The following is a 144,179-nucleotide window of genomic DNA, read 5'->3' as shown; positions in this document are numbered from 1 at the left end:
TGTCTACAAATGGCGGTGTATATAATTTTCTTTATAATACTAATAATGGCGGCGATCAGCGACTTATGGTGGCAATCAGCAACTTATGACGGGACTGTGGTGGACATTTTGACACTGTGGAGGAACTGACTTTGGGTCACTGACATCCCCAGTGACACCAATACAGAGATCAGTGCAAAAAAACCCCACTGACAATGTACTAATTGTACTGGGGAGAAAGGGGTTAACATTTGAAGACAACCAAAGGGTTAACTGTGTGAGTGGAGCGTTTCACTAGTGGGCGGGGGGTGTGTGCTTCACTGTAAGCACACTGATCCAGAAAGCTGCGCTCAGCGATCCAGATCAATGTGCTCAAACTGAGAGGGAGGAGAGCTGCATTGAAAACAATGCAGTCTTCCTCAACGTCAGTGTTTTGTCAGTAATCACCGGGCTCCGGCAGGTAATCACTGGCCAGGACCTGGTGATTGACACCCGCGGCCGCGATCGGCGGTGCGGGTAGGGAGGTCACGCGCATTGCGCATGCCCCCTACCCGAAATGCAAAATCATATATACATATACGTGATTTTGCACACCGGTGCCGACCTGCCGCAGTAAATGTACTATGGCTGGTCGGCAAGTGGTTAATCTACACTCAGTATCCCCATAATGACAAAGTGAAAACAGAATTTCATAAATGTTTGCAAATGTCTGAAAAAGGAAAAACTGAAATATCACATTGGCATAAATATTCATACCCATTGCAACAACGCTTGAAATTTAGCCTTCTATTCCTCTGGATCGTTACTGAGATGTTTCTACGCCCTGATTGGAGTTCACTTGTGGTAAATTAAATTGATTGGGAATGATTTGGAAAGGCACACACCTTTCTATAAAAGGCCTCACAGCTGACAATGCATACTGTATTAGAGCAAAAGCCACAAGGTCAAAGGAACTGCCTGCAGAGCTCATAGACAAGATTTTGCACAGTCCAGATCTGAGGAACGCTACTAAAAATGTTCCTGCTCCACTGAAGGTTCCCAAGAGCACAGTGGCCTCCATTATTCTCAAACGAAAGAGGTTTGGCACAACCAGGACTCTTCCAAGAGCTGGTCACTGGGTCAAACCGGGAGCAATTGGGGGAGAAGGGCCTTAGTAAGAGAGGTGACCAAGAACCTGATGGTCACTCTGACTGAGCTCCAGAGATCCTGTGTGGAGATGGGACTAAGTTCCAGAAGGACAACCATCACTGCACTCCTCCACTGATCTGGGCTTTATGGCAGAGTAGCTAGATGGAAGCATCTCTTCAGTGCAAAACACATGAAAGCCCACTTGGAGTTTGTAAAAAAGTTTTTTTTTTTCATGGGATGTCTACAAGATGTCAGTGGAGATGTAGCCAGTACTTGGAACTCAAGTGGTTCATAACATGCAATATCAAAGGAAAAATCTTTGTTCTGTAGTGGATATACCATGACAACTGAGTAGGAAGGGAAGCTTGACTTACTATTTTCTATTGATGGGGTACAGACATCTCCATCACAGCAACTTACACCCATTAAGTGGTGCCGGCCACAGTCATGGAACCAGTGATATTACACTTGCTTACAAGAACCCAGGATCGAGTGACTTCATATGTCTTTGTTCCATCTGAAAAATTAATAAAAGTTCTTGAAAAAATTGATAGAAGCAAAGCAAGCCTTATGGTCTTCCAAAATTTCTTAACGTGGATCTAGTATTAGATATGTTTTTATGTTAATTGCACCCATGCCTAATAATGTGTAAGTGTAACATTTCTGGTTACAGAGATTACAGTCCCCTCCCTCCCCCCAACAATGCTTTTATCTCTTTTTACATAGGTACATAGTTAGTCTGGCTGAAAAAAAAGACAAAAGTCCATCCAGTTCAACCATAAAAAAAAAAGAGGTTAAAAAAAAGGTTAAAAAAACCCAGCAAAGCATGATCCAATTTGCTCTTGCTGGGAAAAAAATTCCTTCCTCATCCCCGAGAGGCAATCGGATATTCCCTGGATCAACTTTACCTATAAATGTTATATCCAGTTATATTCTGTGCATCTAAAAAGGAATCCAGGCCTTTTTTGAAGCAATCCACTGAGCTGGCCTGAACCAACTCTTGAGGGAGTCTATTCCACATTTTCACAGCTCTTACTTTGAAGAAACCTTTCTGTGTTTGGAGATTAAATTTCTTTTCCTTCAGTTGTAAAGAGTGCCCCCTCATCCTCTGTGATGACCTCAGGGTGAATAGCTCTACACCGAGTTCACTATATAGCCCACTGATGTATTTATACATAGAGATCATATCCCCCCCTTATGTATTATACATGGAGATCATATCCCCCCTTATGTATTATACATGGAGATCATGTCCCCCCTTATGTATTTTACATGGAGATCATGTCCCCCCTTATGTATTATACATGGAGATCATATCCCCCCTTATGTATTATACATGGAGATCATATCCCCCCTTATGTATTATACACAGAGATCATATCCCCCTTATGTATTATACATGGAGATCATATCCCCCTTATGTATTATACATGGAGATCATATCCCCCCTTATGTATTATACATGGAGATCATATCCCCCTTATGTATTATACATGGTGATCATATCCCCCCCTTATGTATTATACATGGAGATCATATCCCCCCTTATGTATTATACATGGAGATCATATCCCCCCTTATGTATTATACATGGAGATGATATCCCCCCTTATGTATTATACATATTGATCATATCCCCCCTTATGTATTATACATATTGATCATATCCCCCCTAATCTCCTCAAGAGAGAATAAATTCAGTTCCTCTAATCTTTCCTCTTAGAATTCAGTTCAGTTCCTCCATGCCTCTTATCAGTTTGGCTGCCCCTCTCTGTGCTTTCTCCAGTTCCCCAATGTTCTTTTTGTGATTTGGTGCCCAAAACTGAACTGCATATTCCAGATGAGGTCTTACTAATGATTTCTACCAGGGGAAATTATATCTCTCTCTCTGGAGTCTATACCTCTCCTAATACAAGAGAGGATTTTGCTCGCTTTAGAAACCTCAGCTTGGCATTGCATGCCATTATTAAGCATGTGGTCTACCAGAACCCCCAGATCCTCCTCCACCATTGATTCCCCCAGTTGTACCCCCCATAGTATGTATGATGCATGCATATTCGTAGCCCCCAAGCGCATAACCTTACATGTATCAACATTAAACCTCATTGGCCACATAGTTGCCCAATTACACAGAGCATTGAGGTTGGCTTGTAAATTGAAGACATCCTTGAAGAATGTTATTCCATGGCACAGCTTGGTGTCATCTGCAAAGACTGGAATGGAATTTATAATCCCAGACCCTATATCATTTATAAATATATTAAAACGTAAGGGTCCCAACACTGAACCTTGGGGTACACCACTGATGACCCCAGACCATTCATTAACATGAATCATTAACCACTACTCTTTGAATACAATCTTTTAGCCAGTTTTCTATCTATTTACATACAGATTCTCAAAACAAAGATGGTACAGGATTCTCTAAACAAGGATGTCACCATCTTTGTTCAAGTATTGCAGCAACATTTATTAAATATGCACTCACATATAAAAATTGCATAGGCTTATCTCACAATGAACTGTATCAGGCATGATGACGTCACCTGGCTGTGCCCTACGCGCTACATCTCAACCATATCACTACTTCAGGGGTTGTTCTTATATATGAGTGCATATTTAATATCTAAAATTATTTGTGTTTCTAACAAAATTTGACTCCTTCTATGCAGCCAATCTATTACCGAAAAAATACAGTGAAACAAGTGACAAAATTGTTTTATCTCTATAAGTCGCTGCTGACACCCATATGTGTTCCCACATACATCCAGACTAAATAACTAATGTAACTATTGCCAAGCTGACCAAATTATCATTAACCAACAACACACTAACAAAAATTATATAAGCAAAGTAATGTTTCCCCTGCGCTTAATATGTACCTAAAAGATATTAAGCAGCTAGCACCTCAATCCTTTACCTATAGGTGTAAATAGCAAAATAAAGAATAATATGGTGCAGTGCTACATATACACATACAGGGGGGAACACAGGGGGAACACTACTTTGCTTTGTTCATTTATTTTACCTGCTATACCTCCCGCTGCTAAATATGGAGGTATTTTGATTTTTAGAAAGTAGACCTATTAATTTAGAGGAGTTTACAGGAGATTTTTACCAAATTAGAATGTGATCATAATAGTGAATTAGAGACCCAAAATAGGCGATTGGGTCACTTAATGGAGAAAAAAGTTACTACATGGTGGGACATGGTCACTAGAGATGAGCGAATCGAACTTGGCGAAGTGGAATTCGTTTCGAATATTAGGAAAAATTCGATTCGCACCGAATCCGAATTTTAGCAAACTTCGGATGCACGAATCGAATTTTCCCCGATCAGCCGGCAAAAAGTGTCACTGAAGAGAGCTCCGCTATTTCTGACAGTTCTCTGACAGTTCTGACAGTTCATTTACAGCGGTTGAAACATTGTATCTATTTGTTTCCATTTAGGATACAGATGTTTTTATTCGGAAACAAATAGATACAATGTTTCAACCGCTGTAAATGTGAAGGAACTGTCAGAGAACTGTCAGAAATAGCGGAGCTCTCTGCAGATACACTTTTTGCTGTACTGGAATACTTCTTCTTTTCATTCTTCTTCTTCTTTTCATTCTTCTTCTTCTTCTTTTCATTCTTCTTCTTCTTCTTTTCATTCTTCTTCTTTTCATTCTTCTTCTTCTTTTCATTCTTCTTTTCATTCTTCTTTTCATTCTTCTTCTTCTTCTTTTCATTCTTCTTCTTTTCATTCTTCTTCTTCTTTTCATTCTTCTTTTCATTCTTCTTTTCATTCTTCTTCTTCTTCTTCTTCTTTTCATTCTTCTTCTTCTTCTTCTTCTTTTCATTCTTCTTTTCCTTCTTCTTTTCATTCTTCTTTTCATTCTTCTTCTTCTTCTTTTCATTCTTCTTCCTCTTCTTCTTCTTTTCATTCTTCTTTTCATTCTTCTTCTTCTTCTTTTCATTCTTCTTTTCATTCTTCTTTTCATTCTTCTTTTCATTCTTCTTCTTCTTCTTCTTTTCATTCTTCTTTTCATTCTTCTTTTCATTCTTCTTTTCCTTCTTCTTTTCATTCTTCTTTTCCTTCTTCTTTTCCTTCTTCTTTTCATTCTTCTTTTCCTTCTTCTTTTCATTCTTCTTTTCATTCTTCTTCTTCTTCTTTTCATTCTTTTTTTCATTCTTCTTTTTCTTCTTTTCATTCTTCTTTTCATTCTTCTCATTCTTCTTTTCATTCTTCTTTTCATTCTTCTTCTTCTTCTTTTCATTCTTCTTCTTCTTCTTTTCATTCTTCTTCTTCTTCTTTTCATTCTTCTTTTCCTTCTTCTTCTTCTTCTTCTTTTCATTCTTCTTCTTCTTCTTTTCATTCTTCTTCTTTTCATTCTTCTTCTTCTTCTTTTCATTCTTCTCATTCTTCTTTTCATTCTTCTTTTCATTCTTCTTCTCATTCTTCTTCTCATTCTTCTTCTTCTTTTCATTCTTCTTTTCATTCTTCTTTTCATTCTTCTTCTTCTTCTTTTCATTCTTCTTTTCATTCTTCTTCTTCTTCTTCGTCGTGCCCCGTGACTGCCCAAATGAGTGAAGTGTGCGGTGATTCTAAGATCGACGGCACTCATCTGCATGTCATACTGACTGACAGTATTATTTCTCTTCCCCAGCAGACTCCAAGGGCATTTAAATTAAAGGTACAGTGTTCTGCACTAATATAAAGGCTCTCTGAAGCCTAGAAACCCTTTTAATAAGTTAAATTTGCAGCGAATAAATTCGCATCGAATCGAATTTCTCCCGCAAATTCGGCGAATCAGCCAAATCGAATTTTTGAATAATTCGCTCATCTCTAATGGTCACGTATGAAAAAAATTTAAAGGAAAGATTGGTGCCAAGGAGACTGAGATGGGATATCCCAATCAGTGATGATCTACTTGACCCTGAAGCCACGGAAGAATGGTTCAACTTCTTCCATGAAAAAGGGTTGGAACTTATTAGATTCCTACTAAAAAGAAAACAGAAAAAAATGAGGAATCTAGATTCACAGATAAATGAAATTAAAGAAAAAATAGAACCCATTAAAGACACTCCTGAGATGATCAACCTGACCAAACAGTTGAGTAAAGACCTTGAAAAGGTAGATCAAGAAGTAAAATACAGGAAAATGAAGTTTCATAGAGATTTGAATGATTTTAAGAAGGATCAAGTTTTTAAATGGCAGACCCCCCAAAATGATACAGAAGCAGTACCAGCAGCAACCACTCCAGTTAAGGAAACTAAGTTTGAGAGAATAAGAGTTCCTCATATGTCTTATAAGAAACCCTTTAAGGGCCCTCCAAAAAACAACAATTCATATAATCCATCAAATGTATCAAATGTAATGTATCAAACACCCAGAAATGGGTGGAAACCTAGAAATGGAGGTTCTTTTTACAGAAAACCTCAAGATAAAGGGAACTATTGGAAACAAAATGGCCATATATACAGGCCCAACTATCAATGAAAACCTGAGAGGTATTATTCCCAGTATACTAATGAGTACCCTAGACAGGGTTTTAGACCACAATATGATAGAAGTCCCAGATGCATGTATGAGGGTTTGAACCAGTCTAAATTTGAAGGAAGGAGCCCCATACCTACTTAGGATAGATACGAACCATTGAGGCATGAACACATGGAAAGGGATTTTTTAGAGAGGGACAGAATGGAGAGGAGCCCAGGATGGAGAAGCACCGGAAGAGGAGGGGATGCAGAGGCGGGTATAAGGAGCAAAAGAAAAAGAGAATAATAAGAGAAGGGGTTTTCAATTTGAGCAATGTTACCCTTAGTACAGAGGAATTGGTGGTCCTAGACAAAGGGTTGAAATATGCTCCCCCTAAACCGGGCAATACATTTAGTATTTCTGTGGATACACAGAAATATATTAGAAAATGAAATATTAAAAAGTATTTTTTGGGTTTGCTAAGGGCAAAGAATGTCATTTCCAGTGCATCTAGTGGGGATATTACCATTAAGAAACAAATCACTGTTTAACCCTCAGATCAATAACAGTCAGGTGGAAGTTTTCAAAAAATGGTAAATATGGATATTGAGAGACTAAATAGTTCTAAGGAGACATATAATATGGGTATGAGAATTGGCATTAACAGATTGATAAAAAGAGATAATATAGTAATTCGGCCTGCTGAGAAAGGTGGGGGTATAGTAGTATTGTCTAAGGACTACTAAGAGAAAGGGTTGTAAATAGAGATGAGCGAATCGAACCAGACGAACCGGAATACGATACGAATTTCAGGAAAAATTTGATTCGCGTCGAATCCGAATATTTGCCTACTTCGGGTGCGCGAATCGGATTTTTCCCGATCAGCCGGCAAAAGTGTCCCTGCAGAGAGCTCCGCTATTTCTGACAGTTCTCTGACAGAAGGAACACATGTACAGCGGTTGAAACATTGTATCTATTTGTTTCCATTTAGGATACAGATGTTTTTATTCGGAAACAGATGTTTCAACCGCTGTACATGTGAAGGAGCTGTCAGAGAACTGTCAGAAATAGAGGAACTCTGCAGATACACTTTTTGCCGGTTTGGAATTCTTATTTTCATCCTACTTCTTCTTCTTCTTCTTCATCCTCATCCTCAGAAGAAGAGGATGAGGATGAAGAAGAAGAAGAAGAAGAAGTAGGATGAAAATAAGAATAATTCCAAGCCGGCAAAAAGTGTATCTGCAGAGCTCCTCTAAGTGTATCTGCAGAATAGAGGAGCTCTGCAGATACACTTTTTGCCGGCTTGGAATTATTCTTATTTTCATCCTACTTCTTCTTCTTCTTCCTCTTCATCCTCATCCTCATCCTCTTCTTCTTCTTCTGAGGATGAAGAAGAAGAAGAAGAAGAAGTAGGATGAAAATAAGAATAATTCCAAGCCGGCAAAAAGTGTATCTGCAGAATAGAGGAGCTCTGCAGATACACTTTTTGCCGGCTTGGAATTATTCTTATTTTCATCCTACTTCTTCTTCTTCTTCTTCATCCTCATCCTCAGAAGAAGAAGAAGAGGATGAGGATGAAGAAGAAGAAGAAGAAGAAGAAGTAGGATGAAAATAAGAATAATTCCAAGCCGGCAAAAAGTGTATCTGCAGAGCTCCTCTAAGTGTATCTGCAGAATAGAGGAGCTCTGCAGATACACTTTTTGTCGGCTTGGAATTATTCTTATTTTCATCCTACTTCTTCTTCTTCTTCCTCTTCATCCTCATCCTCTTCTTCTTCTTCTGAGGATGAGGATGAAGAAGAAGAAGAAGTAGGATGAAAATAAGAATAATTCCAAGCCGGCAAAAAGTGTATCTGCAGAGCTCCTCTATTCTGCAGATACACTTAGAGGAGCTCTGCAGATACACTTTTTGCCGGCTTGGAATTATTCTTATTTTCATCCTACTTCTTCTTCTTCTTTTTCTTCTTCATCCTCATCCTCATCCTCAGAAGAAGAAGAAGAGGATGAGGATGAGGATGAAGAAGAAGTAGGATGAAAATAAGAATAATTCCAAGCCGGCAAAAAGTGTATCTGCAGAGCTCCGCTATTTCTGACAGTTCTGTGACATTCACTCCATACAGCGGTTGAAACATTGTATCTATTTGTTTCCATAAATGGATCCATTTATGGAAACAAATAGATACAATGTTTCAACCGCTGTATGGAGTGAATGTCACAGAACTGTCAGAAATAGCCTAAGAAATAGCAGAGCTCTGCAGATACACTTTTTGCCGGCTTGGAATTCTCCTTCTTCTCATCCTTCTTCTTCTTCTTCTCATCCTTCTTCTTCTTCTCATCCTTCTTCTTCTTCTCATCCTTCTTCTTCTTCTCATCCTTCTTCTTCTTCTCATCCTTCTTTTTCTTCTCATCCTTCTCCTTCTTCTCATCCTTCTTCTTCTCATCCTTCTTCTCATCCTTCTCCTTCTTCTCATCCTTCTTCTCATCCTTCTTCTCATCCTTCTCCTTCTTCTCATCCTTCTCCTTCTTCTCATCCTTCTCCTTCTCCTTCTTCTCATCCTTCTCCTTCTTCTCATCCTTCTCCTTCTCCATCTTCTCATCCTTCTCCTTCTCATCCTTCTCCTTCTCCTTCTTCTCATCCTTCTCCTTCTTCTCATCCTTCTCCTTCTTCTCATCCTTCTCCTTCTTCTCATCCTTCTCCTTCTCCTTCTTCTCATCCTTCTCCTTCTCCTTCTTCTCATCCTTCTCCTTCTTCTCATCCTTCTCCTTCTCCTTCTTCTCATCCTTCTCCTTCTCCTTCTTCTCATCCTTCTTCTCATCCTTCTCCTTCTTCTCATCCTTCTCCTTCTTCTCATCCTTCTTCTCATCCTTCTCCTTCTTCTCATCCTTCTCCTTCTTCTCATCCTTCTCCTTCTTCTCATCCTTCTTCTCATCCTTCTTCTCATCCTTCTCCTTCTTCTCATCCTTCTCCTTCTCCTTCTTCTCCTTCTTCTCATCCTTCTCCTTCTCCTTCTTCTCATCCTTCTCCTTCTCCTTCTTCTCAGCCTTCTCCTTCTCCATCTTCTCATCCTTCTCCTTCTTCTCATCCTTCTCCTTCTTCTCATCCTTCTCCTTCTCCTTCTCCTTCTTCTCATCCTTCTCCTTCTTCTCATCCTTCTCCTTCTCCTTCTTCTCATCCTTCTCCTTCTTCTCATCCTTCTCCTTCTTCTCATCCTTCTCCTTCTTCTCATCCTTCTCCTTCTCCTTCTTCTCATCCTTCTCCATCTTCTCATCCTTCTCCTTCTCCTTCTTCTCATCCTTCTCCTTCTCCTTCTCCTCCTTCTCCTTCTCCTTCTTCTCATCCTTCTCCTTCTTCTCATCCTTCTCCTTCTCCTTCTTCTCATCCTTCTCCTTCTTCTCACCCTTCTCCTTCTCCTTCTCCTTCCTCCTCTCCAAGGGCATTTAAATTAAAGGTACAGTGTTCTGCACTAATTTAAAGGCTCTCTGAAGCCTAGAAACCCTTTTTATAAGTTAACTTCGTAGCGAATAAATTCGCATCGAATCGAATTTCTTCCTGAAATTCGGCGAATCAGCCGAATCAAATTTTTGAATAATTCGCTCATCTCTAGTTGTAAACACAATTAGGAGATACTACTACCTACCAGACACTTCCCAAGGACCCTAAAGGTATATACAAAAAAGAACTTGCAAAATTAATAAAGAAAGGAGTAGAGAAGAAACTGCTTAATAAAAAAGAGTCCAAGCACCTGATTCCAGAATCATGCAGAATACCAGTTATATATACTGTCCCGAAAATGCATAAAGATCCAGTAAACCCTCCTGGGAGACCAATAGTTAATGGGATACAGTCAGTTCTAGCGCGGATTGGGCAGTACATAGATCTATTCTTACAACCCTTGGTAGAAAACACAAAGGCATACCTGAGAGATACAAAACATCTTATACAATTACTGGAGGAAATAAAAGGAGGTAGAAATTTGCTTATGGCTAGTGCAGATGTGTCTGCGTTATATACAATAATCGATCATGAAGATGCTATTGAATCAGTTCTCTGGGGTCTAAGGGAGTTCAGTAATCTAAAATGGACCCAGAGAAAGTTTATTATTGAATGTTTGGATTTCTGTTTAACCCACAACTATTTTTGGTACAAGAATAATTTTTGCAAACAGATTAAAGGAGTAGCAATGGGGGCAAGATTTGTTCCGAGCGTCGCCAATTTGTTTATGGCCCACTGGGAGGAGTAGGCAGTATACCAACACCCCCGGAACAGTTGCTATTGTATAAAAGATATATTGATGACATATTCATCATATGGGAGGGTAATGAAACTGACTTGTTAACCCCTTGACGCCGACGTAACACAAATATGCGGCCTCACGGACCTGGGCTTTTTTCCGTGGGGCCGCATATTTGTGTACCTGTCTTTGTGCTGGGAGCGCGCCGCTCGGCGCACTCCCAGCACCAAGACCGCGGTGTCACTGAGAGTTCTAACGATCGGGACCCGGGACTCCCGATTCCGGGTCACGTGATCGCTGTGATAGCGTCTGATTGGCTATCACAGTGATCAATCACTGTGCAGCCCGGCCCCCTTGTTTTCTCTCTCTCTATGAATGGAGAAGAGAGATACATTGTATCTCTCGAACTCCTGACATAGAGAGATAAAAAAAAAAGTGTGTAAAAAAAAAAAAAAAAAAAAGATAAATAACTATTAAAAAATAAAATAAAAAATAAAGAAAAATACCTAGATCAAGGTTTGATCTAGTTCAGTACCAGGGTTAGTGTTTGGGTCAAGGTCAGGGTCAAAGGTCAGGGTCAAGGGCAAAAGTCAGGGTCAAAGGTCAGGATTTAAAAAAAAATTGGTATCAGTGTCAGTTAGTGTTAATGTCAATGTCAGTGACAGTGTGTTTTATGTAAAAAAAAATAAATAAAAAAAAGACAAAAACAAAATGCGCACTATTGTTTCTGGACTGTACTACGGGTACAAACAACAAATAACATACACATATATGGTATCGCTGCGATCGTCAAGAACTGGAGAATGTATTTTGGGTTGTTCTTTGGTGGTAGGTTATGGTCGTAACAAGAAACACACAATACATTAAAAAAAATGATTTTTTTTACTATTTTGGCTCAGTTTTCCTTTAATAATAAAAAAAAAATTAGGAGCTATCCATTACCATTTACCACCAAATGAAAGCCCAATTTGTCCTGAAAAAAACAAGGTATAATCCACCTGGATGTACAATGTAGTTGTGACGATATGTACGGTTTTACTAACACATGTCAACGTTGCAAAATTGCGCTTAGGCATTTAGATTTGTTTTACCCTTAGGTGTGAAGGGGTTAAAGTATTTGAATCAACTTATTATTAACACCAAAAATATAAAATTTTAATGGGATTTCAGTAGAGAACACATTCATTTTCTGGACCTCAATATTGGTATTAGTGAAGGGAGTATATATACAAAAAAACCTTTTTCGAGGAGGTTGACCGCAATGGCTACATCCCTTTGGACAGTTGCCATTACCCTCCTTGGCTACTCAATATACCAAAAGGGCAAATGGTGAGATTAAGAAGGAACTGTACCCACAAAAAAGACTATTTAGAACAGGTTAAGATTATGGAAGAAAGGTTTATGAATAAAGGCTATTCACGAGAATTAATCAAGAATAAAATACAAGAAGTTGGTGAGACAGATAGAAAACTTTTTTTGAAGGATAGGATAAGAAAGGAACAGTTTGAAGACCAGCTGGCAATTGTTCTGGACTCCAATACAGACTACAAAAAAGTAGAAAGTGTTTTCAAGAAACGTTGGTCTATCCTCAAAACAGATCCCGTTCTCAGTAAAATCGTATCAGAACAACCTAAATTTATTTACAGGAAGGCTCCTACCCTTAGAACCAAATTGGTTAAAAATGCACTGGATCTACCACCTAAAAACAGGATGGTTACTTTTCTCGACCAAAAAGGTTTTTTCGCATGTAAAACCTGTTATACATGTAAAGCCACAAGGGGGCAGAATCCCAAAAGAAGTTTGTTCATATCTGAGAGCAATGGAATGGAGTTTAAAATAAAGGACTTTATCTCCTGCAGAACAGAGGGAGTTGTGTGTGTACTTGTGTATGTAGTTGTGTAGTGCTGCACCATATTATTGTTTATTTAACAAAAATGATATATCTCATACCGTGCATATATAATCACATATCAACATCTTATAAATAATAAATCACACAGAAAATTGTCCTTATGATAACGTCTATTAGTAATGTGTCCACTTCAAATGAGCACATTGGTGAATAATAACTATTAATTCTTGTTAGTGACCAATCTCCGTGAGCACCAATCCACGCGTGCTCCACCACTGCAGTGCAAACAGTACTCTCACCTTCCAACTGTGATCCACTTCAGATAGGACACTTACGCTAATAGCTGATTAGCTAGGTGCGGTTCTTTCTTCCCCAGTGGTCTTTCCACCAATCTGGGTGTCTTCCCCATTAAAGGGTCTGGGGTTCACTGTATACGTTCTATGCCCCAAATTAAAATCAATAACACACTCCCACAGTGTGGAATGCACTCACATATATAAAAATGGCATAGGCTTATCTCAGACTAAACTGGATCAAACATGATGACGTCACACGGCTCCACCTTACGTGTTACGTCACAACCATGTCACTTCTTCAGGGGGGGTTCTTATATGTGAGTGCATATTTAATACTGTTTTCTGCAATACCTTAATACTACACAACGGGAGTGTATTATTGATTTAAATTTGAGGCAAAGAGTGTATACAGTGGACCCCTGGTCCCTTAAAGGGGCAAACAACCAGATTGGTGGAGAGGCCATTAGGGATGAGAGAACAGGACCTGGATAATCTGACATCAGTGGAAGTGTACTCAAATGTTTTATACTTGTGTGATTTGTGTCACTGTTGGAAGGTGAGGGCACTGTTTGTATAGTAGTGGTGGACCATGTGTGAAGTGGTGGCCACTGAGCTTGGTCACTAAGAAGAATTTAATATTATTGTTCATCAGTATTCTCATGTGGGCTGGACACATCACTAATAGACTATCATAAGAACAATCTTGTACAGTATATGATTTATTATTTATAAGTATTTTCATGGTGATATGCGATTATCAGCCAGGAGGAGTTCAGGCTGAAGCCGTATCTTCACCCATCTATACAGTGTCTGGTTTCCAGTGTGTGGCGTTTTCACCTTCTGTTTTCCGATTTAATTCTGTTAGCGTGGATGAGCTTGTTTGAATGTTGGCAATTGATGTTGGTGCTGTGAGTAGCACTCTAATTTCTTTGTACTGTATATGTGTCAGGAATGGACTTGCCAATAATGGTGGGACTCACCTGCCTTGTGGGCTGCAGTACCAGGGCTGGCCAGCGGGTGCTCTCAGCAATCAGAGACTCACCCCTGCAGTCAGCCAAACACCTGAAGCTGATTGCAGGGGTTGTATTTAAGGAATGGCCAGACTCACAGTCAGGGCCTTGGTGTGTGTTTTTCCATGGGCCCCTGTATCTTGTATCCTGTGTTCCTGTTCCTGTTTCTGCCTGACTTGTTGCCAACCCTGCCTAATCCTGACCTCTGCTGACTTCTGTTTGATCCCTGGCTTGTGACCCTGACCATTCTCTGCCTGACCCTCTGCACCGCGCTGCCCGTGAGTTACTGAACCCAGCTTGTGACCCCAACCACTCTCCCGCCTGTTCCTGGTACTCCGTTTGCCCGTTTGCTACTGACCCGGCCTGCCTGACGACTCTTGCATTGTATGTATTGTTATCTGTAGGTGGTTTGGTTTGTTTGCACTGTGTTTATGTTTAGTTTTGCACTGCTTTTTGTATTGTTAGTCTTAATAAATCATATTGTTTATACCATATCTGAAGCCTGCGTTTCCCTGTGTCAGTCCACACACCTCTGGTCATACCCGGGGCCCTGACAATATGAGTCACAGTGGTTTCCTCCTGCTGGCTGTAGCCGTCAGGAGAAACCACTGTGTGTAATGGGAGGGGCAGGATCCTGTGTGCTGGATGCCTGCAGTGGCTGGTGGCTGTACTTAGTAACTATGCTTGGAGCACCCAGGGCACGTACTCTCAGCACAGCTGTGGTTTCATTCTGGTATGCATATATGCAGCCTCTGCGCATTATATTTTTTTTCCCTCCCCATTATCTCCAAAACAAATTTAGCTTTTAGATATACACTATATTGCCAAAAGTATTGGGCGGCCTGCCTTTCCATGCACATGAACTTTAATGGTATCCCAGTCTTAGTCCGTAGGGTTCAATATTGAGTTGGCCCCGCCCTTTCCACACACATGACCTTTAATGGCCCCCCAGTCTTAGTCCGTAGGGTTCAATATTGAGTTGGCCCCGCCCTTTCCACGCACATGACCGTTAATGGCCCCCCAGTCTTAGTCCGTAGGGTTCAATATTGAGTTGGCCCCGCCCTTTGCAGCTATAACAGCTTCAACTCTTCTGGGAAGGCCGTCCACAAGGTTTAGGAGGGTGTCTATGGGAAGGTTGGACCATTCTTCCAGAAGCACATTTGTCAGGTCAGGCACTGATGTCGGGGGAGGAGGCCTGGCTCGCAGTCTCCACTCTAATTCATCCCAAAGGTGTTCTATGGGGTTGAGGTCAGGACTCTGTGCAGGCCAGTCAAGATCCTCCACCCCAAACTGGCTCCTCCATGTCTTTATGGACCTTGCTTTGTGCAATGGTATGCAGTCATGTTGGACCATCCCCAAACTCTTCCCACAAAGTTGGAGACATGAAATTGTCCAAAATGTCTTGGCATGCTGGGGCCTTAAGAGTTCCCTTCACTGGAACTAGGGGGCCAAGCCCAACCCCTAAAAAACAACCCCACACCATAATCCCCCCTCCACCAAACTTTACACTTGGCACAATGCAGTCAGGCAAGTACTGTTCTCCTGGCAACCAACAAACCCAGATATGTCCATCAGATTGCCAGACAGAGAAATGTGATTTGTCATTCCAGAGAACACGCCTCCACTGCTGTAGAGTCCAGTGGCAGCGTGCTTTACACCACGGCAACCAACACTTTGCATTGCACTTGGTGATGTAAGGCACAAACCCCTCCCCCCCAAGCCCAATCCTTCCTCCTAGCATAACCCTACCCTCAATCCCCTCTGCTAGCACAAATTCCTCCCAATCTCCCCTTCTAGTACAAATTCCCCCTAAATTCTCCCTCCTAACACAAATACCCCCTCCCCCACATCCCCTCTCCTACCACAAATTCCCCCCCAATCCATGGACAGACTGGCCTGGGGGGTCCAGCCAAGGCGGAGTGTAGGGAAACCAGTGGCAGAGGCTACACCCTAGGAGGCTGCCTAGTTTGCCTAGTGGCAGCACCTGCCCTGGTTACACTACAGTTCAAGACTAGAGGGTTAGGTGGGCCCTGTTCATGAGAACTCACAATCAAAATATTGCAAATTAAAATTCATTTCTCCTTGACTCCAAGACCCTAATAGAAATATAGCAGAATGTTGATTTTATGTTACTTTTTTCCAGGGCGTCGTTCAATTGTTAGGATTTCTTTTGTCTCTTCACAATCGTATACTTGTAGGTTTCTGCAGGTCTTGTATACGTGGAAGAGTCATTTTGTTTAACTTTCACATCTTGTCCACAGGAAAATGGCCATATCTTAATGCCTGACACCATTTCAGCGTACCCATGATTGTTCCTCTTTCAGGGGTGTTTATTAAATTCCACTCATTGGCGTTGATTTACTAAAATTGGAGAGTACAAAATCTGGTGAAGCTGTGCATGGTAGCCAATCAGCTTATAATTCTGGCTTGTTTGATCCACTGAGAAAAATAGCACTGGACAGGTGACAGCAGGGCTGGGACAAGGGGTGGGCAGGAGGGTCACAGCCGCCCAGGGCACACCATTAGGGAGGATATCCCTTCACCACAGGCAATTCCCAGATCAGTGGCAATCAACCAGCATGGCGCAGATTCATGTCTACTCTGACAGCTACTGATGCCAAACATGTTCCAATCTCCCATGCTCAACCCCATATGCAACTACCTTCTATTTGCTGAAATGTTTAGTGATCACTCCATGGGCTGATGCACAGGGGGCTGAAAATGGCACAGGGTGGTACCCCCATTTTTTTTACATTTATTGGGAGCACGGTGGGGGGGGGGGGGGGGGGCACAGTTCAGCATCCTTCCCTTGGCACTAAGGCCCCATTCACACCTGAGCGATTTTTTGCTTGAAGCCTGTAGCTCCAAAAGGCTCAACAAGCCAAATCCCAGTAATTTTAGTGGCCCCTATTAACATATGAACGTTCTGTTGCCTGAAGCAAAACCCCTGTTGCTCAAAAAAGTACAGTACATGAGCTTCTTTTTAGCAGACCCCCCCCATGGGGTTTTTTGCCCCATAGACTTCAGTAGAAACACCTGAAAACTTGTGGACCTTTTCGAGCGTTTTGTTATGTGTTTTCTGCTCAAACAGCAACTCTCCACCCCTAATTTCCTCCTCCTCTCCTCCCTCCAGTGGTTTCTATCGGCTAACTAAAAATGCCTGAAGCTGTGAAACGCTTGTAATATGCTTCTTAAACGCTTGTAATACACTTTGAAAAGTGCTCAAAAACTCTCAAATGAAAAAACACCAGTAAATCTCTATGCTCAGGTGTGAATGCAGCCTAAACAAACCTGTCCTGGTACTTGGTGACAGGTTCTATTTATGGTGACACTGGGGCTCTATTAGACCCTGAAGTCTCTCCCACCTTCCTTAGCAGGTAACCAAACACAGATCATGCTTGGTAAGCAGGGAATGACATCTCTAAAGCCAGAAGTGACTAAACCATCCTTTCCTCCAGCTTCATCTACTGCAGGGATCGAGGAATGGATGTTCCTTGGTTTGCTAACACTCGTCATCCTGAAGGCCTCTGATGTGGTCCTCGGCTCCTTGAAAGAGTGGGAGAGCCAGGTTACCATGTAGGGGGTGCAAGCATGGGGGGATGCCACACTGCACACACTGTAAAAGCAATCAGGTGGCCATACAGCAACCTGGATCACTTTTACTTCACAGCCAGGACCTGGCTGTAGAAATGGAGCACAATTCTATGGCTGCTTACTGCACCCTTGAGATTGTGTTTAACCCTTCATTCTCTTGACATTTAAAGAGCTGAATTAGTTAGTAATGTAATCATTAAAGAAGGAATCTATGGATATTTAAGTGATAGAATAAGATAGAAAAACAATTGTCTCTATTAAAAACTTTATTTGTGCAAACATTTAAAAAGAAAAATTTAGACAGTCTCTAGATATTGTAAGAGTAAGTGTAAAGGTTCAACATATGTCTTATGAGGACTATACCTATGAGGACATACCATATAAAGACTATACCTATGAAGACATACCACATGAGGACTATACCTATGAGGACATACCTCATAAGGCCAATTTCTATGAGGACACACCACATGAAGACTATACCTATGAAGACATACCACATGAGGACAATTTCTATGAGGACACATTACATGAAGACTATACCACATGAGGACTATACCTATGAGGCCACATCACATGAGGACTATACTTATGAAGACATACCACATGAGGACTATACCTATAAGGACATACCACATGAAGACTATACCTATGAGGATATACCACATGAAGACTATACCTATGAGGATATACAGTACTACATGAGGACTATACATATGAAGACATACCATGAGTACTATTCCTATGAGTACATATCACATGAGGACTATAACTTTAAGGACTATACCTATGAGGACATACCATATAAGGACTATACCTATGAGGAAATACCACATAAAGACTATACCTATGAGGGCATTTCACATGAGGACTTTTCAGTGCCTGCCGCTCTGCAACCTCCTACATCACCTCTCCATCTCTGTGAGTACCACATGACAGCACTATACCTATGGAGACATACCACATGAAGACCATACTAGGGGAATATACCACATGAGTACTATGCCGATGAGGACAATGTCTATGAGAACATACCACATAAAGGATATATCTCATAGGACTATACCTATGAGGAATATACCTTTAAGGACTATACCTTTGAGGACATACCTCATGAAGACAATATATACAATGACATACCATATGAGGACTATACATTATAAGAACTATACCTATGATGACACACGACATGAGGACTTTACCCATGAGGGATTACCACATGAGGATTATAATTTTAAAGACTATACCTATGAGGACATACCATATAAGGACTATACCTACGAGGACATACCATATAAGGACTATTCCTATGAGGACATACCATATAAGGACTATACCTATGAGGACATACCATATAAGGACTATACCTACGAGGACATACCATATAAGGACTATACCTATGAGGACATACCATATAAGGACTATACCTATGAGGACATACCATATAAGGACTAAACCTATGAGGACATACCATATAAGGACTATACCTATGAGGACATACCATATAAGGACTATTCCTATGAGGACATACCATATAAGGACTATACCTATGAGGACACACCATATAAGGACTATTCCTATGAGGACATACCATATAAGGACTATACCTATGAGGACATACCATATAAGGACTAAACCTATGAGGACATACCATATAAGGACTAAACCTATGAGGACATACCATATAAGGACTATACCTATGAGGACATACCATATAAGGACTATACCTACGAGGACATACCATATAAGGACTATACCTATGAGGACATACCATATAAGGACTATACCTATGAGGACATACCATATAAGGACTATACCTATGAGGACATACCATATAAGGACTAAACCTATGAGGACATACCATATAAGGATTATACCTATGAGGACATACCATATAAGGATTATACCTATGAGGACACACCATATAAGGATTATACCTATGAGGACATACCATACAAGGACTATTCCTATGAGGACATACCATATAAGGACTATACCTATGAGGACAAATCACATGAGGACTTTTCAGTGCCTGCTGCTCTGCAACCTACTACATCACTTCTCCATCTCTGTGCCATTACTAGACAATGGACTAGAAACAGATGATGATGTCAGGAAACCTGAGGCAGTGATCATGGCACCAGCTTAAACTGGAACATAGGAAAGAATTAAAAGATAAAGAAGCTGCTCAGTCAGTAAGTGATTAAAAAGTATATGTGAACCTTCTCCTTGTAAAACAACCCATTCAGTTTACAATAGAAATGAAAGGCAACAAATTTGTGTATAGATATAGGAATGATCACATAATCTCTTTTCTCAGCTCCATAAGTAGCTCAGATTGTTGGGGGAGGAAAAACAGCATGACACCGAACTTCCAAGTGTCAGCACAAATTTGACCATTGGAGGACAGCAGGCTGAGTTCTCAGTACAGCCAGAAAACAGTTTTTTACTAGGAAAGCAGAGGGACTGGTAGGAACACCAGCAGGGGTGGACTGACAACTCATGGGGCCCCCGGGCAATAGGGGATCATGGGGCCCTGTGTCCTTGCCCAAACTCAAAAAAGCCTATGAAAAAGGTACCAGGGGAATCTCATGCGGCCCCCTTCTGACCCCGGGCCCTCGGGCAGTGCCCGAGTTTCCAAATGGTCAGTCCGCCCCTGAACACCAGGGATTTAACACAAAGGAAGCAATACAAAGAGTACAGGATACTTGGTACATGGTACAGCAGGCACATATCAGGAATATGAAATGTTTGGTTTACATATTCTTTAAATCCGTTACTGAAAGTGCTTACAAATATCGAGGATTTATTATCACTTTAAAATGATTGTAAACCTTCTTTATTTATTTTATTAAATGGCTTTGCACAATGCAGTCCCGATCCCCCTCTTCTGGGGTCCCCCGCCAATACTTTTGGCTACTCCTCCTTGCCAAATGTCACCATAGAAAGTTTCATCCTTTCAGGGCACTCGTGTGGGCTTGATCCTGACAGCGATCCATGGCTCTGCCCCCTGCTCCCTTGTAACAAGATTTGATTGACAACAGCAGGAGCCAATGGCTCCTGTTGCTATCAGTCTTCCTTGTGAGGAGGAAAAGAGCAGAGGGGGCCACTGTTCTTGGGCACAGTGCTGGATCAAAATTGTGCTCAGGTAAGTATAAGGGGGGGTCTGGGGGGATTGGAACAACAGGTTTATTTCACCTTAATGCAGAGAATGAATTAAGGCAGGGGTCTCCAAACTTTTTAAGCAAAGGGACAGTTTACTGTCTTTCAGACTTCAGGGAGACCTGGACTGTTGCCAGTGGTGGTAGAGGAGGTCCCGATGTCAGTTGAATAAACAGTGTCCCGTCATTGGTGTTAGTGGGAGGAATAGCACATCATCGTTGGTGTCAGTGGGAAGAATTATGCCCCATCATTGGTGCCATTGGGCCCCAATATTGGTGTCATTGGGAGGGACTTTGCCCCATCTTTGGTGTCATTGGGAGGAATTCTGCTCCTTCATTGGTGTCAATGGGGGGAATTATGCCCCACCAATGGGGCCATTGGGTTCCAATGTTGGGTGTCATTGGGAGGAACTTTGCCCTATCTTTGGTGTCATTGGGAGGAATTCTTCCCCTTCATTGTTTTCAGTGGTGGATTTATGCCCTGCCATTGGTGTCAGCGGATGAAAAAAGCACTACAAGGGCCAGATAAAAGCAAGAAAAGGGCTGCATTCGGTCCCGGGCTGGAGTTTGGAGCTCACTGCATTAAGGAAAAAAAAGACTTCAAGGCTTTAGAACCACTTTAAGGCTAGATTGAATACGGAGTTCCCTCAAGTGCAGGCTTTCTCAACCAGGGTTCTATGAAATCCTAGGATTCCTTCAGAGGTTTCTAGGGGTTCCTTGAGCAATGAGCAATTTCTACTTCTCTGATAAGTTCCCAATAACACCATTGATCTTCTTGGTTATTTGTAGGGGGGCAACTCTTCTCAATGACACACAAATGTAAGGAGCATTCTTCCCACTGGCCATCACACTAATGTATCATGAGTTGGAGATACAGTAATATTAGCAGGGGATCCTCAGTATTGGAAAGTTATTTCAAGGGTTCCTCAGAGTTGAAAATGTTGAGAAAGGCTGATTTAGTAGCTTCTCTGAAAATCCCAATGTTTATTGTAATGACAACTATAGAAAAGCACAAACATGTGAATATGTTAGTAAGATCAAAATTTCTGATTAAAGTTAAACATTCCTAAACAAATATGGCGCTGCCCATCTGGAGATAAAAGAAATTGAAAGCATTGTCAGGGGAAGTGCTTTGATACCTGGAAGAACATGGCATTCATTTTCATTTTCCGGCCCTTTACCGTTCCCCTGACTTCTTTCTCCAATGACCGTTCCTTTTTTCACAAGCACGCATCCGGAATGTTTAGGGATCCTTATTAAACTAATGGAGAATAAACATGGTGGCAGCTGTGGAAAGGAGCATGAAGACTAGTCCTCCATTGCTCTGAGCAGTGGTGCTGGGATTGTTGGTGGTGCTTTCACAACTAAAGAGATTTGCAACAGTCATATAATTCATAGTAGAGTAAACGTTTTGAGCATCGCAGAGAGATTTAGTACCGCATCCTCGAACTGATGAAGTAAAAGGGTAATTTCCTGCAGGAAGAAAATTGTATCACAACCTCAGAATTTAACTTCTCATCCAACATCAGTACCTGACCTGACAAATACTCTATTGGCTGAATGGGTACAAATTCCCCCAGACACACTGCAAAATTGTGTAGAAAGTCTTCCTTGAAGATAGGAGGCTGTTGTAGCTAGAGCTGAGCTGAATGTACAGGGGGCTAGAGAAAAAAAATGGAAACGCTACATGGTTGGCAGGTGTGATGACATGTTTCATGTTGAAAGTGGCAGTGATGTAACATTCTTTTGATTCCACTGTGTGATGAGACACCTAGCTAACAGTTGGGAAGCCTAACTTTCCTCATTCACTGCGTGCACTGCTAGTAATACGGAGTCATGTCAGAGCTTACTGAGCTTCAAAGAGGTCAAATTGTTGGTGCCGCTTAGCTGGTGCCTCTGTGGCTGAAGGTGCCAATTTATTTGCCGTGTTGCGAGGTTCAGTATCAAAGGTTGTGACGGCGTATTCAGTTTCCAGGAAATCGTTGTGTAATAAGCATAAGAGTGGTCAACATGGTCAAATGACCGAAAGAGACAAAAGGACATTGAGCAGGATTGTGACCCAGAATAAAAATGTAACTGCACAGCTCAATCTCAGTCTTTCAAAGCCCATGTCCATAAAAACTGCAGAGGGAACTCCATAAGCAAAGCATTCCTGGGTGAGCTGCAATTGCCAATCCACTAGTGACCGATATTAGTGCTCAGAAGAGGAGAGAGTGGAGCAACACCCATAAATTGTGGACTATTGCTCAATCTCATTCCTGTAAAGACCGAGCCCCATGAAGACTGAGACTGAGCTTTTGCAGTCACTTTTGCAATTCTCCGCAGTGTCCTTTTGTCTCTTTCGGTCAGTCGACCATGTCGACCGTGCTTATGCTCATCAGATGTTTTCCTGGAAACTCTATATATACCGTCATAACCTTTTGATACTGGACCTCAAGACATGACAAATACTTTGGGAACTACTATTGCATCATGTAACATCATCCAGATGAACAAATGGATACAAAAATTTCATTTTTATTTCACTTTCATTTTTTTCTAGAGTCATTGCCATGCCTGTAAAGACTGAGCCCCATGAAGACTGAGACTGAGCTTTTGCAGTCACTTTTGCAATTCTCCGCAGTGTCCTTTTGTCTCTTTCGGTCAGTGGACCATGTCGACCGTGCTTATGCTCATCAGATGTTTTCCTGGAAACTCTATATATACCGTCATAACCTTTTGATACTGGACCTCAAGACATGACAAATACATTGGAAACTACTATTGTGTCATGTAACATCATCCAGATGAACAAATGGATACACTTTAATAATTTCACTTTAATTTTTTTCCAGAGTCATTGCCATTCGTTTCTATGTCCATCCGGAAATTCGGATACATCTGAATCACCGAAAATGAAATCTTTTGTTCGTAAAACGGATGAAAATGAAATGAATCGCACATGTGTAGTAAAAACTTTGAATGGTAGGGGCAGATTTCTGTGGGCTAAAGAAAGTGTGTCATGGTGCTGCGTTGTATGGTGGGTCTGGCAAAAAGTGGAAAGACCTCCTCTGAAGGACTCTGCAATTACAGATCTGAATGGTGAGCAGGTACCTACAACTCAATGGTGAGCAGGTACCTACAAAGCAAGTGTCATTTCCTTTCTAATTGATATCTGAATGTTAAAGGGGCCCCATATATATCACTTATAAATATATAAAACGCCAACCAGCCAAGTCCTCCTCTGGTTCTATGTGAACTTGATTCTGGTTGCACCTTACATAAGGTTCAGGACTCCTCCATCTTCATATGACTGCACAAGGCCTATCACCAAGAACTACCACTGTCACATGGGAGGGTAGGGAGTGAGTGATGTCTGTGGTCAGTATACTAGGACAGGACACATTTGGATTATGCAATTGCAATATGTAAGGTGTTATCAAACATGTATGAAGTTACCTAATGTGGTTGTCATTGTATAGTTCACACACTGGGTCTCTTGTCCGGTGCAGATTGTGGTGGTATAAGTACCACAGGAGCTTCCTTCACATGACTTGCATTGCACACCATTTGATTCTGTGCTCGTAGATATTTCTGTTGAAATAATATAAAAACATAAACAGATGAATAAACCTAAGGTGTACTACAGGTTCACTCACTTCACTGAGCATATGGAGCAGCATTGTTGTTACCCTAGGATGGGGCAACATAACATCTCTCCCTCTCTCCTTCTCCATGACCTAGCAGGAGATGTTCTGTAGTCCTCATATAGCTGAGAACAATGTAATTGATAATAGTTAGCACAGGCAAGAGGCACATGCATTTATTAGATCACATGATTTCTGGCAAAATGTGTTTAGTGATAGTTTCAATAGACCAAAAGGGAGCAAATAATTGTAGCCACCCTGCCCTAAGCAGGTTCTCTCATTGGGTTTCCCCTTGTCGGCATTGTTTCTCACTGCTGCCTGTAGGTGTCATTGGATAGAATAAAATGCCACAGTAAAACTGAATATTGAATAGATATGTTCCCTCTGACCAACCAATAGGAGGTTTATTGCTGTTGGCGCATACTGGGGGAGATCATAAATATTTAAGGTGGACCTTGTGTACTGTTTTTCTCACAGGCTGCGGCCTAGGGAGGGTGGTGTGTTATGCAACTGTGACTAGGCCTGTGGCCTTTGCATGTGCTCGGTGCCAATTCCTAGCCGAAGAAGATTTCCTTTTCAGTGTGGTCCTACTGCTGGAGGCCCTGGCCTACAGGAGTCTGGCAGGAGGAGAGGAGATGGTTGGTATGGAGTAGCAGAGGTCAATCTGTGGCTGGAGATCCTGAGGACAAGGAACTCATGAAGAGGCTGGAAAAGCTTCAAGAGGATCACCAAGGCTGTTATTGCTAATGACGTTACAGCTTCTGGAAAATGTACAGGTTTTTCAGCTTAAAGGCATTTTGCTAACAATGAGGTCTATGGTTATAAAAAATACAGAAAGAGGGCCACAAATTCAATCAATAGACCAGCTCTGTGACTCACCAAAAGTTTGGTGAGGGTGCATATGTCTAAAATATAACACAAAAAATTATTCACCAGCTGTAAAGGAAAAATTGTAGAAAGTAGGCAATGTTTAAGCACCCATTTATGGGGGAGGGGATTTTTTGTTGGGAGGGGAAATTTAGGGGTGGCAAGGATAAGAATCTAGGTTCTAGGAAGAGAAATTGGGGGGGGGGGGGTGCTCGGAGTAGTGATTTAGGGGTTGTGATGGGAGGTGGGATGGGGGAAGAGGATCTGTGCTACAATGGGGAATTGGGAGGTTTGTGCTAGATGAGATGATATGGTAGAGGGTGGATGGGAATTGTACTAGGACGGAACATTTTTGTTTGGGGGGATTTGTGCTTGTAGGGATGATTGGGGGATATTTGTGCTAGAAGGGGAAATTTTTTTGGTGGGGATTTGTGCTAGGAGCGGGGATTCGGGGGAATTTGTGCTGGGTGTGGGGATTTGGAGTGGGTGGTATGTGTACGAGGAGGGGAAAATTTGAGGGGTAGAGGATTTGTGCTAGGAGGGGATATTTGGGGGGGGCTGTGCTAGAGGAGATTATATGGTGGGGGAGGGAATTGTACCAGGAGATAACATTTTTATTTGGGGCAGGCAGGGAAATTTGGGGGTGGATTTGTGCTGGGAGGGGGGATAGGGGGGAATTTGTGCTGGGAGTGGGGATCTGGAGTGTGGGGGGGAGGATGTATACATGGAGGAGAAATTTGAGGGGTAGGGGATTTGTGCTAGGAGGGGTGATTATTTTTTGGGAGGGTGTTTGTGCTGGAGGGATTTGGGGGATGGGGGGCAAAGCGAGGGGGGGGTGAATTTTTACAAGGAGGAGGGGGAATTTATGCTTGGGGGTAAGCATGCAATTTCTTCTGGGGGGTAGGGATTTTTGCTGACACATAATGCTCATACATCTTGTGTGATAATGTGGGGGGGGGGGCAGTTTGGCATCTTCGCCTTGGGCTGTAGATGACATTGTCCCACACAATAATGAGTGTCTGAACGCAACACTGAAGCATGATGGAGGCTCCTTGCTAGTATGAGGCATACTTATCCATCATGCCATACCATCAGGGAGGCAAATGATTGACCCCAAATTTGTTCTGCAGTAGGACAAAGACCCTAAACATACAGCCAACTCCAATAAGAGCTATCTTCAGCGTAAAGAAGAAGTCCTGGAAGTGATGGTTTGGCCCCCAAAAGAGTCCTGATCTCACCATTATTATTATTATTATTATTATTATACAGTATTTATAAAGCGCCAATAGTTCACTCAGCGCTGTACATTACAAAGGGGGACAGAACATGTGACAGAACAATACCAATACAATGCAAAACATGAGGGGATTGAGGGCCCTGCTCTTTCGAGCTTACAATCTACAAGGGACAGGATAGTGGTACAGGAGGAGATACCTGTGGGGGATGGAGTGGTAGGAAGAGTGGAGGAGGTCGGCAAGTTAGCAGGGGGTAGGCTTCCCTGAAGAGATGGGTTTTCAGGGTGCGCCTAAAGGAGAGGAGAGTAGGTGATAATCTGATGGGTTGGGGAAGGGAGTTCCAGAGGATGGGTGACACCCTGGAGAAGTCCTGGAGGTGGGCATGGGAGGAGGAGACCAGGGAACTAGAGAGAAGGAGGTCTTGTGAGGAGCGGAGTGTGCGTGTTGGGTGGTACTTGGATATTAGGTCGGTGATGTAGTTCGGGGCAGTATGGTGGACGGCTTTGTACGTCAGTGTTAGGATTTTAAATTTGATCCGTTGCGCAATCGGAAGCCAGTGGAGGGATTGGCAGAGAGGGGTGGCGGAAACAGAGCGGTTGGAAAGGTGAATGAGTCTGGCAGCCGTATTCAGGATGGACTGAAGCGGGGATAGCCAGCGGCGAGGCAGGCCAGTGAGGAGGGAGTTGCAGTAGTCGAGTCGTGATATGATGAGGAAGTGGATGAGCTGTTTAGTGGTTTCTGGGGTTAGGAACGTGCGGATTTTGGCGATGTTGCGGAGGTGGAGTCTGCACGAGTTTGTTAAAGATTGGACTTGGGGCTGGAAGGATCTAGCCTGCAGGGCGGGTTCGATATTGGCGTTGTTGGATGTGATGGAGAAGTCAATGGGGGTTGGGGTTCGGGCTGGGGGGAAGACAAGAAACTCGGTTTTGGAGAGATTCAGTTTAAGGAAGTGGAGCGACATCCAATCTGATATGTCGCTCAGTAGGTGTGTGATTCGGGCAGAGACCGAGGGGGTGAGGTGGGGGGTTGAGAGATAGATTTGTGTGTCGTCGGCATAGAGGTGGTAGTTGAAGCAATGTAACGGAACCGGTACCCGACCGCATTTGGGTATATTCCGTGATCCCGCAGCTTCCCCTGTCCGAACACCATCCACGGACCATACCCTTGAAATCCCTCAGGAAATAGACAGCACCCAGCTCTTAAGACAGAAAGCCAACCATCACGGAATCTGTCTGAGGTGACATGAAGAGACAGAAGGATTGGAGGCAGCTGACATCCACAGAAGACCTGTGGTTTGCTCTCCAAAATTTTTGGAATTCCTACCTGTTGAGTTCTTTCAAAAGCGGTGTGCACAAGCACTATGTGTGTACCTAGAAGAATTGAAAGTCGTTTGAAATCTTCTGGTGTCGCTCGAGGCTGATTGGAAAGAATGATCACCCTGCCGGCAGAGAAATAGAGAGGGAGCAGCTTCCCAAGTTGCTCCAGAAACTAGATAGTGTATGTGAGAATGGACCCCGCTCAAACTGATCCGCAGAAGTCAAGGAACACTGGGGTGTGATGGATGACCTCAGCCGCTGCTCCGGCCCTGATGCGTTTCGCCCCACCCATAGAGAGCTCTGTAACCAAGTCCCCTATGGGTTGAATGAAATGTGTCAGCCCTCTGTGACTAGGCCCCCTATGGGTGGGGCAAAATGCATTAGTGGGCATAGTCGGGGTGGCGGCTGAGGCCATCCATCACACGCTGGTGTTCCTTGACTCCCAGGGATTGGGTTTGAGCACTACCCGGAACTCAAGTGACTGATAACAAAGCAATATCCAAAGAAAAAAATCCTTGTTCAGGAGTGGCTATACCATGACAACTGAGTAGGAAGGGTAGGTTCACTTACTATTTTGTATTGATGGGGTACAGCCATCTCCATCACAGCAACTTACACCCATTGAGTACTTGGTGCCAGCCACAGTCATGGAACCAGCGATATTACACTTGCTTACAGGAACCCAAGATCGCATGACTTGGTACGAATTCGTTCCACCTGAAAAATTAATAAACCTTCTCTAAAACATCGACAGAAGCAAAGCAAGCCTTATGGTCTTCCAGAGTTTCATAAAGTGGACCTTAAAGTGTCCTACTATCAGATATACTGTATGTTTTATGTTAAGTGTGTGCATGCCTAATAATGTGTAAGCGTAACACTTCCAGATACAAAGATCACAGTCCCCTCCTTTCCCCCTCAACGATGCTTTCATCTCCTTTTCTCTAAACAAGGATGGCACCATATTTGTCATCCATGGCCATCCATGGTCATTCATCATCCATGGCCAACATCTAAATCCTGGACTCCCTCCACCATTGGACAGCCATTTTTTTCTACTGAGAAGCCAATCCATGCCTTCATCATTGCCTGCACCTGCTGATGTGTTGGCAGTTTCCACAGTACACGATAATGCACCGGACACAGAAAAATACGAATGGAGCCATAGATAATAACCCCCAATAAAGTGCTTATTGCTTCTTGTTTTTTAGGTTGTGATTAATTATGTTTTTATTGTGTTTAATAAAAGCCAAGAATTACTTTTTTAAGCTGAAATCAAACATAACGGTTATTATACAATGGATAAAATAATATTCTGGGGTTTTTTCAGCCCCTCTTGATTTTTAGATGTGTGTGCAGAAGCAAGAAAATTTACAGAAGAGAGCTGAGAGGGAACCAAAGCAACAAAAAAAAATGTTACTTACTTGTGGTGGATATCAGGTAAGCGGACGCACACTTGCTATTTGCAGGGATTACACTTAATGAGCTGCTACATGTTAGGGAATTTCCGGATCTGCAGATGACGCATGAGGTGCCTAAAATACAAGATCACATTAAAAAAAGGAACTCCAAAACTGAAAACAGATAAGCTCAGCTCTGCCTCATTCTGCTCTGTCCTCCTTTCAGCTTGTCCTTTGCACTGCAGACACCTGATTAGAATTGCAGAACAAAAAAATGTGTTTTGTTTCATTTTAATTTGTTGTTTAAATAATTTTGGTTAAATTTGTTTCATTTGTTTCATTTTGTTTAGTTTATTCATTTTTCACAATTTGATTCAAATTGTCTGAACAATTGGATTCAATTCGACTGAATCAAAAAAGTATTGAACTTGAATTCAAATTTATTCTATTCAAATTTCAGAAGACGGTTATATTCTTTCTAGTTTATTCTATTGTTTTTTTTCTATGCTATTCTATTCCATTCTTTTATTTTTTATTCTATTCTAATCTATTCTATTTGAATGTATTCTATTTGAATAAATTTAGAACACAATGGTTCTGCAAATGTTACAACCACATTCTGTTCTAATACATTCCATGGTGATTGAATGAAGGTAACTGAGGCCAGGGTATGTCCGGAAGGGACTGCTGAATTGAGTTGTACAACATCTGTAGCACTACCCCCTCAGGGGCTGCTGCATTTTGGGTCCCCCTAACCTTTGCACAGCCAGGAAACGCACATTTTCTTCACATTTTCACATGCACAAATCAGTAATACAGTCCTTGAGCTGGTTTTTAGTTGTTTTTATTAAGGGGTTGACAACTTGGATGGGGTCTAGGAGTATAAGGGATGCCCAAGGAACTTTAAACTTGAGGACAACTTCTTAGCAACCTGCACACCATACAAAAAAGATGTGGATTCAAAAGAATATACTGTAGCACTGCCTCTTTAAGGAGCACTAAAGTCCCCTTGGTGTAGCACCTTGGACCCCAAATGAATCTTCCTCTTCACCCAGCTGCTTTGAGGGTATCCCTGGGCAAGGGATTCCAAGAGCTAGCAATGAAACATTCCACAGATGAGAACTAGTTGGGTCTTGCACCCGACTACCCTCTCCCTTTATCTGGCCCAGGGGGTGTAGAAGTATTCACACTCTCCTGTCCTGTTAGCTGGAGGGTTAAAGCTGCTTTGAGGCCTTTCGCTGGGCTAGCTCCTTCCCGGCTGACCGGTTGTCCCCCCTTGGAGACAGTGGGAGAGTGGAGATCCTTCTTTCCAGCAACCAGCCTGTAGGTAGGGCCCCCTCCCAGGCTTCACACTCCAGCCTTCTTCTCAGTCCATCTTCCACCCAGCATTGCATACTGCTCCCCAGGCTCTGGTTTATTTAAGGGTTGTCCTTGGTCACCATGCCTGGCCTCCTGCCAGGGGATTTGCAAAGTTCCATCAAACATGCAGATCTGGGCCTCCTCCCCTCCTCTGTCCCTCTTCCAAAAAGTTCTCTAAGTTTCTGGAAGGGTGGGAGAGTTCCAGAAGCCCTGACCTGCGGAGCCTCCCAGCATGTCCAGAGGTGACCTCACTACACCAATCCCAGGCTGTTGCCCAGCCTCTATTTAACAAAACAACAAACCTAGCTACCTAGAGGGCACTATACGTCTATAACATTACTCATGTCCAGTTGAAAGCGACTAACTACTACTAGATATCTCCTTACCTCAATATATGGGAACTGTAGGCACAAAGGGGAATAGTCTTTTTCTTACCTGTTGCAGAGCTGCTATTTGCAGGGAAACAATAAAAGCCCATTGCTATAACGTATTCATTGGAACTGTAGAAATATTCTCCCATATCACAAAAGGTTGATGTAGCGCATCCCATCGCACTGTCAGTAAATGCTGAAAAAAAAAAACAAATCTCAGAAATCTAGAAGCAATTTCAGGTAACAAGTAAAACCAGTTGGTGACTGCCCTATATCATCTTTACTGCTACGGGGCTGCCGCTGTGCGCAAAGTTACATAGATACAGTTGCAAGAAAAAGTATGTGAACCCCTTGGGATTATGTGGAGTTTTGCATGAATTGGGCATAAAATGTGCTCTGAACATCATCTAAGTCACAACAATAGAAGAACACAGTCTGCTGAACATAATACTACACAAACATTAGATGTTGCCATGGCTTAATTGCACATAACATGTAAACATTCACAGTGCAGGGAGGAAAAAGTATGTGAACCTTTGGACTTAATAACTGGTTGACCCTCCTTTGGCAGCAATAACCTCAACCAAACGTTTCCTGTAGTTGCAGATCAGACCTGCACAACGATCTGGAGTCATTTTGGACCACTCCTCTTCACAAAACTGTTTCAGTGTAGCAATATTCTTGGGATGTCTGGTGTGAATCGCTCTCTTAAGGTCATGCCACAGCATTTCAATCGGGTTGAGGTCAGGACTCTGACTGGGCAACTCCAGAAGGCGTTTTCTGTGCTGTTGCAGCCATTGTTCTGTTGAATTACTTGTATGCTTTGGGTCATTGTCCTGTTGCATCACCCATCCTCTGCGGAGCTTCAGTTGGTGGACAGATGGTCGTACGTTTTCCTGAAAAATGTCTTGATAAACTCTGGAATTCATTTTCCCATCAATGACAACAATCCATCCAGGCCCTGAGGCAGCAATGCAGCCCCAAACCATGATGCTCCCTCCGCCATGTTTTACAGTGGGGATGAGGTTTTGATGATGGTGTGCTGTGCCTTTTTTTCTCCACACATAGTGTTGTGTGTTCTTCCCAAACAACTCAATCTTGGTTTCATCTGTCCACAGTATATTTTGCCAGTAGTGCTGTGGAACATCCAGGTGCTCTTTTGCAAACTTCAAACGTGCTGCAATATTCTTTTTGGACAGCAATGGCTTCCTCCGTGGTGTCCTCCCATGTACTCCATTCTTGTTTAATGTTTTCCTTATTGTAGATGTGTTAACAAAAATGTTAGCATGTGCCAGAGATTTCTGTAGGTCTTTAGCTGACACTCTGGGATTCTTCTTTACCTCATGCAGCATTCTGCGCTGTGCTCTTGCAGTCATTTTTACAGGACGACTACACCTAGGGAGAGTAGCAACAGTGCTAAACTTTCTCCATTTGTAGACAGTCTGTCTTACCGTGGACACATGAACATCAAGGCTTTTGGAGATACTTTTGTAACCCTTCCCAGCTTCATGCAAGTCAACAATTCTTTTTCGTAGGTCTTCTGAGAGCTCTTTCTGCGAGGCATGGTTCACATCAGACAGTGCTTCTTGAAACCAGTAAACCCAAAACAGGTGTGTGTTTTTTAAGGGCAGGACAGCTGTCAGCAACACATCCAATATCATTACACTGATTGGAGTCAAGGTTGGCTCACTCCTGGCTCCAATTAGCTCTGGGGGAAGTCATTAAGCTAAGGACTCACATACTTTTTCCTCCCTGCACTGTGAATGTTTACATGTTATGTGCAATTAAACCATGGCAACATCTAATGTTTGTGTAGTATTATGTTCAGCAGACTGTGTTCTTCTATTGTTGTGACTTAGATGACGTTCAGAGCACATTTTATGCCCAATTCATGCAAAACTCCACGTAATCCCAAGGGGTTCACATACTTTTTCTTGCAACTGTATATACTGTATATCAGGGGTAGGCAACCTTAAAGAGATGGAGATCCACCTAAACAACAAGAGAGAAGTCAAAGATCACTGGGCACAGCGTCACTCAATATCGCCTCCTCACACTTGATATAAACCTTTTATTGCTTTACTACTATATCACAATCGAGTGCATTGCATGACAATCATGGGTTTAAATCAGGCGGTGAGAAGACAACATATCCTTACCACCTGTCAAACACACTTGGATAGCTTTTCAGAGGAGCAGCCATGCCTGCTACACTTGTGAAGGAGCCCTTAGTTCCATTTGGCAGCGGCACACTTAGGGCTCGTTCACACATAAAGTTGGAGGGTGGTAAAACCCTGCGGTTGAGTTACGGTTTTCCAATCCCTACCCCCTTTAGTTGTTGAGGCAGCAACCAAAGGTGTCCACATGCTGCTGCAGGGATTGGTATCACTCAGCATGGGACAGGAGCCGGCACTACAGAGGAGGCATCGGCTTACGCAGCTCTTGTTCCCTACTACAGCCCCAACTTTACAAGTAGTCCCTCTGCATTGCACTCTGTTTGGTGCTCTGGGATGGCGGGTCAGCTAGTCCAGACCGCGATCTACCAGTCACCTGGCTGTGATCTACTGGTAGATCGCAATCTACAGGTTGCTGACCCCCGCTGTATGTGATTCTACCCTTCCTGGTAGGGTAGAGCTGTGTCCTGTCAGCAGCAACATGCTGGATTTTGTTTCCCTGAAAAGCAAGGAATAAAATCAAGCACACCCCTTAGTAAAAGCAGCACACAGTACACATATAAATGTGTCGCTGGTCAGTCCAGAGATCGGTAATCAAGATGGCAGGCAGTAGTGTTCTGTGAATGAATGAGCCTTCGTGGCTGTCGGCTTATAGTTCTCAATGAACTACCATGACGCTGTGGAGCGCCATGGTAGTTCATTGAATTATCCTGTCAGTATATTTGATTGCTCGTACATCCTGTACGGGCAAGCAGATATACTGACAGGTCTGCAGGAGACCTGCATGGCACCAGCAATCTGCTGCTGGGACATGTAAGATGTTACAGCTCCTGCCTCCTCTCCCTGCTGTCACAATTTAAAAAAAACATGGCCCTATGGGGCTCCGCCCACATGGCTGCGTCATTAATTCACAGTGTCCTGTGAAACAATAGATTAGAACTACCATTGCGGCTGATGGCTTATACTTCTCAATGGACTGCGAGGGCGCTGTTGAGTGCTCTCATAGCCCATTGATTCTTCCTGCCATTCAGTACCTGCCTACCCATATGAGATACGGACAGACGACTTACTGAGTGTTTTCAGAATCCAGGCATTGCACCCGCGATCTGCTGATTGCGAGTGGAATTCCTTACAGACCGTGCAAATTTTTTTACCGGCAAAAAGAAGTGCATTTCTTATCTTTTTGTAAAAAGTGAACTTATCCTTTAAGGTAAGTAAATAAATACAAACATAAAATAATGTTGTAATACCTGATGTTGTGGTGGTTTCAAACAGGCAGGTTTGCTCATTGCCGGAACATTGTATATTCGTGTCTTGATTACATGAGCTCTGCGTTAAAGATCGGCATGATGGGCAAACCTTTCCATTAGCCAGGGAGCTCTCAGCTGGCCCTGTTAGAAGGTAATGATAACTTCAGTTTCAAAAACACATGTAATAAAAGTATAAGTATGATATAAAAGTATTCTTCGCAGACAATTCTGTAGTCTCATTAATTAAGCAGAATATTATTTTATAGCTACATGTATAGTGGCAGTGCAAGTCACATGGAAAAGCACATCAGTTGGTGTTGGAGAGTTACCATTACTAATATACACTCACCGGTCACTTTGTTAGGTCCACCTTTCTAGTGTCAAGAAAATCTCCCCCACACCATGACACCACCACCACCAGCCTGAACCATTGATGCAAGGCAGGATGGATTCACCACACCATGACACCACCACCACCAGCCTGAACCATTGATGCAAGGCAGGATGGATTCACCACACCATGACACCACCACCACCAGCCTGAACCATTGATGCAAGGCAGGATGGATCCAGGCTTTCATGTTGTTTACACCAAATTCTCACCCTACCATCTGAATGTGGTAGCAACCAGTCTGCCCATTCTCCTCTGTCCTCTGACATACAGTACCTGCAAAAGGTCCATGTGTCAAAAGTCCATCAATGGAATTTCCCATCAGCTGGTGTCTTCAGGGCAAACCCCAGAAACAGAGGACCTTCTACGTCATGGTAGCAGCAGCTGAAAGTGTTGTACTACTCCCAGGTGCGGCTTCCCAATCTTCTCTCTTCTTCTCTCCCTTTTCATGGGCTCAGACCCAGGGCTTTCTTGCTGCTCAAAGGTTAGGTCCCACTCAACTCGCTCTTCCCGACTACTGTCCCTCTTTTATATCACAGGACCAGTGGGTTGGACCTGGAGATAACTCACCAAAACCAAAGTACTGGGAAAGGCATGAACACTTACCCTCCGTCCGGGGAAGCACCTAACTAGAGCATACCTCAACCTGCTGACAAGTACAGTTCCCTGGAAACATCTGAACTCTCTGTGGAGGGGAGTCCACATACTTTAGACCATATAGTACAAGATCCATATGATAACATGCTGTACTCCTCTGCATGATGACAGTTTTGCGCGGAAAACTATGACAGTCCCACTATAAGTCGCTTATCACTGCCATTACCAGTATAGGTTTATACCTGCGTAAATTCCAGCATATATACCATAGTTTGTAGATGCTATAACTTTCACATAAGCCAAATTATTATACATTTATTGGAATATTTTTTTTTTACCAAAGACGTAGACATTTTGGCCTAAATTTATGAAGAAATTAGTCCTTTTTATTTTTAATTGAATATTTTTTATAACAGAAAGTCTTTCTACATTTATATAATAAAAATAAAAAATCCAGTTGTGATCAAATACCACCAAAAAAACCCTCTATTTGTGTGAAAATAATTATATAAATTTCATATGGGTACAGTGTTGCATGACCACACAAATGCCAGTTAAAATAGCGCAATAGTGCTGAACAGTAAAAAATGCCCTGGTCATGAAGGGGGTAAAACTTTCCAGAGCTCTAGAGGTTATTAAAGTATTTGCAGATACTGGGAGACTTGGGGATAGATTACATTTCATTATTTTGATTTTCTTATACTATTTATGAAATTAAATATATATGAAAGTTTTCATGTACTTTTTTGAAGAACTGATTTGCGTATATATGCAGAGGTGATATTGATATATTAGAGCTTGTATTTAAGGGGATGTAAATTATTATTATTATACAGGATTTATATAGCGCCAACAGTTTGCTCAGCGCTTTACAATATAACGGGAGACAATACAGTAACAATACAGATCAATACAAGAGGGTTAGGAGGGCCCTGCTCCTTGGAGCTTAATATGTGGCTGTAAAAATATGAATTTTGTGAATATGTAATTTGTGAATATAAAAATATTAATAATAAAATAAATGAACTTACATTGAGGTAGAGGAGAAGTGCAGTTATCTGTGTTGCAGCATGAAATCCCCATCTTCATTGTGCCACCGGTATAGCTGAGGGTGCCCACTTTATTACATTGGCTTGTTGGTACACATGACCTTATATAATCTTTTTGTATGTTTCCGCCTGCACAATAATTTATACAGTAATATTAAACAGCTTCAATAATAATCCTCCCCCATAAATCAGTTGCCAAACGTAGGAGTACCCCCTTATATCAGGCGTCTTCATCAGAGCACGCCCTTAAGTAATGTGTTCCAATTCAAGTGCCACCATACATCAGGCATTTCCATCAGAGTGCCTCCTTACATTGGGCATTCCCATCAGAGTGTCCCCTTTCATCAGGCATTCCCATCAGAGTGCCCCCTTTCATCAGGCATTCCCTTCAGAGTGCCCCCTTACATCAGGAATTTCCATCAGAGTGCCCCCTTACATCAGGTTTCTGCATTAGAAGGCCCCCTTACATTTGGTGTCTCCCATCGGTGTGTCCCCTTACATCAGTTGTCCCCAATAGAGTTCCCCATTATATAAGGTTCCCCCATCACAGTGACACCCAGTGGTGGACTGACAACACATGGGGCCCCCCCGGGCAATAGGGAATCATGGGGCCCCTGTGTCCTTGCCCACACTCAAACCACACCCAAAAAAGCCTATGAAAGGTACCAGGGGCATCTCATGGGGCCCCTACTGACCCTGGGCCCTCGGGCAGTGCCCGAGAGCCCAAATGGTCAGTCCGCCCCTGGTGACACCTTACATAGGGTGTGCCCATCAGTGCACCCCCTTACCCTAGGTGTCGGCATCGTGCAACTTTTCATTACGTATCCCCATCACATCAGGTGTGCCCATCAGAGTGCTCCTTTACATCAGTTGTCCGTATCAGAGTGCCCCTTTACATCAGGTATCCCCATCACAGTGCCAACTTACATCAGGTATTCCCGTCAGAGTGCCCCCTTACTCTCAAAGTACTCCTTTTCATCATATTTCCAAGGATCAGGGAACCCTCACAAACCCAGCTTCATTCACTATACTTAGAATGGAATTATTTGCTTCGGTTGGGGTCCTTCTTAAATAAAGACAATAAAAATGGATTGTACTGCAGAAATATTTTGCCAGGCGTACCTTCAGTGGTCTCTCTATAGGCCAAGCCGCAACTGTAATTAGGCAGACAGGTCACAGGAGATCCCGTGCAGGAAGCTTGTGCCGCACATTGGATGCATGAAAGAGAATGACCTGAAAAAAAAATATATATGAGTGATTATTAAAATGTAATACAAGTCAGCGCTATAAACAAATAAAAAACAAGAAGCTGCATGCAATAGGTATAGATATACAATACACCTAAAAAATAATTCTAAAAATAATTGCTGCGCTCAATTCATATTATGTGAATCATTTAGGTCCATCATATATGTTGTGCTAAATAAATTCTCCGCTGTGAAGTATTATACATAAATCCAAACAATAATCTTGCATAAAAATAGAGCAAAAGTTCCCTGAGGACGCGTGATCGTGCGAAACGACTTTGGACAGAGCTGAATTGCTTGAGGTCACGCTGCCACTCCATCTGGTTGCTGGCGGTGCGTTACTGCCAATAGTGCCCCAGGGCCATGGATAAGGGAGTACCACTATTCCTCCTGTAAGGTACCCAGGCCACACCCATCACCAGCAAGATATCACCTTGTGGAGTGTCAATGATCATGAGAACAGTGAGGAATCATCCCAGAACTACAGGTGAGGATCTTGTCAATGATGTCCAGGCAGCTGGGACCACAGTCACCAAGAAAACAATTGGTAACACACTACGCCGACAAGGATTGAAATCCTGCAGTGCCCACAAGGTCCCTCTGCTCAAGAAAGCACATGTCCAGGTCCGTCTGAAGTTTGCCACTGAACATCTGAATGATGCAGAGGAGGACTGGTGGAAAGTGTTGTGGTCAGATGAGACCAAAATCCAGCTGTTTGGTATCAACTCGACTCGCTATGTTTGAAGGAGGAGGAATACTGCCTATGACCCCAAGAAGACCATCTCACCTGTCAAACATGGTGGTGGAAACATTCTGCTTTGGGGGTGTTTTTCTGCTAAGCGGACAGGACAACTGCACCGCATCAAAGGGATGATGGACGGGGCAAGGTACCATCAAATCTTGGGTGAGAACCTTCTTCCCTCAGCCAGGGCATTGAAAATGGGTTGTGGATGGGTGTTCCAGCATGACAATGATCCAAAACATATGGCCAAGGAGTGGCTCAAGAGGGAGCACATTAAGGTCCTGGAGTGGCCTAGCCAGTCTCCAGACCTCAATCCGATTGAAAATCTGTGGAGGAGCTGAAAGTTCGAGTTGCCAAACGTAAGCCACGAAACCTTAATGACTTGGAGAGGATCTGCCAAGAGGAGTGGGCCAAAATCCCTCCTGAGATGTGTGCAAACCTGGCGGCCAACTCCAGGAAACGTCTGACCTCTGTGATTGCTAACAAGGGTTTTGCCACCAAGTACTAAGCCATGTTTTGTGAAGGGGATCAAATCCTTATTTCCCTCATGAACATGCAAATCAGTCATCATTTGTTAGAAATGCACTTCTTTTGAATTTGTTTGTTGCTATTCTGTCTTTCAGTGTTACACCGAACATTCGATTTTTAGACTGACCATTTCTTTGTGAACGGGCAAACATTCAACATCAGCCGGGGAGCAAATACGCATTTCCTTCACTGTAGTAAAACAGCACACAACACATAATGCGAAACACAGACAGCACATCATTAATCCTTTGCTCGCCTCAGATGTTAACCCTTCCTGCCCAGTGTCATTAGTACAGTGTCAGTGCTTTTTATTAGCACTGATCACTGTATTAGTGTCACTGGTGATGTCAGTGGAAGTTAGTCAGTTCCCCCCAGTGTCGGAATGCCTTCCGCAGTCCTGGAGTCCTACTATAAATCGCTGATCGCCACCATTACTAGTATTTAAAAAAAAAATTCCAGTATACTGTACAAGTGTACCTCAGTTCACAAATTTAATGCGTTCTGAGGGACATTTCGTATTGCAAAAAATTTGTAAATCGAAACGCAGTTTCCCATAGGAATGCATTTAAAACCAATTAATCCGTTACGGAGGTCAGAAAAAGTAAAAAAGTCTTATCTGTTCAAAACTCTTTATAAGGTGCACTTTAAAGGCATAAATACTGTACAGGGACATGATTAAAAAAAATTTTCAAATGCATTGAAAACCAATTAATCCGTTCGTATTGTGAAAAAAAATTGTAAACCGAGCCATTATTTTCAATGGATTTTCATTCGTGAACCAAAAATTACGTTAACCGAGGCGTTCGTAAACCGAGGTACACCTGTATATAAACCGCCGTTTGTAGACGCTATGACTTTCACGTAAACCAATTCATTTACACGTATTGGGATTGTTTTTTGCAAATGTAGAATACATTTTGACCTAAATTTATGAAGAAATTAGATTTTTAAATATTTTTCACTGGACGTGTTTTATAGCAAAAAGCCAAAAATATTTAGTTTTTTTTCAAAATTGTCGGACTTTTTTTGAAAAAAAGGACATAAATTTGATTTGCGTGCAGCATTGCATGACCGCGCAATTGTCAGTTAAAGTAACGCAGCGCTGTATCGCAAACAAATGGCCTGGTCAGGAAGGGGGGTAAATCCTTTGGAGGGCAAGTGGTTAAACCCAAGAATAAAGATATAATATATCGCCTGATGATCCGAGCAGTATCATTTAACTCTTATCGACTATATAACATGGGGGGGGGAATTGGACTAGCTCAGTCCACAGAGGTAGACATAGTTCCAAAGCTATCACCTGCTGAGATCAGACTTACCTGGTGTGATGAGGACACAAAGCAGGCAGAGAAAGCTCAGCGGACCGTCCATCCTCCACCCAATCTGTGCTGTGCCGGTGTCACCTGTCACTACTGCTGGAGGTGACTGATGAGCATATTTAAGAAGAAATTATGAGGGTGTGGATATTACCAACGGTATGAGGAAACAAAGTGTATCCTTTCTAGCAAAGTCATAGATTAATGCTTGAAATATGCGATAAAACTGCATAAAAGACAAGAACTGTGAGTTCTATTTAGTAGATAGTGAGAATTGGTTTTTTTAGGGAAAAAAAAAAAGGCGTATACTTTTTTTTCTGTTTTAATAATGCTTTGAGGACATGGACCCTGATTTATCCAGCTGAAATAGCACCCAAGGCTTCCTAAAGTATACATAAAGTATGCCAACGTGGCCTTACAGCCAGTATTATAAGGGTTTTTTAGCATTGTATCTAAGAAAAAAAAGGAATAAATTGCAGCTACTAGTCCTGAGATGTGGTGGCTGCTATAGTTTTCTTAAGCTGATGATTAGGGATAAGTTCAACTGTTTGGTCTGAACCTAATATTTGCACATTTTCACCCCTGTTCTCTGGGAACAAAATATCAAATGTGGAAGCAATATTCCTACCACTTCTACAGTATATACAAGGTACATCTAAAAAGTTTGGTGAATGGTTCAATATCTCAACACCAACATGGGCCAGGTTCATGGAAATGCACATGGATATCAAGAAACACGTCAAGAAGCACCACCTAGCGTGGAGTACACGTGATCATCAGGGTAAACCCGCTGTGGGCAGTCAAATGCAGTCAGTGTGAGAGGTAGGGTCACAATGCCATGGAGCAATGAGTGAACATCAAGTTCTGCTACAAATTGGGGAAAACAGAGAACATGTTGGTACAAGTGTACAGGATGGAAGCTGTGAGCAGAAAATGTGTTTACGACTGGTTGAAACGAAAACGACTGAGAGTGAGCCACATTTGGGTCAGTCGCCAACAAGCAGAGCCCTATCGGTGACTGACTTTATGAATGATGCCAGAGGAATTGGGCATTAGCAAGGACACAGTGTGCACCATCGTAAACAAAGATTTGTGTAAGCAGAAGATCTGTTCCCAGTGTGTGCCACACCAGTTGACAAAAGAACAGAAAGCAAAACGGATGGAAACCTCTGGAGATTTCATTACCATGTGTGACCAGAATCCATCTTTTCTGTGAACCATTATCACAGGGGATGAGACCTGGTGCTACCAGTTTGATACGAAATCCAATCAGCAATCAATGGAATGGTGTTCACTGTCTTATTCGTGGTCCAAAAAGAGTCGCCTGCAAAATTCCAAGGTCAAGACAATGTTGATCGCCTTCTTCGATAATGATAGAATCATCCACAAGGAATTCGTTTTTTGCAGGTCAAACTGTGAATGCCAACGAGTTTTTGAAATGGTTGCTACGACGCATCCTCCGTGTTTGGCCAGAGTTGCACAGCAGTAGACAGTGGATGTTGCTGCACGATAACGCTTTTCATTCATGTACGCTGTTCTCGATCATCCACCATACTCCCCTGATCTCTCGCCTGCATTTTTCTTTCTGTTTTCCCGCCTGAAGAGTGCCATGAAAGGAGACTGGTTTGCGGACGTGGCAGGTTTTCCAAGAATGTGTGACGGCGGTTCTGCAATCAATTCCCAAAGAGGCCTTTGCTGACAGTTTCCAGAAGCTTTATGAATGTTGCCAAACTTGTGTTGTGAAGGACTGCAATTACTTTGAAGGTCAAAGGTAATTTGTTTGTATTTTCTCTTTTGTTTGTTTTCTGATATCATTCACCACTTTCCACTGTCAATGTCTGCTAAGGAAAGGGTTGGCTGCTGGCACCTACCACATCTTTAGCAACCACTGATGTCACTGGCACCATTGACTTACATGATCAGGAATCCCTGACCAGAACAGGGAGGGGATAGGGGTAATATCACTGCCAATATATGGCCATTGGTCTTATTTGGGCCAGAACATTTTTCATATATGGCCATGTACATGTTTATTCAATAATGTCACCACTTTCCCCACCCCTTCATTTATTTCGCTGTCAGGGAGCTGTCCTTTGGTGAGGATGGCATTGGGATCACTCCTGTATGCCGAGTCCTTTGGATTTTTTTGGGATTATTATTTTTTTAATAACGTACTTATCAATTGTTTGGGTTTTTATTTCTAGGCTACGTGTTTTTGTTAATGAGTGAACTATGCACCCCTTACTCATTCACACGGGGTATCCAGAGATCCATTATCTTTTTTTTTAAAGAGTCTTTATTGGGTTTTATTGTATACATAATAAAAACCAACGATACTTTCCGAAGGTGTATCATGGCAACGTAACATTACTGAAGATAGATCAAACAGTTTGACCAAAGCATGAAATATGATATTTAGATATTGACACTTATGAGATCCCTGAGATGGGGAAGAAGAATAGTAATAGCAGATGGTGAAAAGTGCCCGTATAGGAGCTGTGAGGATGGAAAAAAGAGTTCTGTTTTGTGGGCCAATAAAGTGGGTAAGATAAAGTGTAGAAGTATGTTAGGACCAGGGGTGGACTGACAACTCATGGGGCCCCCAGGCAATAGGGGAACATGGGGCCCCTATGTCCTTGCCCAAACTCAAAAAAGCCTATGAAAAAGGTACCAGGGGCATCTCATGGGGCCCCCTACTGACCCCGGGCCCTCGGGCAGTGCCGAGTTTCCAAATGGTCAGTCCGCTCCTGGTTAGGACATAACCAGAAGTATTTGAATATAGACGTGTAGCGGTATGTTGACTAATAGCCAATGTAGAAATTGAATGGTGATTATCATGTATGCAGGCTAAAAGGGAAAAGATAGGAAAAGAAAAGCGTAAGAGTTGGGAGTAGAAAAATAAAGAAAAAGCTAAGAAGAGAGAGGGAAGAGAGATGGGCAGAGTAGAACTTCCCCAAGAAGCCATTAACTGAAATACCAAAGAGCAAGTAAGTAAGACAAGAAAATAGAATTGTGTCATGTAATGTGATGTAGTGTGATGTAAAGTGAATTACTGTATATCTTCAGAGATCTTTAGTGGGAAAGAGATAAGACGAAGATAAAGAAAAGAAATAAAAGAAAAAAAGGTTTTAATGCCAAGTAGAGGTGGGAGAGCAGCATTTAGTAGACATAGCAAGCACAATTTATCTCACATATGCATACACTGAGCAAATATGAAACCATATGACAAGACCTAGAATTATAAAGCCTGATTTAATACTGTTGAGCCTTGGAGGAAGAACTGTTGCTCTGGGACAGGAAATGACCATTAAATATAAAGTCTCCACTTTCGATTGTAGTACTCCTCTCTATGATTGTGGGATGAAATTAATAGATAGAGCCGGTCCAGGTGGAGGAGGGAGTTAAGATCTTGTTTAACATCCAAGATGGTTGGTGGATAATTAGAGACTCATTTTTTTTAGTATAGCTCTTCTCGCTACCAATAGGCAAGTGGACAGCCACGGTTTGATGGCCCAAAATGTAACGAGATGAGTAGAAGAAATTCCTGAAGTAGGTAGTTCCAAATTGCCAAAGAGAAGAAGTAGAGGATCTTTAGGTAATTGAAGAGTAGTGATGAAAGCTATAAAGATGAGTAATTGGTTCCAGAAGGTAGATATTGGTGAGCATTTCCAAAACCTGTGTTGTAGTGAAGGTTTGTAGTGTCCACAAAGTGGGTAGGTAGATGCAGAAGGATCAGCTCTTAAGTAAAGACAAGGCATATAGGCATGGTGCATGATCTTGAATTGCTGCTCACGCCAGAACTCATTAGAGTTAAATGCACATGTAGTGTTGAATCCGGTAAGGCACTATCAAAGTCCCTGATCCAAGAGGAAATGGAAGTGGAGGTTTCTAGTGGTTTCGTATAATGTAGGTTTAGCGGACCATATATATTTGATATTTTGTATTTTTGATTTCTGACTAGTACTTCTATCAATGATGTACGAAAACTAGTAGACTTAGACGGTGCCACCGAGTTCACAAAGTTCCATACTTGTAGGATATACAAAAAATGGTGGGAAGGTAGATTGAAGGAGGTTAGGATTTGTTGAAGAGGAAGAGGAGAGCCAGAAGAGGTGTCAAACAATTGGCTAACCAATCTGAGATACTGAATATACCACATTTCATATGCTGCATGTTGTTAAAGGAAAAAGAAAAAGAAGAGTTATGATGTATAGGAAGAAAGCGAGATTGCCGAGGGGAAACTCCTAGTTTACGTCTAACCTCTTTCCAGATGAGTGTCACGTATGAGTGGATTATGTTTTAGGTAGGGTTGGAGTTCGAATGTAAAAGATCCGTGAGATCAAATGGAAGGACCATGGTGGATTCTAGTTGGTAATTAGAGTATTTGGACGACTGAGTCAGCCAGTCTATGCAGACGCGTAAAATACATGAAAGATTATAAATTTGAATATTGGGAAGACCAACCCCCCCCCTTGCACCTAGGAAGGAATAGCTTGTTTATTGCAATGCGTGGGCGGCACCCCTTCCACAGAAAGCTGGAGATCGCCTTGTTGAGTTTGGTTATATCCATATGTTTAAGCAGTTTGGATAGTTTGGAGAGGATATAACAGTTTCGGAAAGCTCACCATCTTGAAGAGGTGAGCCCGTCCCAGGAGTGATAGCGGCAGGTCTCTCCACATCTCCAATTCTCCTATAATTTTTTAAATTGTAGGCAAATAATTCAGCAAGTTTAGAGACGAGGCGAATTTCCCTATTTTGATACCTAGGTATGTAATGTGGCTTGTAGTTATTTTGAAGAGTGAATTTTGGGCCTACGTAGGAGGGCGTGCATGGTATAGTGGAAGGACTTTGCTTTTTGTGAAGTTGATACGAAGGCCCGAGCAGTGTCGAAAGGCCAAGAAAGTGGCATGTATATATGGCAAGTCTAGAGTTGGATTGGATGTAAATATTAATATATCATCAGCAAAGAACGCTACGCGCAGATATTGCTGAGCAATTTGGATTCCATGAAGTTGAGAGTGAAACAGTAAGAAGCAGGCTAAAGGTTCTAAAGCTAGATTGAAAAGCAAGGGGCATAAGGGACATCCTTGCCTTGTTCCTTCATGGAGTTGTATGGGATTGGATGTTCGACCTGCCGCTATTACTTGTGCCGTTGGTGCCGAGTACATAGCTTGGATTAAGTGCGTAAAAGAACCTGAAAAACCGAATTTATGCAAAACTAACTGAAGCCAATGAAAACTGACATTGTCGAAGGCTTTTTCAGCATCAAGAGAGATAATCGCTAGATCCTGAAGTGGGTTAACTTTAGCTTCATGTAAAACTGGTAAAACTTTGCGTATATTTGATGTGGCCGAGCGGCCCTGGATGAAGCCCGCTTGCGAGGGATGAATAAGGGAGGGCAGAATAGTGGCTAGGCGGTTTGCAATAATTTTAGAGAGAATTTATGCATTTAAGTTTAAAAGTGATATCGGCAGGTAGAAGCCCGGATCAGAGGGGTCTTTGTCTTTTTTTTTGCTGTTAATTTGATGTGGGCTTGGAAAGCTGAAGGAAGATACGCCCCCCCCCCCTCCTGAATTGATTGAAAAAACGACTGTAGAGTTGGAGAGAGGGTTTTGGCCATGAGTTTATAAAATTCTGAAGTGTACCCGTCAAGGCCAGGAGCTTTGCCATTTGCTAGGGATTTTATAGCCAAGAGAATATCTGACTGTGATATAGGGGCATTCAGGTATTGGAGGGCTTTGGGATCTATTTGAGGAAGAATGACACTTTCTAGAAAGGAGTTGGCTTGCAATTGATTGATGGGATCAGGGCCATATAAATTTGCAAAGACACTTTCCAATATAGAGATGATTTCCTCCAGGTAGTGTTTTTTTGTTCTCTTTCAGAGATGTGAATCATGTGGGAGTGAAAGGCTTACGACACAGGCAGGCCAACAATTTACCTGGCTTATTTCCAAATTTATGATAGTGTAAGTCAAGGTAAGATTGAAGTATAGATTCTTGGGCTGCCGCTCATGTGTCAAATTGATGTTTGGCTTCCGCCCAAGCTTTCCTGTGTTCATGTGTGTTAAAGTCCGCTAAAATCTTCTGGGTCTGTCTAAGACGATTACTGGCTTCAGCGAGTTTGGAGGTGAGTTTTTTTTTGTAAGCAGATGTAAAAGCGATAATTTTATCGCGTAAGACTGCCTTCCCTGTTTCTCAAAATAAATTTGGGTTAGAGAGGTGGGCCTCAATTATGTCTTAAAAGTCCGCCCAAGTGTCCCAAAGCTGTCGAGATAACTCCTGATTGTCTGCAAAAAATGAAGGGAACCGCCATATTCTCGGATGTTGTGTGGGGTTTAAATAATTGAGGGAGATGGAGATAGGAGAGTGGTCTGAGATAGCGATGTCGTGAATGTCAGAGGATGCGTTGTGTTGCAATAAAGTAGAGTTGCAGAAAATATAATCGATTCTAGAAAGGGAGTGATGAACAGGAGAGTAAAAGGTGTATTCCTTGCCATCTGGGTGAGCCAGACGCCAGACATCAGTAAGTTGCATTGCTTCCGCAAAATTGCAAAGTAGTGTAGGTGCTTAATGAGAAGGCTGGGAAGGTCGTCGACTTTGGTCGAGTTTTCTGGATTTATCCTCCTGTTCATTCATGTATGAGTTAAAATCTCCTCCTACTACCAGAGGTAGATGGATGTATCCCGACAGCTTCGAGGACAAGTCCTGGAAGACTTGTTTGGATGGTGAATTCAGGGCATAGATACTAGTGAGGGCCAAGGATTGAGAGTAGAGATGAGCGAATTATTCAAAAATTCGATTCGGCTGATTCGCCGAATTTGCGGAAGAAATTCGATTCGATGCGAATTTATTCGCTGCGAATTTAACTTATTTAAAGGGTTTCTAGGATTCAGAGAGCCTTTATATTAGTGCAGAACACTGTACCTTTAATTTAAATGCCCTTGGAGTCTGCTGGGGAAGAGAAATAATACTGTCAGTCAGTATGACATGCAGATGAGTGCCGTCGATCTTAGAATCACCGCACACTTCACTCATTTGGGCAGTCACGGGGCACGACGAAGAAGAAGAATGAAAAGAAGAATGAAAAGAAGAAGAAGAAGAATGAAAACAAGAAGGAAGAAGAAGAAGAAAAGAAGAAGAAGAAGAAGAATGAAAAGAAGAAGGAAGAAGAAGAATGAAAAGAAGAAGGAAGAAGAAGAATGAAAAGAAGAAGAAGAAGAATGAAGAAGAAGAAGAAGAATGAAAAGAAGAAGAAGAAGAATGAAAAGAAGAAGAAGAAGAAGAAGGAAAAGAAGAAGAAAAAGAAGAAGAAGAAGAAGGAAAAGAAGAAGAAGAAGAAGGAAAAGAAGAAGAAGAAGAAGAAGAAGAAGGAAAAGAAGAAGAAGAAGAAGGAAAAGAAGAAGAAGAAGAAGGAAAAGAAGAAGAAGAAGGAAAAGAAGAAGAATGAAAAGAATGAAAAGAAGAAGAATGAAAAGAAGAAGAAGAAGAATGAAAAGAAGAAGAAGAAGAATGAAAAGAAGAAGAAGAAGAATGAAAAGAAGAATGAAAAGAATGAAAAGAAGAAGAAGAATGAAAAGAAGAATGAAAAGAAGAAGAAGAAGAATGAAAAGAAGAAGAAGAAGAAGAAGAATGAAAAGAAGAAGAAGAAGAAGAAGAAGGAAAAGAAGAAGAAGGAAAAGAAGAAGAAGAAGAAGAAGAAGAAGGAAAAGAAGAAGAAGAAGAAGAATGAAAAGAAGAAGAAGAAGAAGAATGAAAAGAAGAAGAAGAAGAAGAATGAAAAGAAGAAGAAGAAGAAGAAGAATGAAAAGAAGAAGAAGAAGAATGAAAAGAAGAAGAATGAAAAGAAGAAGAATGAAAAGAAAAAGAAGAAGAATGAAAAGAAGAAGAAGAAGAATGAAAAGAAGAGGAAGAAGGAGAATGAAAAGAAGCAGAAGAAGAAGAAGAATGAAAAGAAGAAGAAGAAGAAGAATGAAAAGAAGAAGAAGAAGAAGAATGAAAAGAAGAAGAAGAAGAATGAAAAGAAGAATGAAAAGAAGAAGAAGAAGAAGAAGAAGAATGAAAAGAAGAAGAAGAAGAAGAGGAAGAATGAAAAGAAGAAGAAGAGGAAGAATGAAAAGAAGAAGAAGAATGAAAAGAAGAAGAAGAAGAAGAAGAATGAAAAGAAGAAGAAAAAGAAGAATGAAAAGAAGAAGAAGAAAAAGAAGAATGAAAAGAAGAAGAAGAATGAAAAGAAGAAGAAGAAGAAGAAGAAGAATGAAAAGAAGAAGAAGAAGAAGAAGAAGAAGAAGAATGAAAAGAAGAAGAAGAAGAAGAAGAATGAAAAGAAGAATGAAAAGAAGAAGAAGAATGAAAAGAAGAAGAAGAATGAAAAGAAGAAGAAGAAGAAGGAAAAGAAGAAGAAGAAGGAAAAGAAGAAGAAGAAGAAGAAGAAGAAGAAGAAGGAAAAGAAGAAGAAGAAGAAGAAGGAAAAGAAGAAGAAGAAGAATGAAAAGAAGAAGAAGAAGAATGAAAAGAAGAAGAAGAAGAAGGAAAAGAAGAAGAAGAAGAAGGAAAAGAAGAAGAAGGAAAAGAAGAAGAAGAAGAAGAAGGAAAAGAAGAAGAAGAAGAAGAATGAAAAGAAGAAGAAGAATGAAAAGAAGAAGAAGAAGAAGAATGAAAAGAAGAAGAAGAAGAATGAAAAGAAGAAGAAGAAGAAGAAGAAGAAGAAGAATGAAAAGAAGAAGAAGAAGAAGAATGAAAAGAAGAAGAAGAAGAATGAAAAGAAGAAGAAGAAGAATGAAAAGAAGAAGAAGAAGAATGAAAAGAAAAAGAAGAAGAATGAAAAGAAGAAGAAGAAGAAGAAGAATGAAAAGAAGAAGGAAGAAGAAGAATGAAAAGAAGCAGAAGAAGAAGAAGAATGAAAAGAAGCAGAAGAAGAAGAAGAATGAAAAGAAGAAGAAGAATGAAAAGAAGAGGAAGAAGAATGAAAAGAAGAATGAAAAGAAGAAGAAGAAGAAGAATGAAAAGAAGAAGAAGAAGAAGAAGAAGAGGAAGAATGAAAAGAAGAAGAAGAGGAAGAATGAAAAGAAGAAGAAGAATGAAAAGAAGAATGAAAAGAAGAAGAATGAAAAGAAGAAGAAGAAGAAGAATGAAAAGAAGAAGAAAAAGAAGAATGAAAAGAAGAAGAAGAAAAAGAAGAATGAAAAGAAGAAGAAGAAGAAGAAGAAGAATGAAAAGAAGAAGAAGAAGAAGAAGAAGAAGAAGAATGAAAAGAAGAAGAAGAAGAATGAAAAGAAGAAGAGGAAGAATGAAAAGAAGAATGAAAAGAAGAAGAAGAAGAAGAATGAAAAGAAGAAGAAGAAGAATGAAAAGAAGAAGAAGAAGAATGAAAAGAAGAATGAGAAGAAGAATGAAAAGAAGAATGAGAAGAAGAATGAAAAGAAGAAGAAGAAGAATGAAAAGAAGAAGAAGAAGAATGAAAAGAAGAATGAAAAGAAGAAGAATGAAAAGAAGAATGAAAAGACGAAGAAGAAGAATGAAAAGACGAAGAAGAAGAATGAAAAGATGAAGAAGAAGAATGAAAAGAAGAATGAGAAGAAGAATGAAAAGAAGAAGAAGAATGAAAAGAAGAAGAAGAAGAATGAAAAGAAGAATGAAAAGAAGAAAAATGAAAAGAAGAATGAAAAAACGAAGAAGAAGAAGAAGAAGAATGAAAAGAAGAAGAAGAAGAATGAAAAGAAGAAGAAGAAGAAGGAAAAGAAGAAGAAGAAGAAGAAGAAGAAGAAGAATGAAAAGAAGAAGAAGAAGAAGAAGAAGAATGAAAAGAAGAAGAAGAAGAAGAATGAAAAGAAGAAGAAGAAGAAGAATGAAAAGAAGAAGAAGAAGAAGAAGAATGAAAAGAAGAAGAAGAAGAATGAAAAGAAGAATGAAAAGAAGAAGAAGAAGAAGAAGAATGAAAAGAAGAAGAAGAAGAAGAAGAAGAAGAAGAAGAAGAAGAAGAAGAATGAAAAGAAGAAGAAGAAGAAGGAAAAGAAGAAGAAGGAAAAGAAGAAGAAGAAGAAGAAGGAAAAGAAGAAGAAGAAGAAGAATGAAAAGAAGAAGAAGAAGAAGAAGAATGAAAAGAAGAAGAAGTAGAATGAAAAGAAGAAGAAGAAGAAGAAGAAGAATGAAAAGAAGAAGAAGAATGAAAAGAAGAAGAAGAAGAATGAAAAGAAGAAGAAGAAGAATGAAAAGAAGAAGAAGAAGAATGAAAAGAAAAAGAAGAAGAATGAAAAGAAGAAGAAGAAGAATGAAAAGAAGAAGGAAGAAGAAGAATGAAAAGAAGCAGAAGAAGAAGAAGAATGAAAAGAAGCAGAAGAAGAAGAAGAATGAAAAGAAGAAGAAGAAGAAGAATGAAAAGAAGAGGAAGAAGAATGAAAAGAAGAATGAAAAGAAGAAGAAGAAGAAGACGAATGAAAAGAAGAAGAAGAAGAAGAAGAGGAAGAATGAAAAGAAGAAGAAGAGGAAGAATGAAAAGAAGAAGAAGAATGAAAAGAAGAATGAAAAGAAGAAGAATGAAAAGAAGAAGAAGAAGAAGAATGAAAAGAAGAAGAAAAAGAAGAATGAAAAGAAGAAGAAGAAAAAGAAGAATGAAAAGAAGAAGAAGAAGAAGAATGAAAAGAAGAAGAAGAAGAAGAAGAAGAAGAATGAAAAGAAGAAGAAGAAGAATGAAAAGAAGAAGAGGAAGAATGAAAAGAAGAATGAAAAGAAGAAGAAGAAGAATGAAAAGAAGAAGAAGAAGAATGAAAAGAAGAAGAAGAAGAATGAAAAGAAGAATGAGAAGAAGAATGAAAAGAAGAATGAGAAGAAGAATGAAAAGAAGAAGAAGAAGAAGAATGAAAAGAAGAAGAAGAAGAATGAAAAGAAGAATGAAAAGAAGAAGAATGAAAAGAAGAATGAAAAGACGAAGAAGAAGAATGAAAAGACGAAGAAGAAGAATGAAAAGATGAAGAAGAAGAATGAAAAGAAGAATGAGAAGAAGAATGAAAAGAAGAAGAAGAATGAAAAGAAGAAGAAGAATGAAAAGAAGAATGAAAAGAAGAAAAATGAAAAGAAGAATGAAAAGACGAAGAAGAAGAAGAAGAAGAAGAAGAAGAATGAAAAGAAGAAGAAGAAGAAGGAAAAGAAGAAGAAGAAGAAGAAGAAGAAGAATGAAAAGAAGAAGAAGAAGAAGAATGAAAAGAAGAAGAAGAAGAAGAAGAAGAAGAATGAAAAGAAGAAGAAGAATGAAAAGAAGAAGAAGAAGAAGAAGAAGAAGAAGAAGAAGAAGAATGAAAAGAAGAAGAAGAAGAATGAAAAGAAGAAGAATGAAAAGAAGAATGAAAAGAAGAATGAAAAGAAGAAGAAGAAGAAGAAGAAGAAGAAGAATGAAAAGAAGAAGAAGAAGAAGAAGAAGAAGAAGAAGAAGAAGAAGAAGAAGAAGAATGAAAAGAAGAAGAAGAAGAGGAAGAATGAAAAGAAGAAGAAGAGGAAGAATGAAAAGAAGAGGAAGAATGAAAAGAAGAAGAAGAATGAAAAGAAGAAGAATGAAAAGAAGAAGAAAAAGAAGAATGAAAAGAAGAAGAAGAAGAAGAAGAATGAAAAGAAGAAGAAGAAGAAGAAGAATGAAAAGAAGAAGAAAAAGAAGAATGAAAAGAAGAAGAAAAAGAAGAATGAAAAGAAGAAGAAAAAGAAGAATGAAAAGAAGAAGAAGAAGAATGAAAAGAAGAAGAAGAAGAATGAAAAGAAGAATGAAAAGAAGAATGAAAAGAAGAAGAAGAATGAAAAGAAGAATGAAAAGAAGAAGAAGAATGAAAAGAAGAATGAAAAGAAGAAGAAGAATGAAAAGAAGAATGAAAAGAAGAAGAAGAAGGAAAAGAAGAATGAAAAGAAGAAGAAGAAGAAGAATGAAATGAAGAAGAAGAAGAATGAAAAGAAGAAGAAGAAGAATGAAAAGAAGAAGAAGAAGAATGAAAAGAAGAAGAATGAAAAGAAGAAGAAGAAGAATGAAAAGAAGAATAAGAAGAAGAAGAAGAAGAATGAAAAGAAGAATAAGAAGAAGAAGAAGAAGAATAAGAATGAAAAGAAGAATAAGAAGAAGAGGAAGAAGAAGAAGAATGAAAAGAAGAATGAAAAGAAGAATGAAAAGAAGAATGAAAAGAAGAAGAAGAATGAAAAGAAGAATGAAAAGAAGAAGAAGAATGAAAAGAAGAAGGAGAAGAAGAATGAAAAGAAGAAGAATGAAAAGAAGAAGAAGAAGAAGAAGAAGAAGAAGAAGAAGAAGAAGAAGAAGAATGAAAAGAAGAAGGAGAAGAAGAAGAAGAAGAATGAAAAGAAGAAGAAGAAGAAGAAGAAGAAGAAGAATGAAAAGAAGAAGAATGAAAAGAAGAAGAATGAAAAGAAGAAGAAGAAGAAGAAGGAAAAGAAGAAGAAGAAGAAGAATGAAAAGAAGAAGAAGAAGAAGAAGAATGAAAAGAAGAAGAAGAAGAATGAAAAGAAGAAGAAGAAGAAGAAGAAGAAGAAGAAGAAGAAGAAGAAGAAGAAGAATGAAAAGAAGAAGAAGAAGAATGAAAAGAAGAAGAAGAAGGAAAAGAAAAAGAAGAAGAATGAAAAGAAGAAGAAGAAGAATGAAAAGAAAAAGAAGAAGAATGAAAAGAAGAAGAAGAAGAAGAAGAATGAAAAGAAAAAGAAGAAGAATGAAAAGAAGAAGAAGAAGAATGAAAAGAAAAAGAAGAAGAATGAAAAGAAGCAGAAGAAGAAGAAGAATGAAAAGAAGAAGGAAGAAGAAGAATGAAAAGAAGCAGAAGAAGAAGAAGAATGAAAAGAAGAAGAAGAAGAAGAATGAAAAGAAAAAGAAGAAGAAGAATGAAAAGAAAAAGAAGAAGAAGAATGAAAAGAAAAAGAAGAAGAAGAATGAAAAGAAGAAGAAGAAGAATGAAAAGAAGAATGAAAAGAAGAAGAAGAAGAAGAAGAATGAAAAGAAGAAGAAGAAGAAGAAGAGGAAGAATGAAAAGAAGAAGAAGAGGAAGAATGAAAAGAAGAAGAAGAATGAAAAGAAGAATGAAAAGAAGAAGAATGAAAAGAAGAAGAAAAAGAAGAATGAAAAGAAGAAGAAGAAAAAGAAGAATGAAAAGAAGAAGAAGAAGAAGAAGAATGAAAAGAAGAAGAAGAAGAAGAATGAAAAGAAGAAGAAGAAGAAGAAGAAGAAGAAGAAGAAGAATGAAAAGAAGAAGAAGAAGAAGAAGAATGAAAAGAAGAAGAAGAATGAAAAGAAGAAGAAGAAGAATGAAAAGAAGAATGAAAAGAAGAAGAAGAAGAATGAAAAGAAGAAGAAGAAGAATGAAAAGAAGAAGAAGAAGAATGAAAAGAAGAATGAGAAGAAGAATGAAAAGACGAAGAAGAAGAAGAATGAAAAGAAGAAGAAGAAGAAGAATGAAAAGAAGAATGAAAAGAAGAAGAATGAAAAGAAGAATGAAAAGACGAAGAAGAATAATGAAAAGACGAAGAAGAAGAATGAAAAGACGAAGAAGAAGAATGAAAAGAAGAATGAGAAGAAGAATGAAAAGAAGAAGAGGAAGAAGAATGAAAAGAAGAAGAAGAAGAATGAAAAGAAGAAGAAGAAGAAGAAGAAGAAGAAGAAGAAGAAGAAGAAGAAGGAAAAGAAGAAGAAGAAGAAGAATGAAAAGAAGAAGAAGAAGAAGAATGAAAAGAAGAAGAAGAAGAAGAAGAATGAAAAGAAGAAGAAGAAGAAGAAGAAGAAGAAGAATGAAAATAAGAAGAAGAAGAAGAAGAAGAAGAAGAAGAAGAATGAAAAGAAGAATAAGAAGAAGAAGAAGAATGAAAAGAAGAATGAAAAGAAGAAGAAGAATGAAAAGAAGAAGAAGAAGAATGAAAAGAAGAATGAAAAGAAGAAGAAGAATGAAAAGAAGAATGAAAAGAAGAAGAAGAAGAATGAAAAGAAGAAGAAGAAGAAGAATGAAATGAAGAAGAAGAAGAAGAATGAAAAGAAGAAGAAGAAGAATGAAAAGAAGAAGAAGAAGAAGAAGAAGAAGAATGAAAAGAATAAGAAGAAGAAGAAGAAGAATGAAAAGAAGAAGAAGAATGAAAAGAAGAATGAAAAGAAGAAGAAGTATGAAAAGAAGAATGAAAAGAAGAAGAAGAATGAAAAGAAGAAGGAGAAGAAGAATGAAAAGAAGAAGAAGAAGAAGAAGAAGAAGAATGAAAAGAAGAAGGAGAAGAAGAATGAAAAGAAGAAGAAGAAGAAGAAGAAGAAGAAGAAGAATGAAAAGAAGAAGAAGAAGAAGAATGAAAAGAAGAAGAAGAAGAAGAAGAAGAATGAAAAGAAGAAGAAGAAGAAGAAGAAGAAGAAGAAGAATGAAAAGAAGAAGAAGAAGAAGAAGAAGAAGAAGAATGAAAAGAAGAAGGAGAAGAAGAAGAAGAATGAAAAGAAGAAGAAGAAGAAGAAGAAGAAGAATGAAAAGAAGAAGAATGAAAAGAAGAAGAATGAAAAGAAGAAGAAGAATGAAAAGAAGAAGAAGAAGAAGAATGAAAAGAAGAAGAAGAAGAATGAAAAGAAGAATGAAAAGAAAAAGAAGAAGAATGAAAAGAAGAATGAGAAGAAGAATGAAAAGAAGAAGAAGAAGAAGAATGAAAAGAAGAAGAAGAAGAATGAAAAGAAGAATGAAAAGAAGAAGAATGAAAAGACGAAGAAGAAGAAGAATGAAAAGAAGAAGAAGAAGAATGAAAAGAAGAATGAAAAGACGAAGAAGAAGAAGAAGAAGAAGAAGAATGAAAAGAAGAAGAATGAAAAGAAGAAGAAGAATGAAAAGAAGAAGAAGAATGAAAAGAAGAAGAAGAATGAAAAGAAGAATGAAAAGAAGAAGAAGAAGAAGAATGAAAAGAAGAAGAAGAAGAATGAAAAGAAGAAGAAGAAGAAGAAGAAGAAGAAGAAGAATGAAAAGAAGAAGAATGAAAAGAAGAATGAAAAGACGAAGAATGAAAAGAAGAATGAAAAGACGAAGAAGAAGAAGAAGAAGAATGAAAAGAAGAAGAAGAATGAAAAGAAGAATGAAAAGAAGAAGAAGAAGAAGAATGAAAAGAAGAAGAAGAAGGAAAAGAAGAAGAAGAATGAAAAGAAGAAGAAGAAGAAGAATGAAAAGAAGAAGAAGAAGAAGATGAATGAAAAGAAGAAGAAGAAGAATGAAAAGAAGAAGAAGAAGAAGAATGAAAAGAAGAAGAAGAAGAAGAAGAAGAAGAAGAATGAAAAGAAGAAGAAGAAGAAGAAGAATGAAAAGACGAAGAAGAAGAAGAAGAAGAAGAATGAAAAGAAGAAGAAGAAGAAGAAGAATGAAAAGAAGAAGAAGAAGAAGAAGAAGAATGAAAAGACGAAGAAGAAGAATGAAAAGAAGAAGAAGAATGAAAAGAAGAAGAAGAATGAAAAGACGAAGAAGAATGAAAAGACGAAGAATGAAGAAGAAGAAGAATGAAAAGAAGAAGAATGAAAAGAAGAAGAAGAAGAAGAATGAAAAGAAGAATGAAAAGACGAAGAATGAAAAGAAGAATGAAAAGACGAAGAAGAAGAAGAATGAAAAGAAGAAGAATGAAAAGAAGAAGAAGAAGAATGAAAAGAAGAAGAAGAAGGAAAAGAAGAAGAAGAATGAAAAGAAGAAGAAGAAGAAGAAGAAGAAGAAGAATGAAAAGAAGAAGAAGAAGAAGAAGAAGAAGAAGAAGAATGAAAAGAAGAAGAAGAAGAAGAAGAATGAAAAGAAGAAGAAGAAGAAGAATGAAAAGAAGAAGCAGAAGAAGAAGAAGAAGAAGAAGAATGAAAAGAAGAAGAAGAAGAAGAATAAAAAGAAGAAGGAGAAGAAGAAGAATGAAAAGAAGAAGGAGAAGAAGAAGAATGAAAAGAAGAAGAAGAAGAAGAAGAAGAAGAAGAAGAAGAAGAAGAATGAAAAGAAGAAGAAGAAGAAGAAGAATGAAAAGAGGAAGGAGAAGAAGAAGAATGAAAAGACGAAGAAGAAGAAGAATGAAAAGAAGAAGAAGAAGAATGAAAAGAAGAATGAAAAGACGAAGAAGAAGAAGAAGAAGAAGAAGAAGAATGAAAAGAAGAAGAATGAAAAGAAGAAGAAGAATGAAAAGAAGAAGAAGAATGAAAAGAAGAATGAAAAGAAGAAGAAGAAGAAGAATGAAAAGAAGAAGAAGAAGAAGAAGAATGAAAAGAAGAAGAAGAAGAAGAAGAATGAAAAGAAGAAGAATGAAAAGAAGAATGAAAAGACGAAGAATGAAAAGAAGAATGAAAAGACGAAGAAGAAGAAGAAGAAGAATGAAAAGAAGAAGAATAATGAAAAGAAGAATGAAAAGAAGAAGAAGAAGAAGAATGAAAAGAAGAAGAAGAAGGAAAAGAAGAAGAAGAATGAAAAGAAGAAGAAGAAGAAGAATGAAAAGAAGAAGAAGAAGAAGAAGAAGAAGATGAATGAAAAGAAGAAGAAGAAGAATGAAAAGAAGAAGAAGAAGAAGAATGAAAAGAAGAAGAAGAAGAAGAAGAAGAATGAAAAGAAGAAGAAGAAGAAGAAGAATGAAAAGACGAAGAAGAAGAAGAAGAATGAAAAGAAGAAGAAGAAGAAGAAGAAGAAGAAGAAGAATGAAAAGAAGAAGAAGAAGAAGAAGAATGAAAAGACGAAGAAGAAGAATGAAAAGAAGAAGAAGAATGAAAAGAAGAAGAAGAATGAAAAGAAGAAGAAGAATGAAAAGACGAAGAAGAATGAAAAGACGAAGAATGAAGAAGAAGAAGAATGAAAAGAAGAAGAATGAAAAGAAGAAGAAGAAGAAGAATGAAAAGAAGAATGAAAAGACGAAGAATGAAAAGAAGAATGAAAAGACGAAGAAGAAGAAGTATGAAAAGAAGAAGAATGAAAAGAAGAAGAAGAAGAATGAAAAGAAGAAGAAGAAGGAAAAGAAGAAGAAGAATGAAAAGAAGAAGAAGAAGAAGAAGAAGAATGAAAAGAAGAAGAAGAAGAAGAATGAAAAGAAGAAGAAGAAGAAGAAGAAGAAGAAGAATGAAAAGAAGAAGAAGAAGAAGAATGAAAAGAAGAAGCAGAAGAAGAAGAAGAAGAAGAAGAATGAAAAGAAGAAGAAGAATGAAAAGAAGAAGGAGAAGAAGAAGAATGAAAAGAAGAAGGAGAAGAAGAAGAATGAAAAGAAGAAGAAGAAGAAGAAGAAGAAGAAGAAGAATGAAAAGAAGAAGAAGAAGAAGAAGAAGAATGAAAAGAGGAAGGAGAAGAAGAAGAATGAAAAGAAGAAGGAGAAGAAGAAGAAGAAGAATGAAAAGAAGAATGAGAAGAAGAATGAAAAGAAGAAGAAGAAGAATGAAAAGAAGAAGAAGAAGAATGAAAAGAAGAATGAAAAGAAGAAGAATGAAAAGAAGAATGAAAAGACGAAGAAGAAGAATGAAAAGAAGAATGAGAAGAAGAATGAAAAGAAGAATGAAAAGAAGAATGAAAAGACGAAGAAGAAGAATGAAAAGAGGAATGAAAAGACGAAGAAGAAGAATGAAAAGAGGAATGAAAAGACGAAGAAGAAGGAGAAGGAAAAGACGAAGAAGAAGGAGAAGGAAAAGACGAAGAAGGAAAAGACGAAGAAGGAAAAGACGAAGAAGGAAAAGACGAAGAAGGAAAAGACGAAGAAGGAATAGAAGAAGAAGGAATAGAAGAAGAAGGAAAAGAAGAAGAAGGAAAAGAAAAAGAAGAAGAATGAAAAGAAAAAGAAGAAGAATGAAAAGAAGAATGAAAAGAAGAAGAAGAAGAAGAATGAAAAGAAGAAGAAGAAGAAGAATGAAAAGAAGAAGAAGAAGAATGAAAAGAAGAAGAAGAAGAATGAAAAGAAGAATGAGAAGAATGAAAAGAAGAATGAAAAGAAGAAGAAGAAGAATGAAAAGAATGAAAAGAAGAAGGAAGAAGCAGAATGAAAAGAAGAAGAAGAAGAAGAAGAAGAAGAATGAAAAGAAGAAGAAGAAGAAGAATGAAAAGAAGAAGAAGAAGAAGAAGAAGAAGAAGAATGAAAAGAAGAAGAAGAATGAAAAGAAGAAGAAGAATGAAAAGAAGAAGAAGAATGAAAAGAAGAAGAAGAATGAAAAGAAGAAGAATGAAAAGAAGAAGAAAAAGAAGAATGAAAAGAAGAAGAAGAAGAATGAAAAGAAGAAGAAGAAGAAGAAGAAGAATGAAAAGAAGAAGAAGAAGAAGAATGAAAAGAAGAAGAAGAAGAAGAATGAAAAGAAGAAGAAGAATGAAAAGAAGAATAAGAAGAAGAAGAAGAAGAATGAAAAGAAGAATAAGAAGAAGAATGAAAAGAAGAAGAAGAATGAAAAGAAGAAGAAGAGGAAGAATGAAAAGAAGAAGAAGAATGAAAAGAAGAAGGAGAAGAAGAATGAAAAGAAGAATGAAAAGAAGAATGAGAAGAAGAATGAAAAGAAGAATGAGAAGAAGAATGAAAAGAAGAATGAGAAGAAGAATGAAAAGAAGAAGAAGAAGAAGAAGAATGAAAAGAAGAAGAATGAAAAGAAGAAGGAAGAAGAAGAATGAAAAGAAGAAGGAAGAAGAAGAATGAAAAGAAGAAGGAAGAAGAAGAATGAAAAGAAGAAGGAAGAAGAAGAATGAAAAGAAGAAGGAAGAAGAAGAATGAAAAGAAAAAGAAGAAGAAGAATGAAAAGAAAAAGAAGAAGAAGAATGAAAAGAAAAAGAAGAAGAAGAATGAAAAGAAAAAGAAAAAGAAGAATGAAAAGAAGAAGAAGATGAAGAATGAAAAGAAGAAGAATGAAAAGAAGAAGAAGAGGAAGAATGAAAAGAAGAAGAAGAAGAAGAATGAAAAGAAGAAGAAGAAGAAGAATGAAAAGAAGAATGAAAAGAAGAAGAATGAAAAGAAGAAGAAGAAGAATGAAAAGAAGAAGAAGAATGAAAAGAAGAAGAAAAAGAAGAATGAAAAGAAGAAGAAAAAGAAGAATGAAAAGAAGAAGAAGAAGAAGAAGAAGAAGAATGAAAAGAAGAAGAAGAAGAAGAAGAAGAAGAATGAAAAGACGAATGAGAAGAATGAAAAGACGAAGAAGAAGAATGAAAAGACGAAGAAGAAGAATGAAAAGAAGAAGAAGAAGAATGAAAAGAAGAAGAAGAAGAAGAATGAAAAGAAGAATGAAAAGAAGAAGAATGAGAAGAAGAATGAAAAGAAGAAGAAGAATGAGAAGAAGAAGGAAAAGAAGAAGAAGAAGGAGAAGAAGAAGGAAAAGAAGAAGAAGAAGAAGGAAAAGAAGAAGAAGAAGAAGGAAAAGAAGAAGAAGAAGAAGGAAAAGAAGAAGAAGAAGAAGGAAAAGAAGAAGAAGAAGAAGAAGGAAAAGAAGAAGAAGAAGAAGGAAAAGAAGAATGAAAAGAAGAATGAAAAGAAGAAGGAAAAGAAGAATGAAAAGAAGAATGAAAAGAAGAAGAAGAAGAATGAAAAGAAGAAGAATGAAAAGAAGAAGAAGAAGAATGAAAAGAAGAAGAATGAAAAGAAGAAGAAGAAGAATGAAAAGGAGAATGAAAAGAAGAATGAAAAGAAGAAGAAGAAGAAGAATGAAAAGAAGAAGAAGAAGAAGCAGAATGAAAAGAAGAAGAAGCAGAATGAAAAGAAGAAGAAGAAGAATAATGAAAAGAAGAAGATGAAGAATGAAAAGAAGAATGAAAAGAAGAAGAAGAATGAAAAGAAGAAGAATGAAAAGAAGAAGAAGAAGAATGAAAAGAAGAAGAAGATGAAGAATGAAAAGAAGAAGAAGAAGAAGAAGAATGAAAAGAAGAAGAAGAATGAAAAGAAGAAGAATTCCAGTACAGCAAAAAGTGTATCTGCAGAGAGCTCCGCTATTTCTGACAGTTCTCTGACAGTTCCTTCACATTTACAGCAGTTGAAACATTGTATCTATTTGTTTCCGAATAAAAACATCTGTATCCTAAATGGAAACAAATAGATACAATGTTTCAACCGCTGTAAATGTGAAGGAACTGTCAGAAATAGCGGAGCTCTCTGCAGGGACACTTTTTGCCGGCTGTAGAAGGGATGAAAATCAGGTGATCGGGAAAAATTTGATTCGCGCATCCGAAGTTTGCTAATATTTGGATTCGGTGCGAATCGAATTTTTCCTAATATTCAAAACGAATTCCACTTCGCCAAGTTAGATTCGCTCATCTCTAATTGAGAGCCCAACCAAATATGGGCTGCTATAAATCTCCCCGCATCGTCTGAGTCTATAGAAATAATTTCGGGTGCGAGCTGTTTGTGTATTAGGATGAGCACTCCTGCTTTATTGTTGAGTGAGGGCGAGCCTATGACTTTTCCCACCCATAGTTTTTTCATATGGGTGAAATCAGATTGAGTCAGATGGGTTTCTTGGAGTAGCGCTACCTCTGCATTAAGTCGCCGAAGATGGCGAAGTATAGCCATGCGTTTGTGAGGTGATCTCAGGCCCTTAACATTCCATGATAAAATGTGTGTCATTGTGTCAAAAGTGTTGTAGTGTAAAAAACAGTGAAAGACTTGCAGTTTTGTGAAGTGGAATTGTCTTGCTTCATGCTACCATCCAATCTTGTGTGTAGTGGTCTTGTCTTCTGGGGAAGGGGATGTTCTATGGAGATATATTACGAAAGGGGACAGAGAAGAAGAAAAGAAGAGAAGAAATAGAAGAGAAGAGAGAGAAGAGAACAGTGGCCCAACAGGGGCCTATCAGTTGACCAACATAAACAGTAAACCGTAACACTGTACTGTACTTCACATAAATCCACATGCTGCTCCTATGCTACGACCAGCATGACCAGGAATGACAGGAAAAGGAACCTGCAGCCAAGGACATGGTAGATTTGTTGAGAAGAAATCCCCCTGGCCATAATAGAGGCCAAGCGGGGAGGAACTCAGCAATCCCAACAGCTAAAACGGCACTTTGGTTGGAGCAAGGCACATAATACAACAGGAAAAACAATTGTATAAGTACTCTGACAGGCAGAGCTAACCGGTATAATTCAAAGCCGTGGGTAAATTGCGTCACTAACATCAAGCCCAGCTGACCTTAGGTAGCCCTTGGGGAAAGGCCTATTGGCTTGGAAGTCTGCTAAGATGATGAACAAGTCAGGTGATTGGAGAAGAGGAGATAACCTCGATGAGTTACTAGACGTAGGCCGTGTCAAGGCGGACGGGTTTTGGAAAAAGAGAAATTGATGCGTTGCCGCTTAGGAGGGTCTTTGTGGGGGCCGGAGGTTCGGGAAGGGTGGTGCGAAGATGATATGCCGTCAGTGTCTGTCAGGGCATCCCGTAGATATTGATTGGCTTCCTCTGGGTGGACAAAGGATTTTGTATCATCAGAGGGTGTGGTGAATCTTAGTGTAGCCGGGTACGCCAGTGTTAATTTGATCCCTCTTTGGTAAAGAGTGGCACATATTTGCTGGAATGCTTTTCGCTCACGTGAAACTTGCTGCGAGTAATCAGCAAATAAGAGCAGTTTATGACCCTGTATCTGCAGGGAACGGGAGTTGCGAAAAGAGTTGAGGATGGCCACTCGGTCAGCATAATTGAGGTTTTTGACAATCACTGAACGCGGCGTGCGAAGTTCATTAGAGGGTGGCCCTAGGCGGTGAGCTCTCTCTACCTGGCATGGAGTGGTTAAGCCCAGGGCTGTGGGAATACGCACTGAACAGAGTTCTGGAAGGGCCCCTGATTTATAGGATTCTGGAAGGCCTACAATACACAAATTATTGCTGCGTGAACGGTTTTCTAAGTCATCTAGTTTGTCCAGAAAGTTTTGATGCATATGATTGGATTAAAGCGCACCCGCTTGCATCGATTGGACTTCATCTTCTATATCTGAAAGGTGTTGTTCCCCCTCAGATAGACGTTTAGATTGGTCGCCCAGATCTTTTCTAAGCTGATCAATTCCCATACTAACTGCTTTGTCCACAGCTTGTGTAATAGTAGGCAATAAATGGAGGCGACTGCCTGTGCAATCTTCTTGTACAGATCTGTGGGACTACAGGTGCCAGAAGGGATGGTCAGGGCTGTTAGTGGAGTGTCAGTGTGTTCTATCATACCTTGACCAGCATTCTTCCCTATGTCCATGCCTGTGTCCATGCTGCAGCATGTAACCTCGGCCATCTTGGCTGCAGGAGGGGGAGAGCCGCATCCCTCAATCCTTGTGGCGGGATCTGAGCCGGGCGGCGCCGGCAGGAGATATCTTTCCATGGTGGAGGAACAGTGCGTGAGTTGGGAGGGGGGGCTCCTGTGCCATTTTGCAGGAGTCCCCAAGCAGGCTGCTAGCTTAATATGCCGGGATCCCTGGAGCCACGCGTGAGTTAGAGCCACGCAAATTTTTCTTTTTTTTTGTTTGACATACGTCGCCCTTCCATGTGCTCCTTGCTGTGAAGGCCAGTTATAGACTGGGGCAGTGGCTTACAGCATCGGCGCCGGAACCGGAAGTCTCTCCATTATCTTTAAAGAGGGCTTTCAGATTCTGATAAGACCGCTGCCTACTGCCCCCCCCAACCAACAAGCCAATGTGGTGGGGAAGAGACCCTTGTCCCTTCCCAACATGGGTACAAGGTGTTTTGCCAGGAGGGTCCATGTCAGGGCCATCTGCTATAATATACAGAACTGTAAATTAATGGATCAAATGTAATGAAGTGCTATTAGCTGAAAATAAAGAGAAGGAGAAAAAGGGCCAGTGATTATGGAAATGCCAAAAATTCTGGAAATTGAAGAAAGTATGCTAGGAGCATAGGATCCAAATGAGAGAAACACATTTCATCTCCAATTCCAGAAATCTCTTTGTTGGGTTGGGTAAACTTGAGGGACCCCATAAAAGTCTAAGCAAAGTGTAAAGGAAAGAGAGTGCCACAGATACATGTGTTCATCTTGCTAAAAAGTCAGAAAACAGTCAGCACATTTCGACTTTTCAAGACTTCCCCTTTATCAGGCCTTGTGAGCTGGCTACAAAATGAACTTATACTGGATACACAATTGTAAGGTAGTGCAAGTTATAATGGCTGCAGTGCAATCTCCAACTGACAGCCTCTATTGCAGCCAAGCCCTATAGAAGGGGGGGACATTGAACCACTAATACTTGTTGGCTTTGTCCTCTGACTTTTTTGCCAACATAATAAACTTTTACTGGATTCGCACTAACCCATGACCTTTTACACTTTGCTTAAAATTTTGGATTAGAACTTACAAAGCATCTGTCAGACAAAGGCTGTCCAAAAAATGGCCACTGCCCCAGTCTCTAACTGGCCTTCACAGCAAGGAGCACATGGAAGGGCGACGTATGTCAAACAAAAAAAAAGAAAAATTCCCGACTCTAACTCACCAGCCAGCCTGCAATCAAACCGAATTAACCTGTCTAACAGTATGAGTTAAAAACGGGTTTAGTTAGCACACATTTGCAAATACTTACATAAGCTACAGAGCCTCATCACGGCACTCCAGTATCTTGTAGTTCCTAACTCTCCAATTTTAAGAGCCCCCATAGTAGAGGCACATGTATTTAATGGATAGACCAAAGGCAGATGGACCTGAGGGAGCCCACCCCTCCTTAAAAGTGGAGCGCACTGGACACCCAGCATGTACCACAATGGCAGCTAAGCTGTCCAGTGCACCTCTTCGACCAACAATTCAACTGTACAAAAATGGCCACTACCCCAGTTTATAACTAACTGTCACAGACATTAGATGACAACCGTTATGGCAATGCGTCTAACACAGGAATCTCTCTAAGACACCAATAAGTCTACATCTATGTTCATCTAATGGCTGCTACTATAACACATGACAAGTAATATATACTTTTTTTTTTAACTTGATCTATTTAAATCAAATTAATGGATTTACTTTTTGTCATAATGAACAAATCCTGTTCCTCCCATAATGGCTATTTTATTGTTAAAATCCTCTGAGAGCAATACTCACCTCTTCTCCAGTGATGCCCCTCTCCAATTCATCATTCAACCCAGAAAATTGAGGCGAATGTAGGGTGTCATGGTCCAACCCCTTAAGGAAGCATAAACATGGTGCCCCCTCATACAGTGTATGGATGCAATGAGTAGAACTGATGACTTTACCATAGCACCAGTTACTTATCGGGGATTTCTCACCTCCATAAAAAAGGATTGAAGAGAAAGAGGACTGACACATCACATGGCTGGCCTGGAAAAATAAAAAAATAAAATAAAAAAAATAAAAGCAAAAAATGCACACAAAGGAGCCATATGGGGGGAGGGCATCAATTTAGAGGTAGAAGGAAGCTCTGAGCCAAACTTTTAAAACTCCTGGTGTTAGCTTTAGCCTTGTTTGGAGTGATTTACAGCAACTCTTTTTATTATTATTATTATTATTATTATAATACAGGAGTTATATGGCGCCAACAATTTTTTCAGCACTTTACAATATAACGGGAGACAATACAGCAACAATACAGTTCAATACAAGAGGGATAGGAGGGTCCTGATCCTTGGAGTTTACACTCTAGGAACCACCCAGTAATGGTCCTAGGAGTATGTTGATCACGGAATTTCAGGAGTTATAGCTCATGGGCAACTTCCCACATCAACTTGGTGTGGAGGGACCATCCTTTTCCTACCTGGGACAGCTAGTGGAACATAAGGCACCATGTGTCCTAAACATTTGACTAGAAATAGAAATATCACAATGTTTTGAGTTTTTTGGTTTGTTAATATTAATAATATGGTAGACAGGTAGGGAGTGGTAGTGCATTTACTGGAAGGAAACAAACTACAATACCTGGGTGTTATCTCTAAAATTCCCGTCTTCGCTGCCTCAGGTATCATTGTGATCATGTAACAAAAGAGGACAGTAAAACTTGCAACATCTACAGGTGACATTCTTATTAAAACCTGGAGATAAACCAGGAAACAGATCACATAATACCTTGTTGACTCACTGGATGCCTTCAGGTTGAATAAAAGTTAGCACAGTTTTGTAAAACAACATTCAATCAAAACCAATAAAATGATAGAGAATGTTAATTCACTACTATATGAGTGTGTCACCTACGTTGTACACTAAATAGTCAGTTGTATGTAAATGTCTACAGCTTGCAAAAATATTCTGTGCCTCCAACCTTGAGGTCTTCCGGAAAGACTCTTCTGTGTCCCAGTATGAATGTGTACAAAGCCAGCTACATAAAGACGTGGTTTGACCAGTTTGATGTGGAGGAACTTGAACCCTGACTTCAACCTTACTGAACACCTTAAGGATGAATTGTAACTTGAGAACAAGCCAGGTCTTCTCATACAACACCAATACTTAACCTTATAAAGGTTCTTTTGATGGAATGGGTAAAAACTTCCACAGACACACGCTAAAATCTTGTGGAAAGCCTTCGTAAAAGAGTGGAGGCCATTAATAAGGGCACAGGGGGTTGTGGGGTTCAGCCTTATTGTTTTGGGAGGGGATGTCCAACAAACTCAAATAGGTATGATGGTCAGCTTTTGGCTATATAGTATAACAATTACTTTCCTGATTTACCTCCAGATGATAGACTTTTTTGCCAGTTAATACTTGCACGCAGTGCTTTCATCCTGTAGGCCTTCAATATGAGTTATTTCATGAGGATATGTAAAGCCCAAAGAGAGGTCAAGTATCCGAACAGATTTATTTTTAGTTTTTAAACTAGAACGGACTAGTGAGTTCTTTTTCTTTAGCAAGGTAGATACAAAACCTTACATTGATTTTTTAATCACATACTGTATCTGTTTTCACCTTTTTCTATGTTGAATCTAAGTGCACTTGAATCCTTTCAGCCCATTTGCAGCCATTTGCTCTCTACATGACAACAGCTGCATGGCATACCACCACAATAATCACAGGTTTTATAGATGCTCCCATCTATCCAAAACAAAAGAAAGGCTTTAGATGTACAATGAGATGTCATGATGATAGGTAACAGAGACTTTTTTTAGACTGAAGCTGCATGCAAGACAAAGACTTTACAGGGAGCAAGTAGAAACAATATTCTTGTTAACCTATACACGTTAACAAATGAGACTAAACCCCTCATTTGTCTGTATGTCCACATGACAAGTGTCAATGTCACTGTCGAAACTGAACACAAGCTTTGGAACATTCAGTCCTGTGATTGTGAACTCCCGAGAACAATACCAGAACTGGAAGTTAGGGTAACCAAGCTGTGTTGAGCAAATATAACAAATGGGGTTCAACCAATCGAGTGCTCAGTAAGTTTGGATGTCAAATGTGTTTTATTGATGCAGAAAGTCCTCTCAAGGGCATTCAGCTATGAAAAAGCATCACTTGACCAGGATATTGATGAACGTATTGGCTCCTTGTGCTTTTCATTGAAGTCCATCCATATTTCATTGAGGTCCACCCGCTTCCCAAGTTCTGTGGGGAACTGGGGGAGAACGTGTACAGTGTTAGTTCACCCTTTAATTTTTTTTACCTCTTAAGTGCCAACATATTTTGCGTTACAGATTTTAATAAGTGGAAAAAGATGGTGGGTGGAAGGAACAATCATTAGGTGATGGAATTCAGGAATAGACAATTGCACATTGTCTCTGGACAGGCAGTCTTTTGAAACATATGAGATGGGACAGGTATTTGTGAAGCCATTGGAGGAGAGGGAGAAGAACTGTAATAGAAAGAATCACATTCTGGGATGGACCCAGTACTCATTTGGCTTGGCAAAGCCAGGCACCCATGGCTGGAAGTGGGGATATTGTCATCCGTCTTGAGAAACAGACACCATATACAGCAATGATCACCATAGGCTGCATATGGCCATTTGCTTGCCTTCTTCTGGTCCTTGGGACATTATTTTTCCCACTTACACCAACAGTGGGGCATAATTCCTCACATTGACACCAATAGTGGGGCATAATTCCTTGCACTGACACTAACGACGGGGCACTATTCCTTTCATGGACATCAATGATGGGATTTTATTCCTCCTACTGACACCATGGATGGGACACTATTCCTCCTACTGACACCATGGATGGGACACTATTCCTCCTACTGATACCAATGATGGGGCACTATTCCTCCCACTGATACCAATGATGGGGCACTATTCCTCCCACTGATACCAATGATGGGGCACTATTCCTCCCACTGATACCAATGATGGGGCACTATTCCTCCCACTGATACCAATGATGGGGCACTATTCCTCCCACTGATACCAATGATGGGGCACTATTCCTCCCACTGATACCAATGATGGGGCACTATTCCTCCCACTGATACCAATGATGGGGCACTATTCCTCCCACTGATACCAATGATGGGGCACTATGCCTCCCACTGATACCAATGATGGGGCACTATTCCTCCCACTGATACCAATGATGGGGCACTATTCCTCCCACTGATACCAATGATGGGGCACTATTCCTCCCACTGATACCAATGATGGGGCACTATTCCTCCCACTGATACCAATGATGGGGCACTATTCCTCCCACTGATACCAATGATGGGGCAATATTCCCACCACTGATACCAATGATGGGGCACTATTCCTCCTACTGATACCAATGATGAGGCACTATTCCTCCCATGAGCACCAACAATAGGAAACTAAAGTTGGTTTACTAAAACTGGAGAGTAAAAAATCTGGAGCAGCTCTTCACAGAAACCAATTCAGTTCCAGGTTTGTTAAAGCTTAACTGAACAAGCTGAAGTTGAAAGCTGATTGGCTACCATGCACAGCTGCACAATGTTTTCCACTCTGCAGTTTTAGTAAAACAGTGATGGGATGCTATTTCTTCCGCTGACACTAATGAGGGGACACTATTCCTCCTACTAATACCAATGAGGGGACACTATTCCTCCTACTAATACCAATGAGGGGACACTATTCCTCCTACTAATACCAATGATGGGACTCTATTCCCTTCACTAATACCAATGATGGGACTCTATTCCCTTCACTAATACCAATGATGGGACTCTATTCCCTTCACTAATACCAATGATGGGACTCTATTCCCTTCACTAATACCAATGATGGGACTCTATTCCCTTCACTAATACCAATGATGGGACTCTATTCCCTTCACTAATACCAATGATGGGACTCTATTCCCTTCACTAATACCAATGATGGGACTCTATTCCCTTCACTAATACCAATGATGGGACTCTATTCCCTTCACTAATACCAATGATGGGACTCTATTCCCTTCACTAATACCAATGATGGGACTCTATTCCCTTCACTAATACCAATGATGGGACTCTATTCCCTTCACTAATACCAATGATGGGACTCTATTCCCTTCACTAATACCAATGATGGGACTCTATTCCCTTCACTAATACCAATGATGGGACTCTATTCCCTTCACTAATACCAATGATGGGACTCTATTCCCTTCACTAATACCAATGATGGGACTCTATTCCCTTCACTAATACCAATGATGGGACTCTATTCCCTTCACTAATACCAATGATGGGACTCTATTCCCTTCACTAATACCAATGATGGGACTCTATTCCCTTCACTAATACCAATGATGGGACTCTATTCCCTTCACTAATACCAATGATGGGACTCTATTCCCTTCACTAATACCAATGATGGGACTCTATTCCCTTCACTAATACCAATGATGGGACTCTATTCCTTCCACTAATACCAATGATGGGATACTATTCCTTCCACTAATACCAATGATGGGACAATATTCCTCTCACTAATACCAAAGAATGGACACAATTCCCTCTACTAATACCAGTGATGGGACACTGTTCCCTCCACTAATTCCAATGATTACACACTTTTCCTCCTCCCACTGACCACCAAGCCTGAGGCATTTTCTATGTTCACTGGCCACAGTCCAATCCCACTGAAGTCCAAAGGACAGAAAACTTTGTTTAAAAAGATTAGAGACCCCTGATATACATGGTATAGGCATTCAAGTTGCCTTTCACCTATATACCAGGTATCTTCCCGAGCGCAGAGAACAAGTTTTGCCAAAAAAGAACATCAAGGTTAGTCAGAATACAAAGGTCATTTTGTTGTTTGGAACAAGGTGCCTGTAGCTGTTTTGTGAGCACTTCAAATAGCAAGACATGCATACCAGTCTTAATTTTTGAATATGACCTTGCTCTAACAACTGTTGGTGTCTAAGGAAACCAGCCCCTAGAAATATTCCATTCTGCAGCAGGTCTTCAATCAGGGACCTTGTCGCCCAGTAGGGTGGACAATGCCAGGCCTCTGCTCCCTACAGAACCCCCATCATTGACCACCACGGCTCCTTCTCATGAACTGGCTGCTCCCCTTTCTTGACATGCTTCACCTTATAACCACCAGGGTTAACTGTAAAATGATACTCTTCATCCTCCAGGACCCAATTGATTCAGACCAGACAATTCACTTAACCAGTAACCACTTTATTGAATAAAATGATGATATTTACAGTTTAGAAATATTATATTTTGTGCAATATTCAAATGACATTGAACATTCTCTTGCTCTTGTATCAGTTGTATGTTACTGTGCTGTGGGCTTTGTGGTGCTCTGCTGTGTCAAGTGGTGCTCTCCCTGCCTTCAAACCCTTTCATTGCCAGGTCCTTACGGACATGACAGCAGGAGCTTGACACACACTCCCAGTGTAAAATGTCACTTCATGGTCCCTCTATCAGTTTCCCCGGCAGGGAAAGAAAGTAATGCAATGTACACCCCATGCATCCCCTACACTCCGTACATCCCCCACATCCCGTACACCCCGTACATCGAGTATGGCAAGCAGATATTCTGACAGGTCTGCAGGAGACCTGCATGGCATCAGCGATCTACTGATCGCTGGTGCAATGCTTTCCAGGATCCTGTAGACAAAAATAATAAATGCACATTTTTTTACCTGCAAAAAATGTGCATTTATTATTTTTGTCTAAAAGGTGAACTTATCCTTTAAGTCCATTTCTACAAAGTAGTGGTCATGGCCCATAACTCTAAACCCATCTCGCGATCCCTCTAAAAGGGCACTCCTCACATAGTCACACAGGTGAACCTTACTGCTCCCCTCCTATGAACGGCCAGTTAGGAGGTCCGGTCTCCTCCTACATTAGCACTGCAGAGGCAGGAAGTGAGGCATGTAGGGGAAGGCGCATTGCAGCACTAAACATTTAACTCTTACAACACTAGTCAGTATTCACACGAAGGTATATAACTCTGTAGGCACCTACCTTCAAGTTTTCCCTCCCACAGGGAAACTCTGCTCCCAGGACACATGCCCCTCCAGCCCCCACCTTGCCCCAATGCTAGTTTCACTTTGAACTCTCAGCAACATGCATTTACTGTTCTGAGTTCATCCTCCAATGACCGATCCTGTTTTCACAAGCATGCGAAGACTAAGGGTCCTTAATAAACTGGTGGAGGAAAAGCATGGTGGCAGCTGTGGAAAGGAGTGGGAAGAAGACTCCCCCTTTGTAATTGATGTTTGCGCTTCCACAAATAAAGAGATTTTCAAAAGTCGAATATCCCTCAACATATGAATAATTTTTCGCATCGCACAGAGATTTAGTACCGCAGCCTCGAATTGATATTTGAGTTGAGGAGTTTCCTGCAAGGAGAAAAGTTTGACACAAGTGACATTTAACTCCTAACTATCATTAAAGTAGAATAACATTGGGCTCCTTAACTCCTTGGCGCCAAGCACATGCAAATATGCAGCCTCTCGGTGGATGGGCCTTGGGCCATTTGTGTACCCAATGTACCCTGCATGCTTCTGGCACATTCATAATGCCTCATGGAATGGTCCCAATTGCTACTTGCAGTCGGGATCTTTCCAATCATATGACCACCATAACAGCCAATCACGGCAGTCACATGACCCTGAGCTTCGCCTCTCCTCCCGACGTCGAAAACCCCATAAAGAACCAGGAGGCGCCAGTGCCAAAGGGTTAAAGTACATCTGACATTTTTTTTTTAATTAGTAAAATTTTGTTTTTTTACTTTTTTCCATCGTTTGTTGCACATCAGTGTTGCTGATCTCCTGTAGCCTCATTGCAGCCCTTTCCTGTCTACTTGTACTCCAGGGATGTCTACATGACATCTGTATTCCCTGATGGTGACAACAGTGAAACATCACAAAAAATGGCAACTGTCCCAACCTATAACCAGCCTTAGCAGTAAGGTGCACATGGAAGGGAAATGCACATCGCAATCAAATAAAGGATTTCCCAGCAACACTTACCAGCCAGCCTACGAAATAACTAATTTAGCCTTACTACTAAGGCTGGTTAAAGGTTGGGATGGCTGCCATTTTTTGTGTAGTTGGGTAATTTGGATGCACTGGATGCCTTTGCTGTCATTTTGGTATAGCTGGGTGTCAGGTGCGTCCCTGTCTATTTAAAGAGGGATGGGCTCCTTCAGGCACACCTACCCTTAACCTATCCATTTATACATGTGCTCCCACTATGGAGACTTTGGAAATTGTAGTTAGGTCCACAGTATACAGAGGTACCTTGACGTGGGACTGTGGCTTATGTATGTATTTGCAAATATGTGCAGACAAAACACTGTTTTTAATGCAAACTTTTAGACAGGGCCAAGTTGGTTGTTTTGCAGGCTGGCTGGTAAGTGCTGCTGGGAAATCCTTTGTATGTTTGCAACAGGGTAACATGCCTGTGTAATGTGTCTCTAAGCATCCAGCTCCATAAAGACATGGTTTGTCCAGTTTGGTGTGGAGGAACTCAAGTGTCCTGCACAGAGCCCTGACCTCAACCCTACTGGAAACCTTTGGGATGAATTAGAATGTCAATGGCGAGTCAGGTCTTCTAATCCAACATTGGTATCTGACCTCACAAATTCTCTTTAGGGTGAATGAGCAGAGATTCCCGGGAACACTCTCCAAAATCTTGTGGAAAGCCTTCCCCAGTGAGTGGAGGTTATCTGGATTACATGTGGCCATGCCAGCGAAGATAATTAAAGCTGACATTTATTCTACTCATATTTTGAATTCCTTGGCTCCTCCCTCCTCCCTCATCAACATCATTTTTAAATGAAACCTTTCTGCTTAAATTACATGCCATCAATTAGATCTCTGTGCTTCTCAATACAATCTAGGCAGGTCTTGGTCGGTGGGAAGGGCCGGCAGGACTCTGTAGATAGTTTCAAGAAAACACATCACAGCACCCTGCCTCACTTCTCCTTTCAAGAGCCCTCAGCCCTGATCAGGGCTGTCTTAGTAGCAATATGGGCCCCTGGGCAAAGTAATGTACTGGGGCCCCTATCAGACTGCCTCAATTTATACACCTACGCTCAAGAATTAAAGTATAAATAGTTGATAGAATAAACATTTATGTACAGTATTAGTACTTTCAATGAAAATTGATTTTAAACATGCCATAAATCAAACACTAATCAACACAAAGGGCGCAGTATTTGGGGGTGGGCACAGTATTGGAGGGAGGGCACAATACTGGGATCAGGAAAGCACACTACAGGTTCTGGCACACTGCCCAGGACAGCTTAGTAAAAAGCATAACAACAAAGCAGGAGCAAGCCACCAAAAATGACACTAATTGTTAATGTCAAAGACACATCTCCGACTCACTTATATAAGTGTGGATACATAAACCGAGGGAACAGCATACTAAACAATATGATAGTGTGACAAGAACACACCTATCTAAAAAAGAAGAAGGTTTCTAAGTAATCCACGCGGAGTAGTGTGAATTCAAATGAATTTTAACAATACTTTATTTGATCACATAGATCATAGGGAGGTTAAACATGAGCACGGTGTACATATGAAAAAAATAAAATCATGTTAAAAAGCACTTAGCGTCTTCAATTTAGGGTCATCTTAGCCAACAGAGCACCATATAAGGCAGAGTGGTGTAATGATGAAATAATTATCCTGGATTTCCGTAGGTTTCCTGCTTAATATTTGTGTGAGCCGTGTATTCAGTGGGTGTGTTCCCAGTGTATATCAGGGACCTCCTGGAATGTACAAGCTGGAACACAAAAATACATGGTATGTATCTAGCAATATGGAGACCAAATCACATCCAAAATTAACCAGACCTCCCTCCACAATAGTCAATGGATACTGCTGTTACCTTCTCAAAAGTGAAACTATCATACCCGCCTCTCAAGTGTAGGGACTTCCTGGATAGCCACCCCAAATGGAACAAGGTCCACAGTACCAAATGATTCTGAGGATATATATAGAAAAAGTTAAATGTGTAGATCTTGGGCATCAGGTACCCCGAAAACAAAACATATATAAAAATGTGGATATATTACCATCAATGAGGATCAAGAAGACTCTTGTCGACTTGAACTAAGATCAGGTCCTTGATGCTTTTTCACAGATGCATATGGGGGTGAGGGACCAGGTATACACGATGCGTGGATTTCAAGCACATATAATGTGTATATAGCATATAGCAGGCCGTAGATACCTAAGTTTAATGTACCCAATAAAGGGTTTCCAAAAATTGCTCAATTTGAGAAGGTTATTTGCGGTTTTTAAAGGATGTGGCTATGTCACAGCAAAAAATACCTGAGTAGGATAGCGTATATATATATATATATATGTAGATTCTCCTCCTGAGAGGAATTCCAAAAAATTCCCCGAGTATACAGGGTAAATTAGGCCCATGAATCATGCCCTATTAACGCCATGTAGGCTCTGTAAATCTCAACAGCCGTAAGCTTTTAAATAACTTGCCACCGGTGGAAGATATGTTTCCCTGAGGGATTGCCGTTTGCGAACCGCTGTGATAGTAGCCCACTGGTAGTTCTCAGAGGGTCTTGGGCCTACCTAACAGGGAGCTGTGACACCGCCGTTCCTTCCCGCCTCGTGGGCGCCGCACCCTGTGAAGACGCCGAGCGTAGTGACGTCAATACGTTGACGCGTTTCGTCCGCCAATCACCGCAGACTTCGTCAGAACTGGGAGGGGACTTCAATCCTTTGCCTTATATGGTGCACTAATTGCATACCAGAAAGTCTCCACCTCGCCATCTTGTGTTGAAAGAATATCACTACATTGGGAATGTCCAAAAATGAATTAAAACACATATCTTGAATTTTAAAATGATTGCTGGATGTAGAAGAGGAGCCTAATTACTATAGATCAAATTATCTTCCAAAAGAATGATAAACAGGAGATTATTATTAACATATTTCACGTTCACATAGGGAAACATCAAAACCAAGTCCAGCCACCAGAATTTCAAAATCTGTCCTATTATTCTATATGCTCACCACCTAATAAGAGTAGAAAAGGTTGAACAATTAGGTTCATATTTTGTCCACAGAGGCCCATATTTAGTTCATATAAAGGATATCGCAATGTAGATTATAACTCAGGGTATATAGAGAGTTCAGGGGAATTCATTTCAAAAACACCCCAAAGTTGAGTTCCGTGTTTAATCCAGATGGGACAAGTGCCCCTAGGGTATAAATCCAGAATTTTTCTTTTTGTAGGAGGACTTTATCAAAGTCACCCCGACGAGCCGAAATATTCAGCAGAAAGATCCCTTTTACTTTTAGACCATCTGTTTTACCCCCGTGTACTTCTTTAAAGTGTTGCGCCAGTGGATTCACTTTTTCTCCCTTTCTTACATTCCTATTTTCATTTCTAATGTCTCTCAGATGTTCACCGATCCTAGTCCTAAGGCTTCTTTTGGTTTTACCTATATATATCTTTTTACATGGACATTCTATCATGTATACCATTTTACTACTAGAACAATTAATGAAGCTTCGTATTTGAAATGTCCTAGAGTTATCATTATTGAAAAACTGATTAGACTTATGTACAAATGGACAAATCTGACAATGACCACATGGAAACATACCATATACGCCAGTCTTCCTAGTTAGCCAGTTTCTCTGTGGTGCCCTCTGAAATTCTGATTGTACTAGTATATCATTTAGATTCCGAGTTCGTTTTGCCACCATGTGTGGACTCTCTCCCACCACTTTTGCTATCTGCGGATTTTGAATTAGTAAATGCCAATGGGAGTCCAGGGCCTTCTTAACTTCATCCCATTGTTGTCCAAATTTAGTTATGAATCTTACCGGTTGGTTTTCAGTATTCGCAGCTGCCTTTGGTTTTGATTTATTAATTAATTCCTCTCTTGTTTTACCGAGGGCTTTTCTTTTTGCTCTTCTTAGGGTTCTATGTGAATAGCCCCTCTCTCTAAACCTTTTGTAGAGCTGGATAGATTCATGTCTATATTCTAATTCTTCTGTACAGTTTCTTTTTATTCTCTGGAACTGACCTATAGGGATTCCCTGTTTCAGACTCCTTGGATGATAGCTATTAGCATGTAAAAGTGTATTGGCCGCTGTTTCCTTTCTAAATGTTTTAGTGACCAGTTCATTTTTGTGGACAGAGATTGACAAATCCAAAAAAGTTATCACCTCTCTATCTACTGTATAAGTGAGTTTGATATTCCTATCATTCTTGTTCAAAAATTCCATAAAGCTTTTAAGCTCATCCATACCTCCATCCCATACCATTAGGACATCATCAATGTATCGCAACCAGGTTATTGCATATTGTTTATAGGGAGTGGAGGGATATACTAATTCCTCCTCCCACAGACCTAGATGTAAACATGCGAATGCCGGGGCCCAGGGTGCTCCCATGGAGGTACCACATATTTGCTGATAGAAGGAGCCCAGAAACTGAAAACAGTTATGGGTCAACATAAACTCAAGCAAATCCAATATAAATTCATTTTGAGCCCCCATTTCAGGAAAGTACATCTCCAGAAAATGGGCCACCGCTTTCTGTCCCCAAACGTGTGGGATGGAGGTATACAGTGATTCCACATCGATGCCCACCAGGAGTGCACCTTCTGGTACTTTTACATTTATAATCTTTTTAAGTACATCCCCCGTATCTCTTACATACGATCTGAGTTCCAAGACCAAATCCTTGATTAAGTCGTCTACAAATTTACCTATTGGTTCCAGGGGGCCACCAATAGCAGATACTATGGGGCGTCCCGGTGGTTGAGAGGGATTTTTATGTATTTTTGGGATTACATAGAAGGTGGGGATATTATATGTTTCAACTGTCAGCATATCACATTCCCGTTTGGTTAATAGATTTGCTTCACGTGCCAATCCCACTTTTTTATTTAAATCAACCACAAGTTTTGGGAACGGGTTATTATGTAGTTTGCGATATGTATCCAGACTCCTTAGCTGTCTAAGCACCTCCTTCTCATATTCCACACTCTCTAATAGTACTACATTCCCCCCTTTGTCACTCTTTTTAATCACAATGTTTTTAGCATTTCTAAGTTCCATAAGGGCTATTCTTTCACCCCTGGTGAGGTTATCAGCATTCCTCATTGTCCAGTCTATTTTTCCAAGGTCATCATGCACGAGATCTAAGAAAGTACTTAGCCATTTATTTTCCCTAATATTAGGCATTCTTTTGGAAGGAGTTTTTAGTCTAGTATGTCTTTTCCACTTGTTAGAAACATCCCCCTCCCCAAACTCACTGTCTGTGGGAGTCTCGTCAAGAAGACTAATAAGATCTCTGAATGCCTGTTGTTCCCTCTCTGAATTCAGATCACAGGGATTCTCTTCTTCTCTAGATACATATGGAATTCTTAAAAGGATCTTTCAAGTTCAACAAGTTCAAGTCTTTATAGACCTCAAACAAGTCCATTTTGTCCGTAGGAGAAAAGGTTAGACCTTTCCGCAGTAAATCATAGTGTCTTTTTTTCAATACAAAGTTAGATAGATTTATTACCTTAAGGTCATTCGTTCCCCCCTCTTGATTAGTCTTTATCTCTTGTGACTCCTGGTTCGATTTTGATTGGATGGTTTGAGGGCAATTGGGGTGTTTCTTTCTTCCTTTGTCCCATTCATTTGTTTGTTTATCTGTTTTAGTATTCCATGGTTCTCGCCATCTGTTTTTTCCTCTAAAAAACTGACAGATCTCTTATTACTTTCATCATCATCCTCACTCATTGATGAATATCCTCTATTATTTCTAGAAAAATGTTTTTTACGTTTTGATCGACTCCTTCCTCTACTATTAGTTAGGTCAAATATCTCACCTTTCTCCCAGTCCTCTAAGTCTCTTCTAAATTTTTGTTGTTTCGTAAATTTCAGGTTTTTTTGTATTTTTTCTATCTCTTTTCTAAGGAAATCATTGTGTTTATCAAACTCAGGATCATTCTTCAGGGGATCAAGTGATTTTGCGCTCTCATTAATTTCATTAGAGAGTTCATTTAGTTGAACCTTCTCTTCTTCCACAATTAATCGCATAATCTCTATGCCATGTTTTATACAGACCTCTTTCCACCTTTCCAGAAATCTGGGGGTGTGAAGATGCTCTGCTGGAATTACCCTTTCTCTTAATCCCCTGGGAACAATCCCTCTTTCTATATATGATTCAAGGGATGTAATATCCCACTTTCTATTCAAATATTTAGTAGTTAGTTTCTTGTGTAGCTTAAACTTGGTCCTGATGTCTCCCTCGTTTCCCTCTCCTTGGGGGTCTAAGTTCTTAGTAAATGCAGATCTAATTTCCGCATCCATCTCCTCATTGATCTGATAGGCCATTACCTCTTTAGGTATTTTCCCTTCCACAAGAATGCCAAAAAGTGAATCCACTGGCGCAACACTTTAAAGAAGTACACGGGGGTAAAACAGATGGTCTAAAAGTAAAAGGGATCTTTCTGCTGAATATTTCGGCTCGTCGGGGTGACTTTGATAAAGTCCTACAAAAAGAAAAATTCTGGATTTATACCCTAGGGGCACTTGTCCCATCTGGATTAAACACGGAACTCAACTTTGGGGTGTTTTTGAAATGAATTCCCCTGAACTCTCTATATACCCTGAGTTATAATCTACATTGCGATATCCTATATATGAACTAAATATGGGCCTCTGTGGAAAAAATATGAACCTAATTGTTCAACCTTTTCTACTCTTATTAGGTGGTGAGCATATAGAATAATAGGACTGATTTTGAAATTCTGGTGGCTGGACTTGGTTTTGATGTTTCCCTATGTGAACGTGAAATATGTTAATAATAATCTCCTGTTTATCATTCTTTTGGAAGATAATTTGATCTATAGTAATTAGGCTCCTCTTCTACATCCAGCAATCATTTTAAAATTCAAGATATATGTGTTTTAATTCATTTTTGGACATTCCCAATGTAGTGATATTCTTTCAACACAAGATGGTGAGGTGGAGACTTTCTGGTATGCAATTAGTGCACCATATAAGGCAAAGGATTGAAGTCCCCTCCCAGTTCTGACGAAGTCTGCGGTGATTGGCGGACGAAACGCGTCAACGTATTGACGTCACTACGCTCGGCGTCTTCACAGGGTGCGGCGCCCACGAGGCGGGAAGGAACGGCGGTGTCACAGCTCCCTGTTAGGTAGGCCCAAGACCCTCTGAGAACTACCAGTGGGCTACTATCACAGCGGTTCGCAAACGGCAATCCCTCAGGGAAACATATCTTCCACCGGTGGCAAGTTATTTAAAAGCTTACGGCTGTTGAGATTTACAGAGCCTACATGGCGTTAATAGGGCATGATTCATGGGCCTAATTTACCCTGTATACTTGGGGAATTTTTTGGAATTCCTCTCAGGAGGAGAATCTACATATATATATATATATACGCTATCCTACTCAGGTATTTTTTGCTGTGACATAGCCACATCCTTTAAAAACCGCAAATAACCTTCTCAAATTGAGCAATTTTTGGAAACCCTTTATTGGGTACATTAAACTTAGGTATCTACGGCCTGCTATATGCTATATACACATTATATGTGCTTGAAATCCACGCATCGTGTATACCTGGTCCCTCACCCCCATATGCATCTGTGAAAAAGCATCAAGGACCTGATCTTAGTTCAAGTCGACAAGAGTCTTCTTGATCCTCATTGATGGTAATATATCCACATTTTTATATATGTTTTGTTTTCGGGGTACCTGATGCCCAAGATCTACACATTTAACTTTTTCTATATATATCCTCAGAATCATTTGGTACTGTGGACCTTGTTCCATTTGGGGTGGCTATCCAGGAAGTCCCTACACTTGAGAGGCGGGTATGATAGTTTCACTTTTGAGAAGGTAACAGCAGTATCCATTTACTATTGTGGAGGGAGGTCTGGTTAATTTTGGATGTGATTTGGTCTCCATATTGCTAGATACATACCATGTATTTTTGTGTTCCAGCTTGTACATTCCAGGAGGTCCCTGATATACACTGGGAACACACCCACTGAATACACGGCTCACACAAATATTAAGCAGGAAACCTACGGAAATCCAGGATAATTATTTCATCATTACACCACTCTGCCTTATATGGTGCTCTGTTGGCTAAGATGACCCTAAATTGAAGACGCTAAGTGCTTTTTAACATGATTTTATTTTTTTCATATGTACACCGTGCTCATGTTTAACCTCCCTATGATCTATGTGATCAAATAAAGTATTGTTAAAATTCATTTGAATTCACACTACTCCGCGTGGATTACTTAGAAACCTTCTTTTTTTGGTAGGTGTGTTCTTGTCACACTATCATATTGTTTAGTTAGTAAAAAGCATAACTGTCTGTAATGCAAGATTATCATGAGGCCCTTATGGACTGGCAGGGTTCAGCGTTGCATGACCGCGGAATTGTCTGTTAAAGTAACCCAGCGCTGTATCACAAAAAATGGCCTGGTCAGGAAGGGGGGTATGTCCTCTGGAGGCCAAATCCCAAGAGAACATCAGTTAAATACCCGTAACTCATGATGGTACAATAAGGGGCGGACTGACAACTCATGGGGCCCCCGGGCAATAGAAGATCATGGGGCCCCTGTGTCCTTGCCCAAACTCATAAAAGCCTATGAAAAAAGTACCGGGGGCATCTCATGGGGCCCCCTACTGACCCCAGACCCTCGGGCAGTGCCCGAGTTTCCAAATGGTCAGTCCGCCCCTGTCCCCTGGGCATGTGAAAGCACTGGATCAATCCCAAACTGCCAACACTGGCATGTATTAGGATAGGGAGTCAGTGATGTCCATGGCCCATATTTTCCAGCCTGCTTGGTCTGTATTACATCATAACACCAGGGGTGGACTGACCATTGGGGTACTCAGGCACTGCCCGAGGGCCCAGGGTCAAGAGGGGGCTCCATGAGATGCCCCTGGTACCTTTCATAGGCTTTTTTGGGTGTGGTTTGAGTGTGGGCAAGGGCACAGGGGCCCCATGATCCCCTATTGCCCGGGGACCCCATGAGTTGTCAGTCCGCCTCTGCATAACATGCTATATTTACTAGGACAGGATACATTTGCAATTGCAATCTATAAAGTTGTTCTGAAACATGTATGGTATTACCAGATGGCTTTGCATAGTTCACACACTGGGTCTCTTGTCCGGTGCAGGCTATGGTGTTGCAGGAGCCAGAGTTCATAGAATCACATAGTTTGCATTGCACATTGTTTGACTCTGTGCTCACAGATGTTGCTGTTAAAATAATATAAAAAAACAAACATAATAAACCTAAAGTTGATTAGAGGTAAATTGACACAATTACCAGTTGCACGACATTTTGTAGAATGCTCACATTCTGTCTCACCACTGAAATTTATGGTAAATTTATGAAACTATTATGTACCTTTCTTTGTTTTACTTATGTACAATTTCAATAAACGCAACTGTTAAAAAATATATGAAACTGAAATTTATGGCTCCAAAAAACAGACAGGGGGATGATAGAGAGCTGTTATGGAAGAAGAGAGAGGTACACTATATTGCCAAAAGTGGGACACCCCTCCCAATCATGTGATTCAGGTGTTCCAATCCCCTCCGTGGCCACAGGTGTATACAATCAAGCCCCTAGGCATGCAGACTGCTTCTACAAACATTGGTGAAAGAATGGGTCGCTCTCAGGAGCTCAGTGACTCCAAGCATGGTCCCGTGATAGGTGGCCACTAGAGATGAGCGAATCGAACCAGGCGAAGTGGAATTCGTTTCGAATTTCAGGAAAAATTCGATTCGCGGCGAATCCGAATATTAGCATACTTCGGGTGCGCGAATCGGATTTTTCCCGATCAGCCGGCAAAAGTGTCCCTGCAGAGAGCTCCGCTATTTCTGACAGTTCTCTGACAGTTCCTTCACATGTACAGCGGTTGAAACATTGTATCTATTTGTTTCCATTTAGGATACAGATGTTTTTATTCGGAAACAGATACAATGTTTCAACCGCTGTAAATGTGAAGGAACTGTCAGAGAACTGTCAGAAATAGCAGAGCTCTCTGCAGATACACTTTTTGCTGTACTGGAATACTTCTTCTTTTCATTCTTCTTTTCATTCTTCTCATTCTTCTTTTCATTCTTCTTTTCATTCTTCTTCTCATTCTTCTTTTCATTCTTCTTCTTCTTTTCATTCTTCTTTTCATTCTTCTCATTCTTCTTTTCTTCTTCATGAAAAGAAGAATGAGAAGAAGAATGAAAAGAAGAATGAAAAGAAGAATGAGAAGAATGAAAAGAAGAAGAAGAATGAAAAGAAGAATGAGAAGAAGAATGAAAAGAAGAATGAGAAGAAGAATGAGAAGAATGAAAAGAAGAATGAGAAGAATGAAAAGAAGAATGAAAAGAAGAAGAAGTAGAATGAAAAGAAGAAGAAGAAGAATGAAAAGAAGAATGAAAAGAAGAAGAAGAATGAAAAGAAGAATGAGAAGAAGAATGAGAAGAATGAAAAGAAGAATGAAAAGAAGAAGAAGAATGAAAAGAAGAATGAGAAGAAGAATGAAAAGAAGAATGAGAAGAAGAATGAGAAGAATGAAAAGAAGAATGAGAAGAATGAAAAGAAGAATGAAAAGAAGAAGAATGAAAAGAAGAAGAAGAATGAAAAGAAGAAGAAGAAGAATCTTTTCATTCTTCTCATTCTTCTTTTCATTCTTCTTTTCATTCTTCTTCTTCTTCTTTTCATTCTTCTTTTCATTCTTCTTCTTCTTCTTTTCATTCTTCTTTTCATTCTTCTTCTTCTTTTCATTCTTCTCATTCTTCTTTTCATTCTTCTTCTTCTTCTTTTCATTCTTCTTCTTCTTTTCATTCTTCTTTTCATTCTTCTTCTTCTTCTTTTCATTCTTCTTCTTCTTCTTTTCATTCTTCTTTTCATTCTTCTTCTTCTTTTCATTCTTCTTCTTCTTTTCATTCTTCTTTTCATTCTTCTTTTCATTCTTCTCATTCTTCTTTTCATTCTTCTCATTCTTCTATTCATTCTTCTTTTCATTCTTCTTTTCATTCTTCTTTTCATTCTTCTCATTCTTCTTTTCTTCTTCATGAAAAGAAGAATGAGAAGAAGAATGAAAAGAAGAATGAAAAGAAGAAAAAGAATGAAAAGAAGAATGAAAAGAAGAATGAAAAGAAGAATGAGAAGAAGAAGAAGAATGAAAAGAAGAATGAGAAGAAGAATGAAAAGAAGAATGAGAAGAAGAATGAGAAGAATGAAAAGAAGAATGAGAAGAATGAAAAGAAGAATGAAAAGAAGAAGAAGAAGAATGAAAAGAAGAAGAAGAATGAAAAGAAGAATGAAAAGAAGAAGAAGAATCTTTTCATTCTTCTCATTCTTCTTTTCATTCTTCTTTTCATTCTTCTTCTTCTTCTTTTCATTCTTCTTCTTCTTTTCATTCTTCTTTTCATTCTTCTTCTTCTTCTTTTCATTCTTCTTCTTCTTTTCATTCTTCTTCTTCTTCTTTTCATTCTTCTCATTCTTCTTTTCATTCTTCTCATTCTTCTTTTCATTCTTCTCATTCTTCTTTTCATTCTTCTTCTTCTTTTCATTCTTCTTCTTTTTCTTTTCATTCTTCTTCTTTTTCTTTTCATTCTTCTTCTTCTTCTTTTCATTCTTCTTCTTCTTTTCATTCTTCTTTTCATTCTTCTTCTTTTCATTCTTCTTCTTCTTTTCATTCTTCTTCTTCTTCTTTTCATTCTTCTTTTCCTTCTTCTTTTCATTCTTCTCATTCTTCTTTTCATTCTTCTTTTCATTCTTCTTTTCATTCTTCTTCTTCTTCTTTTCATTCTTCTTTTCATTCTTCTCATTCTTCTTTTCTTCTTCATGAAAAGAAGAATGAGAAGAAGAATGAAAAGAAGAATGAAAAGAAGAATGAGAAGAATGAAAAGAAGAATGAAAAGAAGAAGAATGAAAAGAAGAATGAGAAGAAGAATGAAAAGAAGAATGAGAAGAATGAAAAGAAGAATGAGAAGAACGAAAAGAAGAATGAAAAGAAGAAGAAGAATGAAAAGAAGAAGAAGAAGAATGAAAAGAAGAATGAAAAGAAGAAGAAGAAGAATGAAAAGAAGAAGAAGAAGAATGAAAAGAAGAATGAAAAGAAGAAGAATGAAAAGAAGAATGAGAAGAAGAATGAAAAGAAGAATGAAAAGAAGAATGAGAAGAATGAAAAGAAGAATGAAAAGAAGAGGAAGAATGAAAAGAAGAATGAGAAGAATGAAAAGAAGAATGAGAAGAATGAAAAGAAGAATGAAAAGAAGAAGAAGAAGAATGAAAAGAAGAAGAAGAATGAAAAGAAGAATGAAAAGAAGAAGAAGAATGAAAAGAAGAAGAAGAAGAAGAATGAAAAGAAGAATGAGAAGAAGAATCTTTTCATTCTTCTCATTCTTCTTTTCATTCTTCTTCTTCTTCTTTTCATTCTTCTTCTTCTTTTCATTCTTCTTTTCATTCTTCTTCTTCTTCTTTTCATTCTTCTTCTTCTTCTGAGGATGAGGATGAAGAAGAAGAAGAAGAAGTAGGATGAAAATAAGAAGAATTCCAAGCCGGCAAAAAGTGTATCTGCAGAGCTCCGCTAAGTGTATTTGCAGAGCTCTGCTATTTCTGACAGTTCTCTGACATTCACTCCATACAGCGGTTGAAACATTGTATCTATTTGTTTCCATTTATGGAAACAAATAGATACAATGTTTCAACCGCTGTATGGAGTGAATGTCAGAGAACTGTCAGAAATAGCGGAGCTCTGCAGATACACTTAGCGGAGCTCTGCAGATACACTTTTTGCCGGCTTGGAATTCTCCTTCTTCTCATCCTTCTTCTTCTTCTCATCCTTCTTCTTCTTCTCATCCTTCTCCTTCTTCTCATCCTTCTTCTTCTTCTCATCCTTCTTCTTCTTCTCATCCTTCTTCTTCTTCTCATCCTTCTCCTTCTTCTCATCCTTCTTCTTCTTCTTCTCATCCTTCTTCTTCTTCTCATACTTCTTCTTCTCATCCTTCTCCTTCTTCTCATCCTTCTTCTTCTTCTCATCCTTCTTCTTCTTCTCATCCTTCTCCTTCTTCTCATCCTTCTTCTTCTTCTCATCCTTCTTCTTCTTCTCATCCTTCTTCTTCTTCTCATCCTTCTCCTTCTTCTCATCCTTCTTCTTCTTCTCATCCTTCTTCTTCTCATCCTTCTCCTTCTTCTCATCCTTCTCCTTCTTCTCATCCTTCTTCTCATCCTTCTCCTTCTTCTCATCCTTCTCCTTCTTCTCATCCTTCTCCTTCTTCTCATCCTTCTCCTTCTTCTCATCCTTCTCCTTCTTCTCATCCTTCTCCTTCTTCTCATCCTTCTCCTTCTCCTTCTTCTCATCCTTCTCCTTCTTCTCATCCTTCTCCTTCTCCTTCTTCTCATCCTTCTCCTTCTTCTCATCCTTCTCCTTCTTCTCATCCTTCTCCTTCTCCTTCTTCTCATCCTTCTCCTTCTTCTCATCCTTCTCCTTCTCCTTCTCCTTCTCCTTCTCCTTCCTCATCTCCAAGGGCATTTAAATTAAAGGTACAGTGTTCTGCACTAATATAAAGGCTCTCTGAAGCCTAGAAACCCTTTTTATAAGTTAAATTCGTAGCGAATAAATTTGCATCGAATCAAATTTCTTCCTCAAATTCGGCGAATCAGCCGAATCAAATTTTTGAATAATTCGTTCATCTCTAGTGGCCACCTGTGCAATAAGTCCATCCGGGACATTTCCTATCTACTAAATATTCCACGCTCAACTGTTAGTGGGATTGTAACAAAGTGGAAGCAACTGAGAACAACAGAATCCTAAACCACGGCACCACCTGCCTGGAGTTTGCATGTTCTCCATGTGCTTGCGTGGGTTTCCACCAGGTACTCCGGTTTCCTCCCACATTCCAAAGACATGCTGGGAGGTAAATTGAATCCTGTCTACATTGGCCTTAGTATGTGTATGTATGAATGTGAGTTACGGACCTTAGATTGTACGCCCCTTGAGGGTTAGGGACTGATGTGAATGTACAATATACATGTAAAGCACTACATAAATTTACGAAGCTATAGAAGTACCTGTAATAAATAATAGATGAAACAGAAACTCAGCCAAGAAGTGGTAGGCTACGTAAAATGACAGAGTGGGGTCAGCGCATAAAAATGGCACTGGAGCACACAGTCGCTGTCCACGGGGCTCCTTGTACTCAAGAGGTTGCTAACAAAACAATATCCAAGACAAAATCTTTGCTTTTTAGATGATATACCATGAAAACTGAGAAGGAAGGGTAGATTCACTTACTGTCTTGTATTGATGGAGTACAACCATCTCCATTGCAGCACATTATACCCATCGAGTACTTGGTGCCATCCACAGTCATGGAACCAGTAATGTTACATTTGCTTACAGGAGCCCAAGTTCGGGTGACTTGGTACAACTTTGTTCCATCTGGAAAATTAATAAAAGTTCTAAAAAAAAATTGATAGAAACAAAGCAAGCCTTATGGTCTTTGGAAAATACTTAAAGTTAACCAAACATCAGCTATATTGTTTTATGTTGGGTGCATGCCTAATATTGTGCATATGCAACACTTCCAGATATTTATAACCTCTCATAGAAATTGTTCCCATAGCCCCTTCCCACCAACAATGCCTCCATCTGCTTTTCTTTAAAGGAAGGATGGCCATGGCCATATTTAGTCAATGTTGTCAGCTACTCTCCCCTCCCCTTTGTTTACATTCCAGATGAGGTCAGGGAGCTGTCATTAGTGGGCAGTAGTCAGCGGGTGTGGATGGTTCAGCATGATTTCATAGTTTCATAGAGTCAGTAGATGTTGTTCATCATGATTTACATGGCTCTACAACAGGGGTCTCCAAACTTTCTAAACAAAGGGCAGACTAAGGCCAGTGGGTGTAGAAAATGTCCTGGCGTCCAGTGGGAGTAAACAATAACCTATCTTTAGTGTCAGTGGAGAACTAGTGCCCCATCATTGGTGCCAATGGAAGGAATTCTGCTCCAACGTTGGTGTCAATGGAAGGAATAGTTGCCTATGGTTTGTGTCAGTGGGAGGAATAGTGGCCAACCATTGTGTCAATGGAAGAAATTGTGCCCCTTCATTGGAATCAGTGGAAGGAATTGTGTCTTATCGTTGGTGTCAAAGGAAGGAATAGTGCCCCATCGTTAATGTCAGTGGAAGAAATTGTGCCCCATTGTTGGTGTCAGTGGAATAAATTGTGCCCCATCGTTGTATTAATGGAAGGAATTGTGTAACATCGTTGGTGTCATTGGAAGTAATTTTGCCCCATCATTGGTGTCAATAGAAGGAATTATGCCCCATTGTTGGTGTCAGTAGAAGGAATTGTGCCCCATCATTGGTGTCAATGGGAGGAATAGTGCCCCATCATTGGTATCAGTGGGAGGAATAGTGCCCCATCATTGGTATCAGTGGGAGGAATTGTGCACCATGTTGTCAGGAAGTGACATGTTGTTTATTACTGTTCATGAGATCACCGATTGGTCAATCAGTGATCACATGAATCGGCCACAGATCACAGCGCTGTGCACTCCCAGGGAGCGAGCACAGGCAATCACCCATTGATAGCGTTCCTGTCCGGCCGTTTATCGGCATGTGCTGGATGCGAAGAGGTTAAAACATAGGTGGTGTCAATAGAGCAGTGGACAGTGTTAGTAGATTTTTATTTTTGTTATTTTAGGAGCCTCATTGGGAGCTTTGGTGAAATATCAGGCATTTAAACAGACTCATGATGTCTCACTTTTGAGACAGAGTAAGAGACTGAGGATAGAGATTCCCCAGTTCCTTTCTCTGTAGCCTTAGCTGCACTGGACAGTGAATGAATGGGAAGTGCTCTGTGCTGAAAGGCTTCCTGTTCATTCACAAATTGATGCATAGTAAACACAGTTTACTATGCTTCAGCTATGAATGAACACAGTGAGTTATTGGTACTCAGTGGGGGGCCCGGGCAGCAGGGCAGTCTGCTCCACATGGGGTGATTAAGGTGTGCCCAAGCACACCCCCTGCACACGCTTATGGCTGGGATTGAACCAAAGGGAAAAAAAACCCTACTTTTTGTTACTTACTTATAGTGATTATCTGGTAAGCAGACGCACAATTGCAGTTTGCAGGGATTGTCCTTAATGAGCCGGTACAAGTTAGGGAATTTCTGGATGAGCAGGCGATGCATGAAGAGCCTAAAATAGGAAATAATCACATGAAAGACGAAACTGCAGGCAAGCCGCTAAACACAGAGATCAAAAATCTAAAATGATTTGTTTTTATGTCCATCCAGTCCTGACACTTGTACAGCTCTGCTACAGAGCACCGCCTCATCTGGCAGGGGAAGGGACTCGATTTTAATCAGAGGCAGTTAAAGTGAGCGGGCTAACACAGGGTCAAAATAGGAGAAAGGCATACCTGAGAAAAGAAGAGGGGCACTGATAAGCTGCACTGATTGGTACTGATGGGGCTGCACTGATAATTAGGGCACTGATAATCAGTACCCTTAGTGTAGACGCTGTACTGATAGCCTTGCCAGTTATTGGCTGTCCTTTCTCTCACACAGAGTAAAGTCTATTTACATGTGATAAGGACCAGGGGCGGACTGACAACTCATGGGGCCCCCGGGCAATAGGGGATCATGGGGCCCCTCTGTCCTTGCCCAAACTCAAAAAAGCCTATGAAAAAGGTACCAGGGGCATCTCATGGGGCCCTTTACTGACCCCAGGCCCTCGGGCAGTGCCCGAGTTTTCAAATGGTCAGTCCGCCCCTGATAAGGACACAATGGTTACATAGCGCGCTCAATGTGCGCCACAGGGGGCACGGTTCTGGGAAGACGTCTATAGATGCCCTTCCAGAACTGGACGACTGTACTGTAGCCATCTTTCAGCTATAGCGTGGTTGGAAACTGTTTAACCCTCTCAGAGCTTAAAGTGGAGTTCCACCTAAAAGGCTTTTCTGCCTTCCCCTCCCTCCCAAGCCACATTTGGCACCTTTTGGGGGGGAGCAGGTACCCAGTCCCAATTCTGGGCTCAGTTTGCTGCTTCCCCCCCCACAACCCTGTGGGACACTTCCAAGGTCCCAGAGGACTGTGGCCCATTCACAAAGCGCAGCACAATTCGCACATGCTCAGTAGGACACTGCAGTGAAGCCCATAAGGCTTCACTGCTGGTTTCCCTTAGTCAAGGTGCCCAAAAGCCAAATAAAGAATAGGTTCAGGGTGAGGACACCACTGGATGCTGGACAGATAAGTGCCCTACTATTAAAAGTCAGTCATAGTTTTTGTAGCTGATGACTTTTAATTTTTTTGGGGGGAGGTGGCAGTGGCCAGAACTCCACTTTAACCATTCTCCAAGAAATACAGATCTAAAGAAGGGGGGAGGCAATTCTTCTGGAAATCATCAACTAAGACTTTTTCTGGACACCAGGTGCTCCTCTCCAATCACCCAAGTGATTCCTATGGTAATGCCCCCCTTGTCCATGGGAACCACAATGAAAGGGAGAGAGAGGGAGATACAGGCACGCTAAGGAGAGAGCCAGAAGGACGTAAGCTGACCATGTCATCATGGATCAGCAGTCATGATTAGCATGGTCAGTTTTCAGAGAGAAATATAGGAACAGGCAGGATCAACCTGGTATTGTAAAATATTGCACAGACTAAACAACAATGAAAGATCAATATGCAGCTTAGCCTCCCTTAAAGAGATGGGGACGCTTTTATGTATTTTGCTTTGCAAACACTTTAAAGTGTTAGGAATCCCACAACGTTAAAATCAGTCTGTATATGCAGTAAAGCATGCTTGTTATACTCACTGTGGAACTTAAGGGGTTAATCCTTCGCATTGTGTAAAAAGGCTGTTTGATCCTGACTTCTTATCTTCTGATAAGACATTTTGTGTGGAGACACTCTGCACATGTTCAGTTTGGTGTGTATTGCTAGAGATATAGGGTATTCAGGGTTCGGGGAGACCAGATATAGGGTATTCAGGGTTCAGGGAGACCAGATATAGTAAATGCAGAGTCCGGGAGGACCAGATATAGTAAATGCAGAGTCCGGGGAGAGCACATATAGTGAATGCAGGGTTCAGGGAGACCAGATTTAGTAAATGCAGGGTCCGGGGAGGCGGATATAGTGAATGCAGGGTTCAGGGAGACCAGATATAGTGAATTCAGGATTCAGGGAGACCAGATATAGTGAATTCAGGGTCCGGGGAGAGCAGATATAGTGAATGCAAGGTTCAGGGAGACTAGATATAGTAAATGCAGGGTCCAGGGAGAGTGGATATAGTGAATGCAGGGTCCAGGGAGAACAGATATAGTGAATGCAGGGTTCAGGGAGACCAGATATAGTTAATGCAGGGTCCGGGGAGAGTGGATATAGTGAATGCAAGGTCCGGGGAGAGCGGATATAGTGAATGCAGGGTTCAGGGAGACCAGATATAGTTAATGCAGGGTCCAGGGAGAGCGGATATAGTGAATGCAGGGTCCGGGGAGAGAGGATATAGTGAATGCGGGGTCCAGGGAGAGCGGATATAGTGAATGCAGGGTCCGGTGGAGACTGGATATAGTGAATGCAGGGTCCGGGGAGACCGAATATAGTGAATGCCGGGTCCGGGGAGACCGAATATAGTGAATGCCGGGTCCGGGGAGACCGGATATAGTTAATGCAGGGTCCAGGGAGAGCGGATATAGTGAATGCAGGGTCCGGGGAGAGAGGATATAGTGAATGCGGGGTCCAGGGAGAGCGGATATAGTGAATGCAGGGTCCGGTGGAGACTGGATATAGTGAATGCAGGGTCCGGGGAGACCGAATATAGTGAATGCCGGGTCCGGGGAGACCGAATATAGTGAATGCCGGGTCCGGGGAGACCGGATATAGTGAATGCAGGGTCCGGGGAGACCGAATATAGTGAATGCCGGGTCTGGGGAGAGCGGATATAGTGAATGCAGGGTCCAGGGAGATCAGATATAGTGAATGCAGGGTCCGGGGAGAGCGGATATAGTAAATGCAGGGTCCGGGGAGAGCGGATATAGTGAATGCGGGGTCCGGGGAGAGTGGATATAGTGAATGCAAGGTCCGGGGAGAGCGGATATAGTGAATGCAGGGTTCAGGAAGACCAGATATAGTTAATGCAGGGTCCAGGGAGAGCGGATATAGTGAATGCAGGGTCCAGGGAGAGCGGATATAGTGAATGCAGGGTCCGGGGAGAGAGGATATAGTGAATGCAAGGTCCGGTGGAGACTGGATATAGTGAATGCAGGGTCCGGGGAGAGCGGATATAGTGAATGCAGGGTCCGGGGAGAGCGGATATAGTGAATGCAGGGTCAGGGGAGAGCGGATATAGTGAATGCGGGGTCCGGGGAGAGCGGATATAGTGAATGCAGGGTCCGGGGAGATCAGATATAGTGAATGCAGGGTCCGGGGAGAGCGGATATAGTAAATGCAGGGTTTGGGGAGAGCGGATATAGTGAATGCGGGGTCCGGGGAGACCAGATATAGTGAATGCAGGGTCCGAGGTTCAGTAACACTTTAAGGATTATAGGGTTGTGTTCTTTTATATCTGCTTGTAGTTCAGCTGGAAGTTATTTCAACAGCTGCAGCTCTGCAAATGTTTTGTCCATCACAAGAGAGTCACAATAAAGAGCAGTCATCCATACGTCCAATGAAATCTATTAGTAACTTACTACTTTCGCAGGTATAATCAATTTTCAGTTGAATTTCCTTATTTTCGATGATCGTATTTACAAAAATTTGCTGGACATCACAGAGTATTTTATTGCCACAGCCGCGATAAGATACGTGATAAGGGAAGGTGCTGGTTTCTGTAAGAACAACAATTGCCACACAGTTTAATTGTACATCCAACATGTTATTTGCTGCCTGGTCTACCTATTTGCCCAGCAAAGCCTTACAATGCAAATATATCCACTTGAAGACCAGGCCTTTTCTGGCACTTTTTCTTTACAATCAATATTTTTTATTGTTAGAAAATGTCTTAGAACCCCCAAATATTATATACTTTTCAAAGCAGAGGCCCTAGAGAATAAATTGGTGGGCGTTGCAATTTTGTCACATGGGTATTTGAGCACCGTTTTTTTTTTTTCAAATATCTATAAAAAAATTTTTGCGCTTAGTAAAACAAAAACCAAAAAGAGTGCTACTCCAAAAAAGGTTGAATAATAACCTTATAACAATCTAAACGTACACTTGGTGCACATCTCTATAGCCATGCAATGTATACTTGTGAATCTTCTCAATACAAAAAGGCTGACAAAACACAATGTTCATTTCTCCTGATGATGCTGACTAGTGGCGAAACATGTTGGGTGGAGCAGGCTGGTGATGTCCTATACATGCTGATACTCAAGGCTTTGGTGTCTGTTTCTTGTGTGCTCCTGTACTTCTTATGTTCTTATGTAGGTCGGCTTATTTTAAATAAAAATTGTTTTACAATATAACACCATTGCAGTCCTTTGATCCTCTTCTGCAAAGGGAATATCGATTTATTGCACAAAAAGATTCCTTCTGGTGTCTGTCACATTCTACTGAGGAGGCGGTGAAAGTATCATATCAGTGACATACAGTACATTTATAGCAATTTAATACACACTTGTGAATCTTCTCAATACAAAATGGCTAACAAACCACAATGCTCATTTTCTCCTGACGAGGCTGACTAGTGGCGAAACATCTTGGGCGGAGCCTAGCCGGTGATGTCATATACATGCTGATACTTGAGGCTTTGGTGTCTGTTTCTTGTGTGCTCCTGTACTTCTTATGTTCTTATGTAGGTCGGCTTATTTTAAATAAAAATTGTTTTACAATATAACACCATTGCAGTCCTCTGATCTTCTTCTCTAGAGGGAATATTTATTTATTGCACAAGAAGATTCCTTCTCGTGTCTGTCACATTCTGCTGAGGAGGCGGTAAAAGTATCCTATCAGTGAGATACATGTATAGCAATACAATACAATATACACTTGTGAACCTTTTCAATACAACAAGGCTAACAAACCACAATGTTCATTTTCCTGATGATGCTGACTAGTGGCGAAACATGTTGGGCGGAGCCTAGCTGGTGATGTTATATACATGCTGATACTTGAGGCTTTGGTGTCCTGTTTCTTATGTGCTCCTATACTTCTTATGTTTGTGAGTATATGTCTGAATATTTTAAATAAAAATTGTTTTACGCTATATCGCCATTGTGGTCCTTTGATCTTCCTCTCCAGAGGGAATATTTATTTATTGCACAAGAAGATTCCTTCTGGTTTCTGTCACATTCTGCTGAGGAGGCGGTGAAAGTATCCTATGAGTGACATACATTTACAGCAATGCAATACAATATACACTTGTGAATCTTCTCAATACAAAAAGGCTAACAAACCACAATGCTCATTTCTCCTGACGATGCTGATTAGTGGCGAAACATGTTGGGTGGAGCCTAGCTGGTGATGTCATATACATGCTGATACTCGAGGCTTTGGCATCTGTTTCTTATGTACGTCTTATGCTTCTGAGTATAGGTCGGCTTTTTTTACATAAAATTTTTTTTACGATATAACACCATTGTAGCCTCTTAAAGCTCAACTCCAGCCAAATCATGGAGCACAGCAGATGTGGCATCATCACACAGGTATTAAAATGGTCAACAATGTGTGAGCAATATGGCGCAGAGGTGTAGCTGGGAAGGGGTGGACTCAATAGAAAGACAGTTCAAGAAAAATGAGTCATCTGGACAAGTTCTTAGAATGTAAAGTCCATGGTGTCATAAATCAAGCAGACTTCACGCAGCACCTCTACTAAAGGTTTCTCTAAAACAGCAAGCAAACAGAGCAGAGTGCGCAGGCTAAGTGTAGCAGATGTCTCAAAAACTATAAAAATGTCAATAAGCAACTCACACAAGGATGACAATAAAATGCTTCTCATCACAGTCAAGAAGGGTATCCTCCAAAAGGGGCATCAGTGAATAGATGGAGTAAGAACACTGGCAGGAGAGACAGCTATAGTAACTGGGAAGACAGAAAGAGGGCGCCAATCTAAGTGCAGTGGGTAAGGGAAATGGAATGTAAGGGATCATTGCTGTGTGCACTCCAGGGAGTGGCGCTGATGTCACGTGCAGGGGCGGACTGACCATTTGGAAACTCGGTCAGTAGGGGGCCCCATGAGATGCCCCTGGTACCTTTTTCATAGGCTTTTTTGAGTTTGGGCAAGGACACAGGGGCCACATTATCCCCTATTGCCCAGGGGCCCCATAAGTTGTCAGTACGCCCCTGGTCACGTGCATCATCAAAGACCACAGAAGATCCAAAGAGGAGCAGACACCCTTTTCTTTTCTATTCTGTTCTTATCTATTTCATTCCTTTGTTTTCTATTCTGTTCTTTTCTTTTTTATTCTATTCTGTTTTATTCTATTCTTTTCGAAAATCTAATTTCGAAAGATGGCTATATTCTTTTTATTTAATTATATTCTATTCGAAATTCAATTTTCAAATGTCAAATTTCGGAAGACAGCTATATTCTATTCTATTCTTTTTTAAACCTATTCTGTTCTTTTTCATTTTATTCCTTTATTTTCTATTCTATTCTATTCTTTTTGAAATTCAAATTTTGGAAGACAGCTATATTCTAATACACGCAGTCTTTGAAGAAAATCAGCAATCGTCAGCAATATGTTTGCATTTCAAATTTGTTTTCGAATTTGATTATGTTTTCAAATTCATATAATTTATTATGAGCAAATTTTCGTTTCATTATTTCAGAATCGTTTAAATGTGTTACTATTGTAATTTGGAAATTCTGATACATCCCAATTTCCGAACAATGAAAATTTTGTCTGAATTTTGATCATATACGATAATCAGTTATAATAAAGGAATTAATAAAATGACCTGAAATCAATGCAAACTTCATACACTGGTCTTCATCCCCACCGCAGGCCATGGTATTGTTGGTCTCACAAGTGCCAACGTCAGAAGAACAGCTCTTGCATTTAATGGCATTTGGCATCATAATTTTGGTTGGCACTGTATGGAAATAGAGAAAAATACATTCATTTTAACCACTTGCTGCCCGCCCACAGCCCGGCAGGCAGCACAGCCAGTATGTTGCTTGGCACATGTGCACCTGGTGTGCGCAGATGCACAATCCCATGACCGCTATGGGTGGTCGGGTATTATGTGATTGCTATGACCACTTATAGCGATCACATGATATTTATGTAAGCAATGTGTCATGAATAGCTTTTTATTTATGACAGCTTGATCACTGTTGTGATGCTGTGATTGGTGCACAGCTATCACATGGTACTTGGCATGAATGGAACACCATTCATGAGAGCTAAAATTATTGTTTATAACAGTGATCAGTGTAAAAAAAAAATCCCTGATCACCCCCTATGGTAGTAAAGTGATACGATGGTGACACTGAACTACTCCAGTAAAAGTATGTAAAAAATTGTAAAAACAAAAAAAGAAAAAAACAGTTTAAAAATGTTTTAATTAATAATAATAATTATAATAATAATTAATAATAATAATAATAATTCTTTTTTTTTACATACTGTCACCAGTCAGTATCCCTGATCATTGCCATACCAGTCATATGATGACGCTGTAATGCCCCGGTGACATTATAAAAAAAGATGGAAAAAAAATTAATCTCTTCATTTTCCCCCCAAAAATTAGAACTTCAAAAAAACAAAACAAACAAACAACCTCCTAGTAAATACGTCAGACTGCCTACTTTCCAAAAAGGGCTCATTGGGGGGATCTGTACTGTCCTGGCATTTTAGGGCCTCAAGAAATTATATAATGAGATAGGGTTTCAGTACATCAGGACTGATCAATTTTCATATATATATATACAGTATATATATATCAGGGGCGGACTGACCATTCGAGCACTGCCAGACGGCCCGGGGTCAGTAGGGGACCCCATGAAATGCCCCTGGTACCTTTTATAGGCTTTTTTTAGGTGTGCTTTGAGTGTGGGCAAGGATCCCCTATTGCCCCATGATCCCCTATTGCCCAGGGGCCCCAAGAGTTGTCAGTCCGCCCCTGATATATATATATATATATATATATACACACCATAGTTTGTAGACTATAACCTTTACACGGACTAAATGATATGCACTTGTCGGCCAGACATGTACCTGGTATATCACTGGATTTCAGGTGTACTGGAATGATGCCAATAGCATCCCGATACCATTTTTTTCTAGCTGGTCCTATCAAGTCACATCAAAGTACTACTCAAGCTGCAACAAGTCGCCAACAAATTGCCAGGAATTTGCTTGACAAAGTCGCACCATGATATGCGTGACTTTCTGTTTGCAGTAATGTGAATCGAGCTTCAAAGTCAATGCTTTTTAATTGGCAAAAAAAGTGCATCAAAACGTAGCAAAAATGCATAATGCTCCAGAAAAACACTTCCATTGCAGCACACAGAGATGTGAACCTAGCCTAAAAAAAAAAATCGCAAGAGGGAACCCTTGTTCCTGCTATGCGAGATGTTAACAGGAGCTTATATTTGCAGATCCAAGCCAATATCTAAGGAGAGAATGACTTACACGGGGGGATCGCCGGCGTACAGTTGTCTGTAGTGCAGCAGCTTATACCAAAGTTGATTTTGGTTCCAGCAGCGGTAATGCTTCCATACATATTGCACTTACTGATCGGTTCACAGGTCCTGGATAAAAATGAACTTCCACCTAATAAATAAATATATTTGCTTAAAATAACATAAACACCCCAATGTCTCAGAAGTCCATGCAGCTATGAGAAATGCAAGATGACATCAAGTCATGGACAAAAAAAAAACTTTTTTGAAGAGTGGAGAAGGATATACAGTAAGTGCTCTTTATGCCGCCATATCAGTCGTGTCAAGATACACAGAACTTCTTCACAGATCCCCAAAGATACACATTCTCCCTAAATTATCACTAGGGGTGGAGAATGTGGGAAGGGGTTGCAGAGAACCTTTCATTGTGACATCTATATGTAGCCAATTTCTATTTATTTATTTTTCTCTGCTTGTCGAAGTAGATGAACTTGTATCTTTTTTTTATCTTAACTATGTAATTATTTATAAAAATAAAAATATATTGGAAGTACTTGTGTGTCAGATATGTCCATTAAGGCTTTGTTCACACTTATGCCACCTCATTGTCATGGAAAGAAGGAAAGAAAGAAAGAAAAAAAGAAAGAAAGAAAGAAAGAAAGAAAGAAAGAAAGAAAGAAAGAAAGAAAGAAAGAAAGAAAGAAAGAAAGAAAGAAAGAAAGAAAGAAAGAAAGAAAGAAAGAAGATAGAAAAAGGTTGATAGATAGATAGATAGATAGATAGATAGATAGATAGATAGATAGATAGATAGATAGATATGAGATAGATAGATAGATAGATAGATAGATAGATAGATAGATAGATAGATAGAAAGGAAGAAAGAAGGAAGGAAAGAAGAAAGAAAGAAACAAAGAAAGAAAAAGGGTAGATAGATAGATAGAAAGAAAGAAAAGAAAGAGAGAAAAAAGTAGATAGAAAGAAAGAAAGAAAAGAAAGAGAGAAAAAAGTAGATAGATAGAAAGAAAGAAAGAAAGAAAGAAAGAAAGAAAGAAAGAAAGAAAGAAAAAGGGTAGATAGATAGATAGATAGATAGATAGATAGATAGATAGATAGATATGAGATAGATAGAATAGAAAGAAAGAAAGAAAGAAAGAAAGAAAGAAAGAAAGAAAGAAAGAAAGAAAGAAAGAAGGAAAAGAAAGAAAGAAAGAAAGAGAAAAAGATCTATGAATAAATAAACATCTATAATAGATATCACAGTATAAAAATAAAAATATACTGGAAGTACTTGTGTGTCAAATATATCCATTGAGGCTCTGTTCACATTGCTGCCACCCCATTGTTGTATAATTTCCAGTGCAACTATGCAGTGCAACTTACTTGCGAGTTTCATGCACCTTGAAGAGTGTAGGGCACAAGACGCATCAAAGTCACATTAAAGTAGTGCAGGAAACGTTTATAACGCCACTGCAACTTGAGTCTCCTTGATAGGAATGGCAATTGAAATAAATGGACATTCAATTGTCATGTGACATTATGTACTGCAAGTCTCATGCAAAGTTGCAGCAGTGTGAACCGGGGCTAAAATAAAATAACAGTTTTGCTGATAAGAATATTAACTAATATTATGAAAGAAGGCTTCAAAGCTGATACACTCATAAATTCTATTTTTATTTGCAAAGTTTCCTTCTACCGGTCTTGGCTTTTCTAAGACTGCACACAGGTAGGAAGAGAAACATATGAAGAGGACAAGTTTGCTGACACCTACCAGCATTGGTTATCACGTATGCTGATGCACATACATTATTTAAAGGACATGTCTGTGAAGGACCTGTACAGTCTAAAGTGCCATGAGCTGAACAACGAATGCATGTGACTGTGGTACCTATAACACAAAAAATGCATTTTTATTTTGCTGCTATTCTTTTTTTTAAATTAAAATTGCAGTTTTTTTTTCTTAATCTTAATATATTTAAAATCACTTTCACATGTTTACATGCTTGCCCCTTTATATTTTCATTATATTTAAAGTGTTACTAAACCCCGGACCCTGCATTCACTATATCTAGTCTCCCCGGACCCTGCATTCACTATATCTAGTCTCCCCGGACCCTGCATTTACTATATCTGGTCTCCCTGGACCATGCATTCACTATATCTGGTCTCCCCAGACCCTGCATTCACTATATCTAGTCTCCCCGGACTCTGCATTCACTATATCTAGTCTCCCCAGACCCTGCATTCACTATATCCGGTCTCCCCGGACCCTGCATTCACTATATCCTCTCTCCCCAGACCCTGCATTTACTATATCCGCTCTCCCCGTACCCTGCATTCACTATATCTAGTCTCCCCAGACCCTGCATTCACTATATCTAGTCTCCTCGGACCCTGCATTCACTATATCTAGTCTCCCCGGACCCTGCATTCACTATATCCTCTCTCCCCAGACCCTGCATTCACTATATCCGGTCTCCCCGGACCCTGCATTCACTATATCTAGTCTCCCAGGACCCTGCATTCACTATATCTGGTCTCCCTGGACCCTGCATTCACTATATCTGGTCTCCCCGGACCCCGCATTCACTATATCTGGTCTCCCCGGACCCTGCATTTGCTATATCTGGTCTCCCCGGACCCTGCATTCACTATATTCGCTCTCCCCCCGACCCTGCATTCACTATATCTAGTCTCCCCGGACCCTGCATTCACTATATCTGGTCTCCCCGGACCCTGCATTCACTATATCCGCTCTCCCCGGACCCCGCATTCACTATATTCGGTCTCCCCGGACCCTGCATTCACTATATCCGGTCTCCCCGGACCCCGCATTCACTATATTCGGTCTCCCCGGACCCTGCATTCACTATATCCGCTCTCCCCAGACCCTGCATTCATTATATTCGGTCTCCCCGGACCCTGCATTCACTATATCTGGTCTCCCCAGACCCTGATTCACTATATTCGGTTTCCTTGGACCCTGCATTCACTATATCCGCTCTCCCCGGACCCTGCATTCACTATATCCGGTCTCCCCGGACCCTGCATTCACTATATCCGCTCTCCCCGGACCCTGCATTCGCTATATCCGCTCTCCCCGGACGCTGCATTCACTATATCCGCTCTCCCCGGACCCTGCATTCACTATATCCGCTCTCCCTGGACCCTGCATTCACTATATCTGGTCTTCCACAGTACACACAACATGGAAATGCAATTATTTTAGTAAATATAAACTCCTAAATACCTTTTTCTCATCAGCAGTATAGAGCAGTCTTGTGACTTCTATCAGTGTCCAGCAGAGCACTAGTTAAGCTTGTAGGAGGAGTTTTCATTCTTCTCTAGGAGGATGCAGAACACCTGACCTCTGTCTGGACAGTGCTGATTGGCCCTGTGCTGATCACATGTACTCTTCCAAGAAAAAAAAAACCTCTAGCACACCAAACTAAGCACGTGCCTGTGACAACGGATTCAGTTTGTTTCAGGTGGTCATTTCAACAAGAGGAGGGGCAGAGAAGACAGGATCAAACAACCTTTTTACACAATGCGGAGGATTAACCCCTTAGGTTCCACAGTGAGTATAACAAGCATGCTTTACTGCATCTACAGGCTGATTGTACTGTTGTGGGTTTAGTAACACTTTAAGTGTGAAGATTTGAAGGTTAGCCACTAGAGGGAACTCTCATTGACTTAGTGCAAATCCTCTGTCTCTCTTTCCAAGACAGATAGGTAGATCACATTCACATTTTTGCATACTTGCCCTTACATTTTTATTGTTTTAAATGTGGAGATTTGTAGATTAACCAATAGTGGGAATTGTCATTGGCTAGGTACAAATACTCTGTCTCTGACTAATAAGTTAACTCTTCCCCCTCAGCCGTACTCATATATTTGGCCTCTCAGTGGGTGGGCCTTAGTGCAGAGAGGCCGCATATATGCATACCTAAACAAAAAAAGAACTGTGTCGAGAGTGCGCACCGTGCGCGCTTCTGGTACAGTTACCAGGAGCTAACAGAAAGCTCCCGATCTCTACTTGTGATCGAGAGCTTTCCGATAATGTGCACTTATTATTTTTGGCAAAAAGTTTAACATATCCTTTACCCCTCGTTCACATATGTGCGGTCGGTACCGCTGTGGGACCCGCATAAATATCTGCAGCCGCACCACCCACACAAAGGAATGTGGGACCCGCAGGCGGGTGCCATTAATTCTAATGACACGCCACCCGCATTGGAAATTGCAACCATACTGGGAAGCTTGTTTCCCATGAGGGCTGCGATTTCCCAAGCAGTGCAGGGACCTCTTCCCTGCGTGTCCCGGGGCACGGGAGTCCTATCAAATGAATGGGCTCTCATGCCTTGCCAAATCGCAGCCCGCACGACCCCACAGATGTGAACCAGGGGTTAACTTTATTCAAGTCCAGTTGACTGTGACTGTCTACCAAATATACCATGACCTGGATACATGAGAACCTTCACAGGCACAATGGAACAATCTCTTTCTTACCTGTTGTAGGTACGGCCCCGGAGGTGTTAGTTGCAGGGAAACAAAAAAAATCCAAGGAAACACTGTAACTACCAGATACGTATGAATATTGTGTGACATCGCAGAAATTTGGAGTGGCACAGCCTACCGCACTTTCACCAGAACCTGAAAAAAATAAACAAATCACTGAAATTTAAAAACTATTTCAGACAGAAAGTGTAATTATTGTTAAAGAAATAGGAAACACTGAGCTTAACCAAGAATAAAAGTCTTCCTACATATCTGGGTCGTATTCTATGGTGTTGTACGGTTGCTCCGTGTGGGTTGGACAGTAGTGGACTCGAGGGTGGGGCAGGAAGCAGTGAGCCATGCCTACATGTTTTTCCCTATCAATTTCATGGCAGCTCTAGAGATGAAGGTCTTTTTTCTGGCACAAGATGGTGTGTTGTACAGTTGTGTCTTAGGTTGCTCCGTGTGGGTGGGACAGTAGTGGACTCGAGGGTGGGGCAGGAAGCAGTGAGCACATGCCTACATGTTTTTCCCTATCAATTTCATGGCAGCTCTAGAGATGAAGGTCTTTTTTCTGGCACAAGATGGTGTGTTGTACAGTTGTGTCCTAGGTTGCTCAATGTGGGTGGGACAGTAGTGGACTTGAGGGTAGGGCAGGATGCAGTGAGCACATGCCTACATGTTTTTCCCCATCAATTTCATGGATGCTCTAGAGATGAAGGTCTTTTTCCTGGCATAAGATGGTGTATTCTACAGTTGTGTCCTAGGTTGCTCCATGTGGGTGGATGGTAGTGGACTCGAGGGTGGGGCAGGAAGCAGTGAGCACATGCCTACATTTTTTTCCCCATCAATTTCATGGCAGCTCTAGACATGAAGGTCTTTTTCCTGGCACAAGGTGGTGTGTTGTACAGTTGTGTCCTAGGTTGCTCCATGTGGGTGGATGGTAGTGGACTCGAGGGTGGGGCAGGAAGCAGTGAGCACATGCCTACATTTTTTTCCCCATCAATTTCATGGCAGCTCTAGACATGAAGGTCTTTTTCCTGGCACAAGATGGTGTGTTGTACAGTTGTGTTCTAGGTTGCTCCGTGTGGGTGGGACGGTAGTGGACTTGAGGGTAGGGCAGGAAGCAGTGAGCACATGCCTATATGTTTTTCCCCATCAATTTCATGGCAGCTCTAGAGATGAAGGTCTTTTTTCTGGCACAAGATGGTGTGTTGTACAGTTGTGTCCTAGGTTGCTCCGTGTGGGTGGGACAGTAGTGGACTCGAGGGTGGGGCAGAAAGCAGTGAGCACATGCCTACATCTTTTTTCCCATCAATTTCATGGCAGCTCTAGAGATGAAGGTCTTTTTCCTGGCACAGATGCTGTGTTGTACAGTTGTGTCCTAGGTTGCTCAATGTGGGTGGGATGGTAGTGGACAGGAGGGTGGGGCAGGAAGCAGTGAACACATGCCTACATGTTTTTCCCATCAATTTCATGGCAGCTCTAGAGATGAAGGTCTTTATCCTGGCACAAGATGGTGTATTGTACAGTTGTGTCCTAGGTTGCTCCATATGGGTGGGACAGTAGTGGACTCGAGGGTGGGGCAGGAAGCAGTGAACACATGCCTACATGTTTTTCCAGTTCAATTTCATGGCAGCTCTAGAGATGAAGGTCTTTTTTCTGGCACAAGACGGTGTGTTGTACAGCTGTGTCCTAGGTTGCTCCGTATGGGTTGGCTGGTAGTGGACACGAGGGTGGGGCAGGAAGCAGTGAGCACAGGCCTATATGTTTTTCCCCTTCAATTTCATGGCAGCTCTAGAGATGAAGGTCTTTTTTCTGGCACAAGATGGTGTGTTGTACAGTTGTGGCAGTGTCAAGTCATCTCCCCCGCGAGGGGGGGTGGGGTTTTGATTTTTTTGTTTCCTAGGGCAGCACTAAATCAAAATACACCACTATCTAGGATGCTAAAGGCAGTCCAACAACATACTGGGTAACTAATTTGCTCTTTTACATGATGTTTTCATAATTTTGTCCAACCCCTGTATTTAAAATTACAAAAAATTGTAAAACTATAGGTGACATACAGTAATTTAGAGGAAAAAAAAAAATATATATATATATACACGCACACACACACACACACACACACACACACACACACACATATATATAATATATATATAATATGTGTATATATACCAATTTTCCAAAGATGGCAGAGCAGGAGCTGTTTGCTTTTCGATCGGTATGGACCCATCAGAAAGGAGGAGAAAGAGGTGCAGGGGCGGACTGACCATTTGGAAACTCGGGCACTGCCCAAGGGCCTGGGGTCAGTAGGAGGCCCCATGAGATGCCCCTGGTACCTTTTTCATAGGCTTTTTTGAGTTTGGGCAAGGACACAGGGGCCCCATGATCCCCTATTGCCCGGGGGCCCCATGAGTTGTCAGTCCGCCCCTGAAGAGGTGTTACTCTGACTCGTTCACTTATGTGAGTGGATTTCAGCTTGAGCTATTCAGCTCTGTAAGCAGCAGACCTTTTTCCACAAAGCAGGAAAATAAATTAGAAAACATGTGAAAAGGTGCACGCAGCTCTACCTCCTGGCCATAAAAGAGAATACAAACTATACATATGCTAAATTTCAAATTTACTTGATAAATATTTAAAAAATATAGTTTTTTTTAAGAGCTCTGCTCTCAGTCCTCATTGTGGATGCCAGAGGACCTTGTCTCAGCACCAAAAAGGTTAAAGAGCAATTTTGTTGTGGATAGGATTGTACTCTCATGACAAATCATTTTTAAATAAAATAAAAAAAATACATAAAAACATAAAATAATGGTGAAATACCTGACGTTACATTAGATTCAAAAATGCACGTTTGCTCGCTGCCGGTACATTGTATATTCGTCTGTTGCTTACACCAGCTCTGCGTCTGAGATCGGCATGATGGGCAAAACAGTCCATTGGCCTGCGAACTGTCAGCTGGCCCTGTTAGAAGGTAATGATAACTTCAGTTACAAAAACACATATAAAAATGTACAATAAAAATATTATATAAAATATTCTTAACAGATCATTTTGATGTCCCATTAATTAAGCAGAACATTATTTTATAGTTATGTAAGCTGAGAAGATGTAAGAGTAAAATATAAAGATGTGCACAGTGGAAACATTCATCTTGTTTTGGATTCGTTTGTTAAGTTAATAATTAAATTTTGCATATTCGGTATGTTAGAATGATTCATTTTCAGAATTTGTTTCGTAAATTCAGATTTCAGAAGATGGCTATATTCTTTCTATTTTATTCTATTTATTTCTATGCTATTCTATTCTTTTATTTTTTATTCTATTCTTTTCTATTCTGTTGTTTTACCGTATATACTCAAGTATAAGCCGACCCGAATACAAGCCGAGGTACCTAATTTTACCACAAAAAACTGGGAAAAACTATTGACTCGAGTATAAGCCGAGGGTGGGAAATGAGGCACCTACTAGTCAATGTAAAAAATAAAGATAGAGACCAATAAAATCACATGAATATTTATTTATCGCCCCCCGCGCGACTGTAAATAGTATCATTTGTCTATAAAATTGTTATAAGTAGGAATAGTGCCCCATCATTGGTGTCAGTGGGAGGAATAGTGCCCCATCATTGGTGTCAGTGGGAGAAATAATGCCCCATCATTGGTGTCAGTGGGAGGAATAGTGCCCCATCACTGGTATCAGTGGGAGGAATAGTGCCCCATCATTGGTATCAGTGGGAGGAATAGTGTCCCATCATTGGTATCAGTGGGAGGAATAGTGCCCCATCATTGGTGTCAGTGGGAGAAATAGTGCCCCATCATTGGTGTCAGTGGGAGGAATAGTGCCCCATCACTGGTATCAGTGGGAGGAATAGTGCCCCATCATTGGTATCAGTGGGAGGAATAGTGCCCCATCATTGGTATCAGTGGGAGGAATAGTGCCCCATCATTGGTGTCAGTGGGAGGAATAGTGCCCCATCATTGGTATCAGTGGGAGGAATAATGCCCCATCATTGGTATCAGTGGGAGGAATAGTGCCCCATCATTGGTATCAGTGGGAGGAATAGTGCCCCATCATTGGTGTCAGTGGGAGGAATAGTGCCCCATCATTGGTATCAGTGGGAGAAATAGTGCCCCATCATTGGTGTCAGTGGGAGAAATAGTGCCCCATCATTGGTGTCAGTGGGAGGAATAGTGCCCCATCATTGGTATCAGTGGGAGGAAAAGTGCCCCATCATTGGTATCAGTGGGAGGAATAGTGCCCCATCGTTGGTGTCAGTGGGAGAAATAGTGCCCCATCATTGGTGTCAGTGGGAGGAATAGTGCCCCATCATTGGTGTCAGTGGGAGGAATAGTGCCCCATCATTGGTATCACTGGGAAGAATAGTGCCCCATCGTTGGTGTCAGTGGGAGAAATAGTGCCCCATCATTGGTGTCAGTGGGAGGAATAGTGCCCCATCATTGGTGTCAGATGGAGGAATAGTGCCCCATCGTTGGTGTCAGTGGGAGGAATAATGCCCCATCATTAGTATCAGTGGGAGGAATAGTGCCCCATCATTGGTGTCAGTGGGAGGAATAGTGCCCCATCGTTGGTGTCAGTGGGAGGAATAATGTTCCATCATTAGTATCAGTGACACCAATGATGCGGCATTATTCCTCCCACTGACACCAATGACACTTGCTGACCCCTGTTGCAGTATGGTGCTGCTGCAGCCAGCATATGTGGTTGCAGCAGCACCTCTGCACTGCACACTTACCGGCTTTTCCCTCACTCAATTTTCGTGGGTCCGCTTGGCTCCACCTCCTCGCCCATGATTGGCCGCCTGTGTACCTTTCCTGAGCTACAGTTCTGGCGGCCAATCACCGGTGAGGAGGCGGAGCCGAGCGGCAGGAGTGAGGGAGTGGCCGGAGTGACGGAAGGAGCAGCGCTTCCTGGATGGATCATCGTGGGAGCCAGGTAAGAGACAGCAGCCCTCTGCCCACCCCTGTACCCCTTGACGGAGCCTTGCGCCCCCCCTGGCTGACTCGAGTATAAGCCGAGGGGGCCGTTTTTCAGCACAAAAAATGTGCTGAAAAATTCGGCTTATACTCGAGTATATACAGTATTTTGTATTCTATTCTGTTGTATTTTATTTTATTCTTTTCTATTCCTTTATTTCCTATTTTATTCTGTTTTTTTCTATCTTTTCTATTCTATTCTATTATTTTATATTCTTTTCTGTTTTAGTCTATTCTTTACTTTTCTGTTCTATTCTTTTGTGTTCTAGTCTATTTGTTTCTGATTCATTTGTTAAGTTAATAATTTAGTTTCACATATTGATTATGTTAGAATGACTCGTTTGCAGAATTCGTTACCTAAATAAAAATTTCAGAAGATGGTTATATCCCTTCTATTTTATTCTAGTGTATGTTGTTTTATTCTATTCTACTACATTCTATTCTGCTCTAGTCTTCTCTTTTTTATTCCTTTATGTTCTATTCTGTACAGTTCTGTTATTTCCTATTTTACTCTGTTTAATTATTTTTTATTCTAGGTACTTATATAGCTCTGTCAATTTACACAGCGCTTTACACATCTATATATTGTACATTCACATCAGACCATAACCGTAGGGGCGTACAATCTAAGGTCCCTAACTTACATTCATACATAAACATACTAGGGACAATTTAGACAGGATCCAATTAACCTACCAGCATATCTTTGGAGTGTGGGAGGAGACCGGAGTACCTGGAGGAAACCCACACAGGCACAGGGAGAACATGCAAACTCCAGGCAGGAGGTGCTGTGGCTTGGATTTGAACCAACGACCCTAGTACTGCCAGGCAGGAGTGCTAGCTATTTAGCCACTGTACTCTGTTCTATTCTTCTATTCTATTCTGTTCAGCAGCCCAAGTAGGAATCATCATCTAATTTCACTTTCATATCTTACTGTATTTTTTTTTGCAATATGTTTCCATTTCAAATTCAAATTCATTTTCTAATTCAAATTCATTTTCAAATTTGGATAATTAATTTCATTATAATTTATTTTGGATTATCCCTCAAGAGTTGGTTGTGGCCAGCTCAGTGGATTGCTGTAGGAAAGTCCTGGATTCTTTCTTGGATACACAGAATATAACTGGATGTAACATTTATAGGTAATGTTGATCCAGGGAATATCTGATTGCCTCTCGGGGGATCAGGAAGGAATTTTTTTTCCCAGCAGGAGAAAATTGGATCGTGCTTTGCTGGGTTTTTTGCCTTCCTCTGGATCAACTGTGGGTGTAGGATTATAACTTTTTTTTGTTTTCTATGGTTGAACTGGATGGACTTTTGTCTTTTTTCAGCCAGACTAACTATGTAACTATTAACTGGAAAGCGTTATTACTGTGATTCTGAAATCCGGATACATCTGAGTCTCTGAATAATGAAAATGTTGTCTGAATTTCGATTTGTAACACAAGTAATGGCACATGCCTAGTAAGGTTAATTCTTAAAGATCAACAAAGGTCAACCCCTTAAGACCAACACTAGGGATGACCAAAATCAAGAGTTTTTGTGTCACTGACAGTGGTGTATTTATGTTTTCTGCTACCCTAGGCAACACAAAAATCAGCGCACCCCCCCATCCCCCCACAGAGAGAGCTTGACCAACAACCAGGGGCGAACTGACAACTCATGGGGCCCCTGGGCAATAAGGGATCATGGGGCCCCTGTGTCCTTGCCCAAACTCAAAAAAGCCTATGAAAAAGGTACCAGGGGCATCTCATGGGGCCCCCTACTGACCCCGGGCCTTCAGGCAGTGCCCAAGTTTCCAAATGGTCAGTCCACCCCTGCCAACAACACTCCTGCCCCCCACTTGAGAGGGCCTTCCACTACCTCTGCCCCCCACACATCAGCCACCATCGCCCATGGGAGAGAGGAAGACACTCACCTTCACAGCTCCCCGGGAATGAGAGCTGGACTGTGCATACACCAGGGGCGGACTGACAACTCATGGGGCCCCAAGGCAATAGGGATCATGGGGCCCCTGTGTCCTTGCCCAAACAAAAAAGCCTATGAAAAAGGTACCAGGGGCATCTCATGGGGCCTCCTACTGACCCCGGGCCCTCCGGTAGTGCCCAAGTTTCCAAATGGTCAGTCCGCCCCTGGCATACACTGTCATGAAACCCACAGCCTCTCTCAGAAACCACCAGGTCCCCATGCCGCTTGTGTCACTTCTTCCATCCCTTCTTCTGAGGGGCATTGCTGCCCCTCTGAAAAATGCCGCCATAGGCAAATGCCTTGTTTGCCTTGTGGTAAATACACCCCTGGTCACTGAACGTTTGCCAGAATGCAATGGAATCAAAATTCAGGTGGTTTTTAAGGGTGTAAATGTCTCCTGAGGGTTAGAGAAGCTACTATCCTGGCTTTCTTCTTGTGTACAAAAGAAGCCCATTGTTAGCTGAGAACAGGGGTGGACTGACAACTCATGGGGCCCCCGGGTAATAGGGGATCATGGGACCCCTTGTGTCCTTGACCACACTCAAAGCACACCCAAGAAAGCCTATAAAAGGTACCAGGGGCATTTCATGGGGCCCCCTACTGACCAGGCAGTACCGAGTGCTCAAATGGTCAGTCTGCCCCTGGCTGAGAATATGATAGACCCGAACAGTAACCCTGACCTTTTTTATAAACAGACGTGTGATCATCATACAAGTGCTCACATGGCAATCCCATGACCATGGTGTCAAAGCCAATTATAATTGTCTGAACACATGATGGGAGGTGTGATTTTTTTTTTTAAACCACAACACCCTAATTACACAGTCCAATCACCATGGTGCCATTAAATCTGGGAGAAACAGTAATTATGTCATTTATTGTTTCTCTGAACGGCATGGTCTGGTAAAGGAAGTTGAAAAATAACACACTTAATGGACAGATAACCAGGTAAAAATAAAGCCTTAAAAAAAAAAAAAAAAAAACGAATTCAGCCACCACTAATCTAAGAAAATGGTAAGATGCAATATAATACATTTGTAGTTTTTGTGTTTAGGACCGCTTTGACATTGATGTAAACCCAATCACCAAAATCTCATCCTGGGGGAAAATGGCGGGGAGATGGCGGCATCATTGTGGCGATGACATCTTAGACCTGTCATTGCTGGAGGAGGAAACACTGAGAAATAGATGTTCTATACAGGGATGGACTGACCATTGGGGAACTCGGGCGGTGCCCGAGGGCCCGGGGTCAGTATGGGGCCCCATGAGATGTCCCTGGTACCTTTCATAGGCTTTTTTGGGTGTGATTTGAGTGTGAGCAAGGACACAGGGGCCCCATGATCCCCTATTGCCCGGAGGCCACATGAGTTGTCAGTCCGCCCCTGGTTCTATAATGTGCACAATGCGCCCCACACAGCAAAACTACAGTCTAGACCAGTTTTCTATAAATTCCCAGAGGAGGGGAGTGCAGATTCTATGAATGTTCTCTGTAATGTAAATAGTTGACATTAAACAAATAAGTATAATAAACATAAAGATCATTTTAAATCAGATATGAAAACTAGTCAAGTGCATGTTAAGAACACAGAACATTTTATCTAAAAGCTAAAAATAAAAACATTTCCTGGAGCAAATCTATGGCAGAATGCTTTTGTTAGTTTGCTGCCAGGTTGGTGCCAGGAAAACAGAAAATTATATCAAATACTTGCTGTAATGTTTCCTGGTACCAATCCATAGCAGTATTTTTTTTTCAATTTGGCATAGAGGAAGGCAGGAATGGAGGAAAGGAAAGGAAAGGAAGGGAAAGGAAAGGGAAGGAAAGGAAAGGCGAGGAAAGGAAAGGAAAGGCATGGAAAGGAAAGGAAAGGAGAGGAAAGGCAAGGAAAGGAAAAGGAAAAGGAAAAGGAAAAGGAAAAGGAAAGGAAAGGCAAGGAAAGGCATGGAAAGGAAAGGAAAGGAAAGGAGAGGAAAGGCAAGGAAAGGAGAGGAAAGGCGAGGAAAGGAAAGGAGAGGAAAGGAAAGGAAAGGAAAGGAAAGGAGAGGAAAGAAAAGGAAAGGAAAGGAAAGGAGAGGAAAGACAAGGAAAGGCAAGGAAAGGAAAGGAAAGGAAAGGAAAGGAGAGGAAAGGCAAGGAAAGGCAAGGAAAGGAAAGGAAAGGAAAGGAAAGGAGAGGAAAGGCGAGGAAAGGCAAGGAAAGGCGAGGAAAGGAAAGGAGAGGAAAGGAAAGGAAAGGAGAGGAAAGGAGAGGAAAGAAAAGGAAAGGAAGGGAAAGGAAAGGAAAGGAAGGGAAAGAAAAGGAAAGGAAAGGAAAGGAAAAAAGAAAATGATTGACCTACAGAGGACTGAATTCAAAGACACCTCAAAAATCTAAGTGAAAAAATGATGCAGCAGGCGAGTCCATTTTGCTGAAATGTCATTGCAGCAACTCAGAATGGTCCCCAGTAGTTTGTATGACCCCCATGTGCTTGTATGCATGCCTGACAACATCGGGGGAAGCTCCTACTGAGACCATGGATGGTGTCCTGGGGGATTTCCTCCCAGATCTGGACCAGGTCATCACTGAGCTCCTGGACAGTCCAAGGTGCAACCCGTGTTGGATGGACCTGAAACATGACATCCCAGAGGTGTTCTATTGGATTTAGGTCAGGTGAGTGTGGAGGCCATTCAGTGGTATCAATTCCTTCATCCTCCAGGAACTGCCTGCATACTCTCGCCACATGAGGTCAGGCATTGTCGTGCACCAGGAGGAACCCAGGATCCACTGCACCAGGAGGAACCCAGGACACACTGCACCAGGAGGAAACCAGGACCCACTGCACCAGGAGGAACCCAGAATCCACTTCACCAGCATAGGGTCTGACAATGGGTCCAAGGATTTCATCCTGATACATAATGACATAAGTGTTCCTTTATTATAATAAAATATTATTAATATAATATCACAATAAAATAACTTAATATATTAATAATAATAATAAAATATAATATAATAAGATAGTGTAATTAATTTAATATAATAATAAAAAAAATAAATGAACTTACATTGGGGTAGAGTTGGAGTGCAGCTATCAGTGTTGCAGCATGAAATCCCCATCTTCCTTATGCCACCGGTATAGCCGATTCTGCCCACCTTATTGCATTGGCTTGTCGGTACGCATGACCTTAGATAGTCTGTAGAGTTGTTACCATCTGTGCAATGATTTATACAGTAGCATTATATAACTGTAATAATAAAAATCCTTATCATCATCATCAGTTTTATTCTGGACACTAAAGCCATTTCAGTGCCTGTAAATCAAATTTGTGTTCACCAAATACCTTTGCAAACCCAGATAGTAAAAATAGCAATGACATCATCACTGGGCTGTACATAGCTTGTTCAGAGAGTAGAACTGTGGGAGGGGTTCAGCAGCTTAATATGTATGTCTTTTAATCTGCAATTTTTTAAGTTGGTGACCCATCATGATATACGCATGGATATTGCAAGATGGCTCTCCGAGACCTCCATATCAAAATTCAAGCTCTGGGTCTTCTACTGAAGGCCTTAAGTATTAGGGGCATGATTTCTATTAAATATCCTATGCCTCACTTCACTGACAAATAGGACAGTCCATTGTGTGTCCTAATTTTGATGTCAGGTGGTTTCATTCTCCAGCATCTAACAAAATCTATTTGGGTGGACTGAGCCTTTAAGACATGCTATATTTGTTACATAGGCATACTAGAAGACCTACAGCCACACAAGACAAGCATAGTCGAGACAATACTACCTTCCAGGATAATATAAAGAGGAGTAGATTAGACATACTAGAGAATCAAGAGCCTTTACAAGACAATACAGCCTTCATGGCTGAAACAATACAGCCTTCAAGAATCATATATACGAGACTAGACTAGAAATAATAGAAGACCATGGCCAAGACAATAAAATCTTCAAGGTTCATACATAGAGGACTAGACTAAACATATTAGAGAACTAAGTGCCACCACAAGAGAAGAAGTATGGTCGAGACAATACAGCCTTCAAGGTTCATATATCGAGGACTATACTAGCCTGGACATTCTAGTGGACTTAGAGCCACCACAAGACAAGAATGGCAGAGACAATACAGCCTTCAAGGATCATACATAGTGGACTAGATATATTAGACGGCCTAGAGCCACCAAAAGACAATCATAGCCGTGACAATATGGCCTTCAAAGATCATACATAGAGGACTAGACTACACATACTAGAGTACCTAGAGACTCAACCAAGATGAGCAAAGCCAAGACAATACAGCCTTCAAGGATCATATATAGAGGTCTAGACTAGACTAGACATACTGGAAGACCTAGAGCCTTTACAAGACAAACATAGATGAGACAATAAAGCCTTCAAGGATCATATATAGATGTCTAGAGTAGACTAGACTAGACATATTAGAGGACTTAGAGCCACCATAAGATAGGCATGACCAAGACAATATGCCCATCAAGGGTCAGATAACAATCATAAGCCCAGCAGAGAATCATACATTAACTTCCTGTATTTGAAATGGAAATATTTGCTTTGGCTGGAGTTCTGCTTAAATAATACAAATAAAAATTGATCATGCTGCTGAAATATTTTGCAAGGCGTACCTTCAGTGGTCTCTCTATAGAGCAAGCCACAGCTGTAATTAGATTGACAGGTCACGGCAGGTCCTGTGCAGGAATTTACTCCCACACATGTAACACATAAAAGAGAATGACCTGAAAAATATGATAGAAATAAGAGTGATTATTGACTGACAGTCAGTGCTTTACATATTGTACTTTTAAATCGGTCCCTGCCCCCAAGGAGCTTACAATCTAAGACTTCTATCTCACGCACGCTAAGAAAAATTTAAACAGTAGACAATTAACCTACCAGCATATCTTTGGAGTGTGGGAGGAAAGCCATGTAAATACAAGGAGAACAAACTCCATGCAGTCCTGGCTGGGATCTGAACCAATAATCCCATGTCTGAAAGGTAGAAGTGCTGGCTAGGGATGTGAAATACTACAATTTTGGCCTTGTTCAATATATTAAAAAAAAAAAATAATATATATATATATATATATATATATATATATACTGCATGTTGAAATGCGTTTTTTATATATAATACAAAATATATGAAAAATATTTTTAAAAAAACATTTTTTAAATGTATTCTTCAGATTTTTTTAACATATACAAAAGTCATTTTAGCATATATTTTTACATATATTTGTAAATGCTTTCCAAATATTTCGATTTGTATTTTTAAAGACATACAGTATATATGAAAAATATTTTTAAAAATATTTTTCAGATATTATGTAATAAAAATGCATTTCATTATACAGTATACAGTACAGTTTTTTTTTTCCTTCACTATAGTTTAAAGAATCAGCTGTCACTTTCCCCCCCAGCTAAGAGAATGAAAGTTTCCTTTTAGTTTATTCCCCCCTGCCCGAAAGCACCCCCCCATGTTGAGGGCATGTGGCCTGGTATGGTTCAGGAGGGGGGGCACTCGCTCGTCCCCCTCCCTTTCCTGACCTGCCGGGCTGCATGCTAAGGGTCTGGTATGGATTTTGGGGCGGCCCCTATGCCATTTTTTAAAAGTTTTGGCATTCGAGTTCCCCTCAAAATCCATACCAGGCCCGAAGGGCTTGGCATGCATGGGAGTGGGGACCCAACGCCGTTTTTTTAATTTATTATGGTACCGGTTTTTAAATGTAATTATCACTTTTTTTTTCTTCACTATAGCTCAGAGAATCAGCTGTCACTTTCCCACCAGCTAAAAGAAAGAAAGTTTCCTTTTAGTTTATTCCCCATGTTAAAAGAAACAATGTTCCCTTTTAGTTTCTTAAAAGAAACAAAGTCTCCTTTAGCTCTGGGGAAAGTGAAAGCTAATTTTGTGAGCTAAAGTAAAAAAAAAAAAAAGCCAGCAATTGCTTTTAAAAAAATCGGCACACACTTCGTATTGCAAATAAAATTCGTAAACCGAGCTATTATTTTCAATGGATTTTCATTCGTAAACCGAAAATTACGTTAACCGAGGCGTTCGTAAACCGAGGTACACCTGTCATTGATATGAGAGCGGAGCAGGCATAGAGCACAGACGTTATCAGCTCACAAGATTTCTGGCAGGATCAACAGGTATTTACTTTGCACTTATTAAACAGATATAAGAAAATAAGTTAGTTCATTGGTAGGGTGTACATTCCCTTTAAAAAATACCCCCATGAAATTCGACCTGTCTGATTGGGACCACATTTGGGCCAACACAAAATCGTCTTCGCAGAACGTTGTAGCATTGGAAATGAATTATAAAGTTTTAACCCGCTGGTACTTGGTCCCAGCAAGAATCGCAAAATTTACCCCTAATTACTCGCCCAACTGTTTCAGAGGCTGTGCGGATCTGGGAACACATTACCATATATGGTGGGACTGTCCTGTAGTACGAACCTTTTGGGATGAAATTTTTACCATGATATCTACATTTAGCACTATCACTATACAGCCAGACCCAACAACAGCCCTACTCAACCAATGCCCTTCTGGCATCTCCAACTCGCAATTTAAGCTCCTTACAAGTCACGACAGCGGCTAAACAGGTTATAGCAAAGTCTTGGAAATCCCTATTCTTAGTGTCGTGGCCGTCAAAACCAGAATAACACAAGCCATGATACATGCAAAGGTGGAAGCCACAGTTCTTGACACGATCCCTAAATTCCTGCGCATATGGAGCCCTTGGGTAGAGCATTTCCTTCCGTCTAACTTTGACGAATCACTGCTTCTCCCTTGAGTTCAGTACTGTACGCCAAGGATATAGTCCATAACCCCTCGTGCGTAGCGCGTAGAGGCTATTGTGAACTTGATGAATGTTCATGGAGTCATGGTTGTTGTTCTTCTTTTCCTTCCCCCCCCTTCTGCCCCTGTCTGACCCCCTCCAGAATTTCCCCTATTTCTTTAATGCACTTGGGAGACATTACCATGATTGGCTGATACCATCTTGTGATCTGTCATTGATTTTTATTTACCTGTTTCCGTTAGAAATGTATAGGCGTTAATGCCTTGACCCTCATTCATTTTATTATGTCCTACTGTTACATTAATGCCTAGTATACATTAACAATGTCTCCTTGTTTGTGTCATTCCGGTTTATTGTTAATAAAATTGTTTGAACAAGAAAAAATACCCCCATGATTATAGAATTTTTGAATTACTACTATGCTATTACCTTCTGGAGTCATACATACCTGGTGCTATAAAGACACAGAGCAGGCAGAGAAAACTCAGCAGACCATCCATCCTCCACCCGACATGTGCTGGGCCGGTGTCACCTCCGTCACTATTATTGAAGGTGAAGGCTAAGTCTATTTTGTATGAAATGATGAGGGTGGGAACATCAGCAATGGTATGAGGAAACTGAAATCTCATCCTTTTCTATCAAAGTGTTAGATCTGAGCTGGAAAATCTGCAACACAAACACATAGTGCAGTTATGTAGATGCAAAGTTCATAGACAAAAGACAAGAACTGTGAGTTTCATTTTATATGCAATAATAAAATGTTTGATTAACAAAAAAAAAAAGCAGAAAAATGCAACATGTTTGATTTTTAAATAAGATTTTGGAGGCAAGGACCCTGGTTTATCATAAAGGGTCACTTACAATCCGGGGCAAACTGACCATTCGGGCACGTGGGCCCAGGGTCAGTAGGGGGCCCCATGATATGCCCCTGGTACCTTTCGTAGGCTTTTTTGGGTGTGGTTTGAGTGTGGGCGAGGACACAGGGGCCCCATGATCCCCTGTTGCCCAGGGGCCCCGTGAGTTGTCAGTCCGCCCCTGCTTACAATATGTTATACTTGCCTACTCTGCGCAAAGGTTTTGCTTAGAGCAGCCCCAATCCTCCTCTTCTAGACCTCTTGCTCACCAAGTGCCCACCACAGCAAGCTGCTTGCTATGGGTACACTCATGCATGCTCTCTCCTGAGCCGGCTCTTTGTGTCCATAGACACACAGAGCCACACAGAGTGCAGCTCGGCCCCGCCCCCACTCCCTCCTCATTGGCTGTGATTGACAGCAGCAGGAGCCAATGGCTCCAGCTGCTGTCTTTGAGCCAATGAGGAGGGAGAGAGCTTAGAGACACTGCTCTCATGCACATTGCTGGATCAAAATCTGGCTAAGGTAAGTATAAGGGGGGCTGAAGGGGAAGCTGCCTGCAGAAGGTTTTACTTTCACCTTAATACATAGAAAGCATTAAGGTAGAAAAAAACCTTCTGCCTTTAGGACCACTTAAGGTGTACATTATGCAAGAAACTGTCACATGATAGCAGGCCACTGGTCCTGTCAGCTGCAAATATGGAATTTCATTCCCTACAGACATATTTAAACAAAGGTCCAGGGATGCTGGTGACAATACTGGCCTAATATGGCCACATGGCCATATTTGGCCAAGGATATTGGTCAATGAATTTTAGCTCATTCCTGGTGTACATAAGGTATGCCAGCATGGCCCCAAAACCAACAGTATTTTAAATTATTTTAATATTCCTTGAAGTGTCTAAATCCAAGAACAAAAATTTCAATATATTACACCTTATCAGTCCTGAGGTGTAGTGTCTGCATTAGTCTTCTTAAGCTGGCAGCTGAATCGGCCAAAATTCAAACCATAGGGTTCCCAACACAACAAAAGCTGATCTAAAAATCAACTGAGCTGGGTGGAAAGTTGTCACCTGAACAGTGACTCCGTCCTTCCAGATGCAGTTACTGGTGCCGCCATTGTATTCAGGCAACAGGAATTGGCTGAAGTTCATGCCTTTTATGACCAGCTTAGGTTGAGTTTCAGCGTAAAAGAATTTCTGTTGTGAGAAGGGTCTAAAGTTTTCCATGTCTGAAGAAGAGAAACAAGTTTGCAATGCAGAAAGGTCAATCATGTTCCTTGCAATGCAAACACAATATAACTAATGGGGATTTTTCTTTCTAAATCTAGTTCTCAAGTTTACATCCTGATTGGTTTTAGAGACATTTACTTCATTTTATTTCAGTATTTAGGGTAGTTTGGAAATATTTCATATTGTAAATTAATTTCTCAGCATGTTTTAGTTTCACACTGCCTCATTAACGTCCCCTTTATAGTTTGGTCCCAAACTCTAGCTTACATGAGCCTCCATGTTGAAGCATACAGTCTCTTTAGGTCCACCAGTTCAATTGCTTGGTAGCATAAATTGCTAATCAGCCAATCACATGGCAGCAACTCAATGCATTTAGGCATCTAAATGTAGTGAAGACGACTTGCTGTTAAAGTTCAAACCGAGCATCAGAATGGGGAAGAAAGGGGATTCAAGTGACTTTGAATGAGGCATGGTTGTTGGTACCAGACAGGTTGGTCCGAGTATTTAAAAAACTGCTGATCTACTGGGATTTTCATGCACAACCATCGCTAGGGTTTACAGAGAATCATCCAAAAAAGAGAAAATATCCAGTGAGTGGCAGTTGTGTGGATGAAAATGCCTTGTCAGGGGTCAGAGGAGAATGGGCAGACTGCTGACTGGGACATTCAGATGGTAGGGTCAGAATTTGGTGTACATGACATGAAAGCATGGATCCTTCCTGCCTTGTATCAATGATTCAAGCTTTTGGTGGTGGTGTAATGATGTGGGGGATATTTTATTGGCACTAGCAAGGTGTACCTAGTAAAGTGGTCAGTGAGTGTGTATAGAAATGCATAGTGAGGTCTCTAAGCGTTTGAGAGCCTTCGTGATGAGCATATATAGCAATGTATAGTGTGGTCACTAACTCTAACCTATAAGAGCCTCCATGCTGGAGCATATACAGTATAGCAATGTATTGTGAGGTCTCTAACTCTAATCTATGAGAGCCTCTATGTTGGAACACATATAGCAATGTAGAGTGAGTTCCCTAACTGTAATCTATGAGAGCCTTCAAGGTGGAGCATATATAGCAATGTAGAGGTAGGTCCCTAACTCTAGTCTATGAGAACCTCCATGTTAAAGCAGATACTGTAAAGCAATGTGTAGTGAGGTCTCTAACTTTAGTCTATGAGAGTCTCCATGTTGGAGCATATACTGTATAGCAAAGTATAGTGAGGTCTCTAAATCTAGTTTATGAGAGTCTCCATGTTGGAGCATATATAGCAATGTAGACTGTTGTCTCATACTCTAGCCTATAAAAGCCTTTATGTTGGAGCATTTGTAGCAATGTAGAGTTAGGTCCCTAACTGTAATCTATGACAGTCTTCGTGTTGGAGCATATATAGCAATGTAGAGTTAGGTCCCTAACACTAGTCTATGAGAACCTCTATGTTTGAGCATATACTGTAATGCAATTTGTAGTGAGGTCTCTAACTCTAGTCTATGAGAGTCTCCATGTTGGAGCATATATAGCAATGTATAGTGTTGCCCCAAACTCTAGCCTATGAGAACCTCTATGCATATATAGCAATGTAGAGTGAGTTCCCTAACTGTAATCTATGAGAGCCTTTGTGTTGGAGCATATATAGCAATGTGTAGTGAGGTCTCTAACTCTAGTCTATGAGAGTCTCCATATTGGAGCATATACTGTATAGCAATATACAGTGTGGTCCCTAATTCTAATCTATCAGAGTCTATATAGCAATGGTTACATTGAGGGCAGGTATGCCTGGAGGTAACTCGTTCCTCTCAAAATGTGCAGGGAAACACTATAAGCCCAGCGTAGTCCACAATGGCAGCTGAAGACTACCTGTGTGTTCTTGTGCCAGTTCCAGCAAGTTAAACAAAAATGGCAACCGCACCATCAATTTATAACTAGCTTTTAAAATAGGGTGCACTTGGAAGGGATTTGCACAGAGCAAACACAAAACAATAGGTTCCCAGCACACTTACCAGCTAGCCAGCAAAACAATGAACAAATTGCAAGAGTCTGCATAGAGGTTTTAATTGCACCCATTTGTGAAAGCTGCACTGCCTTGTCAAACCCTTCTGTAGGGAGCTGATGCCGGATGAGAAGACCTGACTTACTATCAACGTTCACACTCATTCTAACAGTGTTCAGTAGGGTTGAGGTCGGGGCTTTGTGCAGACGACCACTGAAGATACTCCACACCAAACTGTCTTTATGGAGCAGTACCTGACCTAACAAATGGGCACATATTCCCATAAACACACTTCAAAATCTTCATGTATTTAAAAAAGGGACTGCTATTTAGTGTACCACATCCTTAAATGTTATATCTCAAAAGCCACAAAATGTGGGACTTTACTGGTATCAGATAGGGCAGACATGTATATATAAAAAATACAAAATTTATTCCAAATTTCATTAACATCACCACACTAAAAGCAATTCAAAGCCATAGCCCTGTATAAATGCTTATCATTCTCTATGCCAAATATATTCCAAGAGGTCAATGCGTTTCAAATTTTTTGCTTCCTCGGGACCTTGTATTCTTGGAGGCAGAGAAGAATAGACTAGAACTTGGTCTGGTCTGATGGGCCTTTACTGGAGGTGTGATACATCATTTGGGTTTCTCTTCAAACAGGAACAGCCTTTTTAGAGATTAATATATATATATATATTCTTGGAGGCAAAGAATAATAGCCTAAATGTTGCCTCAAATTTGGGAATGAAGGGCGGTTACCCATGGCGAGTGCCAGCAGGACAATTGTATGATTGAATACCCTTCAATGCTTTATCAAAGACATGGTGATTGTCAGAAGTGTGGCATGAATGTATATATTGATCTCTAAAAAGTCTGTTCCTGCTTGAAGAGAAACCCAAATGATATACCAGAAAACTAGTAATGGGTCATCAGACAAGACCAAGTTTTAGGCTATTCTTCCCTGCTTTCGACTAAAGGTTCAGTCGTCCCAAAAAGAAGAACAATGGCCTCCATTCAAGTAAAATCAGAAACTGAACATTTAGGGTTTTTGGCATGCATGAATAGGACAGCTTTTTGCTGCCAACGGTTGCTAAATAAGTAGCGGATGACTGCACCCACTACATCCTTAGCAACCACTGACATCACCTGTTTCTTTCACTTACATCTGTGCACAAATCCCCAGCCAAGCTTAGCAAAAGGGCAAAGATAAAGGATGAAATAATTGCCAAAATATGGCCACCTGGCCATAATCAGAGTATTTGGTGCAATTGCATTTTATTTGTGAATGCTGAATACAAGGGGTACCATTTATAAAAGAGGTAGGGTGTAAGCTGGATGAGTACTGTATTTCCTGCAGATGGTTTTTGATATAAGGTCAAGCCAAGTGTATCTTTTCGGCTAACCAAAATTTCCACGTCCAAAAATGCGATGTGTTCCTTATGGCACATCATTATACATTTTAAGTTATATATGCCTGTTCTCCAAGTCTCTCATGAAAGTCATTAATTGCTCATTTGTCCCCAACCAAACCAGAAGAATGTCGTCAATATATCTGTACCATATGACTACATGGTGCAAACTGGTCTGGAGATATTCTCTGGGAAACATAGCATGTCCCCCCCCCAGGTACATATTAGTGTAATATGGGGTACATTTGGTCCCCATAGCTACTCTCTGTACCTGGAGGTAGTGGGGACATTTAAATGTAAGAACATTTCCTGTCAAAATAAATTGTAAAAGTTTCAAAATGAATTCATTATAAGTCCAGGAGGCTAGCACATGTTCCATTAGGAACTCTCTCACCACTCTCAAAAATGTAGAGCTCTTGGACCCTCGGTGCTCATTGGACTGTATAAGCAGACAAGGACGTCTGCCATGCTTGGGTGGTTTTATTAGTTTGCCATTTTCAATGCTATGTGGCCGGGGCAACATGTATATGCCAAAAAGGCTTTTTACACATTTCACTTAAAATGCATGCATTGTGATTTGTATAATTCCTTTATTGTTAGATTATTCTCAGGTTGGCTTGCAAGTATTCACAAAATCACACATGATCAAGCAATCAATTGGGTTAATAGAATGTCTATCTTGTCCACCTTTGTAGCACTGTGTTACTTTCAGAGTAATAGACAAAAAGAAAAAAGGTATCTAGATATACTGTATATTTACAAACAATTAAGAATAAATAGATTTTTTTCCAATGTTATTAAAGTGATTCTAAATCTTTTTATTCTTTAAAATAATAAATATGTTATACTTATCTGCTCTGTACAATGTTTTTACACAGAGAAGACCCGATCCTTCTCTTCTCAGGTCCCGCCTGGGGCTGACTGGCATCTTTTGTACAGCCCTGAGTCCCATGGTGCAGCAACATGCTCTCCATCTTCCCTGTCTCCTCCCAACCCCCATCTCAGGCTGAAGCTAGGCTCCAGGTACTCTTTTCTCACCGGGCAGGTTGAGATGGACAGCGCTTGCTGCATCGACTCTGGGTTCCCAAACTGACCGGCGGGGGGTGGACTGGAGCTGCAGGGGAGAGCCAGGGTGGCTCAGTCGCAGCAGCCTGGGGGAGGAGAATCACCTGTGGAGCAGAGAGCCAGCCTCAACTGAGACACGGCATACATCATCGTGTTGGGGAGGCAGCCTGTTCTTTGTCCTTATTCTCACCCCGCACTTGGTAGGACACTGGCGGGGACTTCTTACTTCTCTTCATCAGGAAGCCTTTAAGCATGTCTGTGGTGAAAGTGGTGTGGGCCTTTTACGGGGCATCAAAGTGGCCTAGGGGGCAATTTCCTCTCATGCCCAGTCCGCTTCTGCAAGCGCCCCTATAGCAATCCACTTGGAATGGGGGCACTCGTATGTTCTCGCTCCCAAGCCGCACTCTATGTGTCCAATGAAACACATAACATGGCTTGGCCCCACCCCCCACTCCCTGCTCAATGATTGTTATTGCAATGGCTCCCGCTGCTGTCTCTTAGCCAATGAGGAGGAAGAGAGCTGGGGGAGCCTCTGCTCTAGTTCACAGTGCTGATATGTGACTGGGTTCGGGTAAGTATAAGGTAGGGAGCGGGGCTGCAAGCAGAAGGTTTTTTACCTTAATGCAGAGAATGCATTAGGGTCAAAATGTTTCCTTAAAGTTAAAAATTCCTAAACAAAGATAGTGCTGTCCTTCTGGAGATAAAAGCACAAAAGAAGATGAATGTATTTTTTTTGGGGGGGGGGAGTACTGTAATACCTGAAAGTGTTACATTCACACAGAACACAGCATTCATGAACAAGTTGTTTAATGCAAGTTTCATTTTGAACTTCCAGTCCTAGCAGTATGCATTTTCTTTTCCCCTGAATTCATGCTCCGTTCTTGATTTCAATAGCATGAGTCCAAAGATGTTTAATGATCCTTATTAAACTGGTGGAGGATAATCATGGTGGCAGCTGTGGAAAGAAGCAGGTAAATGATTCCCCCGTTGGTCGGAGTGATGATGCTGTTTCCCCCATTGCCCAGAGTGGTGCTCGGAGTGGTGCCCGCAGTGGTGGTGCTTTCACAAGCAAAGCGATTTACAAGACTCATATAATTCATAGCGTAGGAATAGTTTTGAGCATCGCACAGAGATTTAGTACCGCAGCCTCGAACCGTTGAAGTAGAAGAGTAGATTCCTGCAGGAAGAGAATTTTTACACAAGTTGCATTTTAACGCTTGTTAAAGTGTATCATATATATACAATTGTTTTTTTTTAAATGATGGTTTTTACTTTTTTCATTCATCCTTTGTGCTGGTGATCTCCTACAGCCAGTTCCCATCCACATTGCACTCTAAAGATGACATTTCTCCGGACTTCTGAAATCTAACGGATGTGGACCATGCCTGTGTAATGTGTGTCACACCCAGCTCAGTAAAGACATGGTTTGGCCAGCTTGGTGTGGATGTCTGACACATTTATGATCACACTGGACCAATAGAAGTGAGGTTTGGTTCTGATGGATATACAATGCAGTGTGTCTTCCTTCAAAGGACCTGATAAGTAGTGAAAGTATAGTGTAGGTGGACCTTGCTCTGCTCCTAGGCTGTTACTTCTCAAATTATGAAAAAAGAGTGATCAGCAGATGATAAACTCTGGAGGGGTCATCGAGAAGCAACTAGTAGTAGAATCCTCTGTTCTTCCATAAGATTTTGGAGGGTGTCTGTGAAAATTTGTGCCCATTTGTTTGGTCATGTACTGAGACTGAACAGAAAGACCGCGCCCAACTCACCCTAATCGTTGCACGTTTAGGAGATATTCATTTTATCTACAGGTAAGCTTTGTTGTAAGCTTACCTGTAGGTAAAAATAAAATATTAGAGTTTACTATCACTTTAAGAGCATCACATATAGCCAGGGGAAAGGCCTCCCTCTTCCTCACTGCTTGAGAAGTGGAGGTTACTAAAGTTATGCAAATATGCAATTTTGGAAATTCCGTAACTCTTTAATGGGTGGATGTCATGCTGGCTGTATTTACATGTAGACTACCCTAGTTAAAGTCCACATGTGATGCTAAGCCTCCATGATTGAGAGCATTGAAATCCAAATAATTAAAGGGGCGGGCTAGGGACAGTCAGGCTGGAGAAGAAAGGTTAGATAATGGTGGATGTCCTCCAGCCAGGAAATGGGCAGGCTCTGCCTGAATTGCTATAGCTTCTAATGCACATTGTGGGAGGTGTAAGAGTAAGTAATTTCAATAGAGGAGAGAAGCCTTTACAACTGTGCAAGGCTGAAGGGAAGTCCAGAGGTCAGCTTCAATTCCAGGAGATCTAAGATTTATGTAGGGGCATTGGAGTTAAATATTGGCAATCCAATACAGAATGTGTATAGGCCATTGTTAAATAAAGCTACAGGTTAATTTTAACGGTGGCCCAGCAGATATCCTTTGCTCTCCTGACATGCGGGCTATAGAAATGGAGCCCTTTTCAAAAGAGGATTGGGAAACCTTTGGCTTGAGGACCAAACACAGCCAGCTGTGCCATGGTTTCAATTTAACCTTGTAATGGTGGGGCAGAATTCCATGGGTAGAGAATGTTTCTGCATTGTATAGTGGACCTGGTGAAAAGTGGAAATACTGTAGTTTACACAACTTCCAACACCGGGCACTGGTTTGCTCTGCAGCTTTCCACATTCGGTCACCTGGCACCTCAGAGACACAAATAAAATGGCCGTGGAAGACTTCCTTCCATCGTATTCTGCAATTGCAGATCTAAATGGCAAGCAGGAAGCTATGTAACATCAAGCATGTGCCACCGAGTGCCAGTCCCTCTCTTGTTGATTGCCAGTTGTTCTTTGACTGATATCAGAATGGTAAATGGGCTACCAGACCCACATATCTTATTTGTACCGGCCCAGGGGGAAAACACCCACCAACTAGTCCTCCTTTGGTCCCATGTAAACTTGAAGTTAATACTGGTTGGAGCTCATACAAGGCTCAGGACTCTCTGCCTACCTCTATGTGACAGCACTGAACCAATCACCAAGCATCAACACTCTTACATGGAAGAGTAAGGAATGAATCCTTGCTCACTATTTCCCTGCCTATCATGTATTGCTGTGAGAAAAATCCTAACACACTCATTTAAAACAAAGTTTAGGACAAGACATATTTGCATCAATATACAGTATATAGTTGTTAGCAAACATGTATGGAATTACCATATGTGGTTGTCACGGCATAGTTCGCACATTGGGCCTCTTGTCCGGTACAGTTTATGGTGGTGTTAGTCTCACAGGAGCTGGAGTTCTTAGCGATACATGTTTTGCATTGCACACCATTTGATACTGTGCTTGTAGATGTCGCTTAAAAATAAAGGGGGACAAAACAGTTAGAATACAGTTCAAGACAAGAAAGTTGGGGGGCCCTGCTCATGAGATCATACAATCTGAAGTGAAGAGGGAGTCATACAAAAGGTAATAACTGTGAAGGGATGAGTTGTTCAAAAAAGTAAGATTCATTTGTATAGCTCCCAACTGTCCCTGATCTCTCTTTTCTCCTCATTCGTCCCTTGTTTTGGTCTGATTTATATAGTTGTATACAAAATGCACTTTTTATCTTTCAGAAAGTGTTTCCCAGTGCAAAATTTTCTTCCAGTTTCTAAATTGCTGCATTTTAACCTCTTGGCACCGGCTGCACGCAAATGTGCGGCCTCCCGATGTTTGGGCCTTGACGCCAAGTGACATTTGTGTGCAATTAAGGAAAACATATGTGCCGAGAGCACGCGCCCTGTGCGCTCCCAGCACACATGTCCGATACTCACAGAAAGATCCCGATCTCCTCTTTCGATCAAGACCTTTCCCGTTCATGTGACGGCATGTCACAGCAATCACATGACCCTAAACCCTGCCCCGCCTCCCGGCTTCTGAAACCCTTAAAGGGCCGGGAGGCACCGGCGCCAAGGGGTTAAACTTCAAAAGCCACTATAAAGGATTAGTAGTGATTAAAAAAAAAGCACTTGTGGCTTTAACTAATCTTTTTTTGCATAATTCTCCTTTAAGGGGGCGTGGCAAGGGGTGTGTGTCCTAGGTCTACATATTTTTGCTAATAGATGTGTCTCCTTCCCATCTCGAAAAGTTGGTAGGTATGGGATATTCTTGCCTGAACATATGAGTTTTCAGAGATCATCTGAAGGAGGTATTTCATGTTACACATGCTTTGTCTATTTATTTGCCTGTTAATATTTTGTCCTACCTCTAGCTAGGGGGTACTTTGTGTAGTTAGCTCCACCCTCGTTTTGTATGCTTTAGCCTCCAAAGTGATCACATGTATTCTGCTTGAGCTGGTCATATTGTGATCTTTTGAACTATGTAGATGTTCTTTTGTTAAGATCTGCACAAGTTTGATTTAAACTTTCTACAATCTCCAAGATGTCATTTGGATGGATTCAATGTTTGTCAACTCTACTGAGATTGTGAGTTATAGCTATCTTGCCACAACCCTATGAGTTCGAGAGATCACACTTTTAATGCGTAGACTAGGGAAGCAGAACAGATGAACTAAGAGATAGCAGGACAGATTGGGGTAGGGAGCTCCTTGGATGACGAAGACTCTGGAGAACTTCTGGAAGTAAGAGGCAACAGGGGAGCTAGAGAGCAGGAGAGGAAGGAGCAGAGAGGGCGGTTTGGTTGATATTTTGAGATGAGGTTGGGGCAGGGAGCAGAGTTGTGGAAGACTTTGTAACTTGTTGTTGGTATTTTTAATTTTATTCATTGGAATTGGCCAGCACTCTAAGAGTGACCTGTTGCTGCAGGGAATGGTTGGACAGAGTTGCATTAGCTCTGCCTTAGTCATGGGTCAACAGGCACATTTACTGAGCAGCAGCAGCAAAGATAGATAATCCTCTTGGCTTCTCTTTTCCCTCAGTTTACTCATTGGGGTACTTGATTTTATATGAATGTATAACCTTCACAATCCCTTAAACCACTTATATGTCTCGTTGGTCCTGAGGATGTGATGGAAGCCGTGAAATGCATAGACTAATTAATGAGCATATACAGTAGATATAGTGGTGGTTGTGTTTTAATGTTTTCTTAGATTTAATACTTTTTATTAAATTGGAATAAAATTGATTTTTTTAAATAAATTGTATTCTCTTGTGTATTGGATGACGTCCAAAGGTATATTGAAAGTCCCACACATGTACAGTTCCCTTTTGTCTGAGTAGGAAGGGTAGATGCACTTACTGTCTTGTATTGTTGGGGTACAGCCATCTCCAACACAGCAGCTTATACCCATTGAGAACTTGGCACCAGATGCAGTTATGGAACCAGTGATATTACACTTACTTACAGGAACCCAAGTTCGGAAGAAATCGTATGCCTTAACTTCATCTGAAAAATGAATACCAGTGCTTTAAAACATTGGCGAAAACAAAGCAAGCCTTATGGTTTTTCCGAAATTGCTTAACGTGGACTTTAAAGTGGGCCTAGTATCAGATATACGAGAATCATTCAAATAAAAGTGGGACTTTTCAGTTTATATAATAAAAGAACAAATTTCAAGGAGTGAAAACTGCATTTATTTTTCAAAATACTCCCCTGCTACATTCCTACACTTATCCCAGCATTTAACTAATGCCTGGAAAGCTTCGGCATAGAAAGACTTGTCAGTACACCTGAACCATCCTAGGACAGCTGGCTTCACTGCATCATCCATGTTGAAATGTTGACCTCTGCGGTACTCTTTTAGGGGTCCTAACAGGTGGGAATCACTCAGAGTTAGGTCCAGGTTTTAAGGGGGATGTGGCAATACCTCCCAGCTAAATTGCTGTAATGTGCACGTATTGTAGTGAGCAGAATGAGGTCGAGTGTTATCCTGGAGAAACAAGACGCCCTTCGTGATCAAACCAGGCCGGTCAAAATCAGAAAGCTGTCTCAGTGCCCAGCATGCGCTAACTTTTCGGAAATACAAATGTTCATGAATGATTGTGTTCACCGTTTCCACAGATAGATTAATCTGTTGTGTAATTTCACAACAGGTTATGTGACGATTATCCAGGATTAGGTGTTCCATGACCTGAATGTTCACAGGAATGACTGCTGTGGGCTGGGAACCACCAAAACCGTGATTGTCACTGATGGATGTACGGCCATTTTTGAAACATTGACACCATTCAAATGTCTTATTGCAGCTGTGCGTCTCATCATTGTACTGTGCTTCAAGTCTTCTGTAGATATCAGCGGGTTTTACACCTTTGTTTACAAGAAATGTCTTTACCACACGTTCTTCCATGCACGCACTAACAATACTGTCTGCCATCTTGATTAATGTCTCAAGACTGGCCCGCGACATGTGCACCACATATCAGTAATGGGACACACTTGCCACTTACTACTACACGATAGCATCCCTTTTTATACCTGGAAAATAAAAAATCCAGATTTGACTTGAACACCCTTCATTTTTATGTTAATTGCGTGTATGCCTGATAAGGAGCAAGTGTAACACTTTCAGAAACAAAAAATAAACACAGCCCACCCCTTCCTCCCAACAATGCTTTTATCCTTTCTCTAAAAAGGGATGGCACCATCTTTGTTGAGGCATCGTCCAAGGCCCACATTTACATCCTGGACTTCCTCTGCCACTGGGCAGCTATTTTATATTGAGCAGCCAATCAGTGCCTCATTCTGTAGCCGCCATATGCATTGGCAGTTGCCGCAAAACACATTAGGGCCCAGACAGTACTGGGACAAGCTTTATCTTTTTATTGCAAAAAGATCACATCATGAAAGAAAGTGCAACGTTTCAACATTTCAGAGCTGCACAGGACCCCTTCATCAGGCATGTAGTACTGGGACAAGGTCATCTAGCACCCATCATGAAGATGGCAAATAGCGCCCCCCTCAAATGTGTTCACATTACGTGTCAACAACCCCCCTCCTCCCCAAAAAAATGTGAGCACTAATCTTCATACTTATCCCCCTAAGTATATATTTTCTTTGCAAGCCAAAATTCTCCCCAAACACAAATTCTCCCTCTTCCAGTCTAAATACCTCCCTCCCAGGTCGAATCCTCTTCCTCTCGAATCCTGTACCCCCTCCTAGTACTAATCCACTACCTAAACAGCAGCACCACTGTTTTGTTTCCACCATCGGTCTACCTCACTCACATCACATCTGAACCAGTCCAAGAAGCTGCTCTGCAGCTCTGAGGAAAGGGACTCGTCCCCAAAACGCGCCAGTCTTTTGACCGCACTGAAAGTTGGAACACCTTGCCTGCCGTTGTGGCCATCTTCATTATTCAAAAGCTTTTGATACATGCTTTGTCTGTGAGTATGTTTTTGTCTTTTATACCTTTGAATAAACCTTGGATAATGCACTAGATGTGTGCACCACCTGTTTACTCTTTATCTAGTGGTTGATGTCCCCGTCTGATGAGGGCTGCACCCCTAAAGCATCATCTTTTGGTCACCTCTGTCCTGGTCCCCTTGGCTTTCCTTTGGCTATTCATTTCCTGAAGCGCTGAAGAGTACGCACTAATCCACTACCCCTCAAATTTCCCCTCTGAACAGAAATCCTCCACCCTCCTCCCAGGGGCGGACTGACAACTCATGGGGCCCCCGGGGCAATAGGGGATCATGGGACCCGTGTCCATGCCCAAACTCAAAAAAGCCTATGAATAAGGTACCAGGGGCATCTCATGGGGCCCCCTACTAACCCCGGGCCCTCGTGCATCGCCTGAGTTTCCAAATGGTCAGTCTGCCCCTGCCTCCTCCAAATCCTTCTCTCCCAGCACAAATCCCCCAAATCCCTTTCCTACAAGCACTATTCCTTCCCCAAATTTCCTCTCCTAGCACCAATCCTTCCAATCCTCCGTACTAGCACAAATCCCCCTTCCTAACAGAAATCCACCCTTCAAATCACTCTTTCTAGCGTAACCCCCCAAATCCTCACTGCCCCCAGGGCAGCCATCCCTTCTGAGCTGAAAGCAAATGTAACATTTTTATTATGCAGCTGATAAAAAATGTTTATGTATTCTTTTTATTTAGCCCCTTGTGATTTTTAGATATAGTGTATACACAAGCAAGAAAGTTTATAGAAGAGAGGAGAGAGTGAACCAAAAGAACAAAAGGAAAAAAAAACACTTTTTGTTTCTTACTTGCAGTAGTTATCGTGTAAGCAGACGCACAGCGGGAATTTGCGGGGATTACACTTAATGACCCATTACATGTTAAGGAAGTCCCGGAAGTGCAGATGACACATGAGGTGCCTAAAATACAAAATAATGTGTAATAAAGATGACTTCCAGACAAGCATATATATATATATATATGTATATATATATATATATATATATATATATATATAAAAAATTATTTATATTTCTGCCCCTCCAGTCCTTGGATTTACACAGCTCTGTCACAGAGCACAGTCTTGTCTGGCAGGGGAAGGGACTTGTTTTTTTGTGGATGCAGTTAGAGTGAACTTGTCAATACGGGGTCAAAATAGGAAAAAGGTACACCTGAAAAAAGAAGAGGCTTTATAATTACCTTTCCAGCAGGCTGTATTTTTTAAAACAGGCCTCCTATCTGCTGTAAGTATTTCACCAACCAGGATGGTAAATATCTATTTCCCCATCACAAGCAGTGGTTCCTCCTGTGGGCTGTTATGCTCTTTAGTAATATAAAGCAAGCCATAGAAGATGCGATTTTCTTTCCTGAAATCATAGCATTGCCTTGCGTGGAGATGCACAGAACACTGGTGCATCCACATGCAGGTAAACATGGCCTTGCTGGGGCATACACTGTAGCATTCCTCTGTATGAAGGAAACCTTACTATGTTTTTTTTTTTTTTTTTAATTTTATTTTACATTTTTTATTTAAATTTTTTAAATTATTATTATTTTAGATTTTTTTACTATTTTTTGCATGTGAATGAATAGAGATCTCTGTATAGGGACTCCTATTCCTTCACAAAACTGAATCATAGTAAACAGTGTTTACTTTGCAATCAGTACTTATTGCTCACTATATCCATTCAAGGTAAATAAGTTTTTACTAGATATACCATGACCTGGAAACATGAGAACCTTCATAGACACAATGGAAGTCTCTTTCTTACCTGTTGCATTGCTGTTTGTTGCAGGGAAACAGAAAAAATACATGGAAATATTGTAACTGCTAGATACGTAGGCATAATCTGCCATATCACAGAAGGTTGAAGTAGCGCAGCCCATCGCACTGTCACTAGAAACTGAAGAAAACATACAATTAACAAAAAGGTAAAACCAATTTCAGGAAACAAGTAAGATCAGTGTTAAGGAAACAGGAAATACTGAGACTGTCCAAAAATAATAAAATCATCAGTCCATCGCTGGAATGACGGGTTCCAGTGCTGGATGGATAACAGTGAGAATTGGTTCTCATGGATATACAGTGAAATGTTTTCTCCCAAGAAGCATCCATGGTGGAAGTATAGTGCATGTGGACCTTCTACTGGTCCTAAGCTTCTGCCTCTCTGAACTTGACAAAAGGATCATTCCGCAGATGATAAATACCTGGATCTGTACTCAGGAGCACCTGGTGCAAAAGTTAATTTCACTTAATGGTTTGTTTCAATTGTTTAATGGTTAGGAGGATCAAATACAGTCAATGGTCTTCAGGCGAAAAGGCTCCTCCTTCTTCAGGGCTTGAGCAGCCGATGCTGATAGAATCATGGTGGAATGCACTAGATTCTCAAGCCTCCTGCTTTTTCGACCTTCAGGCAGCTGCAGAACCTCCAAACTCCCACAGCGCCTTCCAGCTCCCATAGTTTTACCCAACCTTCTTTAGTGGCCCACAGTGCTCCCCAACCTTTCACAGTGCCCCAGGCCCTCTGAGAGCCTTCAGTACCCACAGTACCACCCAGCATCTTCCAGCCCTTCCAACTTGCTGCAAAGCTTTCAGCCCCCGCCTCCCCCAAAAAAAGTACCTCCAACAGTGTCCGCCAGCCCTCACAGAGCCCTACAGTCCCTCCAGGCTTCTGAAGAGACCCCATTCCATACAATTACCTCCAGAAACTGTTTCCTCTAAAGGGCCACCAGGTCTGCTGCAGAGTCCCCTAACTCCCTCCAAATCCCCCCCCCCCCATAGTAACACCATTCCATAGCCTTTCAGAATTTCAATGCATATTTTGTATTCCCATATTTTTAATGTGTGAGTATAACCTTTTTTTTTGTTTTTACTATTAAAGAATGAAAGTTTTGAAAGGATTTACTGGACTGATTTTGAAAGCCAGCACTGAAAGGTCATTTCGGTGAGGGGAGGCATGTCAAATAGTCTTCAATTAAAGCAAATAATTACATACAAGCATAAAATAATTTTGAAATACCTGATGATCTGGTATATTCAAAAAGGCAAGTTTGCTCTGTGCCGTTACATTGTATATTCGTCTGTTGATTACACAGTCCCTGCGTTTTAGATCGACATGATGGGCAAGTTAGTCCATTGGCCTGGGAACTGTTAGCTGGCCCTGTTAGAAGATAACAACTTCACTTTCAAAAAACACATTCGAAGAAAGTAAAATATAAGTGGGAATTAAAAGTATTTTTCACAGACATATTTTTGATCTCATAAGTTAAGCAGAACACTGTGGCTACATGTAAGCTCAGCAGATATGCGGATAAGGTTAACCCTTAAAGTTCAGCTTTTGCTTCGATAAAATTTGGTAAAATACTTTGGAGCTGGAATTCAGGTGGGTTTTAAGGGTGTATGGGGCCTTAAATAGATCCTTAGGGTTATAGAAACCCATTTCAACTATCATAGACCTCTAAAAGTACAGTCAGGTCCATAAATATTGGGACATCGACACAATTCTAACATTTTTGGCTCTATACACCACCACAATGGATTTGAAATGAAACAAACAAGATGTGCTTTAACTGCAGACTGTCAGCTTTAATTTGAGGGTATTTACATCCAAATCAGGTGAACGGTGTAGGAATTACAACAGTTTGCATATGTGCCTCCCACTTTTTAAGGGACCAAAAGTAATGGGACAATTGGCTTCTCAGCTGTTCCATGGCCAGGTGTGTGTTAGTCCCTCATTATCCCAATTACAATGAGCAGATAAAAGGTCCAGAGTTCATTTCAAGTGTGCTATTTGCATTTGGAATCTGTTGCTGTCAACTCTCAAGATGAGATCCAAACAGCTGTCACTATCAGTGAAGCAAGCCATCATTAGGCTGAAAAAAAAACAAACCCATCAGAGAGATGCAAAAACATTAGACGTGGCCAAAACAACTGTTTGCAACATTCCTAAAAAGAAGGAACGCACCGGTGAGCTCAGCAACACCAAAAGACCCAGAAGACCATAGAAAACAACTGTGGTGGATGACCGAAGAATTCTTTCCCTGGTGAAGAAAACACCCTTCACAACAGTTGGCCAGATCAAGAACACTCTCCAGGAGGTAGGTGTATGTGTGTCAAAGTCAACAATCAAGAGAAAACTTCACCAGAGTGAATACAGAGGGTTCACCACAAGATGGAAACCATTGGTGAGCCTCAAAAACAGGAAGGCCAGATTAGAGTTTGCCAAACGACATCTAAAAGCCTTCACAGTTCTGGAACAACATCCTATGGACAGATGAGACCAAGATCAACTTGTACCAGAGTGATGGGAAGAGAAGAGTATGGAGAAGGAAAGGAACTGCTCATGATCCTAAGCATACCACCTCATCAGTGAAGCATGGTGGTGGTAGTGTCATGGCGTGGGCATGTATGGCTGCCAATGGAACTGGTTCTCTTGTATTTATTGATGATGTGACTGCTGACAAAATTAGCAGGATGAATTCTGTTTCAGGCAATATTATCTGCTCATATTCAGCCAAATGCTTCAGAACTCATTGGACGCCACTTCACAGTGCAGATGGACAATGACCCAAAGCATACTGCAAAAGCAACCAAAGCGTTTTTTAAGGGAAAGAAGTGGAATGTTATGCAATGGCCAAGTCAATCACCTGACCTGAATCCGATTGATCATGCATTTCACTTGCTGAAGACAAAACTGAAGGGAAAATGCCCCAAGAACAAGCAGGAACTGAAGACAATTACAGTAGAGGCCTGGCAGAGCATCTCCAGGGATGAAACCCAGCATCTGGTGATGTCTATGCGTTCCAGACTTCAGACTGTAATTAACTGCAAAGGATTTGCAACCAAGAATTAAAAAGTGAAAGTTTGATTTATGATTATTATTCTGTCCCATTACTTTTGGTCCATTAACAAGTGGGAGGCACATATGCAAACTGTTGTAATTCCTACACTGTTCACCTGATTTGGATGTAAATACCCTCAAATTAAAGCTGACAGTCTGCAGTTAAAGCACATCTTGTTCATTTCATTTCAAATCCATTGTGGTGGTGTATAGAGCCAAAAAATTTAGAATTGTGTTGATGTCCCAATATTTATGGACCTGACTGTATGTAAACAAGCTAAGAGTTTGATAATAGGTATTAACCCTACCCTTGTGATTATAAACAAAGCCATTGCAGAGCGAAAATGACGATCCCATGGCCTTGGTGCCTTGTAATGATGAAATATGATGAGAGGTGTGATAGTTTGTAAACACAAACAGCCCTAATTATGTAATCCAATCACCATGGTGCCATGAAATCTGAAATATGTGGAAAAAGGTATAAAGAATGGGGTGATTTGATTAATATGACTTATCCTTGTGGCTATAAATGTGGGGAGCATTCCCAACATCCAGGAGAACTTGGATGAATGGTGAATAGTCCTGTCCAGGTACCGATGTTGGATGACTTACTATGGATGTTCCAATTCATCCCATAGTTTTTCAGTAGGGTTGAGGTCAGGAGCTCTGTGCAGGAAACTTGAGTTCCTTCACACCAGACTCATCAAACCATGTCTTTATGGAGCTGACTTTCTGCATAGGGGCAGAGTCATGCTAGAAAAGAGAAGGGTCTTCTCCAAAAGAGTTGCCAGAAGGCTGGAAGAGCAAAGTTGTTTAAAATATCTTCATACTGTATGCTGTAGTATTCGCAGTACCCTTCACTGGAAACATTTCAAATCTGTAGGCCATATAGTACAAGGGGTGTTCAAGTCAAACCGGGACTTTTGAGTTTATACAAGGGGTGTTCAAGTCAAACTGGGACTTTTGAGTTTATACAAGGGGTGTTCAAGTCAAACCGGCACTTTTGAGTTTATACAAGGGGTGTTCAAGTCAAACCGGCACTTTTGAGTTTATACAAGGGGTGTTCAAGTCAAACCGGGACTTTTCATTTTCCAGGTATGAAAGGTATGCTAGATTGGCTGTACTACATGCAGTAGTAAGTGGCAAGTGTATCGTATTACTGATAGGCTGCGCACAGGTTGCGGTCCAGTCCAGAGACCGTTAATAAAGATGGCAGACACCAGTGTTAGTGCGTGCATGGGACAGCGTGTGGTGATGAGGTTTCTTGTGAACTGTATGCTGTAGTTTTCGCAGTACCCTTCACTGGAAACATTTCAAATCTGTAGGCCATATAGTACGAGGGGTGTTCAAGTCAAACTAGGACTTTTGAGTTTATACAAGGGGTGTTCAAGTCAAAACGGGACTTTTGAGTTTATACAAGGGGTGTTCAAGTCAAAACGGGACTTTTGAGCTTAAACAAGGTGTGTTCAAGTCAAACTGGGACTTTTGAGTTTATACAAGGGGTGTTCAAGTCAAACTGGGACTTTTGAGTTTATACAAGGGGTGTTCAAGTCAAACCAGGACCAGTGAGTTTATACAAGGGGTGTTCAAGTCAAACTGGGACTTTTGAGTTTAAACAAGGTGTGTTCAAGTCAAACCGGGACTTTTGAGTTTATAAAAGGGGTGTTCAAGTCAAACCGGGACTTTTGATTTTAATCAAGGGGTGTTCAAGTCAAACTGGGACTTTTCATTTTCCAGGTATGAAAAGGGACGCTAGCGTGGCTGCACTACATGCAGTAGTAAGTGGCAAGTGTATCCTATTACTGATAGGCGGCACACATGTCGCGGGCCAGTCCAGAGAACGGTAATCAAGATGGAAGACAACAGTGTTAGTGCGTGCATGGGACAGCGTGTGGTGATGACGTTTCTTGTGAACGAAGGCGTAAAACTTGCCGATATCTACAGAAGACTTCAAGCACAGTATGAGACGCTGAGCCGCAGTAACACATTTGAATGGTGTAAACATTTGTGTATATATGTTGCCGTTTTTATAGGTTCTTGGATGAATTGATACACATTTATTTATCAAGAAGAAAATAATTGTACAAATATGACTTTTTTTAAAATATTTGATAAAATATTATTTTATAAAATAAAATAAATTAAACCATATAGAATCATAACATGATATATATTTATTTATCATTTGTAATGGACGTTATTAGGGGTACATTGGGATTTTCTAAACCAGTGCTGTATATTATTTTTGCAGTTTTACTACCAAGTTGGTAAGACCAAATATAAAAATAATATGATCTAATATTGTAAATAATATAATAATAAAATAAATGAACTTACACTGAGGTAGAGGTGGAGTACAGTTATCGGCGTCACAGCATGAAATCCCAATCTTGATTGTGCCACCAGTATAGCTGAGGCTGCCCACCTTATTACACTTGCTTGTCGGTACACATGACCTTAGGTAGGATGTAGAGCTGTTCCCATCTGCATAATAATTTATACAGTAATATTATATAGCTGTAATAATAATCCTCATCATCCGTTTTAATCTGGCCACAAAACCAATTTCAATACCTGTTTAATTATTTTCAATATACTGTGAGTGGACCTAGGATCAGGTTTTTCTTAATGCTAAGTCCATGCATGTTAAGTGTCATTGTAACCCTTCCAGGTATTTATTACCACTCATAGAGATTACAGTACTCCCCCTGACAACACCTTTATCTGTTTTTCCCTCCTGAAGGCCGGTGCCATCTTTGTTCAGGCATCACCCAGGATCATCATTCTCTTTCTGGACTGAGATTCTGGCTCAGAGATGACAATCATGTGAATTTTCACGCCTTTGCAGTTCAAACATGTCTGACACAGATCAGCCCCGACTTCAGCCTCTCACCTTGTGACTTAATACAGAGTTACTGTATATTCTGAAGCCTGATCGCTGGGGAAGGGGAGACTGAGGAAATGCTTCCTTCTGCCTGCAGCAGACTGATTATATATTCTCAGTGTTAGATTTGTTTCAATATCGGTTTCATTTCAGTAACACATTCCCATTAGATTGTATATGCATTTAATACATGTATGCATCTAATCATATTTACCTGTAAAAGCCTTCCTTGTGTATGGGCAGCACAGTGGCTAAATGGTTAGCACTTCCGCCTGGCAGTACTAGGGTCGTTGGTTCGAATCCCAACCACGGCACCACCTGCCTGGAGTTTGCATGTTTTCCCTGTGCCTGTGTGGGATTCCTCTGGGTACTCTGGCTTCCTCCCACACTCCAAAGACATGCTGGTAGGTGAATTGGCTCCTGTCTAAATTGTCCCTAGTATGTGTATGTATGAATGTGAGTTAGGGACCTTAGATTGTACGCTCCTTGAGGGTTATGGACCTTAGATTGTACACCCCTTGAGGGTTAGGGACTGATGTGAATGTACAATATATGTATGTAAAGCAATTTGACGGCACTATATAAGCACCTGAAATAAATAAATGTAGACATACAAAAGGCCTGAGATTGCCTTGTCCCAGCCAGTCCTTGTCTCTTTCTAAACAGGTTTTTTGTGGTACTGTTTGAGCACCCCTACTGTGTGTTTTCTTCATACCACCCAATGTTGTTTCTAGTGTTGCTCTCAATGCGCGCTGTCACATCAATACTGTCAGTACAAATTGATACCCGATGCCTCCTCTGTAATTCCAGCTCCTGTGAACTTAGAGGGAGGCGCCATGAGTAGTGCAGAGAGTGGGTGGTGAAGGAGGGGAATTCCAATGGCAGCGCGAGCACATGGCTGGTTGCAGAGGTGAGTTCCAATGATGAGTCCATGTAAGGCAACAGTGTGATGCAGAGTGTGGGAGGGGGTGGCAGAAGGGGCAGAGAGCTAGAGCCTTGTGTGTATACGGCAAAAGTGTGATCCAAGTGTAGGGGTGCAGAGAGCCTTAGCACTGTGTGTATAAGGCATGTAAAACTTATGTTAGTGGCTTGCGGGATTCAAAAAAATGAGTTTAGTGGTCAGTGAGGTCCGAAAGGTTGACTACTGTACTAGAGGACCTAGAGCTACCACAAGACAAGCATGGTAGACACAATAGGGCCTTGAAGGATCATAAGACTAGATTAGACATTCTAGAGGACCCAGAACCACCACAAGGCAATCTTGGCAAAGATAATACAGCCTACAAGGATCTAGAGCCACCACAAGACAAGCATGGCCAAGACAATAAATTCTTTAAGGGTCATACATAGAAAACAAGACTAGACATATTAATGGGCCTAGAGCAGGGGTGGGCAAACTTTTTGACTTGAGGGTCGCAATGGGTTCATATATTGGACCCGGGGGCCGGACCAAGAGTAGATGAATGATGTGTATGTGTGAATTAATATAAATTAAATTAAAATTTGTAACATTAAATGTTTAGATTAATTTAAGGTAGAAAAGCATAAAAAGAGTTATTTTACAAAACTTTTATGCATAGTAATTAATCCCCCATATAGTAATTCATCCCCCATAGTAATTCATCCCCCATAGTAATTAATCCCCCATATAGTAATTCATCCCCCATAGTAATTCATCCCCCATAGTAATTCATCCCCCATATAGTAATTAATCCCCCATATAGTAATTCATCCCCCATAGTAATTCATCCCCCATATAGTAATTCATCCCCCATATAGAAATTCATCCCCCATAGTAATTCATCCCCCATAGTAATTCATCCCCCATAGTAATTCATTCCCCATATTAATTCATCCCCCATATAGTAATTCATCCCCCATATAGTAATTCATCCCCCATAGTAATTCATCCCCCATATAGTAATTCGTCCCCCATATTAATTCATCCCCCATATAGTAATTCATCCCCCATATAGTAATTCATCCCCCATAGTAATTCATCCCCCATATAGTAATTCATCCCCCATATTAATTCATCCCCCTATAGTAATTCATCCCCCATATAGTAATTCATCCCCCATATAGTAATTCATCCCCCATAGTAATTCATCCCCCATAGTAATTCATCCCCCATATAGTAATTCATCCCCCATATAGTAATTCATCCCCCATAGTAATTCATCCCCCATATAGTAATTCATCCCCCATAGTAATTCATCCCCCATAGTAATTCATCCCCCATATAGTAATTAATCCCCCATATAGTAATTCATCCCCCATAGTAATTCATCCCCCATATAGTAATTCATCCCCCATATAGAAATTCATCCCCCATAGTAATTCATCCCCCATAGTAATTCATTCCCCATATTAATTCATCCCCCATATAGTAATTCATCCCCCATATAGTAATTCATCCCCCATAGTAATTCATCCCCCATATAGTAATTCGTCCCCCATATTAATTCATCCCCCATATAGTAATTCATCCCCCATATAGTAATTCATCCCCCATAGTAATTCATCCCCCATATAGTAATTCATCCCCCATATTAATTCATCCCCCTATAGTAATTCATCCCCCATATAGTAATTCATCCCCCATATAGTAATTCATCCCCCATAGTAATTCATCCCCCATAGTAATTCATCCCCCATATAGTAATTCATCCCCCATATAGTAATTCATCCCCCATAGTAATTCATCCCCCATATAGTAATTCATTCCCCATATTAATTCATCCCCCATATTAATTCATCCCTCATATAGTATTTCATCCCCCACAGTACTATTCCCCCCCAAGTAGTAAGCCAAGTCCCCCCTGTGTCAATTCACTTACCTTTGCTCCGCGCGTTCCTCTCGCCGTGTTCCCGCGCCGTTCCAGTCTTCAGGGCGGACTGTGAGAGGAGCCTAGCTCCCCTCATGTTCGTCACGCTGCCCCACCTACTCACATCCTGACAGCCAATGTTTGCCTGCCCTGGCTGTGTTTTTTTTTATCACGCTCCGCGGGCCGGATTAAAAGGTCCGCCGGGCCGTATACGGCCTGCGGGCCGTAGTTTGCCCATTGCTGGCCTAGAGCCACTGTAAGACAAGCATGGCCAAGACAATGAAGCCTTCAAGAATCAGGAATCCTTCACAAACCCAGCAGAAAATCAATCTTATAATACTTAGAATGGAATTATTTCCATTGGGTGCAGTCCTGCTTAAGTAATGGAAAAGCAAATCATACTGTAGAAATATTTTGCTAGGCTTACCTTCAGTGGTCTCTTTGTAGACCAAGCCGCAACTGTAAGAAGACTGACATGTCTCATTTATGACAGGTTCTGTACAGGAATTTACCCCCACACATTTGGAGCAAAAGAGAATGTCCTGAGAAAAAGAAAAGAAGAATGATTATCGACTGAAAGACAGAATCCCTAATATGAATACTATCTTCAATATATGAAAACTGTATTTATTTATTTATGACAGGTGTTTACATAGCATCTTCAATTCACAGAGCACTTTACATAAAGTACATTCACATCAGTCCCTGCCCCCAAGGAACTTACAATCTAAGGCACCTATCTCACATACAAGGGATAATTTAGAAAGGTGACAATGAATCTACCAGCATGTCTTTTGAGTGGGAAAGGAAAGGTATGCAAGCACAGGATGAATATACAAACCCCCTTCAATCCTGGCCAGGATTTGAACCAATAGCCCCAGGGCTGCAAGGCAAAAGTGCCCTAGAGCAGGGGCGAACTGACCATTCGAGCACTGGGGCACTGCCCGAGGGCCCGGGGTCAGTAGAGGGCCCCATGAAATGCCTCTGGTACCCTTCATAGGCTTTTTTGGGTGTGCTTTGAGTGTGGGCAAGGACACAGGGGCCCCATGATCCCTTATTGCTTGGGGGCCCCATGAGTTGTCAGTCTGCCCTTGCCCTAGAGTGTTTCATATATACTTAATGTCAAAGTACTTCCATATTTAGTGTATGTGTCTGTTACAGGGACACAGATTGTAAGCTCTTCTGGAGCAGGAAGGTGAATAGTTCTGTTGTTGAATAGTTTGAGAGGTCATACTGTATATGATCTGTGATATTTGTTAGAATTGTATTCATATTGTATCTAAAATAATTAATATTGGGGGATACTGAACATAGTTATGGTTGATTGGCTTCCTGCTGATATCACAAACAGGGTATAAAATAAAATTAAAATGTAAACCAAAATGCAATCTATAGCAGCTGCCCAGGTCTTAAATATGGTGGCTGCTCTGGGCTTCCTTTTTTAGGCTTTTTTTTATTATATATAACTGGCGATCCAGCCAGTAACACTTCCTGTCTTAGAGTGGCAACACTTGTTGTACTATATCTATGGAGGAGCAGCGTGGTCACCCTAGAACAGGAAGTGCATTAGGACTTCACAATGTCTCCCCCTCTTCTCATCTTCATAACATAGATAGGGGAAAGTATTGCTTAATCTACAGCAGTGGTCCCGGGGGCCAAATGCAGCCCTTTGCTTGCTTTCATCCGGTCCTCAGGATACTATTTCATCCACTAACAATGTGGCATAATTCCGCCCCCACTGACACAAATGAAAGGGCACAATTTCTCCCAATGACATCAATGATGAGGCACACTTCCTTCAAATGATATCAACGATGGGGCACAATTTCTCCCAATGACACCAATTTTGAGGCACACTTCGTTCAAATGACATCAATGATAGGGAACAATTTCTCCCAATGACACCAACGCTGGACCATTGTTTTTTCCATCTGACGTTGGGACCTTTTCTGCTCACAATGGCCACAGTCCGGCCCTCCTAAAGTCTGAAGGACAGTAAACTGGCTCTTTCTTTAGAAAGTTTGGAGACCCCCTGATCTACAGTGATAGCTGGAAACAATATTATGGATAAGACAGTAGACAGAGAGCACAACAAGATTTCTACCAGGATCAACAGATATTACTTTTGCACTTATCAAACAGTTATAACAAAACTCTTTCTTTTTTCCAACTTATATTTTATTGAAAATATTTTGTATACAAAGATATTATACCAAATAGAAATGAGAAAAAAGAACCTGCCCTTTCCTAAGGGATCTGTGGCATGCCCTATTAAACTTGAAACCTCAGGGCCTCACCAAATACCAATTTAAAATGGCTACTTAAGTGTCACTGGTGGCAAAACAAACCATAGTGAAGGCTTGGAAACAACAGTTCATATCTTTTACAGAAGTTTAAGGGGTGTATTTACCACAAGGCAAACAAGGCATTTGCCTAGGGCGGCATTTTTCAGGGGGGGCAGCCCCTCAGAAGAAAGGACAGACGAAGGGACACAAATGGCATGGGGTCCAGGTAGGATCCAAGAGAGGCTGCTTGATGGTGTATGTAGAGCCCGACTCTCATTCCCAGGGATGTCTGGAGTTGTGAAGGTGAGTGTCTTTCTCTCTCTCTCTGGTTGTGGGGGTGGGATGTGTATTAGTGGAAGGCTACCTCAAGTGGGGGGCCGTGGTGTTGTTGGTAAATGTCCAGCTCTCTCCTCAGGGGGGCATCCAATTCTTGTGTTGCCTATGGCAGCACAAAACCTAAATACACCACTGGAAAGTTGCCGCTGGTTATACTTTTTCTTCACCAATGAAAAGCTTTCAAACATTCTTTTGGCTACGCGTGGCAAATTTTTTAAAATATGGACCCCATGGATCCAACAGGCCTACCCTACCATGCTGACCGCTAGCTACACGTCGTTATAAGTACTGAGATCCTGGGGTTTGGGGAGCTCTTGATGTCCTCCCGCACTTCTTTCTCTTTTATTTCCCCTCTCGTTATTTTTCTGGGTTCTTCTTCTGGGATGATCTAGGAATTGAGATCTTTTCCGATGTATTTTTCTGTGAAGTATTCACAGCGACATCTCATCCATCCACTCCAACTTTCGTGATACAGGTGTATGGTTCTTCTCTTGTTATTCATACCGTTCCTATGTTAAAATGTTTCAATGTACCTTTGATATGACAAATGTTTTGTTACTTGTTATAGTCCGTGTATGTGATGTACTACCGCTCTTGACTCACGTCTTTGACTTTGTACTCTTATCACTACACATGACAGCGGTACCAAATATATATCTTACACAATTTATTTCATTGGAACAGACTAGAACAAATATAGCTGCATTCCAAAATTCCAATATCAAAATTCCAATTTAGAACTTCGGAAGATGGTTAAGTTCCTACTCTTCTATTTTATTCTATTCTATTATTTTCTATTTTATTTGATTTTATTTGTTCTATTCCATTCTAATCTATTCCTTTCTTTTCTATTCCTTTATTTTCCATTCTATTCTTTTTTATTCTATTCTATGCTGTTTTATTCTTTTCTATTCCATTATTTTTCATTCTATTCTGTTTTCTTCTATTCTATTCCTTTATTTTCTATTCTACTCTATTCTATTGCATTCTAATCTGTTATATTCTATTCTAGATGTTTTTCTATTCTCTTCTATAAAGCAGCCTAAGTAGGAATCATCATCTTATTTCACTTTTATACCTTATTGTATATCTGTATTAATTGCAGCATGTTTCCATTTAGATTTCAAATTAATTTTCTAACTCAAATTCAAATTCATTTTCACATTCGATTTCAACTTCATTTTCAGATTCAAATTCATTTTGAATCGATTTTAAAGAAAAACTAATATGCAAATGAATCTGAACATATGAAAAGAATACTGAAAACGAATCATTCTAACATAACAAATAAATTGACTAAACACAATTATTAATTAAACAAATTAATCTGAGACAAAACAAAATATATTTTTTCCATCGTGCCTATCTCTATCGAAAAGTTGGTCGTGAAATTGTTCCAGAGAGCGTAGAGGTCAAGAGAGGATGCAAGAGAGGGGAAGCCATGGTAGAGGTTGCTGACTGCCTCTGGGAGAACTTTGGCTCCTTAGAAGAATCTGAACAGGAGGTAGCTACATCAGAACCAGAGGAGCTGCTTTCTGCTGCTGTATGTGGAAAAGGAACGTGCTCCATAGTTTCCTCCATGCCATCTGGTGGCTCCAGAGAAGACATCAGAGAGGGGAAGCCATGGGAGAGGTTGCTGGTCACTTCCTGGAGAACTTTGGCTCCTTTAAAGACTCTGAAGAGAAGGTAGCGACATCAGAACCAGAAGAGCTGCTTTCTGCTGCTGTCTGTGGAAAAGGAACGTGCTCTATAGTGTCCTCTATGCCATCTCGCTGTTCTTTCCTGAGGGCTCCAGAGAAGACGTCAGAGTCAGAGAGGGGAAGCCATGGGAGAGGTTGCTGGTCGTTTCTGGGAGAACTTTGGCTCCTTAGAAGAATCTGAAGAGAAGGTCAGAACATCAGAACTAGAGGAGCTGCTTTCTGCTGCTGTGTGTGGAGAAGAAACGTGCTCCATAGTGTCCTCTATGCTATCTCACTGTTCTTTCCTGGTGGCTCCAGAGAAGACATCAGAGTCAGAGAGGGGAAGCCATGAGAGTGGTTGTTGGTCGTTTGTGGGAGAATTTTGGCTCCTAAGAAGAATCTGAAGAGAAGGTAGCTACATCAGAACTAGAGGAGCTGCTTTCTGCTGCTGAGTGTGGAGAAGGAACTTGCTTCATAGTGTCCTCTATGCCATCTTGCTGTTCTTTCCTGGTGGCTCCAGAGAAGACGTCAGAGTCAGAGAGGGGAAGCCATGGGAGAGGTTGCTGGTCGTTTCTGGGAGAACTTTGGCTCCTTAGAAGAATCTGAAGAGAAGGTAGCTACATCAGAACTAGAGGAGCTGCTTTCTGCTGCTGAGTGTGGAGAAGGAACTTGCTCCATAGTGTCCTCTATGCCATCTTGCTGTTCTTTCCTGGTGGCTCCAGAGAAGACATCAGAGTCAGAAAGGGGAAGCCATGGGAGAGGTTGCTGGTTTCTTCTGGGAGAACTTTGGCTCTTTAAAAAAATCTGAAGAGAAAGAAGCTACATCAGAAGGGGAGAAGGAACGTGATCCATAGTGTAATCTAAGCCATCTCGCTGTTCATTTCCTGGTGGCTCCAGAGAAGCCTTTTAGGCTGTATCAGGCCGGTTGAGCAGTGGGCTGCCCTTTGTCACCATTAGCTGTGCTGCCAATGAGAGCTGAGAAGGCTCTCTGGTCATTGGATGCTGCTGATCCCCATTGGAGCATAGTTTAGGTGGCCATGCAAGTCCCCGGCCAGACCACGCCCCCAGTTATAAAAAAGTGCTTTCAATCGTATAATTACAAGCCAAAAGAGCAAGTTCATTTTTAAGGTTTTACATTTCCCCCATGGTTAAAAAAAACTTTTGAATGTCTGTTATTCTATACCGTGC

At 40.9% G+C, this 144,179-nt stretch overlaps 1 protein-coding gene and 1 pseudogene across 2 annotated transcripts; both read right to left on the bottom strand.

Moving 5' to 3' along the window:
* Positions 1 to 21,955: 21,955 nt before the first annotated feature.
* Positions 21,956 to 40,271, bottom strand: LOC149432779 (uncharacterized; annotated as a pseudogene). The gene is made up of 9 exons (XR_016308978.1): positions 40,181 to 40,271; positions 37,467 to 37,577; positions 36,327 to 36,473; positions 34,308 to 34,448; positions 30,948 to 31,079; positions 29,178 to 29,288; positions 28,327 to 28,473; positions 24,151 to 24,285; positions 21,956 to 22,185 (listed from the first exon to the last, which is right to left on the bottom strand). The product of XR_016308978.1 is annotated as an uncharacterized LOC149432779 (transcript).
* Positions 40,272 to 69,590: 29,319 nt separating this feature from the next.
* Positions 69,591 to 142,420, bottom strand: LOC149432778 (uncharacterized). Its single transcript, XM_089665042.1, has 23 exons — positions 142,391 to 142,420; positions 139,119 to 139,233; positions 135,317 to 135,463; positions 131,159 to 131,299; positions 129,911 to 130,042; positions 128,948 to 129,058; positions 126,034 to 126,180; positions 124,009 to 124,152; positions 121,725 to 121,988; positions 116,191 to 116,348; positions 114,715 to 114,901; positions 112,087 to 112,197; positions 110,506 to 110,652; positions 103,321 to 103,461; positions 100,507 to 100,650; positions 97,769 to 97,885; positions 96,011 to 96,151; positions 94,329 to 94,463; positions 91,121 to 91,258; positions 87,520 to 87,630; positions 85,723 to 85,869; positions 80,546 to 80,674; positions 69,591 to 70,778 (listed from the first exon to the last, which is right to left on the bottom strand). Exons 1-23 carry the CDS (start codon positions 142,418 to 142,420, stop codon positions 70,567 to 70,569), a joined length of 3,249 nt encoding a protein of 1,082 aa, XP_089521168.1. The 3' UTR covers positions 69,591 to 70,566.
* Between the last annotated feature and the right edge of the window lie 1,759 nt (positions 142,421 to 144,179).

This window comes from Staurois parvus, unplaced genomic scaffold (genome assembly GCF_062004578.1).
Source record: "Staurois parvus isolate SC_StPar_1 unplaced genomic scaffold, SC_StPar_1.0 ptg002113l, whole genome shotgun sequence".
Taxonomy (NCBI): domain Eukaryota; kingdom Metazoa; phylum Chordata; class Amphibia; order Anura; family Ranidae; genus Staurois; species Staurois parvus.
The sequence above is the reverse complement of the archived record's forward strand: the minus strand, read 5'-3'. Positions and strand labels throughout refer to the sequence as shown.

Bases quoted from the DNA above. Each gene is read 5' to 3' on its own strand.
- LOC149432778 (XM_089665042.1), bottom strand. From the start codon at position 142,420: ATGCTGCAATTAATACAGATATACAATAAG. The intron at 85,870-87,519 runs GTAAGTAACAAA...TTAATTTTCCAG, and splicing joins TTACCAGATAATCACTATAA to ATGGAACAAAGTTGTACCAA. The intron at 70,779-80,545 runs GTAATACCATAC...TTCTCCTTGCAG, and splicing joins GAACTATGCAAAGCCATCTG to GAAACTCCTCAACTCAAATA.